This window comes from Salarias fasciatus, chromosome 17 (genome assembly GCF_902148845.1).
Source record: "Salarias fasciatus chromosome 17, fSalaFa1.1, whole genome shotgun sequence".
NCBI lineage: Eukaryota > Metazoa > Chordata > Actinopteri > Blenniiformes > Blenniidae > Salarias > Salarias fasciatus.
Genome location: NC_043761.1, coordinates 9,947,995 through 10,071,130, shown reverse-complemented (window position 1 = coordinate 10,071,130; position 123,136 = coordinate 9,947,995). Strand labels below are relative to the sequence as shown.

At 44.4% G+C, this 123,136-nt stretch overlaps 2 protein-coding genes across 10 annotated transcripts in view; one reads left to right on the top strand and one right to left on the bottom strand.

The window, feature by feature from the left end:
- Positions 1 to 13,619: 13,619 nt before the first annotated feature.
- On the bottom strand, positions 13,620 to 117,447 carry foxp2 (forkhead box P2). Of its 9 annotated transcripts, none has more exons than XM_030112970.1 (20): positions 117,332 to 117,447; positions 108,308 to 108,374; positions 107,535 to 107,600; positions 74,565 to 74,751; positions 56,971 to 57,060; positions 47,455 to 47,592; positions 45,682 to 45,771; positions 43,299 to 43,479; positions 41,922 to 42,231; positions 39,443 to 39,547; positions 33,357 to 33,444; positions 30,240 to 30,323; positions 26,516 to 26,726; positions 25,391 to 25,494; positions 25,068 to 25,169; positions 22,572 to 22,693; positions 22,358 to 22,427; positions 21,145 to 21,452; positions 17,056 to 17,091; positions 13,620 to 16,960 (listed from the first exon to the last, which is right to left on the bottom strand). In XM_030112970.1, exons 4-20 carry the CDS (start codon positions 74,739 to 74,741, stop codon positions 16,816 to 16,818), a joined length of 2,361 nt encoding a protein of 786 aa, XP_029968830.1. In that variant the 5' UTR covers positions 74,742 to 74,751; positions 107,535 to 107,600; positions 108,308 to 108,374; positions 117,332 to 117,447; the 3' UTR covers positions 13,620 to 16,815. The 9 variants fall into 9 exon arrangements, with proteins under 9 accessions (XP_029968830.1, XP_029968835.1, XP_029968839.1 ...); XM_030112975.1 differs by having other exon boundaries at positions 25,391 to 25,467; XM_030112979.1 differs by lacking the exon at positions 17,056 to 17,091 and having other exon boundaries at positions 25,391 to 25,467.
- Positions 117,448 to 122,785: 5,338 nt separating this feature from the next.
- ppp1r3aa (protein phosphatase 1, regulatory subunit 3Aa) overlaps positions 122,786 to 123,136 on the top strand; it is a 5,727-nt gene continuing 5,376 nt past the window's right edge. The window contains exon 1 of the mRNA XM_030113992.1: positions 122,786 to 123,136. This exon is cut by the window's right edge and continues 479 nt beyond it. Within this exon, the coding sequence (XP_029969852.1) occupies positions 122,846 to 123,136 (291 nt within the window). The 5' untranslated portion in view covers positions 122,786 to 122,845.

Below are 123,136 nucleotides of genomic sequence, written 5' to 3'. Positions count from 1 at the left end.
TTCCTACTCTGAATCAGTGTCGACTTTGCAAAACATTAAAGGAAATTAAAAGACGGGGGAAACACGCCGTGTGTGGAGAGCGACGTCCACGAGTTGGTGCGAGAGGATGTTTATTTACACCAACTTTCAAGCATTGAAAGGATTTTACAATGGAAAAGTTTTCATCCAAATATTCTCGAGCTGGTTGTGAATGCAGTCTTTTTTCAAAACAGAGGGAGTATGAAAGGATGTTTTTAAAATACCACTGTCTCCCTAGAAGAAAACCCCCAGACACATCCACACTGTGGAAGCTGTTTTTTTTTTTTAAAAAAAAATCCTAATGAAAATAAAATATTACCCCGCACAGCAGAACGTGCTTTCAGACCCCATAAAGCTCCACGATGTGTGTAAGTGGCAGACATTAAAAACAATCATGCTGTTTATTGTGTTTGCAATAATTAGATCTTTAACAGCGGGAAGCTTTCTCCCTCTGATTCCCTAATTTGATACAATATTGTCTCATGGCTGTGCCACAGGTTAACCACATAGGGAGGAAACATTAATCTAATCTAACACTTTATTCCGAACTCCGGGGGGATCTCTGCTAAGTGTTGCAATATCTGGCTATTAAACTAATGTTGTTGTTTGTTTCGCGACGAAACAAATAGGATTTGCTTGACGAATTAGTCCCGTTGCTCAGCGTAGCGACTGTGGAGTGTTTACAGCTGAGCGGCTGGAAAACTTCCAAATTAAATGCAGCCTTCTCACTTCATTTCATCGCCGATGTCGTCTTGTTGAAGTGAATCATTTGGAGCCCCGAGGCTCCTCTGTGATATACAATCAATTCAAAGACACATGAATAATTTGTGAGATATGTTTCCGGGGACGTCCTTATAATTCTTGATTACTGACTGTATGTAACACAGATGATTAAAGCTCCCGCTACATCTTGAGTGTAACTGAAGAGGAGCTCTGTTTACGACGCCCAAAAGTTTCCCTTGGATTTGAAAGCGTCTTCTCTCAAACTTGTTTGTTATTGCTGGCAGTTGGCGGCATGATGCAGCCCGATAATTCCCACAACACCCCTGAACTCTCCGGAATGGGCTTGAGATGGGACACAACATTACACCCTATTTGCATGTCATTAGGAAAATGGAAGCCACCTCCCCCTGTGGGTTTAACCCCTTATAAATATATTTAAATATATAAATATCATGAATACATTAATTGACATAGCAACCACTAAAAACACACCCAGGTCCCACAGGCTTTGTCTATTTTTTTTTTTTTTTTTTTTAAGCCGTCATGTGCGTGCGGGCGACTCCAGCGCACACCTGGAAACACGAAACAACAGAAAATCATTACCGCCGTGCTTCGCCCAACTTATCCCTGACCTTCTCATAAACACACACACACGGAGCCTCACACTCCACCCTCTATAAAATAGCCACACATCCTCCCTCGCCACCCACACCACGTGTCACGTAATCCCGGCCCTCTTTCTGGCTCTACAGCACAGAGTGTGTCTCTCTCCGTCTTTCTCGACTTCCCCCCCCCTCCCTCCTTTGCTTTCCTCCCGCGCCTTTTCTCTCTGTTTTCATGGATCAGCAGAGAGAGCAATTACATCAGCGTCGGTCTGGCGGCCTGGAGATGAAGAGCTGCGCGGCTACGGGCGAACACCTGGCCATGGTTAGAGGAGCAGAGCAGGAGCGCGGGCAGGAGGAGGAGACGCGGCGTCGACAGATGTGCTGCAGGTTCTCTGGGCTGTGGGGAGGCCTGGAAGCACAGTGTGTGTGTGTGTGTGTGTGTGTGTGTGTGGAGGGTTGCATTGTGATGGGGAGCAGCGAAGCACAAACGTGAGGAACCCACAAGATGCGTGTGCGCGTGTCTGTTTGTAAACCGTGTGGCTGAGTGGAGTCAGCGAAGCCCTAAAACAACCCCCCCGCCCCCCCCACCCACCCCTCCATCACAAGCAGTTAACATTACAATCCTTCACACACGTCAAAACTCAGCGCTCCGCCAAAAGTTCCAGGCCATCCATTCGGCGTGCGTCGGCCTTTTTTTCTGCTTATTGACGGAGTCACGGACATTTGCATTACAAAAGGGAGCTGTTTGAAAATATGCACAAAACATGTCATCTGTGATACGGCTTCAAAATGCTTCAAACATGCCTGAAAACACGAAAAAGAAAAAAAAAAAAGAAAAGAAAGAAAGAAAGTGCAGCGAAACTCAAACGTAAAGAGGACAATAGACTGTAAATCATTTGCTGCGACTTCACTTCTTCCAATCTGTTGCTGAGGGGATATCTCGCTTTCATGTTGAGGGAGGAAGAAAAGGGAGAGAAGTGTGTTAAAGAAAATAACAAGATTTAAAGAAGTGGAGCAGGAGGAGGGAAGCGAGAGGCGGCGGCGGCGGCGGCGCGGGGTTGCGTGAGGATCACAGATCTGCTCTTTGACCTCGCTCTAACCTCGCAAAGTCCCAAGACAGACATGTGGTTGCCATCTGGCCGGCTCGCTGTGCTATTATAGCCCTTGATTTATTCTTAAATGTTGCCCGGATTGCGCCGCTATGGCTGATTTAGCTTTAGTTTTTTGTTTGTGGCTCATGTTGGTTTAACTCTTCTCCTCAGTGACAGCGACGGACGGACTCTCAGAACTGGACGAGCTGAGCTGAAATCCAAGCATCCGAGTGATTAAAACCACATTTTGGACAAGCTGGATGTCTTATTTGATTAATTCCGTATGATTTGAAGAAAAACAAGCAGGGAAACTGGTATTTATGCCGTATCTCTGCATCAGTCAATAAGCAGATTTAACACTGGGGTTGAAGGTATAAACATTTTTTTAATGCATGTTTTAATAAAAAATAATGGCAGTATACTGCATTAAAGTTTTAGCTTCGTGCTCTTTCTTTTTATGAAGATTTGTTGTAAAAGATTTAAAGGAAACGATAACGCTTTAGTCGTGTTGAACAATTAACGCTGGGGGGCTGCATCAGGCAAAATATGAGAAGAATGTTTCATATTTTGATTTTTGGAATAGAGTCAAGATATTCACTCTCAAAATGTCCACTTTCCTCTTGTTAACGGTTTTCATTCTCCTCAACTTCTTTGAATTTATGCTCAAGATTTTTACTTTTATTCCAAACATCCCAACTTCACTCCCACTTGGTGAATTTGGTCTTCACAATCTGCTTCCAAGGTCTTTTTTTTTTTTTTTTTTTTTCACAAAATACAAAATACAACTGTATGCTGTTACACCACAAGACGTCTTTGTCCACTCAGCGTGACGAAGAAATTAGATTTCATCATCGATTTCACTCGAGTCCACTTTACAAGTGAATTAAAACAGAACGCAGAACTGGGGGAAAAGTTTATATCTGCATAAAGTTTGCAGCTAAAGCGGTGAGCGACAGTATGTGTATGAAATCTTTTTTGCGCTCACAATAAATGACCATCCCCATGTGTTCTACTGTGCTTTTTGAATTTATCTCTACAATAAGAGCTCCACAATGTGCATTATTATTCAAACCTTCAGATCTGAATATGGATAGTTAAGGTCTGAATTAATTATTCGGCTTTATTTCTACATTTCTTTGCCATAGTGGTGTTGCAGTGGTCAGCACTACTTATCTGAAAAATGCATTTTGAACATACAAATCAATGCACTGCCACTGAAAATGCAATTAAATGTGTGTCATAAGTAACTAATACTGTCTGAAGTCTTCAAGAAGAATACTTTGCATTACTTTATGAGTCAGCCTTCATTTCAGGGGAACTTTCAGAGACTCTCTCTGCACGTCTGGACCATCCGTCATCTTCTACATCGCTTTGTCCAACTTCAGTCTGATCTGAGCTGACTTCACAAATGCTCGTCCTCTTTACATCCACTCCTGTTTATTCACAGAAAATAACCCAATCTTAGCTTGATCTTCACACTCTAATTAAAGAATGTAGAATTTGAAAAGAAAACAAACTATTTCTCTGTGTGCAAAGAAAAAAAAAAAAAAAAAAAAACGACATGAAAGAGAATCACCGGCTCGTCTGGGAGCGACAGATAATGCTTGTTTAGCCATCTTTAGAAAGCCTTTGCATCAGCCGCAGATAAGACTGCAGATGTGTTTGATGCAGCCCGGAGGATGCAGATCTTTGTGCCGTGCCGCTCGGATCCAACTCGGAGGCACTTGTTGCAGACGGGCATAAAGCCACAGCACGCCTCCCGGCCAATTAACAGCCAAATCAGCCAAAACAGATTTCCAATTGATAAATCTTTAATGATACCAGGGATTTTACACAAATACACACTTGACAGTGCTAATTTAAAGCAAATAGGAAGCTTGATTAAAAATTCCCCAGGCATGGTGGGGGGAAGATAAATGTTTGAATAATTTATCTGATTTAATTGACACGACTGCAATGCTGTAAACAGAAATGTTTTGATGTTCATAATGCATTTTGACGTGATGAGATTTTGGGACAGTTCCAAGGAAAGGGGAAAAAAAAAAAACACATACAAGTAGGAAGAGAGATTCAGTCGGGGAGGCAAATGATGAGAAGAAGTGGTTGTGTGGAAAATCAAGTCTTGGAAATCCACATTTGCATATTATCCCAGATCAAGCTCGGTGTACAAGCACTACCAACTGTTATCACGACGAATAAAAAAATAAATAAGCGAGGGAAAGCGGCGGGCGCTGATAGGCAGCGAAAGTGATGAGCAAACACAATGATACACAAGCCTGGGAGCAAAGCCTCGGGCTACCGCACTTCGGTTTGACCCCAAAAATGTGACACTAAACAAGGATGTAAACAGAGGAAGTGAGAGGGGAGAGGAGATAGGGAGGGGGGGGGGAATTCTTAGGCGGAGCACATATTGGTGTTTGTCGCGGCATAAATACAAGCACACATCGAGATGGACGGCGGCGGGAGCGATATTATAAGTAAGCATTGGGCGCAGGATGGGGGGGGGGGGGGAACAGAGCGAGCCGGTGGCTCCTGCTCCCACCGGGGACCGAGCAGGGGTTACACGGCCAGCAACGCCTGTCCGATAAGAAACCGATCTGCATGTGTCTCTCCGTCCCCTGGTAAACATCCCGGTTATCTGCAAACAAACAGAGTTTACTACTGACTATGAATGAATACATCAAATTTTGATGGAAGTACCATGTTGGGCTCCCCCTCGCGCACCCAGAATGCATCTCCAACATGATACAGTGTACACCTGAATACATGAATAGCCAACAAGGAGGCCCTCGCTGTTTGTAGGGGTAATGTCGGCTGAATTTTTAAAAGATGTTATTTTGATTTGACACGACTTGTGGCTTGGCGGAGCGCGGCGAAAATATACGAGACGGCCAGAGGAGGAGACAGAACACTCGCGTCTGGGGAAGAGGAAGGATAAACAGCCAGAGGAAGAGGACAAAGACAAAAAAAAGACAATCAGCTGATACGGGGATGAAATCGCCGCGCCGGCCCGTCATGGGGATGGACGCTGTGGAGAGAGTGAAGGGGGGGGAGGAGATGAAGATACAGACAGGAGCAGATCTGAGGATGACAGGCCCGAAACGACAACACAACACCAGACACCAAGAGTTGAAAGCGCCAAGACATAAAGACAGCCAGATGCAAAGATATAACGTGGAAAAGGATGTCAGCATTACAGACAGCAAAATAAAGTCACCCAGACTGCCTGCAGGTAATTGGCACCATTTGTTTTTTTTTTTTTTCTGCATCTTCAATTTATTCCCAACAATGACAGCAAGAGTGAAAAACCACACACATGCTGCAACACAAAAAAAAAAACGAGGCAGGGGGGCTTGGAGCAAAGCTGACATTACAACACGTGCATTTATGTTGCCTGACAATGTATCGCTCCCACATCAAAGACAGCCTCACCTTTCGCAAAAGGAAGCAAAGACGGAATAAGCGGCGGGCCCTCGCTTTATTAACTCCCAATCAATAAACATGCAGTCGGAGGCGAGGTAATCAGGAAACACTGGCAAATGGCCTGACAATGTATCAAAGCCGACGCTCCGAGGCAACGGCGCAAACTCTAACAAGCATTTTATTACCGGTAGCTGTTACTGACATTAGTCAAAAACCAAGAGAGATAAAATAGAATAAGGAATGCGGCGTGGCTGGCTGAGAGGGCCCCTCGGCTGAGAGGGTGCACCTCCCGCGTTTGATAGCCACACGACTCCTCTTTGATATGATAACAAATATAAATTGTTTAAAAAAAAATATATATATATCAAATAGGCAGGCTCGCTGCGACGAACGTCTGGGCGATAACGTCGCGAGGAAACCGACCGCTGCAAGCTTTCAGATGACGATGATGCACAGGTTCTCTAACCGCAAAGTAAAGCAGCAATATTACAGGAAGGTACACAAAAAAAATCACACAAATATCTCCAAAAAAAACCCCATCATATATAGAAAATATGGATAAATATTGAGAGACGTTCTCTCACACTTGTCTCTACTCTTGCTTCGTGCACGTCTCGCTCGGGGGATAGCGGCTCACTCCGAGGATCAAGTCCAGGTGAGGAGTGGAACTCCCCCCCCCCCCTCCCGCCTGCTAATTTGTTTGTTTCGTTCTGGGGGCAGAGCTGATATTAAAAGGAGATCCTGAGCAGCGGGGAGAGAGGGACGGAGGGAGCTGGGGAGAGAGGGAGTCGAGGAAGACGAGCAGGAGGCAGGAGCGGTGGGGGGTGATGGAGCGGGGGGGGGGGCAGGGCCGAGTTTACAAGCCCCAGGTACGGTGAATGGGCGAGAGAGAGAGAAGATGCAGAAAAGAAGGCAATGAGGGAGAGAAAAAAAAAAAAATCTCATCCAAATAATTTTCACCCTGTGGGCGCTGAAATGCAAATCACAGATCAAAGAGGTTTGCAATGGAAACTAGCGAGATTGGGAGAGAATATCATCAAGCCGGGGTTATATATGTATGTTCAGGATGTGAGCGAGACATGCTGGACCCAGGTAATGGAGCTGACCTGTACTTGAACACTGCCCCCCACCGCCACTATCATTTCCCTGCTTACCTTCTCCCAGGGTTGGAGCGTGTACAGTACGCCAGGAAGTAATTTAGTTTCTCTTTGCAGTATTTCTTTTCCCCCCCCCCCCCCCCCACCCTCTGTCTGTGTTCATAAAGCCTTTTCATCTGCCGGCAAATGTGCGGTTTACACAAACCTCCCAAAGCAGTGACGAATTCCCCACCTTGAACACTCGCAGCGGATTGATGCTCAGTGGTCTGTTTACCTGTTGCTCGTCGACCTTTGCCCTGGAAAACAGCAAGAGAAACGCTGCAACCGGGAGCTTGATCATGTGTGAATAAAGCACAGAAGTGATGAGGAGTTTGGAGGCGGCCATGTTGGTTGGTTATCGTCACAAGAACGTCGCAAACCGGGAAATGGGATCCTCCCAATTATTAACTATTCCAGCTGCAAGAAGGCGCCTTCAGTCTCTGAAATCTGAGTGTTGTTTGATTTAGTTTTACGAGACATTAGAGGCAGATTAAATGATCCCAAAATGCACCTGACATGGAGCAAAATTGAAAAATCTCAACGTACAGTCGACATAATAGAGCTGCGCTCATTTGCTTCTATAGACACAGATGTGAGAGAACATCCTGTGGGTGGAGAAAGACACACACACACACACACACACACACACACACCGAAAGAGCTATAGATAGAAACTCAGGGGAAGGATGTGACTGGAAGAAGGTGAGGGAAGACTGTACAAGGAGTCTCCACATTAATGCCTAATTAATGTCTGCCTCCCCATTAATGTCGGATTAATAATTGATGTCTGTCTCGGCCACCTGAAGCTGTCATAACTTTCCTTGTGCCGCCAAATGAAAGATGACAACGTTGACGTGCGGCGCCGACTTCTGTCGCGGGCGTCCTGATTGAATCTGGCAACGGAAGAGCATTTAGATATTTTCACGTAAACACAATGAAGCGAAATAGGATTTTTCCGCACAACTTTAGACTGAGATCAAGCGTAGTCCTTCAGTGTTTACACAAACTTCTAACTTTTCGCTCAAATCGAAGCGGATGAGCTAACGTGCTCCACCGAGTGAAGGTCGTTCCTAAAAAACAAATGCGTGCGCGTCTTCAGGTGCCGTCTGCATCGGCGCCGAAGCTTTCCACTCATGTGGATTCGCGGTTCGCGGCACTGTGACTCCGGCGGCCGCAGGATCCAAAACACAGCTGGGTTTTTTTTTTTTTTTTTTAAATTTCTTTTTTTTATGGCTGGTCAGCACAACCTGGACACGGCGGTCTGTGTGTTCACCTCTTCAAAGAAACAGCTTCTGCTTTCCTGGTATTTGCCTTTGAATGTAAATCCTTAATCCCTCCCATCTTGTCTTCTCTCTCTGTCCGTCCATCCTTCCATCTTCCTCTCTCTCTCTCTCTCTCGTTATTGCCAGCTGTCCACATTTTTTTTGCACCCGGTGTCACCTGCTTTGTAATCTGATTACTTCACAGCAGAATTAGTATGTATATTTAATGCAGCTCTTTTTTTTTTTTTCCTTCCTTCCCCTCTTTCTCCTCTCCGTCCTTTATTCTTTTTAAATCTTGATGAGTGATGCGGGGAGGAGCGGCGACGGGGTGGGGTTGCTCCACTTGCATGTCTGGCGGATATGCCAGGGCCATGCTAATAAATGACAGCTGATTTATGCGTCTGTATTCTTTTATTTATAAAAAAATAGCAAGCGGGCTGATTTCTGATATTAATAATACAAGTGGATCCACTTTGATTAGGCTTCTGTAGAGAGCTGTGCATATTCAGCATTACAATTAAAGCCTCTGATGTGAAATAGGAATGACACGCTAATGAAGCGAGCTAGCGAGCCTGAACCGCAACTGTCCAACAGCATTATGGCCCATCTCGGATGAAGAGTAATTATACGAGGAACACTGAAATGTCATTAAAAATCTTCAGTAAGTGATTTAACCCACCATTCCTCGCTAATGCTAGATATTTCTTCTTCGTCTTTTTTTTTGCTTTTCCCACCCCCAAAACCTCCACAGGATCAACTCCCAAGATTCTACTCTCTTTCTTTTTTTTTTTTTGTGTTAAACCTTTCTTCTCCACAAAGCCAAAACCAAACTTCTCCTGAAGAAAGTTCCCCAAACAAGGAAAAAAAAAGAAAAAAAAGGGGGCATCAGATCCCTTAAACGCAAACATATTGAGATTTGAGACCCAGATGTAGAGATGCATCTTTCTAATTTAATTTCAGGACTCTGTGGTGCCAGTGGTGTGAGATAATTGAAATCATTCCATTAGAGTTTCCATTATGAATTGTGATTAAGGCCAGATGTGATTACCATGGATTAAAGACGATAGTTGTGATTTTTTTTTCCCTTCCCACCTCCCTCAGCGTAACCTTTCCACCTGCGCGACATCCACTTCCTTCAACAGCTGAACATGCAAGGAAACAACAGAGAGAGGGCCAAATACTTGATAAAGCCAAGGACTGTGTGTGTGTGTGTGTGTGTGTTTGAAAGGAGTGTTGTTTCTAAGAGGATTTAGATAATCTGATTTTACCCCTTTATTCTTGCTTGATGTGCTCATTTTCAGAGGCAAAAGGTTTGCTGGCAGCCTCCGAGGGTTGTTGTTGTTGTTGTTCTCGACGCATAAAGCAAACAAATAATGAGCTATATCATGTTAGCATATCATCTTCATTAGGGCTCTTTGTGTGTGTGTGTGTGAGAGATGTATTGGAGGGGGGCTGATAGGATGTGCGTGCATGTGGCAGATAATGCCACGGGCAAGAATTCATGAATATCAGCAGTTTTCTCACCATTTTGTTGGGTTAATCCCCGGTTTCAGTCGGAGAAAGAGACGTTTCAAACTCGCGGCGAGATGGGAGGAGACCACGGGAGCGGCCCGGCGACGCCGAAAACGCGCACAAACCCCACCGACCCGCATCAAGAAAGAGAAGAAGAACCCGGTCTGGAACCTGACTGAGACTAACATGTGATGGCATCCGCTGGGGAAAGGCTTCCGCCTCAGCACCGGCCGTGTGGCGTCGGGTGGGGGGGGGGGGGGCGCCGGCGCCGGCGTCCCCTCGCCCACCACCGAACCGAGCGTCATGCCTTCCAGCCATGCAATTATTTTTTTGCACCGCGTCCAATATCAACTTGAGAGCAATGCAAATTATTTAAGACGCGCTTTTCAGGGCTCGCAATTATAATAATGATGATCTCAATTAGCGTTGCCATTGCCTCGGACTATTTAGCAGGCAATTTTGCAGCCTGGGGGCGAGGGTCTTCCAGGGAGCCGACACGCATCGTCAGGTCAGGGAGAGAGAAAGAAAGAGACGGAGGCTGCACTCTTAATCAATAAGCTGAGACTGGAGATATTTACCACCCAATCCCGCAAGGGCACGGCTCATAAATTGACCTAATTGGTCAGCGCCGGAGATGAAATGAATGATACCAAGATGCGCCGTCTGATTCAGAAGTGGCGGACGTAATGAGTCGCCATTGTACTGCACTGAGATCCACTTCCAGGCGGAGGAGTCCCGGGAAGAGTTTCTCCTTCTTCGGAGCCGCACTCCAGGCCGGGACATGAAAACAAATGGACGTCATGAACTGTAGATATAATGGGACAATTAGCCGGCTCGCCTCAGAGCGGTGAAGGCCGATCCTGGCTGTGGCGGCAGCTGAATGCAGGCACGGGGCGGAGGAAGTGCAAAAACACTTAAGAAATAAGTAAAACTAATGACAAAGTGTCAAAGGAAAAAAACTAATAGATGAGTAGAAGGGCTGCAGGTTCAAGAATTTAAGAAAAGTAGGTTACAAACGTTAAAGAAAGAGATCAAAAAATCAGTATTAAATACAACACGACAAAGGAAGAAAACACACAAAAAACAAAAAATACAGAAAGTATCTGAAAACTACAAAGAAAGAGAAGCAAAAACATGATAGCTGCGTGTTTCACAAGTTTTCTTTTTCGACCCACACGTTTTTCAGATTCAGATGATCGTCGACCTCATGCTGACTCCTGAAGTGTGTGTGTGTGTGTGAGTGTGTGCGTGACTGTGTGGACACCTGAAGCAAAGGGCAAGCAAGTCCCTGGAGGACCAGCAGGAGAGACGGCGCCATGTGGGCGTGAGGACGCAGGAAACAAGCCAGCTTAATTAAGACATCAGGAAGTCGTGGTGCAAAAAAAGTAAAGAACAGCATCGAGCATTTCAGGAACCTTTCAGGATATCTGTTGAAATGCATGTAGGAGCAGGAAGAACATGCAATCGGCAAACAGAAATTCAATCCAGAGAAGCGCTAAACAGAATTTGACTGGAGCCACGAAACACGTTTTAATGGCTCCATATCCAACATGCCGATGGTGCCAGTGCTCTTTTGACGTTGGACGAAAAAAAAAAGTGGGAAGCATGTCTCCCTGAATGTGTAACAATGCTTTAAAAGCCTCCAAAGCGTTTGTTTCTTTTACAAATTAACTCCCGTTTGCCAGTTTGGGAGCATTCTCGCGTCCCCAGCATGTCATGTAGTGTACTGCTCTGCCGCTGTATATTAGAGGCACTCTTTCCATTCCCCGCCATTCATGTGGAAACGGCTTGCACCACCAGCTACCCTTTCTTTTATTCATCGCACTGTAAATAACTCCACTTTATGAAAAGCAGCCAGTGTGACTCACGGATACCTCTCTAACCACAAGCCATTATTATTTCATGGCCTTTGAAAGAAGGGTCTATAGCAGGCGCTCTCACACTTTAATGTCGGCGCTCCCTCTGATGTTGTGTAGTACACAGCGGCCCTTGTTGCGCTCCGTATGCAATCCCTCACTTGAATTCACAAACACTTCCAAGTGCATAAATAGCGCGGGAGACAAGTGCCTTGCGAGCTAGCTAATGCTCTGGAACGCCATTGCTGAGGAGATAACAGGAGCCTGCCATGGCTGATGCCTGGGACTGTCATGGAGGGGGGGGGGGGGAAGACAAGTGTGTCTGTGAGGCTTCATGAAAAATGCTGTTGTTTTCTGACCCCTCATGGGACATCACATGGTAAGGCGAGAGAACACGCATCAGCGTTACGATTAAATGACCAGCGGATATGATTCAAAGGGTCCCACGGTGTCCCCCGAGCGGCCCTCGGAACGTGCGGGAGGCTCCCGGCATACAGACGAGCTAATGGGCAACCTATTGGTCATGGTAGATTCGGCCTGAATCTCAATGAGGGTGTCAGTGTGTGGCTTGCTCCATGACCGACAAGGTGTGGTGGGCCTGCTGGAGTTGATTTAGCCACATCGGCTGTCATGGCGCTTTACCAGTCAACATCAATCAGTCCAAAGGCTAAAAAGCACACATTCTTTTTTTTCTTTTTTTCTCTCTCCTTTTGAAGTGTCAGGAGGAAACTGCCGTGTCGAGGACGGATGAAAAATGGAAGACGTCTGATGAAATTTCACATCTTTGTTTTCTCTCCATGATGCAGAACCTCGATGCTAATAAGGCAGATTTCTTTTTCTTCCTCTTCTTCTTCTTTTTCCAAACGCCAGCATGACAACAGACTGAATAATGCGGCTGGTGTTGGAACCACTTTTGCAGTGCGTAACCCAGAAATGAAGCCTAGTTGGGGAAGTCACTCCTCACAAAAGAGAAAGCCTTTCAGAGGTGCGCGGCGGTTCTCCCGTGCACGCCGGGACACGAAAGCCGAGATCTTGAATCATACAAAGGCTAAAACCCATTACAGGTCCGGAGAGGGTGGGCAACGCGGCGTCTTGTCCCACTCCTCTAAACAAGACTCTAGGTGCTGGAAGCTGGGAAAAAAGCCTTGTAACATACATTAAATTTTAATTGTTTTTTTTTTTTTTTTTCCTCCCTCTCTTCCTCCCTTCACATCTCCTGAAACGTTAAAAGTGTAATGCCAGCTAGATTTTCATGGCTGCGCCTTTGTAGGATAAAAGATATATGTGTCAAGAGCGGAGGGGGAAATAATTTACTCTCTGATGCTGGAGGTAGACAGTTGCTTTTTCAAATTCCAAGTTTTGGTCCTTTATTTTATTCAGCAGTGAAATGCCATGAATACAGAAAATAATGTCTGTTACAATTCTCAACCATGACCTTCTAATGTCAGAGAACCTTAAACGTATGGACACAGTACACAGTAATGAAAAGTATCAAAAAAAGTAGCTGAATCTCGATCGGAAAGGAAAAAAGAAAAGGAACAAAAATAAGTCTTCACCAATTACATAAACATATGTTTGCTACAGTCCCAATTTACTGTATACATAGGGGGATCATATTCTCAATTATTAGAGAAGGATAGCAGTAGAAAGGATACATGACTCAACTGCCAGACATAATGCTTCATAAAGTATGCACAGAGGTACAAGCAATAAATACACACATTAGGTTAAGCCTTACAGCTACGCAAAGCAGATGCAGAAAAAAGCAGGTTTTGCTATTCTTAGCGAGCAATGAGAGAGAAACAGTAAAAATTCAGGTAAGTCAGAAAAGAAACACTGAGATTTTTTTTTTTTTCCTCTTAGAAAAAAGTCTGGTAAATTTATGGGTCCACCAACATTTTTTTTTCTTTTTTTATACATAAGTATGCACAGTTATCAAAATACAGACAAAATCAACCCAGAAAATCCAGACAATCCTAAAATCTAGTGGAGGAGCAGATCGCAGTTCTGGAGGTCTTTCTGGTATTTATGTGCAAGCAACTATTTTAGACATTTTTTTTTTTTACTTAATTTATACAAAACCCATGCAAATCTACAGGTAATATGCATTCTGTGGCTGACAGGTTTCATCCCTCCCAAAACAGTATATCTGAGGTAATGCACTCCTATGCATTGTACGTACATTTAGGCCATCGTCCCAATGATTTTTCATTATATTCTTTTTATTAGTCCTCGTTTCCAGTCCACCAAATGATTTTTAGACATGCATTTTTAAAACACAATATTCCCTTACAGGTAATCTATACATTATCATTCTACAAATGTTTGAGGAAAACCTATTACAATGCAAATCTTCCATATCTTGACGCAGGGAATGTAAACGTTGGTTTGGAGCCACGTCCTATGAGACAAAGCGTAGTAAAGTGTAACAGCTCTTGTGGCATTCTCTCGTGCAATCTGTTGTAATTGTTCTGAATTTGTTGTGCAGAGGTAGAAGCTTTCAGAAAGCCTTTTTGGGTAAGTGGGAGAACCCTTTTTTTTTTTCCTTTTCCTTTTTTTTTTCTCTTTTTTTTTTTGTTGAAAGACGCAGCGTCCTCTTTATTTGGTGTGATAAGATTATTAAGGACGTCGTCTTCAAGTCGTTTTGCTGACTCCAGCTAAGTATTGAAGGGATAAGCTTTGTTCCTGGGCCCAGTACCCTCTTGACTGGCACATGTGTGTGTGTATGTGTGTGTGTGTGTGTGTGTGTGTACTCTACACGCTGCGTGTTTGTACAGTACTGCGCGTGTCTTGTGTGTCTGAGCTCTTCCAGCCAGTCCCTCGGCTTGGCACCACACTTGAAAACAGCATACGCACAGTGTGTTTCCATTTTGGTCAAAACAAGCAGCCGCGTTTGCTCGTTACGGCACGGATACGAAGCCGCGCCGGGCGGCTCTTTGACAGCATACGTTTTTTTTTTTTTTTTTTCATTTTTTTCATTTTTTTTTCTGCAGCGAGAGATTTAACCAAAACAAAAAAGTCGGCAGACCAAACAAAAAGAGAGAACACCCAGGGATTGGGGTTACTGTGTGTGTGTGTGTGGTGTGTGTGGTGTGTCTACTAGCTTCCGACCATGTGTGCATGTGTGTATGTGTGTGTGCGTTAAGGATTTTCTTTATCCCATACAAGAGGAGGCAGAATTTTGTGTAACTTTGGTTTACTGAAAACAGAAATGACCATTAAAGCAACAACACTTTTCTAGATGACATTGGCTGCGAGGGGGAAAAGAGGGCGGAGCTTCAAGCAGGCTGCCTATATCACCTGTATCCATATAGGCGGAGCTGTGACCCACACAACGAGGACTGGATGGAGTTAAAGCAAATATCACCTAGAAAAGATTCCCTTTCACCTTAGATATCCTCTTCCAGCAATGGCTATAACTATTTGCTTCCACATGGTAACCAAGCCACATCATTTCATATTAACTTGAAATTATGACTTATTTGGCTTCACTAGATATTTTTCATGTTTGGTTAGCGATGTTTTCAGTTTTGTTTAGTTTTTTTTTTTCGTTTTTTTTTTTTCGTTTTTGACGTGGCTCAGAACAAAACCTCCATGGAAATTAAGACGTGACAGAATTTTTTGACAGTCCCACTTAGAACGACACATTTTCACCAGGTCAGAAAACAAAAAAAAAAAAGGAAATAAATAAAGAAGAATGACTTCGGATGAGTGGCGCTGTAGCGAATAGTAGAAAAATAAAATGAAATTAACTTCACAACAATACAATGCTTCTGCACTTCCATTGAATACACAAATGTTTTGGTCATGATCCACTTTTACAGTTAGCTGCTCTCTACCGGGTGAAACCACCAGCACCAAAAGCCTGTAGTCCCAACATCACGCCGCCTTTTTCCCAACAGCACGTCTGGCAGGAAGTCTTCAAAGTGGACGTTTCGCGAGTCATCAAATTACACATCAAAATCAGCATTTATTTCCGCTCTCTCTTTCTCATGAGCATCTTTGTATAGGGCTAAATGAAACAATCCCAGAGGTTATTCCAAGGTAGTTTTGCGGAACAAAAGCTTCTCTTTGTACTAGTTTAAAGTCAACAGAAGTTGGACCAAGAGGAGTTTGGTGGCTTCTGTCTATAAGCTATTGGCCATTGCTAGTGTTGGCTTTGGTTTCTAGCTGTTGCCTGTGACTGTTTGCAGGTAGACAAAGCTTTCGAACGAGGAGGTAAGGAGGAACAGCGAGAAGAAAACGATGCAGAAATGCATTTGTTGTGTAAATGGTGCTTCTTTTTTTTTTTTTTTCAAATCCCCAAGTCAATTCCAGTTTGTTTGTTTATTTTTTTTTTTGGTGATTTTTTTTTTTTAATTTTATTTTAATCACAAACAGATAACAGACTGGAAGCCAACTTTTTTTTTTTTTTTGTTACTCTTTTCCTGGACAGCTGCAACAACAGTCTTGGTACCGCAGTTCTGTTACTGGTGTGATTCAGGGAATGGCATTTACAGTCGGTGGTGCCTGAATGAAATCATATCTGGAGATAAACGATGGTTAAAACAAGAGAAAACTAAGGAGAGAAAAGAAGAAAGAAAAAAAAAAACATCTAGCCGAAAATAATATACTGGATTTCTTAATAGTAGCAACATACAGGCAGTGACACAAATTTCTGAGACTACTCCTGTGCAAATGATAACAGAGCAACAACTTGAATTGAACCAGCAATTGTCTCTAGACATTAACAACTACTGTGGGTTGGGTTATTCACAAACAGAAAATGTCTTCCTTTTTGGCAGTATATGAGGCCGCTAGCTTTCAACGGAACGTGATTTGCTCATTAGTTTCAGGTTTTTCTTTCCCCTCACCCCCCCCCCATCCATGAGTCCATCATCCTCGTACTGTATGTGGCCACGCCGTCCCTAACGAACCAGGTCTCAACGAGTTTTTTTGGATTTCTGTGAATCAGACATCTCATGCCTGACATGTTTGGGGATCCCAAAGGGCTGCAGCAAAGAGTTCCTTCGGACCGGTCTCTATCCGGATACATGCTTAATAAATAGTCCCAGTGGTGAGAGAGACGGAGAGAGAGTCAGCTGTGGTTTGCTCGGACTGTGGAGTGGTTTCTAGTCTTGCAGGAGGTCTGTGTGGGAGAAACAGTGCGGCTGGGCGACGGGATACGGCCACCAAAAACTGTATCCTAGTCACTCCAGGTCCTCCGATAAGTTCCCTTCCTCCAGCTCCCGGTCCTCCTCCAGCTCCGGACTGTGATTGGCTGTCGTCACGAGTGACATCGGACAGTCGTCGTCGTCCATATTGAGCGGCTCCTCCTTGACGTGAATGGGCGGCCTGCGACACAATCACACCGGCGTTAACCGTTAGTCCGCTGCATCGAAAAGTAAATATATTTGTGACAAATTCCTGCAGCTGAAAGAACTTCTGACCTCCAGCTCATGTTGGAATTTGTCTCGTGCAAACCCCTAAAGGGGCAGAGACAAAGGAAAAAAATGTAAAAAATGCAAAATATCACAGATGCAAAGTAACATGTAAAAGGGAGAAAAGAGGCGGTTAATTCCCTTTGCTCTCATGCAGCGTGTTGTTCAGCGGACATAAATATTCTGTTGTATCAAAAAAAAAAAAACGGGCATTACATGCATTATCTGGTGCAAGTAACAACCGTGTTGTTTGCGAGACGCTAATTCGACATGATGCCTCACGTCTACTGTAAGTAAGCGCATGAAAATTGCATGAAAAACACGGCCCCTGTAAGGCCGATAAGCTGTGATGTTCCAGACATGTTTGGCATTTAAAAGTTTACTGATGACACCAGGTTGAAATACATGAAAAAGGAAAAAAAAAAAAAAAGGGGGGGGGGGGGTGAAAAAAAAAACAGGCCACATGATAAATAATGGAGAATTTCTCATCCCTGAGCCCCCTGGAGCAAAGGCAGAGGAGAGGCTTTTTTATCTAGTTAATAGAAAGCGCAGCCACTCGTTAATATGCAGGGGCTGTGCGTGTCGCTCCTCAAGAGGAAAAACCGGCAGCTAGGTTCTGCCATTAATCAACTTCAGCCCCGGCAGTTCGCTCGGACACCATGATACATGTTTTTAACTCTAAATGGATGAATATCTTTAGCCACTGTCAATAAGCGCCGAGGCAAGGAGGCGGCGGCGGCGGCTGACTGGACGCCGCTTCCTTCAGAACAACAGAGGAGTGGGAGGGGAGAGAAAAAAAAAAGTACAGGGCGACTAACAAGAATAATAATGCTGTCACACACAAACAAGGCATAACATGATCTGGGGCCCTAGTCGGGGAGAAGGGGTTTGTGCCACGATGATAAATCTGACAAAACCTAATTATTTCTGACACATCGGATGCATCAGAAAATCCCCCAAGACTTTGAAAGAGGAGAGCAGGGGGAGAACGAGAGAGAGGGGGAGAGAGAGGGAGACTTATCAAGTGGTAGTGCGTTAGGACGCGCCTCTCCTGGGCTGCCTTCATCAGTGGGAGAGGAGAGGGTGAGGGAGGCGGAGGGGTGCGGGGTGGGGTTTGGATTTGAAACGAATTTTAAAAGGTACAGATGACTTTAATATTCAGAGCCAAATACTGTAAATTAATATTCTGATGTGGCGGGGATGAGAGGAGGAGGCCGATCTGAGCGGGATGCGAGTTGGAGCGATGAATATTTCTGTTTTTCTGCCTCTCGGAGTCGCGGAGGCAGAGGGACGTGAAGGGAGAGGCCCCTCTGCCAGAGGTGAAACAGCAGAAACAGCTCCTCTCATCAGCCAATGAGGAACCTAATGAATGCAATTACTGTGTGTGTGTGTGTGAATAAATATAAATAAGTGTGTTTTTCTTGAATAAAATACAGGAAAACAGTATATTTTAAGGCTTTTGCATTTTTGCATATAAATTCAGCGGCTGATTTATTTTTTAAATCACTCTGATGGCGGAAAAAAAAAAAACCAACATGAAGAAAAAAATGGCAGCACCATTTATCTTACTCAATAAACACACTTCATTATGGTCATATCTGGCTTTGTTGACAAAGCTGTATTTATCATGCTCGACAACAAACCGCCGTAACAAATAACTTCCAATAATAGATGCTGTGACACGCTGACTGTTGAAGATTAATACATGATCAAACTCTAATATGTATGACGGCCGATAAACACTGACTGCATGCTTATGCACTGATTATTCAACACTACCAAGGTTTGACTTCGTGGTATCTGACGACGACATTTCACATTACACTGCCAGAATGCCTAACTTATTTCGCACAACGGTAAAATACATTTCGGATCGGTAATTTTTAGACTAAATCACTTCAAAAGTAAAAACGAGCCTGTACTTGAATGCACCGCATTGATCACCCGGCAGACCTGCTTGTCAGGCCCTCATGCGCTCTTTAATGTGCGGCTCATTAGTTGTTTGTGTGACTCACAAGAGAAATATGAGGTCCTGTATTCAAAGGCTCCGGCCTTCCTTACACTTTATTAAAGTACGTGGACGAGCCATTTAGCACTTAATGGCTGGCCGCCATTACTGAGTCACTCAGGAGAAAACACTGGACTTTGTGGCGTAATAAATACGCGGTTGTGCGTCCAGGAAGACGCCTGCTCTCACATCAATCGCAGATTAGCGCCGGCAATCATGCAGAGGTATGTCAGGGATGCAAATAAGGTCATTAGTCCGCGGGCCTAATGGTAGGTTTGGGGGACAGGGGAAGCGGCGGCGTGAGGATGGGGGAGGATGAGATGGAGGAAAGAAGGCAGGGGTGAGGAAGACTGGAAGGGGGGGGGGGGCAATCAAAGACATTCATCGCGTCTCACTATGATTCATTAAGTAACACCAAAGAGGGGTGGCTGCCAAACAATTACACCAAGACCCATAAAGGGGAGCGACATTAAATCTGTTTGATTTGCTTCCATGAGAGAAGGTGATGAAGTTCAGTGAGTCAGGAGGAAGACTTTTGGTCCGTCCTGGTGCCCCTTCAAAGCCCTCGGGGTGAAACGAGAGTGTGTTGCTCATGCATACGCACACACACACACACACACACACGCCGCAGTGTGACCCAGGGCTGCGGTTACCATGAACCTTTAGGGGAAGGGGAACTTTGGTCCGACTGCTGAGTTGAGTCCCTCTCCAGCGAGAGGCCTTCGAGGTGACGTGCTATTTAGCTTAGCGCTACAAGCCGATCCATTATTTAAACGCACGCTGCAGGAGCCAGCCGTGGAAAAAACACATTTCTTCCATTTTGAGGTTGTCTCAGCTGTTTGAAAGGCAGGCGGGGATGGATGGAGGGACAGGGGAGGGAGGGCTGCGTCTCATCCTCCAGTGGCGTGGCCAAAGAGAGGCGGGTAAGAATGAAAAAAAAAAAAAAAAAGGAAAAGAAAGAAGTCAATGCTGTCCTGTTACTAAAAATTAAATGACCTGAGGGAGTGGTGAGTCTAGGATTCTGTCTGGAGCGGGGCAGATTTGCTCCACTTAACACCCCATTTCAGAGCGGGGTAAACACGTCCAAATAGATTAATGTATAGACGCGTGGCGAGGCTCATGCAGAGGCTTTCTCTGTTCTCCCAGATACAACCCGAGTGCATCCTTTCTCCATTACAGGAGTGGTTAGAGTAATGTCGACTGACTGCAACACCGGCCGTGATGGACAGCAGAGGAGAAGCGTTCTGGTGTAATTTCTGTTTGTTTCAGAGTGTGTGTGTGTGTGTGTGTGTGTGTGTGTGTGAGGCCTCACAGAGACCTTTGTCACGTCACTGACGTTCCTGAAAACTCACACGAGTTTAAAAACTCCCTCCACGACGTTAAAACAGAAACGGGGAAGGGGGAGTTTTTTAAAGTAATTAATGCTCCACTTGCTAAATATTAATAGGAACAGTCTTGCATAAAATATAACAGCTAAACCGCTATAATGCAGACAGTGGCGTAATTAAAGACGGATGTGTAATAGAGCCTATTTATAGAATCTGTTACTCAAAATCTCAGGTATGAGCCCAGAGGCGGTGAAATTACCACAGCTGATACAGGAAGACAGAAGTCTGCTTGTGATACAATACAAGATGGAAATTAAGCCTTGCCCTCGGGTCAAAGAGAGAGGGGAAAAAATACTGATACCGTGGGTTAAATGTCAGACAATTAAACTAACAAAGGGCAAAAAGACAGCGGAGAGGATTCACTGTGGGAGTGGAAGAGGAGGGGGGGGGGGTTCAACATGTGCTTGGCTTCTCAGGTAAGTACTCCTAAAAATGTGTGTGGTGTAAATGATCCGGTTCCCATTGCATTTAGCATAGAAGCAGAATGTTTTAAATGTTTGCTATTTTGGCACCAATTGTTTATTGATCCATGCAATCAGGTTCGATCAGAGAGATAACAGTCTAATTCAACTGACAAACAAAAACCCGCTTTATCTTCATGCTTTCATTTCTTGGCATTCGTAAAACCATTCAGAAACACAGATTTTTAAAGCTCTGCAGCATGAACTGTGCTCCCCGTGCAGCGGTCTGCAGGGAACTTACATGTGTACTGGGGGGGAGTATCCGGGGCTGCTGTGTCCGTTGGTGTCCAGGTGGTCGAGCGACCCGTTGAGCTCCTCGTGGCCGGACTGCAACAGGGTGGGGGGGCTGCCGCTCATCGTGACCGGAGGGCTGCCGCCCAGCAGGCCGGGCGGACTGCCGCCCAGCAGTCCGGGCGGGCTCCCGCCGGTCAGCACGCAGGGGTCTCCGCCGAGGAGGCCGTGGGGGGCGCCGCCCATCGGTCCCGTGTTACTGCTGCCCATGAGCCCGGGGGTCCCCAGCAGAGGCAGGGAGGTCTCTGCCAGGGCGGCCTGCCGGACAGGGCAGAAGAGCGGGAATCAGACTTTTATTAGAATAGACTGGGGAGGAAAATGAGGCACTCGAAGAAATGGCTGTGATGGCTAAGTGGGGAATGGGGGAAGCAGAAAAGGACATCGCCGCAAGAAACGGCGAGCAAACGCATGTGAGGGGCGAAGAATCAGATGTAAAGAAGGCAGCTGGGTGAATAATACAATTTAACAAAGTCATTATTAAAACACGCGCGCTTTGTCTTGTTCTGTTCCGAGCCATTCGACCCGACTGAATCACATTGCTGACAAATACCTCCAATTCCCCTGCCCTTGTGCAGTGCGGCTATTAAACAAAAAGTCCCTCAAAAACTTTATCTCAAAATAATAAAAACTCCTGACATTTTCGCCTGCTGCGCATTAAAGTTATATACAGTGATTAAACTTTTAAAGTTTTTGCCATGAGCACCTCGCCGGCGTACACTATGAAGCCAAATCATTTATGACAGCTTAGATAAATATTAATGCACATGCCCTTGCATTTGCACACGCCGCTATCAATCTAGGGTGGAAAGGAAAGGAAAGAGAGAAGCCAGAAAAGGAGCAAAAAGCTGCTGCTTGATTCAACCACAGGGTGGCCTTCTGAGTCTGACGATGTGCAGGGAAGGAGGGAGGGAAGGTGTGAGAGGAGAGATACAGAAAAACAAAAGCTGAGAAAGAAGCAGTAACACGAATTCGAAAAAAGAAGAAAAAAAAAAACTTGCTCACTCTTATGCAAAGTGGAGGAACTAATATGGAGCTCTTTTGTGCGCTGCAGCCACACTCATTCAGTCACTCATTTGTCAGTCAGTCAGGCAGCGGCTGTGTCTGTCAGTCAAACGAGCGGGCGGCCGGTGAGTCAGGGTTTCTCCACGCCGCGTGGTTCGTACCTGTAAGCTGGCGTTTAGTGCAGTTCCGTAGCCGAGGCTGGAGGGCAGATTCTTGACAAGTGACGGGCTTCTGAATGCAGGAGGCAGACAAAACAAAGACAGGCGTTTTAATGCTCTATCTAAGAGCGAGAGGTGTGATTCAGATCTTTCTGTGATCCTCGACACGTCATTGACCTGCCGTCCCTCGTCTGCAGCGAGGCGGCCCGGCTCTTACCCTGTGATCTTCTGCGACCGGCGTTTCTGGTACTCCACCTCGTCCACCGTCCACACCGCCCCCTTCACGTTCTCCACCCGCACAAAGCACTTGTGCAGACTGAGATTGTGGCGGACGGCGTTCTGCGGAGAGACGGGCGCACAGGTCAGAGGGACGAGGTAAAAAGGAATCATATTCATTCATTATCTGTCAAGAAAAAAAAAGAGTCCTGGAAATTGATTTTTTTTTTTTTTACCCCGTGCATTTTGAAGAAATTCTTAACATTCACGCACCATTGATTTAATTAGTAAAAATTGAGTGAGAGCGAATGCTCTTACAAGTCCTGCACACAGTACATATCAATCAGAGTAGTAGGCTAAAAGGAGGTAATCAGCATAGCGAATGGCTTATGGTGGTGACAGAAGTGGTAATGCCGGCCTTGATAATGGCGATGTCAGTAACCCTTCCTGTTCCAGAAAAGCATCGCTCTTAATGGACACGTCGTTTTCCAGATGACAGTAAAAAAAAAAAAAAAAAAGAAGAGAGTCATCAGGAGGCCCCTGTGTCAGTGTGCGCTGAAGAAAGGCAGGATTTAACAGAGCTGCACCTGGCAACCCTGCGTCCAAACACTCTCTGCTGTGGAGTGATGAATATGTATTCACGTGACACGAGTGCCAGTTAAATTTATTATTTGAGCTGTGTTTAGATTAAAATGTCAGGAGGAAAAAAAAAATTAATTGCAAAATAATAAAAATAATAAACCTATGCGAAAAAAGTGAATCTTATATTAATATGACCATAATTAAAACATGCATCAGACTCTACAAATAATAACCTTGGCTTTAATATCCTTGCCTTACATATTTATCATCTCCCTCAGCTTGCTGTGTACTGCTCTTTCTCCAAGAAAAAGGGATTCAGAAAAAAAGAAGAAAAAAAAAACTCATAAGCAGATCTTGCATCTGACCTGAAAATCCCAGGATTTGATTGATCTTAATGCCCATGGCTCTGAATATGATAATTTTAATATTAATGAGCAAATGAGCAGTTTTATTATGCATGCTATATAGTTAGAACTAATAAGCTTCTGGGTGAGAGAAAAGAGAGAGAAAGGAAAAGTGGGGTGGGGGGGCAGATCCCTCTTTTGAGCTGATGAGACCAAGCTGAGATATTAAACTACCTTTCATTTCTTTCTCTCTTTTTGTCTTTTTTTTTTTTTTTTTTTTAAACAAATTCTCTGCGTTAATCAAACGACAAGCCCATCGCTGATCGCGGCACTAATGCTTACAAAGGGAATTGTAGAGCTGCAGATGTAAATAGATCACCGTGGTTATTGTGCGGAGGGGCGACACATGAAGGAGAGATATTTTTAATGTCACTGTGGTTTCACTGCTACTGTCAGAGGAGCAGAAAGACTGCTGAGAGAGTGTTGTCCTGTTTATTTGTCGCAAACCGCTACAAAGCCGCTGAGGATGCATCCGGTCATTGTTACGCAGCGCAACGCAGCGCCCTACTGTACCTAACAAACTGGAAAAGGGCACCAATCCTTTCTGCATGCCCTTCCTGAATTGGTGATCACACGCCCATGTGCTCATTTGCATCCCAAATCCAAATTAATTCACTTTGCTAAATCTAGTGCCGTGACACGTCTTGCATGCTGATGAGAGAACTGGTTTTCGGTTTTCCCTCCAGTCCTCTTGTGCCGCCACAAAGGCTAAAGGCAGGCTAACGAATGACGCGCCAGGGCCACGGGACGAGACGGCGCAGACGCCGACGCCCGGCGAGGCTTTTCTTTATCAGCGGCCAGACACGCTCCCGGTTAAAACATGTGCTGCGGGAAAGACATTTTTTACCATCTTTGTGCAGCAGACAGGACAATAAAGTTGCGGGGACAGATATACAAATGGGGCCTTTTGTGTGGGTAAATAAAGCCGTCCATGACAGGTCAATTCCCACTTTCCACCCTTAACCCCCTCGTCTTCCTCACGCTTTACGTATCTGCGCGCATGTCCTGCGTGCGCGCTCGCGCCGCACACCGCTGCGAGCTGGTTAATAGGCAAACAGCCATCTTTCCTCCTAATTAACCAATGATACGCGGGAGAAGGTGGTTTCAGGAACAGGAGGAGGGGTGTATCTCTTAACAAAAGGTGCTGATGATGGAGTGGCTGCTGTATAATTAGTGCGTCAGAGCCCTCTCCTCTCCACGCCAAGCCTCCTCTATTAATTGCACCAAATTAGAAAACGATATCTGAGGGAGAACAATTCTTTTCAGCTGTCATTTCCAAACAGAAAAGGCAGAACGGTGGAAAAATAAATAAGAGGAAGAATGGGCTCTATTCAGGAAAAGGTTAGGAAGAAGGGGGAGAGGAGCAGCGATCGCTCTGTGCTGAGTAAATATATGCTTTCTTAAGGATTTGTGCTTGACTTCAGCGGGAGGAAGAGAGTTCTCTTGGAGTGAGAGTGCACGGCGGGGGCGGGGGGGGGGGGGCTCGGGGAGTCAGGGTTCAGCGAGGTTACCTTCCAAGTTGCGGCGTTGCGTCTGAAGTAGGCGAACGTGCGCGTGAACCAGCTGTAGATTTCATTAAGCGTTAACTGCATGTCGGCAGAGTCCATGATAGCCTGGAATGAGATGACATCAAATAATGGTTTACTAACGAGGCCAGGTAACTAACACACACACACACACACACACACACACACACATACACACACACACAAAGCCGAGAGTGGCAGGAGAGTGGACGTGTGTGTGTGTGTGTGTGTGAGAGAGAGAGCTGCCATGATTCATACAGCAATTAATTTTAATCTAATCAGGCAAAGTTAATTTATTTCCCACTCACCTGTCTTATGAGGGTTGCATAAGTAAATGGCGGTCTGACATCTGCGTTCTTATAAAACTCGTAGTTTGGGGCAATCTCTGGAAAAATAAATACTGTGTCACCACCTGAAATAATTGGTAAATTTTATTCCTTTAGGTATTGAATTTACTCAGGGTTTCATCAAATTAAAATGGGAGGGGGGGAAAGGTGGGGGGGTGGGGGGGTATAGGGGGTGGGGGGTTGGGAGGAAAAGAGGGTGGGGGGGGTGGGAGGGGTGAGAGAGAAAGACAGAGAGGGTGGGGGGGGCACATCAAATCAGCATTTTCCATGTCTAACAAAATGCATTTTTAATTAATCTCTCTCGTGAGAGATCTTAAACACTAATACATCCATAAAATGAGATCCGTGTAGTTAGTTAGGGTGAAGTTGAATAATTTATGTTTCTTCACACTAAACACAGAGAGTAAATATAAACATCAAAGACGGACCGTTTAAAATGCAAAGCTTAATACACCGAATGTCTTAATGTAATAAATATTGTATTTTTTTTTCCCCAACCATTATTTGAACTTAATTAACATTCATGTAATATTTATGTGCAGAGGAAGTTCTTGTCTATTTACATACAGAGTGATTAAACACAGACTTGCTTTTATAAACCCACCAGACATCTCGCATTGCTAAGACCAACAAGCCTCTGTGATTGTGCGCATGTGTTTATGTCAGCGGACACAAGTGTGTGTGTGTGAGTGCACTTTCATGTCTGTGTGTGATTACGGCAGCGCCATTAATAGTCCGCCGCTCAGAGTTGAGGTATCACAAGTAATTTGCTGTTTCAACATTATTTTCTCATTATACTTGAGCAGAAATTTAGTTTAAATGTTGAACTTAAAGCATAATCAGATTGAGAAAGACAGCTAAAATGCCTCAAACGAGTGTGTGTGTGTGTGTGTGTGTGTGTGTGTGTTAGAACTATTCATTTTCATTTGAGGGAAATTAGGTTAATTTCCTTCAAAAATCAAAGTTTATGTCTTTTCTTGATACTTTAATTTGCTTGGAAGTTAATTATGTACATGGACTGGAAATGTGTGTGTGCGTGTGTGTGTGTGTGTGTGTGTGTGCGTAGTGCTGAGTAGTTGGTCCTACCTGACGACAAAGGCATGGAGTATTTGTCCGAGTGGCGCCTGCGCATGGCTCCCATGCTGGGCACGTTGGCCCCCCCCAGTACCGACGGCACCTGGGGCATGGCGGCCATGGGCGTGATGGGCGCCGTGGGCGTGGTGGGGGTCTGAGGTAAGTTGGGGGGCGACGCCGAGGGCAGGTTCTTGGACATGGTGACGCTGGACACCAAGTTGAGCTGCGGCGGCGGGACGGAGACAAAAAAAGCGTGATTGGTGGAGAGCAGACAGATACAAGTGGGGGGCGGCGGAGGAGGAGGAGGAGGAGGAGGAGGGGGGAGGCATTATTTTGCAGCTTCTCTGACAGAGCGGAGTGTCTCCTCTCCTCCTCTCTAACACAGCTGTGTTTCCACTAACAAGGCTCGTGGAGAGGAGCCAGCCCATCTCCACTAATTACAACCACCAAATTGTATCATAAGAATTCTAATTAGAGCACGCTGTTCAAGATTATCCAACGATCAGCCTCCGTGTTATCCTGGCCCCATCTCTCTTTATCTCTCTATTTATCACACCCTCCCTTGCTCCCGCCCTCCCTCTCTCCCTTTCTATCTACCCCTCCGCAACCACCAATAATCCTTATAGACTGAGCAGATGAGCTTTTGAAGACTTGTGATGTTGGTGGGATTTTTTTTCGCCAACACGGGTTATCTGACCTTGTTGCGGGAGAGAGTTACACTGTGTCGCTACAGTCAAAGTTACTGTAGCAGCGACATGAAGATCATTCAAGATGGGGGTCGTTCTGGTGTGGAGGGTTGAGCGAAAACTCCTGTGTTCGGAGTTTTAAGCATCAAATCAGGGCAGATTAGGAGCGTTTCATGATTTTCAAAGCTAGTGTTATTTTCTTGACATTACGAGCCTCATTAGATAGGTGAGAGTTTGAGAGTACGATCCGAACGATTCCGTGGAAACTTTTGATTGCAGAATGTCAAATCAGCAATAAATGTGGAAGTCAGTGTTACTTAAGCCGAGATTACAATCAAAGATTTATTGTCCCTAATTGAGTGAGACTTGCTCTGTGTGAGGAATTATATAAGGCGGGAGTTTGGGTTCGTTCTCAACGTTCAAGGCTTCAAGTTAACGAAATCTGCACGGACAGTCGTGGTCACTCCAGACACACGTGCACTCTTTATCTCTCCGTCTCCTCCTCTCCTTCATCATTAGCGATGAAAGAGTCTGGGCTACCTCTGGCTCGAATGCCAACTGCGGCCGCTAATCGTCCAGCTTTTCCACCACTTTCGCATTTGCTTCCCAAATCTCATGTGAGAGCCTCTAACCGACTGGAAAATTCCTAACTGACCTTTTAGTCTCTGCGCTAATTTAGCTGGAATGGTAATGACATCGTTACATATTCAAGCCAAATTGCCTTAATTGTGAGTCCACAAGTGGAATGCATCCGTTGCAAGAGTTCGAATTAAAACCGACTTGAAACATGGGAGGGGAGCGAGGGGCCGGAAGGCGCTGGGAGACGCCGAGCAGGGGGTATCTGCGGTCATTTGTGGCATGTGTTGATAAATACGATAAAATGTCAAGTTTGAGAGACGTCGGGGTTTTCAGATGATAATTATATGCCCACTTAGCTGTAATGAGGTGCAATGGAGACGGGCTGGGACAAGGGCTGGAGGCCGAAACAGGCTCCTGCTAAGGTGGATACTGAAGAGAGGCAGATTTGTGTATTTTGAACAAATTCAAATACATAATTTGTCTCAACAGATTCTTATTTTGCATGTTAACCAGTTTATTTTGCTTTCATACTGCGGGAAGCGTCACGACTTTTTCTCCAATTCCAATGATTCAGTGATTTGCGACGTGAAGTTCAGAGTGGGTCAGACTGTCTAAACAGACAGCCAAGAACATAAATGGTGAGAAAGTAGCTGCATTTTCATGAAAAAAAAAAAATGCTGTTTGATAAATACTCACATTCTATACGGGAGGAAAACATCTTAAATATGCAAACTAAATTCTAAATAAATGCCCTCCCCGGTGCATATGGGCATGTATATTTATAATGTTAGAGCATAATTTCCCCGTCCTTTTTTCCAACCTCTTTACCTACGAGAGAGGGCGACGAGCGAGACATGTTTGCGCGAGTGTAATCCCATTTTGGCAAAACAGAACTGATTACAGTCAGACGGGAGGAGCGAGCACTTTGTCGCCACTCGCTCATCTGAATACACACTCAAGGTTGGCGGCAGGAGGAGGGGAAGAGGGAGAACTTGTTATTCACAACTTGCATCCTTGCTAACTTTGATTCTCATGCAGTCACGGCGTGGCCAAAAGGTAGCGTTTAATGAAGTGCAAGGCGGTCATACTGGAGACAGTGCACCGGTGTGTTGTACTCCTCCGCTGGCCTCTTAAAAAAAAGAGAAAAAAAAAACTTGGACCAAGGCTTTTCATAAAAAATGAGTCGCCTATGTTGTACCTGTAATTGTGCTGGCTGTATTTCTATGCTGTCATTAGAAGTATGCCCTCTAATCCCTCCTTTGTGCCAGATGTTATTCCCTGTAACAGAAATTGTCATCTCACCTCCCCTTAAAATCCGGGGAAAGCCTTAAAACTGAGGACTTAACTGTTTCGTTTAGGAATTCTGTCTGAATTGCCCCCACCATCAAATGCAATTAGCTGCTCTTTCATGTGTGCTTTATGTAATGCAATACTTCATTAGCATCATTCATTCATATTCAGGCATGGATTATAGGCTGCAAATTCTTTATTGGACGCGATGGAACCAAGCTGCTGGAGTTTTGAAGATTAAAAAAAAGAGCTAGAGAGCAGAGAGAGAGAGAGAGAGAGAGAGAGAGCAAGAGAGAGAGAGAGAGAGAGAGAGAGATTGAATAATAAAAAGGGAGTTTGATTCCTGATGGAATTATGGGATAATTATGCTATCTTGTGATTATCTACATTCTATGATGAGAGCTGATGAGGAAAATTATTCTATTGAAAGTAGGCACTTACTAAGCAGCAGAAACATGCTAACAATGTTTTGCTCTCAAATATTTCAAAACGTCTAAAATTGGGGGGGAAATACTGTTTGCCAAAATGTATCATCTTAATATCAAATTCGAATAGTGACTGGGAGAGATGCATTCGTAATCATTCAATCTGAAAGTAAAAGGCGAGAGAAAGAAAATCGAGAATGACATCATTTTTCTTTTTCAATGACCCCTTTTTTCACGATTTGGGATTTTCTTTTCTCTCCCTGCGACCAATTTCAGCTCCTCTGTGGGTATTTATGTCAACACTGCGCCATCTTTGGCACTCGGCTGTAATTTTCAGGTGTTTGTTGTTAAAATGACATACCTGCTCCTCTCTCATTCCGCTCCTGAGTGCTGCTGCAGCCACTGAGCCAAACAGTCATCAGCAGCCAACAGGTTGTTTTGGCTATTATATCTATCACAGAGAAATGACCCGGCGTTTTAGCCAAGGACTCCGCCGCTCTGCCATCTAATACACTTCCAAACTCTATTGTCCTCTCGCAGCGCCCAATAACTGATAAGAAGCAGCTGTAACTCGGTATTACAAATCCCATTCACCCCCCCCTCCACACCTCCTCCTCTTTTCTCCTTTCATCTTCTGTCGCTCGCTCACGCGACTGCTTCGCACAGTTAAACTGTTCATTTTCTGTGCGGCCGCCGCCGCCTCCTCGTCGGAGGCCGGGCCTGTTTACGGCGGCCGGGAGAGCAATATGCACTCACTGGTTTGGGAGATGACTTGGGTTCTGAGGGCCGCATGTGCAAGTGGGTCATCATCGCCTGAAGACGCTCGCGTTCTTTAGAAAGCTGTTAAGAGAGAAGGAGAAGAAGGAGAGAGTACATTAGAGTAGATTAGAGAGGAGAGGAGAGGAGGAGAGTCTGAGGAGAACATGTGGGGTTTGGGGGGGGGGGGGGGGGGGGGGGGAGCGGGCCCAGACGGGTCAGGCTAAACAAATAGCATTTCATCTTTTTGTCAATAGCAGAATTTAGGTCAGCGAGGCTCTGACAGTAACAAGCTGCTCGGGCCATAAATTAGGTAGTCCTGAGTGTCTGCTCAAAGTCCTGTGGACACTGTTAGGGGGATGGAGCGCAGCCAGCAGCTGCTGAGAGGTGAAGGGGTCTTCCAAACAGGGTGCCAGGCGGCCCCGCCTCCCCGGTCCAGTTAGCCGAGCCCCAGCCAGCGCCGATCATCAATCTAATTCACGAGGAGTGACAGGGACTGGACCGTGTGAAGGGGTGACGCCCCCCCTCCTCCCTCCCCAACCCCGCCACACACATCCCAACACACCCTTAATAACCACACATATGGATCAAACATACAGAGAAACAGACAAGGATGTAGGTGTGCACGTACACACACACACACACACACACACACATACAGAGGTGCACATGTACACAGAGCTGGGCCTCATTACTAGTGACTGCTGTCGTAAAAAAAAAAAGAAGAAGAAGAAGAAAAAGGGAGAAATGGTGGAAGTAAAGACTGGGAGAAAAAAGAAGAGAGGAGAAGAGACAGGACAGACGACACAAGTGCACCACTGTAATTGGTCACAGTGTTTAGTGCAAAGCTTCAATAGCTTTGAGCCACAGCGAAAAACAAACGCAGACAATGAAAGATAAATAAATGGCAAAAGATCCCCTTTTTTTTTTATTAATTCCAGGCCAACACAATTTATTTATTCTTAAGACATCCCAGATGGCTAACAATTTCATACAAACTGTTTATCAGACCAGAAAATAACCATGTGTGGGAGGAAATGCCTGGTCTGCGACTCTGGTGGAGGGTAAGTGAGCGAGAGAAAGAAAACAAGTTTTCAATTGTTCATTTTTTTTCATTGTGCTCTCTATTTTTTCATACAGCATTCAGCGAAACGTTGGTTTTTGAGTATAATTTGAACCTAAAAGTTGTTCCAAAACCAATTGAATCCAAAACCGAAACATATTTTCCCATAAGAAGCGATATTAAATGGATTAATCCGTTCCAGATCGTCTAAACCAGACATGGGCAACTGGCAGCCCTCGCGCCACATGTGGCCCTCGTTCCCGATATGATGTGTCCCTTGAGCCAGTTTCCAAAAATAATAAAGTTAACAGTAGAATGACATTTATTCTGAACCAGGTATCAATTAAAATGACCCAAAACAGTATATCCTGAGATTGCTTTCTTTTTAGAACTATGGAATAATGCATATCGTTGAACATGCAGATCATTGATTAAAAAAAAAAAAGTGGAGAGGACTGAATTGTAGCAGTCATCATAATAATAGCAGAAGCCCATTGCTGCTCAAGAAGCAAATGCAGTGTAAGAGAATATATTCTAACATATGAAAGTACACATTTGATAACATTGAGGATGTTTTTTTTCCTCTTTCTAGTCTGTGCTGAGGAGTCATGCAAGTGACGAGTAAAGAGGAGGTGAAAGTAAAGTCAACTGCACAGCCAGATTTTTTTTTCATACTTTCATGCCATCTCTTTCTTCGCCTCTATTGTTCTAATTATTTTCCTTTATTCCATCCTGCTCTCTGCTCCGATGGTTGTTAACAGAGAAGAATATCACAAGAAACCTTAGAAACATGTCGAGCGTCGTGCACAGGGATGGCGTGCTGCTATTGAGTATGTCAACTGAGACATTTAAGGGTTTGTAAAGGTAAATCATCGAAAACCGAAGTTCGTCTGTATCTTTTTCCTTTCTCTTTAACTTGCATGTGAAATTCACCTAAAGTTCTCAGCTCCACACAATCTGCACAATAAGCTCAGGCCTGTTTTCCAGCCCAGCTCGAAACACACACACACACACACACACACAGCTATTTGTTTCTAAAGGCAGAGCAGCCATGTCGGCAGTGCTGAGTAATAATGTCGCTCAATCAGCGCTCTCATTATCTAGCCAGCATGACTTCTTAATAAGGTCACGCTCCACCTACTGAAAATAGTTCCCTCCTTTTGAGCTTTCTTCAGGTGCAAAGTGCAGTTAATTAACACAGCAGACTGGGAGAGATGCGCTCGCTATTAATTGGAAAGAAAAAGAGGAGGAAAAAAAAAAAAAAAGAAAGCAGAGAAAATAAAGCATACGCTTAATTCAATTAAAACAGCCATAATGGCTTTGGTTGTAAGGCCTGAGGATTCCTTTGTTTAGTGGCTTTGTTGAATTCTGCAGGTCCTGCTTGTGTGGAAGTGTTAAGCAGACCACAATATGGCCTTTCTCTCGCTCACACAACTTTGAAAAAATGAAGTTTTGAGTGGATGGCCCGTGACGTAAATGTGAATCACATTTGGTATTGTAAAATGTGACAATGGGAAAAGCTTAACAACCATATGGCTCCTTTTTTATTTCTAACTGTGGTCTTCTCTTTAATATCCTAATATCGGGCATGTTCCCATATTTGATAACTTCTGCATTTCTCTCTGTTTCTTTCAAATGAATAAGCCATTATGAAATAGTTTTACTAATGAGTGCTGCTGCTAAGTTTTGCATAGTTCCTCTTGAAAGCATCTTTTCTTTCCAGCCAATCTCTCCTGATTGATGCATTTAACTTGAAAATACAGTAAATAAAGTGAAAAACTGTCCCGGACTTGATAAAATCTTTGCAGGTTTCTGTGCAAGCCAGTCTGTGACAGAAATCAAAGGGAAAGATTCATTCAATTTGGACACTTTTAAAGCAAAAAATTACAACATTTGAGAAACTTTGGTCTGGACGATGCACTCTCTTCTATAAATGGGACATCACAGTGTTTTGCATTGACCTGGAATAACAGTTTGGGATTCGGTATTTTAATGAATGCCCTACAGAATGATAAGCGAAAAAACAAAAAGGAAAAAACAAAAACCCAACTCACTTGTATTTCCAGCTGCTGTACGACTTGCATCTGAACTCTACACTGGGCTGTGCTCCGGTCGTCGAGGGCGTGTTCGTTGTTTAGGTGCCTGTTGGCGAGCAGAGGGAGGGACACACAGACAGGAAGAGGAGAGGTGACACACTTTAAAAAAACATATCAAACATGTCACCGCGTAACGGAGACAGCAAATTATGCTCACTTCCACCCGGATCAAAATTATGGAGGATGATAATTACAGTATCAGCTTCACCACTGTTTTGTCTCAATGATAATATTTCTATACTGCAACAATTATCTATAGGGTCCTGTTAGAGAACCATTGTTCCGCGGTGAAATGAGGTAATTAGAAGTAACATGACGGTGTGGGGTGCCATGTTTAACATGACAATGGGCCTGCCCCGGTTTAGATGGCTAACTTCAGTGCCGCCACGAGCAGCGCTTTCTGCAGAGAATAAAAGCTGCTGGCCCAGCAGAATGGCTTTGTCTCCTTCGTTTACCGAAAACAATACGCACAATTTAACACCAGCAACATTTGACACACAAAAGCTGCACTTCACTTGGAGGTGCATTATCCGGCGGCAGACATATTAAATGTATCTGGTGTGTTCGCCTCATTAGAAGAAAAAAGGCAGTCAGACAGCCAAAACAGTCAATGAGGTTTTTTTTTTTTTTTTTTTTTTTGTCTTGATTGGATTTCGTCTGTAGGACACAAAAGCTCCGCCATTAAGATAGACCTTTATTCCTGGTAAGGCACACATACACAGACACACACGTACGCACAAAAACACAAATATAAGGCGAAAAGGGGTTTCCAAAGTGTTGTGATGCTGGGTAATGAGCCTCTATCTAAATGATCATTGGTGACAAACTCACAAAGCAAGCTTTGAGGATGCATGCTTATGAAATGCCAGAGCTGCCACTTTATCTCCAGTAATTATAGGTTAGCTTGCAGACCCTTCAATGATCATTTACAGCTCTGCCTCCAGTGCATTAGAGGGAGTGCAAAATCTCTCTGGCTTTCACTTTATCTGAGGACACACACATGCTCGCTTAGATTACTATGAACTTGCACAAGCGCTGACTGCAACACACACACACACACACACACACACACACACACACACACACGAAATGCACGCTCTCGCCAAATATCTCTCCATTGTTTCGCTCACTTCTTGTTTATCTGCAATGTGCAAAACAAGACAACTCATCCAGGCGCCTTCTCCTGGCCTGCCAATCAACCGCTGAATGGACCGTTTGCAATCACAATGGCTCTGCACCTTTCAATTAGACTGTACACGTTTAAAAACCACTTCATCTCGTCCCTACTTTTTTTTTTTTTGGCGAGCGTTTCAGGTCTAATGCTCAGAAATATTTCATTATAAATCAAGAATGAGGTAGCATGAAAAAAAAAGGGGAGGGGTGGCGGAGAGGGACGTATGTGGGAGAGCAGCGGAGAGGGGAGGAACGAACTGGTGGATTTCTTCAGCCCGGTGCCTAATTGCTGTTTCAGAATGCGCATGCAAAAAAGGGGGCATTTCATTAATCATTTAATCACGTCCCTCGCAGGATGAGGGAACTAATGTTGCAAATACCCTTTTCATTTCACTGCCCATAATGCTATCTTATGCACTTGATGTATGGCGTGTGTCATGAATTACAGCTGCTTCAAAAGCAGCGAGCGGGGCCTGCTCGCTGTTCCTGAAGATACCTCGTTACAAAAAAAATAGAGAGAGAGAGAGAGAGAGAGAGAGAGAGAGAGAGAGAGAGAGAGAGAGAGAGAGAGAGAGAGAGAGAGAGAGAGAGAGAGAGAGAGAGAGAGAGGCAAATCTTTATTAAGCTCGCCTCTCCTTGACGAGCGCCTTGTTTCTCCTCTGTTTTGTCAGGGTGCGGGCGTTTGTGTGCCAAGGTCCTGCGGAGGCTTCTGGCTCAGTACATGTGCTCCTCGCAGTCCTGGCCAGTTAGCAAGGTGATTACAGGAAGATTACCACATGCATTTATGAAATATTCAAATGGCAGCGTGTCCTACTGAGCATTAATAATGCCACAGGAAGACAGGAAAATGGAGGAGGGGGATGACACAGATGGGCAGACGGAAAACAATAAGAAAGGAGACCTTATTTACTGAGAGGTGGCAGAAATACTGGTCTTAATTCATTTGCTCCTTTCATATTTCTTCTTTAGTCACACAGGCAGTAACCTCCATTTTCATCATTTAGCTGCTTTGAATGAATCCTAATAAAATGAAAGAAAACGGTGTAAGTCAGAGGATTCCTGGAACTCCAGCGTCCAGGCGCAGCGTAGCCACTGAAACTTAAGAGTCGGAGGCTGCGGCTCTGACCGCCAGGCCCGGTTCTCTACTGTTTGTGTTTACTGCGCCACACTCATTCTGGAGCAACATTGATTTCTGCTGTTGGGAGAATTATGTGATGAGGGTCTTGTGAGGATGGTGAAGAAAGGGACGGGAATGGAGATTGAGAGATGTAGCAAAGATGGAGAAATCAAAGCAAATAAAGAGACAAAGAGAGCGATAAACAGCGGTTGACGGAGAGGTGAGACACAGCGGTTGTTTTTCAACCCCGAGATAAAGACTTCTTCTTTTATTGGATCCTGCTGCTTCTCTTTTCTCTTTAAGAGTAGGGAGAAAAACATCTCAAAGGTTTTTCCCCACAGCAGCGCACATGAATATGTAAAAGCCATCAACGTCCACTAAGGGCCCAATAATAAATCTACTCAAGCCAGAATATATGGATGATACACTTCTACTAATTGTCTGTGTGTATTATCAGGGGCTGCAGAGGCCCAGCAGAGAAAGTTAGGCCCCTTAACTGACTGCGCATGGCACACACACACACACGTACACACACACACACACACCAACTCAGTCAACCCGACACACACACACAAACAAACATAACACAGACCTCTGTCTCTACACATGTACTGCAGAGCAAGAATCATGGATAAACCAACCAGTGTACACAAGCATGCATATTTACAAACACGCTCTCACACACACACACACACACACACACACACACACACACACACACACACACACACACACACACACACACACACACACACTCTCCTTGGTGGTGGAGCGTTAAGTAATGCCCTCCGTTTTAAAGGTCTTGTCACAAGTGCAGCAGAAGGGGAGGGTAGAGGAGAGTTTAGCTATCCAGGGGCCAGGGCCCTGCCCGCAATGCCTCCGCGGTGTGTGTGTGTGTGTGTGTGTGTGTGTGTGTGTGTATGTGGATGCTATAGAAAAGACAAAGACACTTGCCTGCTGCCTTGTGGGTTTAATTAGCAGTGGGTTACAGACACCAGCGCTCAGGTTAGCGGCTGAGCTTGCCATTTTAACATGGAGCCTGCCTTCCTGCCAGTAATAAGGAGAGTCGAGTGGTGACACGAAGTGGACGAGTTAAGTGTGTCTGCGTGTGTGGGAGCAAGTGTGTGTTATTGAGGCGGAAGGAAACTGACTCAGGGGGGTATACAAGGTGAAAAACTGAAGAAGTGTTCAGAAAATGTGGATATGTCGGAGCTTTATTAGTTTGAGTGATGATTACTTTTTGCTGCCGCCTATACACAAAAGGCAGAAAAGCAGTAAGCAAGAGAGAGTTTTAACAATAAGGCTGTGCATGTAAAGTCAATTTTCAAACCTTAATTGCATTTGGAATCACTGATGTTTACCAAAAAGTCTCCCACAAAAATAGCTCCAGCACATAACCTACAAGCATTAATTTCTATCCCTGTCTCTTTTTCTCATAGCTAACACAAACACACACACACAAACTGCAACACCCACCACTCAAGAAACATATTGTCTCATTTTGAACTTCACAGAGCTAATTCAGGGTGCCAGCCACCTCGCGGCTACCTTTTCCAGGTGAGAACACTTTAAAGCGAACTGAAGAGCTATTAAATGCTGATCTTGACAAGTTTCTTCATGCAACAAAACAATAGATGACTAAACGTGTCACCGCCGCTGAGCTGAGCTCCTGCAGCGACTCCTTCGCCGCCCCCTCCCCACACGCATGTAACCCACACCCAGCTACCAACATCTAAACTGTCATCTAAATCTGACATCCACTTTATGTAACCCCCGTTTAAACTGCACCCGTGTGTGTGTGTGTGTGTGTGTGTGCATGCGGCAATCGGTGTGTGTGTGCAGTTGGCTGGCATCTCCGGAAACTTGAAAGGACTCCCTCTGACACCTACAATCACTGCTCCAAGGCACGCCACCGAGCAGCCATCTTTGTTCTGATGACAAGTGTGCCTTCTTTGTCGGTGCCTGTTTTCATGTGCCGGCTGGGTTACAATGTAAGAGCCAGCCTCTGACTGTGTGTGTGTGTGTGTGTGTGTGTGTGTGTGTGTGTGTGTGCGTGTGTGTAGGGAGGGGGTCTGAACCAAGACATGGTTCTGTTTTGTAGCACTCGATGTTCTGGCAAGTGTTCTTACAAAACCGTCAGCCAACCTGTGCTCTCGCTTTCAAGTCTGAAATCACCCTGTTTTCCCTCAATCTGTCTTCCTCGCTCTCGCTCAGTTTGCCTTTGCAGCCACGCATCCTTTCGCATCGCCTCGCCAGCTTACCGGCTTCACAGACGCGTCGCTCTCTACGGCGCGTCGCCGTCCCTCACCTGAATAACCGACTAAGCTACCCAGACACAGTATCCCTACTGCACACAGACTTGCGAGTGAACGGAGTGTACAGTGCAGAGGAACAGACTGATGTCTTCTTTAAGTAAGTGTACAGGGGTGATAGGACAAGATATCAGCAAACCTGCTAATCCGACACAGGCTTGCTTTACCATGCACACATCTGCTCCCAAGCTGCAAGACAAACTCCTCTACCTGGACTGGCGCACATGCAGTCCAGGTTGGACGATGGATTCTTCGCTTTTCATGAGGACGACTTCTAAAAAAGATTCACATGATGCCTATGGATGTGTTCGGCCGGAAGGCTCATATTGACACTGACGTGTATGTGGGACATATTTTTCATGGGGGATAAGCAAACACATGTATATTCACCTCGCTTCGAGCGTACAGGAAAATGTAGCCTAATGTGTTGCCTGGTCCTGTCTTTGAAAGGTTAATAAATACCAGAGAGCTTCATGTCACAGGTGCACCTTTTGGAAAAAAATGCTAGAAATGCAGCTGACCCAAATCCTAAAGCGGCTCCCTGTTTGCTCTCTCTAGAATTTTTAGGTCTGTGTATCGTAGAACAGTGATTAGTGCAAAGAAATGCAAAATTTGAAAAAGAGAAAAAAAAAGAAAAAAAGCTGGAACACTGTTCTGATTTCAAGAGTTTTTACGAATTCACATGGACATTTGCAGCCCATGAAAATCACTCGCCAGATCGTTATTTCACAGTTAATTACAAATCTAATTAGAATATTCAAATTAAAGCTTTCCCTTTCTTTTCTTCTCTGTGTGAGAGCAGGGAGCCAGGGAAAGAGTGAGCGGAGGAGAGGAGGGGAGAGAGAGAGAGGTAGAGAGAGGGAGGGAGAGAGAGAGAGAGACTCTCAGTGAGTGGCAATGTGATAACCTGTAATCGGCAGTGCTGCAAACACCTTCTTCCTTTGATGTCCCTCCACTAACATCCTGGCAACAAAGCTGGCCAATTACAAATGAGCTAATTAACTAAATTGTTGATGGAGCATGAAGAGTTCATTCGCTCTGGTGCCTGCACCATGACAACAGTGAATGAGGGCCTTTGTTGTGGAGGTAAGTGTGCGGCCGTGCGAGTTGCCATTAGCTTTTGACGTTTTTTCACAAACCTATCAGGCCCCTCCATGCCAGGGAGGAAATTTGTTATGGATCAGAGTTGGTTTGAATCCTGCATTGCTGGAGCAGAACCCTGTCAACTAGCTGCCGAGAAGGTCAAAATGTGCTCTTTGAAAGGCAGTGATGTTTTCTTTTGTTACCGCCTCTGTACCCACGCGGGGAGGAGGCGCTGTGCTGAAGGGGACAGCTCCTCTGTGTTTCACAATAAAATAGATATTGCCACATGGTGTTAACAGGAAGGGGCGAGCGGAGAATCGTCTCCGGTCTTACATCTTTGTCACAGCGCGAGCTCTTACTTCAAAAACTGTCCAAAGTCCTCGCAGATGTTCTCACATCCGGGCCACTTGCAGACGCCGTGGCCATACAAGGGGTGGGTCCCTCCACTTTCTTCATGTAGTGAGCTATAAAAAGAGAGAGCGAGGGCAAGAGAGGGAAAATGAGCAGACGTCACATGGGAGGAAGAATAGCAATAACGTGGACGTCTCATCAAGTTAGTATGAAAAACAACAAAACAGCCAGTGAAACACAATCCAAACGTGATGAGGTGACTGTGTTTCATTCACAGTACAATATTCAAACAGATTTGCAGAAGCAAATAGTGGCATTAATAACACAATATCTCAATACTGTACTTTCCTTTGCCTCCACAATAAAGTCCATTGAGTTAACCCATTAGTATTAACCATACCTGGGACAAATTGGTATTTCTTTCCATATGATTGACATTAAGATTAATACATTGATCCTCATCGTTGTTGTGTTTAACACAGTCAATTCTCCTGATTTATGCTCTGAACTCAAATAACTAAAGTATAAATGGTGAAGTATGGTGTCAATATATCAAAAAAATGAAAGCTATCAAATTGAGTTAAAGCACTTCAGGTTTTCTGATCATTTTTTGGATTAGAGAAAAAGGCTTGATTTGTTTGTTGTTGTTGGGTAAAGCAGCATCACAAAACTTGCAAAATCCAGTTTTCAAAGCACCGGAATTGAGAGACAAAGACTTAAACAAGACAGTTTAGTTGCACAGAATTCAGCTGTAAAGTCACAGATGACAGATATGAGATGTGCGCCAACTTTCTGAGTGGATGTGGATAAAGGCAAAACTTGATGAATAAGTAGTAAAATGTCAAGTAAAAATCAGTCAATGTGATGTATAACTCTCTTTAAAGAATAAGAGTGGCCCAGAAGTGACATTGTGCGTGGGGTTCCAGGAAGAGTCCAGCCTGGAACCACAGGAGGTCTCTGGGACGTTTGGGACAACCTCCCTGCTGGGTTCATTCAAAATCTACCTCAACTTTGGGACACTATGGGGGAACGTGCCAGACGTATAGGCTGAACCGACTTCCCCGATGGAAATGGAGCACAGACTGCAGCTCTGCCTCCACCGCAGTCACCGTCACATCTTGCAAAGCTATTACGGGGGAGGAGGGGCGGAGGCTTTCAAGTAAACATTAAAAATCCAGACAGCCATATAATTTTCATCAGGAGATTAATACTCTGTGTAACTTATGTTCTTAGAGGACAAGGGGAGCAGGGGTGTTCTGGCGTTTTTCAAATGGCACCCAAATAAGTTACGACCCTGCCTAGACAGCACATCCTATTAAAGATGACAGTTTAACCTTTAGGCTTGGCACTGGTGTGTGCGTCTGTCATGTGTGTGTGTGAGAGAACGTGTGTTGTGTGTTTGTCTACTTGCAGGCTGTGCATGCATGTGTGGGGTCTGTGGCTACATGCATGCCTGCTTGTGTATGTGTGTGTGTGTGTGTGTGTGAAACAGGAATATGTGTGTGAGCGCTGGCAGAGCTCACACAGTGTTTTACAGAGGGGGGCTTTCCCCGCATCGATCCATGGCATGTTAGTAAGCAGTGCTCCTGACAATACTCCTTGTTCGATCATTATGAGACACCACACACCCCTCGGGACACAGGAGAGATAAAAAAGCCCCCCCCCCCCCCCGCTCTCCTTCTTTCTTCCTTCTCTTCTCATTCGTTCCCTACCTCTCCTCTCTCTCTCCGTCTTCCTTCAAAAGATATCTTTTTCAAGCCTCCTTTTAGTGGTACTGGAGAGATAGCATCTACTTTAAACCAATTACACAGCACTTCCACCTCCAGTGCGAGTCTCCACCAAGCATCCACACAGACAAACACACATACATACACACACACACACAGCTACTCTAAGTCCTTATTATAATATCGCCCAAGAAAAGCCTTTGAATAATGCATGGGCCAGATAGGCAGATATGTGAACAGTCAGTGTTTCGGTGCTGGGTGCATTTATAAAAGACGCCATCACAAGGATAAACATCCTGGAAACGCCATTCAAGGCATCACGTATTCTGTTTACATGACAAGCAAGTGAGGGAGGTAATTTTCAAAAGAGAGAAAAAAAAAAAGAGAGAGAAAGCACTAAATACTTAATGTACAAGGGGGTTACCTTGTCTTGGCTGCCAGAGAGGCTTGTTGTAAGAGCGCCTGCCTGCTTGGCTTCCTCTCCCCGCTTTTGATATGTGAGCGCAAGCTAAGTGTGTTCAATGGCACGCACAGTCCCCTGGGAGAGCGGGGCTCTTGTTTTTTTTTTTAATAACAACAAGACACTAATAAACTATTGAATAAATAAACAAAACAGCCCGTTTTCTTTGAAGTAACAGAGCCGCAGATTGTTGCTCTGATGCGTTCCGCCACTGACTCGCGGAACAACAACTTTTCATCTGCGCGTTATTTCAGCTTGTTGCTGCGTCTACAGTGTGGAAGTGAAGGGATGCGTTTTTACCTTTCTCGCTCCCGTTCCCTTTCCCTCTCTCGTCTGTGGTTGAGGGCCGGGGACTGTCCATTGGCGATTGAGTGGTGGGAGATGGGCGGCGATGCTTTGGCGGGATTGGAGGAGGAGGTAGTTGAAGAAGAGTTGTTGGTAGAGAGGTCTAGGCCGCCGCTGCCGCCGCCCCCGCCACTGCCAGAGCCGCCGCCGCCACCGCCGCCGCCGCTGTTATGTTTGATGCCGTTGTCTTCCATGGAGTGTCCGCCACCGCCGCCCCCGGTCACGTCCTTCCATAGCTGTTGGAGCTCGGCTGGGCTCAGGCCGGCTAAGACACGAAGACAGAGACAGCAAAAGTTGAAATCAAAACATCGAAAAAACTTCTAGAGCTGCATAGCTCATGCTGCCTTTATGTATGAAGTTTTCATGTTTTCATGTGTGATCCGTTTGCTGGGATCCCCTCCACCGCCACACAACCTCCAACAGGAGGAAATCTTAAATGAAGGATGGACGGAAAAGCTCATTTGTGTTGGTTTCACCCACGAGCAAGTATAAGAAGCATTGATTGTGGCGAATGTGTGCATGCACATTTGCAGATAAACAACTTTTTGTCCAGTGCTCCTTTCCAGCTTGGCAACTAATTAGAGAATATTCGGTCTTTGATTTTCCTCGAACAGTTCCCTGCCTTGTTGTTTTCCTTCTCCGCCATTTTACTCACAAACAACAAACACAGGTGTTTACTTGGCTCACGGGGAGAAAATGGAGCCTGTTCTCTCCTCTCCCTTCTGTCTTTTTTCCCTCCTCTTTCGCCTCTCCCTGGTTCTCAGTCAAGGCAGTAAACAAAAACAACAACAACTGCTGGAAGAAGGAGGGGTGCTGGGGAGCGGGGGGAATAGAAGCAGAGATGGAAAAACAACAAACACAAACAGGCTGAGTAGAGCTAAGAGAGAAACAGAGGTAGACAAAGAAAGCCATAATCAGACAAGAAGAGAAAGAGAATGGGAGAACAGAAGACTAAACAAAACAATCATGGGGAGAGTTAGGGACAAAGTGGAAGGCAGGAGAGCATACCAATGAGGAAGAAGATAGACAGACATACTTAGAGATAACGCAACAGGGACACAGGTGCATACAAATTAGAAAAACAAAGACGGGCAAGACAGAAAGACGGAAAGGACAGGCGGGCACGAAGACGCGAGAGGGAAATCTGGCAGCAGGAAGAGTCGATCGGCGACAGAGAGGCAGTGGCTTACACTTCCAGCCGCACACAAAACACAGGAAGTGTGTGACTACTACCGCTGCGAGTCACGTGCTTCAGATCAACATCAGCCCTGCTCCCTCTTCCCTCTGCCAAATCTCCCTCCTTCGTCCTCCTCCTCCTCCTCCTCCTCTTACCTGGTGGGGGCAGGGTCTGTCCGGGCAGGGCGGCCTGGCCCGGAGCGGGCCCGGGCAGCGACAGCAGGCCCTGCCGCTGCATGTTGAGCAGGTGCTGCTGCTGCTGGAGCTGCTGCATCTGCAGGAGCTGCTGCTGGAAGACGAGCTGCTGGGCGGCCAACTGCTGCTGCTGCTGCTGTTGCTATAGAGAGGAGGAGGAGGAGGAGGAGGAGGAGGAGGAGGAGAGGAGCAAGAGAGGAGCAGGAGAGAGGAGAGCAGGGGAGGGGAGGGAGGGAAAATTACAGGCGAATTAACAACTGAGAGAGGAGAGTGAAGACCGGGTGGTGTGTGCGTGTGTGTGTGTGTGTGTGTGTGTGTGTGTGTGTGTGTGTGTGTGTGTGTGTGTGGCGAGCCTGCACTCACTTGCCTCTGCCATGACCTTAGCTATACCTCTCTGCTTCCTCCTCTGTCTCTCTGCTGCGCTCTCCCTCTCCGTCTGAGCTCAGTCGTTCCCCCGGTTTGTTTTGGGCTGCACCACCGAGCGTTCGCCTTCCCGCCTTTATGCACGTGTGTGTGTGTGTGTGTGTGTGTATGTGTGTATGTGTGTGTGTCCGTCATCATACACGCGCGGAACGACACAAATCTATGCTGATGTACCGGTTCCCACGCCTGTTAGGAGTGTGTGGCTCGTAACTGTGCATGATACTAAGCCTCTGGTATAATCTCCGCCACCCCAGCATCCCACAGTCACCCTCCTCACCCCCCAACCTCCTGCCACCCCTGGTAGTTAATTGTCTCGCATTCACTGATGGTCCGTTTGTGCTTATGTGACCAGAGGGAACAGGCAGAATGAAAGATTTACAGCTCCGTGCGCATGTGAATGCATAGGCATAAACACACACACACACAAACACACACTTCAGTCCCCTCCCTCTCCGCTCTCCTTGCCGTCTCACAGAGTTGTTTATCACTGGGCCAGACTGGCAATTGCATAAGCCCCTGTGCAAAACAACAACAACAACAACAACAAAATGAAAAACATCAAACTCAGTCACCGCGGCAGAGGAGAGAGAGAGAGAAAAAAAGAGTTGGCGAAGAAGCAAATTTTAGGAAGAGACAAAAGCTGGCTCAGAGCTGCAAAACAGAGCCAAACACCTATATTAAATTACAAAAACTCCAGGTAATAATTGACTGTAAGTGCACTCTATTAGATTTAATGGATATTCCATTTTCCTAGTCTGTCAAGCAAAAGGGAAGAAGATGCATATTTGTTGTGATTCGCCGGTGATATTCGTGTTTTTCAGATTTGCACCGCTCCCCACACACGTGTACGCACAGACAGCGTGTCATGCTTACATGTTTCTCTGTGTTTGCATTGTACCTGGACAAGTGTGGGGTGGGGGGGTGGGGGTGGGGGGGCAAAGAGGGAGGCGGGGGGTAAAACTTGTGATGCGCTCACTGGAAAACAGGGCTGCATAATGGAGTGGTGGAACTGGGGGTGGGGAGTGGGGGTGGGGTGGGGGGGGTCTGTCCCCCACAACCTCCACCTGGCCTCAAGAGAAATAAGGGAGCAATTTCTATTCCATATTTGATGGCGAGGCTCCTGAAAAACTCTATTCACAAATCCAAACAGAAACAAAGCCGTCGGGAGGTCAGTTGCGACTTCCTGTTGGGGCAGCATAATGGGCTGCTTGAAGAGACAGCGAGAGGTAAAACAAGGAGAGAGAGATAAAAAAAAGAAAAAAGAAAAAAACAAGGCACAGTGTGTGTTGATGTGATGCCTATTTTTTTTTTTTTCCTCTTATCAATTTAACTGCTTCCATACATAAAGAGTGTTGTCAGGATGTGGCCCCGGACTGGCTCGCCAGGTTCAACGCCAACGCCGTTACGCAAATGTGGCTAAGGCTGGCGCGCTCGTCTCCTCTGTCGGGCGGCTGCCTGTCACCGTGATTTATAGCCGTCGTGCATCGTAACTTTAGCGGTGGCGCACGTGTTTGTGTGTGTTTTGACGCCCGCAGAAACAGTTCATTAACGAGTCGGACGCCGGACCCTTCCCGTCTCAGGTCTCCTTTCTATAAATCAAACTCTGTCTGAGCGTGTGTGCAGACGCGCCGCGCATGGATGTGACCTCAGACGATTCATTAATGGAGAAAGTCCCTGTGTGTCCCGTACTGTATGAAGGCAGGACGGTGTATCGCTTGCAGACGAGGGAGAAACATTGTATACACGCAGTCAAACCCAAGAAAGTACAGGCATTTGTTTGTAAATGTAAGAAATAAAAGTCAGTCAAAATGTGTTGTGTTTCAGTCATTTTTGTTAACAAGTCCCAAGATTAACACGACGGGTGAATCCAGCTCTTCTGTTATTTAAAGAGTGGGAACCAGTGGTGATGCGGATGTGTTACCTCTTTAGCCTGCTTGCCGGGGTGTTGCTGCTGGAGAAGCTGCAGGTGAAGCTGCTCCTGTTGTTTCTTATAAAACTCCTGCAGGTGTTGCTGGAGTAGAAATTAGAAAGTGAAAATGAGGGAAACAGGTAAATATGCGTTTGTCAAATTAAGAAATTGTCTCATATCACATCCTAATTAAACCTCAGGTCTTCTTAAAAAAAAAAACAAAAAACTTTTCAGTGTTTAAGCGACAAAACACAGGCTCATGCAGACATTTAGAGGCTGCAGAATTTAATTCCAACTGATTTACATTCAGAATACTGAACAAGCATCCCTTACAAATCACTACAAATCTCCTTTCAATCTTGCCCTCACTTCCAGAGCGCCAGCTGGAATTCACATGCTTTGTTAAATAGAAACTGTTGCGCTCTGTCAATAACATTCTCTACTGCTTTTGGCATTTGTATCCCTGCTGTCTTTCACAGTTCTTTTCACATGGACTTTAATAGTCCCACAGTTCTGTGGGGACACCAATCCATCATATTAACTACGTGATTGGCTGCCAGAGTGCACAGGCCTCCTTTGGAGTGGCTGAAATAAACAGAATCAACCCTCTCCACGTCAGGTTTGCTGCAATGAACAGATTGTTTGACACACAAAGGGTGACAGCTGTTTAAACTTTGATTTCACTTTTGAGACGGGAGATCTTTAGATGGCTGTGTGGCCTGAAGTAAAAGTCCATGAAGCGGGCCACTGAAATGCACGGCCCACTTCTGTGCAAAACATCCACATGATTTACCAGTCAGTAATGATAAAAATGAATGGGAGCCGGAGGAGCGATTGAGAAATATTGTGGACTCTCACCGTTGTCACTTAATCTACGTACATCGACTATCGACCTCAGCTAAATAATGATGCAGGGCTGCCGCGGATTTTACAATCAAACTGATTTAATTCAAGATGATCAAGCTGAATTAGGAACAATGCAGGACAGCGCTATCCTAAAAAAGATATAAACTAAAAACGTTGAGTCAACTTTTTCGACCAGTGCCTTTAATTCCTGTGAAAACGCTGAGCAAAGGCCTGTAATTACACCGAAATCGCATCTTGAGTTGGGGGCTCTTAATGAAGAGGAATAATCAGAATGACTGATGCTCTTAATTAAACTATTCTCTTTTCCTTAATCAAATCCATAAATGAGAAATGCATTTCAATTCCGGCGTGAGACTGAGTCAAGCTGAATCCAAATATTACATCATCCATCACCTATCACTCAGCTGCTGGTGTTCAATCCAACGGTGCCCTACTCTCCCAGTCCCTGATGGATGCTTGTCAGGGAATTGAACCAGCGACACGGTGGAGAGTTAATTAGAGGCGACATGACCAAGTACGTCAATTTTCAGATTCCTCTTGGTAAGCGTGTCAAGGACGCGGGACGGCGGTGAGTTGGCAGAAGCCAGCAGAGGCTGTGCTGCACAGGAATGACTCAGGCTAGCAGGAGTTTTGGGTGTGCATGTCTCTGTGCACACACACTCAAGATATTACTGCAATATTAAAGTATTTGAGGGTTAAAATAAACATGTAATGAGGTGATAAAGCTTTGGATTTAGGCGCTTGGTTGTGTACGGATTAGCGTGCAACTCGCCTGTTTAGTAAGCTTGTGCGTGTGTAGATGTGTGTGTTTGCGCATGTACACACCCAGTTCCTGCTGTCGGGGCACGGCTTACCTGCAGACATGCGTGCGTGTGTGTGCATGTGTTTGTTGGCGGGCGAGCGAGTGAGCGAGCTTACCTGCTGCAGCATGACGGCCTGCTGCTGCTGGAGCAGGGCCTGGAGCTGCTGGGGGGAGAGCACCTGCTGCTGGAGGATCTGCTGCATCTGTTGCGGCGTGATCACCTGGGGACTCATCATGGCCACTGACACTGGAACCTGGACGGCGGAGGAAGGGCGGGGGGGACAAAAACGTGGAGGGATGAGGAGCCGACAAGACAGGAGCAAAAAGATGCGGAGGAAAGTACACTGAAACTATATTTAAGCTTGGAAAAATACACTTGTGGCAGTTAACAGTAAGCACGTAGGTGTGGTGCAGACAGTATAAAAAATAGAGCATTAGAGATTTATGTCAGCCATGGTGGCACGGATCTACTGGGAGTGTGGTAATTGGTGGTTTGAAAGGTAGGGAGAGCAGGCCTCCCAAGGCCGTGCTGCTTGGCAGCCTGGAGGAGATGCTGAAGGACAGATGGGTGCTGTGCCTTTGTGTTGCTCATCTTATTTTCTTGCCTTTAGTCCGCTGGGAAAAGTAAGGGATTTAAATAGACATAGACCTTAATTAGCAGGACCCTTGAACTCCCCCACTTTAGCGTGCCTATCAGTGCTGCTATTGTGAAACAGCGTGAAAATGCACCACTGCAAAGTTGATTAAAAACTACACTGATGAAGTGGACATGTGGCAGGCCCAATCAGCGTGATGGGGTGGGCCGTGGCTGAGAGTTTGGGGTTCATCCTGAGCATTTCTTTCCTTTTTTTCTTCATATCCAGGGGAGGAAAAAAAGTGGAGCATTTTTTTCGTTGCTCAATGCCTGCTGTAGAGAACATGGCTTTAAAAAGCAGCCAAAAGTACTCGTGGCCTCTGCCGGCATGCGACTTTGAAAAATGTGTGTCATTTTTGGCGATTATCACTAAACCACAAGCTGTCAAACAGCTGCAGGAGGAACTTTGGCAAAACTGAGATAGGTATTCTGTATTTCTGCCAAATTCTTTTACAGACGATATGTTTGTTTTCAGTCTTTGATTGTGAGTTCAGAGTCCAACAACTGCGGAATTTCCGATTCGTATGGCCGCTTAAAATGTATTTGAACCACTCCTGTTATAACAAACAAAATCAGCCTAATTAGCGTACTGCGTGATTCACTCTGCAACAACACAATATGTTTTTAAGTGTTCATCTTTTCCTGTCACATTTACAATGTGATATAATCAGGTCAGACGCAATTAGTTTGGTGTTTTATACAAAAAAGATAAAAGAAAAGACTTGGATTGAAGTAGCAGGTACAGCCCATCGCAGCATCTTGTGAACAAACAATGTGGACAGACAAGCTTTATGTGCTCTAACACCATTACAAGATCAACACGTAGCGACACCTTTGCTGATGCTAATTGCAAGAGTGTTGGTACCGAGCTGCCATGACAGTAGCTGAGCCTATATGGTGTGTCAGGGGGCCAATAAGACATCCCTGTCCTCATCGCCAGCTAATCAAGCTGGCTTGATTACTTTCCATGCATGTCTCTCCTCCCTCTCTCCCTCTCTCTCTCTCTCTCTCTCTCTCTCTCCCTCTCTCTCTGTCAGGCCTTGACACGTCCTTGTTTAGCTCTCCTCTCCTCGACGCCTACCCCCCACCCCCAGGTTTTCCCCCCTCTTTGATTAGCCGAGACATTTGCATGGTCACTACACATTTTTCATTTTAGAAGTCATTATGCATTAGTGGCTCCTGATCGCCCGCCTTGACTAATCCTGATGAACTGAAAATCACAGCTGAAGGTCAACTTCCAGCCGGCCCCGCTGCACATTCATATTCATATTCAAACAAATCCTGCCTCCATTGTTCATTAGGGTCTTAGAGAGAAGGGACTCCATCTAAGGTGGAAGGGATGGAGGAGGAGGAGGAGGAGGAGGGGAGGAGGAGGGGAGGAGGAGGATGTTGTGGTACATCTCTTTTCTTCTGTGGACTCCTCTACGCGGGAGCACAAGAGAAATTGCATTCAAAATAAGCGAGGTACTGAACAAAAGCCGTCAAAAGTTGCAAATTAAACAGTCCATGTGTAATTATGCAAATGCTCTGCTTACACCTTCAACGTTATTAACCCTTAAAGGTACATTTGCTAGGTAAGTAATTACCCCTGCAGTCACTCCTGGTTTTGTGTTGGATGCCATTACAATGGGACGAGTGTGGCTGAGAAACAACATGAGAAATGCACTCATTAAGACTATTAATTGGACTGCCGGCTCAGAGATGGTCTGCTTCATGAAAAAAAGGAAGCAGGCTTAGATGTGAAGGATTTAACATAAACGTATGCGCATGCATATGTAAAACAGCGTGAAATATAAATTCTGTGTTGCACTTCAAACACTTTCTTCATTGTGAAAGTGGCGAAGCACGCGACAAGGCAGATACTTGTAAATGAATAATGCAGCATCTCAGTGTCAATGAGTGAAACGGAACAAGACTTCAAGAGCGAACAGATAAATAAAAACAGCAAACATCCAGATTGTGAAAAGAAACAGCGACTGCTTCTTGCACTTTTATTAGCCTTTAGTGGCGTAATGGCTGCAAATCATCTTCATTTCACCACTGCTCCCAATACAAAAAAAGGGGAAGGAAAAGGAGAGAAAAGGCAGGAGAAAGAAAGAGAGGGGAGAAAAGGCACTGGCCCACATCCATTGTGAAGTGCAGCACAATGCTAATTCCAGCATTTAACTGCATGCTTTTCTGCTTGACGTATCAGAGGCTCCAAGATGAAAGCAGATAAGTAATTGCTCTCCTGGTTCTTATTCTTCACTGACAACCCATAAATTTAATTTTACACACACGTTCATTTACATTTTCGAGTATATGACATGATAATTGCAGGAATATAACACCTCCATTCTGCAGGATACTGCAGGAGGGCTTGATTGACGTGAGCGGTGAATTGAAAGGAACAGGAGGCTGAATTGCCTCTCCTTGAAATGATTTTGCCACGAAGGGATAAAATTAATGAGCATTTAGTAGACGCTGGCAGTGGCGTAAACATCCACGTACTGTGAATAGACCCTCTTTCGTAGAAGAGGAGCCGTGATACGCAATTGGTCTGTGCCTCTGTTCCTCCATAATCCAAAAGGATATGTTCCTCGTATCGGCGCACAAAAAAAAAGCATTCATGAGATTTATTAAAATGGTCTGAAATTAGCTGGAGCTGATTTAGCCACTTGGGACCCTAATAACAGAAGGTTACAATGGCGGAAATTTGGAAGAGGAAAAACTGAGCCCCTTTCAAATTACTTGGAAAAAAAAAAAAAAGACTTCTGTCTGTCATTCCTACTTTATAGACATTTGTAGGAAACATGCTCGTTTCTGACTGCGCTCGCAATCTGAGCCCATATTTGTTTATGTCCCTCGTCCTAAAAAGAACAATGAGCCATATTGACGTGAACTTTGAAGACATGTGGTTTGCCCTAAAAGTTGGAGAGCAAAACAAAGGACCTTTAAATTGGCTCATGATGTAAAAACACTGGCCGGGCCCTCAACAGAACAAGCAGATCATTACACCACTCTTGTCACACCAGCAGCCTGTATCCAGCCTCTCCAATGCTTCGCGAAAGGTCAAGCTCTGTTACCGAGAGCTCAGGTAGCTCCTTCCAGGCACAGATGGCACCTGAGTCCCTCATTAGGCTTGATTCAACTGGGCATTGTGGGAATAAATGCAAAAAGCTCCAATATCTGTTGTTGACTACGCTGGCTGACAGCGCTGTCCATCCTGTCCAGCAGGTCTGGATGCTCCCATGTGGCACACTTCATTTTTTTAAATAACACTCTTTCGGGGGAACTCAGATCAGTAGCATATGGATTTAAAATAACAATTAGACCAGAAGACTCCATTTTATTCCAAATAAAATCCCGGAGCACTAATATTCAGGGGGGAACATGTGATTAGATGGCCGCCATAAACATCAAGTGAGCAGTGAAAAATGGGCAGTTATCAGCGGCGGAGGTTCCTGTAGCACTGGACATGGGACTAAACTGCACTCCAGACACTGCTATGATAAATACAATGAGGAATCTAGGGTCCTGGTTGGTAATTACTGAGAGGAGCCACTACTAATTAGGCCAAGCGGCTTCATTGTGCACAGAAAGAAATCAAGAAAAAAAAAAAAAAAGAAAGGGAAGAAACTCCCTCATCGTGACCCCCCGTTGCTATTTCATCTCAATCTCCTGAGCATCCCAGAGGGGGGAAAAGGGACAAACCTCAGACCTCCATTGTAGCCTGTGGACTTCTGACCTCTCAACTCCCTCTCAGTTGACACTGCTCATTTACTAGCCAATTACTGCCAAATGTGGCCTCCACCATTATTGATAGCTGGGACTCTCCACTAAAGGACCACCAAGGCAAGAGGTCGAGCTTATCTGGCGCGCTGGAGTTCCAGTGTGCGGTCTGCAAAGGCGGCGTGTGTGTGTGTGTGTGTGTGTGTGTGTGTGTGTGTGTGTGTGTGTTTACAACGTCAAATCACACATGCATACATGTGAGCCACATTCAAATGTGTATCATGTGTTCAGCTTAGGGAGATCAATACTCTAGATTGTCAAGACTGAAGCTAAGTAGATTACTGAATGTTTTCCTAAATCAATTTCCATAGCAGTTTGGCAGCAGTGCGAGGGAAGTGCAATTTATCATAACATAAAGACCCATCATGTAAAAGCCTCTAATAAAAAGCCCGAGGAGATTGGGACGAGCTTAGCACAATTTCCATATTGATTTATCTCTACATGTAGAAAGTCACTGATTAAGCCTCTTGAATTTACTGTGCATCAGAGTAGCTGCACAACACGGCTCGTGCACATTGTTTGTGTCATCATCAGTTCAAACTGTCGCTGCTTTATCATCACACTGGCGCGATTCACTCCTGACCGCTGCGGCCCTGCAGGTGCACAGAGTTCAAGAGTAAACGCAGGCGACAGAGAGAGTGAAATGGAGGGAATTAAAAAAAAAGAAAGAAAGAAAGTGCAGAGAGAGGAGAGAGCTGCGACAGGGAGGCAGAGAGCGTGAGAGAGAGTACAAGCGAGAGCAGGTGAGGAGGACGACAGAGGAGGAGGGGGGGGGGGGGGGGGGGGGGGGGGTGCTTTCCTCTGATGTTGCAGGTAATATGGCCTCCACTGGATCAGCCTCTTCATCAGTGACACACAGTAAATTACAAGTGCTTCAAGCAGCTCAGTGAATTATAGTTCATCACTTGGAAAGGCTTTCCCCCTCACCACCGGGGCCCAGGCGTATCAGATCTGCCGGTTAGGATCCAATTAACACCCTGGCCAGAATCATCTGATTGCATGTGTAAGGGCTGGTATAACTCGTTTATTGCACCCATGTATCTTCTGTCACAAGGTAAATTTGTTGCTGCTACATCAAAGGTCTGAGCTACTTTTTTTTTTTTTTTTTATCCCTCCCTCTCACTTTCTCTTGATCCCCCAAACTCAGCTACCTCGCCTTGGGGTTGCATTTCAACTTCTTTTGCATCACAATGATGAACCTGCTCTGTCCTCGCAATTTAGCAATCTTGTCCTGTAGGTGTTGTAAATGCAGGCAGAAAAGAGAGGTGGGGAGGGAGATGGGATGTGAAAAAAAAAAAAAAATCTTGTTTTCTGGTTACAAAAGCAGTAACCAAGGGTGTTTGACTTAAAATGTGCTGACGTTTTTTTTCTCTCTCTTTTTCTCTCTTAGAGTCAACAGAAGTTTTCCTCATGAATAACATAATATCCCCCCCCCCTTCTCTTTTCCCCCCTTCGCTGTGATAATTCTTCTCTATTTTCAGATCCAACCAGAGGGGATGCAGCGGAAAGATATATTCATAAATGTAAATGTGAACTAGCATCCTTTAGCCACGCACGCCAGAGTCAGCTAACCTATGCTCGAGCCTAGCGTCACAGCCCTTTTCCCTGAATCTGCGTGTGTGTTCCGCATGAAAGCCAATAAGCAGATGAGTGCCGCTATTGAGACGATATTGGCTCAGTGGCGAGACGTGTGGAGCTGACCTTTAAAAGTGTGACACTTCCTCGGATGGCCCGGTGGCCACAGTTACCCTGACTGGTCTGGGGCTGAAAGCCGCAAATTTACAGAAAACTCGGCAAAAAAAAAAAAAAAAAAAAAAAAACCCATCATCTCACACAATCCTCGAACCGGCCAGAGAAAGCCGGAATCTTTTCATTCCGGCTCGGAGCTGGAGCATTGCACAGATGGGACTGAGGTTATTAGTCTTGTAAAAAGGTATTCACAGCTTGATAGTGTGAAAGGGGGGAGCGGAGCAGCAGTTGCTACACTCGCTCGGGGCAAGCTTTCAGGTTTTGCATGATTTAGAATTGGACGTTGGGAACGGGGAGGCGGGTCAGAAGGTGCCTTCACACTGTCAAGCTCCCGTCTAACGGGCCGGCGGAGCGGGGTTACGGGAGGTCACCCGAGCTGTTTCACATGTGCCCTCTGACTTATAGAGGTGGTAGCTGTGTCACAATGGGGAAACATGTTATGCGGTGATGTGGCAGAGATAGCTGGGCGTGTTTGGGCCAGACCGAGCACATGTTTCAGTTTGTGTAACAGATTCTGAAACCATTTTTCACAAACGTTTCCAAACCCGATCGTTCAGGAGGCGCTAAGTCACCAAACTGTGCAAAAAGTCACTTCTAGCAACGTGAAACTTTAAGCAGCCGCCACTGTGCTTGTGTTTATGTGTGTGTGTGTGTGTGTGTGTGTGTGTGTGCCGTGTGTGGATGCGTTATGTATGTGCGAGCGCGCGCGAAACAACTGTCAGATTCGTAGGCCTCTGTAATCCTCTCCGCCTCTCCTTGTCCGCGTTTCTTTATTTGTATTCCAAATGTCAGTGTATAAATGCCTTTCAGAGGGGGGATATTGCCACAGAGAAGAGGAGAGCGAGGCGAGAGAAGGAGCAGAGGAGAAAGGCGCCAAGACGAGAGGGTGTTGTGTGCCTTGGGAGAGCCGTGTAAGCAGCATGGCGGAGGCAGGGGGATTTACAGGAAGAAATAGGTGTTTATTGAGTGCTCCCGTGGGCTTACTGTGTAATAATAGACCTGTCACATTACGCAAATGTGGAGAAGCAGCTTGTGTGCGCGTGTTTGTATGTGTGTTTGGGGGAACTGTTTTCTTCCTTGCGTGCATGTGAATGCCAGAGCTGCTTTCCTCCGCATCATCAACTCCTGAGCAGCAGCAATGAGCAAGTGGATAGAATTAGTCAGGCGAGAGCCTTTAGCCGCTAATACGAGTAATTAAAACTGCAATCTGAGGCACTTAGATGCTTGTGTACTAAATAATTTACATGCCATGATCTATGGATCATTTCTCGCTCTTAAATACCAAAGATGGAGAACAGAAGGGGAAAAAAGAGACTGGCAGAGGATTTATCAGTATCTCCGCCATAAGCAGGATGTCATGGTAATATTAATCCCTTCCCCACTTTCTGCCGCACTAATCATACAAGGGGATCAATCCGCCTGATTCCTCTGGTGGAAAACATGTAGCTTGATTGCAACTGACTCTTATCTAGTGGTAAAGCTAATAAAATATTGCACCGTAGCACCCGCTGTGGCCTCATAATCCAGGTAAATAATGCAGCTTTATTGGGTAAACTCCCTCAAGACAGGGACAAAAAAAAAAAGAAAAAAAAGCATAATCTGCTCCTGATGAGTGGAAAGAAATAAAACAATAATAAACAGCCCAAAAAAAGAGGCATTCTAATCAAGTTTCCATCGCATTAGACTGATATTTGCACAAAGGAGTATTACAGTTAAAATGTCACTTGAAATGAGAGGATTCAAGGGCACACCGGCAGCAACGTTCCCACTGCAAAAAACGGAGCAGGATGCACGCCGTGCTGTTTGTGTGTGTCGCTGTGAGAGCAGCGGCGCCTCTCTGGCGACACCCTGCATGGAGACTTTTTGGAACAAAGAGGTGAGGATGTTAATAAAAGCTGGATCAACAAATGGATTAGTTTGGGAGCAGAGGACGGGCCGATCGGCAGGCCCTCTGATTCATATTGATTCATATCGCCAACAAGCCAAGGATGGAGTAAGCAAATGTAAATATTCAATATTTACTATCCGCTGGTGTTATTAGAGGCAGGGGCTTGGACAGGGGGCCGACGGTTATCATGCACCCTCACAGCTCTCTTTCAATATTATTCTTCATGCGATGTATTGTACTTGGTGGCTGTGCAGGCATTTGTAGATCACAGGATCCCATTTGTTTGAGTCGCTTCGCTCTGGCATCCTCAAACAGAGGAACCGCAGTGGACCCCGTCAAAAAGCCCCACACAGCGGATGTTTAATGATTTCTTTTTTTTTTTTTTTTCCTCATCCCAGCTGCACACAGTAAGTATAAACCCAAAATTAATAAAGAGTTGTCTAATTTTATTGCCGCTGTGTTAGAATTTACTGATAATTTTCATGCCTTCGATGAGTCCCGGCTAAATTATTTAAGCATAAGCATGACTGAGTCTTCGCCAACCTTATCTCCTCGCCAGCACGTAATTAGGTACACAGGGGTGTGACTCCAATTGAAGGTGTCGCCATTGTTAGACTCTGTGAAAATATCAACGGGTGAGGTTAACGCCAATTTCCCTGTCATTAATGAAATGCACAGAGCTCCTAATGAGGTAAACCATTGCTCCTTGATAGTGCTTATTAGACGAGTGGAGGGCACAAACTCCCACACTTCAATTTGAAACGACTAAAAATAAATTAAAAGAAAAAAAAAGTTATTGTTAAAAAAAAAAAAAAAAACACGGAGCAGATGTCAAGGAGCCTTACGTAATTTAAAGCGAGAAAAACTGTCTGGTTGACTTGAGGAATGGAAAAGGAAAAAAAAACTCGCTAGTGTGCGAAAAATCTTAACACCAGGAAGAAAGAGGAATGAAGGCAACGTCTTAATGTGCGCACGTGAGCGCGGCAGTGTCGGCGTGAAGCTGTTGTGAGTGCACATGTGTACAAGTGTGACCTTCTCCAAATCGCTGACAACAGAAATAGACAGCTCTACAAATCAATAAGGTAAATTAGTGTTGAGGGGTGGAACTGACAGGCAGTTGGAATTAGCTGTCTGCATAACCCACCAGCCAGGCTGACATATCTTTCAAATAATAACTAACCTCTGGATGTTCCTGCGTCGACAACACTATGGATCCATTGTAAGAAAAGCATGCAGGTCAAAGAGGTCACCCAATTTGCCGTCCGCCAATTAAACGCTGTGGAGATGCTCGCCGCATTTATTGTCCAATCTGATGGACAATAAGCGCCACATTTCACAATCAATGAAAAACCGGCGTGTGCAATCGAGTGAACGGTGGAAGTATGCAACTTCGCTCCCTTCGTGCTGTTTCCTGCGGCGATGTGACGCTGAGCTTCCTGGGGACCGGCTTGTCCAGGTTTAAGATTCCAATGACAGGTCCAAGGATTGCGTTGGCAAATCAAACACACTTTGCGGAACAGAGGAAATCTTCTTTTCGGGGGAGCATGTATTATGGATGGACTTAAGAGATTAGATGGGGAGCTGCTTTACCTGCAGTGGACGCTGCTTGTCCTGGCTCTTTGGAGATTTCAGGCCACTGCCTGGCTGCTGCAAGAGTAATTGCCTCGCTGCTTGTAGGGCCTGCGAAGCAAAAGAACACAAAGACAAAAGACGGCGTGAAAAAAAAGAGAGAGAGAGAGAGAGAGGGAGAGAACGATAAGGAGGAAGGAAGAAATAGTAGAAATAAACTATTTCACTTCCTGAAGATAATTCAAATTTTCACACACAAACCGCCGTCTCTGAATGAGAAACCCTGTCAAATGTCACCTTCCTCATTTTGACATGGGTAACATTACGCTGGAGATATGTTTTAGTTACGATTCATAGAGCTATGATCAGGGATAAATACAGTTTGTCTGGAGCAGGCCAGAAGAAGAGCGTGGCGTGGAGGGGGGTGGTGGGCAGGAAAAAAAAAAAAAAAAGGCAGAGTAGAATTGACCTGTCTAGTGTGTGCTCGACTGAAATACCCACTTCTCTCTGCAAATTACCGCCACATTTGCATATTCATAATATCAATTTGAAGTAGAGGCAGCACCATGTGAAGTGTCCCTGGGAGCTGTAATTAAAGTTGACAAAATCAACATCAGATTACATTTAGAGTGAATTAACTAGCAGCCCAGGTTTTACACTATGCATTAAGGGTTCTTATGCACGGAGGATGGGTGATGGACGGAAAGATGGAGGTTGGTAGCGAAAGGGAGGCCTGCACCTGCCTTGTGAAATTAGTTCACGGATGTTTACCCGCGACAAAGAGAAAAAGTCATATTTGTAAATTGTAAAAGATCGTCATCAGCGCACTTTGATGTGTTTGCCAGACATGGATATGATACGAATCAGAGGGGCTGGGATGTGGCGTAATTTATTTCTCTGGGGTTTGATGGGATTACAGATCTCCTTCTGCGTGCTCGTGTGCACTGGATGTGTGTGTGACGAGCGAGCGCCGGCTTCACAGGTACGATGGCAGCTGGGCCAGCAGCTTCACTCCGATTCTTCAAGAGCAGGCGGATGAAAGACGTCTGGCAGAAAAGAACATTGTGCACAGCTGCTACTGTTGCTGCTGCTCCACACAACCGTATACCTCGTGTTGTGTCGGGCCCACGAGTATCAAGTGGAAGTGGAGGAGGAGGAAGAAGGAAAAAAAAAAAAAAAAAAAAACACAACAAAAAAAAACTATGCATGCACACTCACAACAAAACACAACAACTTCACAGGAGTTTCGCTTTTGATGAAAAAAGAAGAGGACTAGTAGGAGGAGAAGCAGAAAAATAAAATAAAATAAATAAAACTGGGATGGAGAGTGACACTTCCTGAAGAATCAGGGGCTCTCATTTTATTTTCTGGCGCTTGCCAGTATCCATGACAACAGCTGCCTTGACAGGGCGTGCATATGGTGTAGCTCTGCCAGCTGGTGGGAACAATGTTTGAACTAGTACATTGAGATCCTGAGCAAACAAGAGGAGAAGACAGGAGAGAGAGAGAGAGAGAGAGACAGAGAGAGAGAGAGAAAATAAGAGGGAAGAGAGAGAAAAAAAAGTTGCCATGTCTTAACCCCTCAGGGAACGCAGCCACCCCCCTGATCAATTATGAAAAGACAGAACTGGAGGAGAGGTGGGTGGGTGCTGGGAGAGGCAGGGGTGGGGGTCTGTCTGGCTGCTCAGGAGGAGCCAGGCTTTCTGAATCAAAGTAAACAAACACATTACACTGGCACTGAGTCCTAACTGCATTGATCTGTCTCCTTGGTAAGAGGAGCCAAGTCGCCAGCGGTTTATATGTGTGTGTGTGTGTGTGTGCGCAAGTGTGTGCGCTGTAAAGCCCAGCCCCGGCCTCTCTTCAAAACACACACAACACCTGCAGCCGACTGCACACGGGGGCGCAAACTTTGGTCGCTGGCGGACAAAACGGACGGGATGTCAGACGTTGCTCCACTTCTGCTTCCTTCTCGCGGAATGTGAAAGGCAACACAAATTCCTTGAATGCAGCCAATCACTTGGCTAATTAAAACACAGGCCCTAATTAATCTCACCATGATTGGTGAATCAAAGTAATTATAAGGCTTATTGAGTCCTGCACACAGTAGTTAGAGGAAACGCTGCTTGATGAGTGCAGCTGAAGGTAGCTGTCAGGGGGAAATGTTTATCCATGTGTGAATCAATAATGACTTGCTGTGTTATATCCAAAGTCAAGAGAGCCACTCGATATATTACACACGGTCAAGAGTACAAAGAAAGAGATGTTTTTAACTGCGCTGCCAATATCCGGGCCAAGTAAATATCAGGGGAGGCAGAGGCAGGAGAGGTGACACGGAGGGGTGAAGCTGAGACATCAACTACACCCGGCTTATTAGAAAAGAAGTCTGCTCCGACTGCATAAAAAGTACTTCTCCAAACATAACACGGAGCTTATCAACACCGGGCAAACTTTTCCAGAGTGGTTTGTCATGTCTGAAACCGTCTGTCACCTCATCCATGGAAGCGAGGTTAGCCATTTTCCGGAGAGTCTATGATGGTGTGGAAGGTAAGGGAGGAATAAAAGTCCCCGTCCCCTCACTTTCACTGGCTCTGAGTATTCAGCCATTACAGTAAAAAGCACCAATTTGTGCCACCCACTTCCCCACTCCACAGAGATGGTAAGCTGAAGCCCATCTCGAAGCACAAAAAAGCGCCAAATGCCAAGGAAAGTCATCAAAAGTTTGCTGAAGAGCTGCTGGAGCGGACAAAAACACAGACGAGTGCAGACGCACCGTCTATTTAACCTGGGTTGCTATGCACGGAAAAATGACATCCCCGGTCTATTAATGCACACATTGTATAAACAGCACAATGTGACACATTCTTCAGAATGAGAAAGCAAGCCAGACGGCGAGCGAGGGAGAGAGAGGGAGAAGGGGGAAAGAGAAAAAGAGCCAGGCCCTGCTATATAAATAACAAGGCACTCAGAGGCATATTTGATGTTGATATCCATCACTGAGGTTGGAAAAGAGGAAAAAATAAGAGGGGGGAAAATAACACAGAGCGACCAAGACTGCGACACGGGGATCCTTATGAAAATAAGATTCAGCCCAAATGGATCTGGTGTAATTGGTTTCAGATAGTGAGGTCAGGAGAAAGGCGATACAGGCGACTATTATGCGAAACGGACTGAGAAACAAGAATGTTTACACAGGCATTCCTCTGCTACATTAATAGGCATGCAGAGATCACTGGAGAGGGAGGAAGCGAAAGAGTGAGGAGAGGCTGACAGGGGGAGGAGGAGAGGGGAAACTGAAAAAGAAAAAAAAAAAAACCCATATCAACCATCCATTCACCCCTCACCTCCCTCTATCCTCCACTCTCTGAGCTCCATACACAACTATACTTCAATACAGAATAGGGTAATAAGCAACACCTATCACAATGCACCTTTGTAAGGAGCATGCAAAGATCTTAAACAAGCATGAAATACATTAGCAGGCCCCGTAATGCCGGGCCAAACCATTACAAATCTCAAGATTGCTTATTGAGTCGGGTGGTATTGGTGTTGGTGGATGGGGGAGAGAAATAAGCCGTCCGCTACAAATATCGCTCTTTCAAATCCACCTGGAGTCCGCATTTGATGCGGCCGTGTCATTGAAATTGGATATATTTGAGGGGCTGTGACATTGTGTTTGGACAGTGCAGATCACTTCCCGGCCCGAGTCACGTCGGGAGTTGTTTGTTATTAGGGGATATGGCTGATATTGGAATGACGACACGAGTGTGAAATAAGCGGCCCTCAACAGGTACGCCTCCACACGACGCTCCTGCGTGCCGGAGAGCAGTCGCAACTACGACCAATTGTTGATCGACAAGAAACAGAGTTGCATCACGGTAACTCTGACTTTCTGTGGTGTGCGGAACAGATGTTTTCTGTGTGTGTATGAGATGTGTGTGTGCGCGTGTGTGTGTTTGTTGCAGGGTGTGAAAGGCTGCATGTTCAACACCAGGCTGTCGGCCAGAATGACTCCAGTTATGCTGACAGCTTTGACAACTCGCACACACACAAACATTCACAAACACACACACACACACACACACAGTACTGCGCCACCAGGCTTATCTGTCGTTGTTTCCAGGACGCAAAGACAGAAACAAAGGGAGCGGTGGGGTTGAAGGGGGGGGTGCAAGAAAAAAAAAAAAAGAAAGGAAGGAAGGAGTGTGACTCTTCATCAATCTGGAGGGAGTCGCATGCCATGGAAAACAAGGCACAAACAGTTTAAGCTGAACAAACAAACATGGTTGATTGGAGCGAGGCTGCTGGCCCGCTGGCGGGGAAGATATGCGCTGACACTCCACACCAAAATATTTACACCCTATCGTCTTATATAAGTGGATTCGGGGCAGATGGATGGATGGATACAGCTTTGGAGGGGCTGGCTGGAGAGGAGAGACAAATGAGAGGAGGGGAGCAGGACAAGATGTCCTACGCAGTGTTTGAATGTAAAACTCTGGACTGAGTTTATGAGAACTCGAGTCTGATCAGTGAGCCTGTTTATGTACACGTTAAAAATCAAATCATTATCTGATACCTGGAGTTATGAGATTATAAAAAATCCTCACAATGCAAAACGTTTTATGATTGCAGTTATCTAAATATTTGCATGACATGCAGCAGTGTAAAGTTGGACAGGATCAGGGGGTTTGAAAATAACGGGACGTTTGAGTCTCACTTGAATGTTAAGAAAGAAATCTGAAAATGAATTGAAACATTTTTCCAGTTAATTTTGAAGTACACTGTCTTAACCAGATTCAAGTTCTCTACCTATTATAATCTAATCTATGATTTCAAGGATTTGTTTGCCCTTTCAAACCACTGTTGTACTGCAGCTGCTTCTGTTTCTCATGCCGGGTGTCGCTGCGTTGGCCGAATATAGCCGCTATTGACGGTTTCCGCCTTAAGTGACACAGACACAGGAATAAAAAGACTCCTATCCTTTCATAAAGGTCAGAATTGGCGACGATGCCCGGCGCTCCAACAATGGCGCCACATTCAGTTTCTCTTATCGCCTCCACAAAGCCCCACATAGAGCACAATACACACCTGGGTTCAGTTAACTCTGCTTGGAAAGAAAAAAAAAAAAAAAAAAAAAGAGCACTTCTTCTGACCTCAGCGCTCATACAGATAGCAGCATGGGAAGCTGATGCAGGAGGAAAAGAAAATAAACACTTGCAAAGCAAACACCAAAAGTGCGGTCAACAAGTCCTTCACTCTCTTCCTGTGTAACCAAATTTGGGCAGTCTGGCTCTGATAATGCTGGAACTGTGACAGATGTGCAACCGCAATATGGTCCGCGCAGGTTCCGACGGCACGGTTTCCATCACGGACGATTTCTCAGGCCGTGCTTCTGCGAGAGAGAATAAAGAGCGAGGGATCCTCGGGAGAAAGAAACAAGGGAGAGAGGGGAGAATTCGGAAAGTATGTAGGAGTAATGAGCATTTTAATGTATGACTCAATAAATCAACAGACTCAAGTGAAAAAAAAGAACGAGGAGAGAGAGAGAGAGAGAGAGAGAGAGAGAGAGGGTGGGAGAGGTCCATGGAGATTCTGCTCAGGCCTCAGGATAGAGGTAAAACTATCCAGCAGAACAATGGGCTCCTGTGTCTCTATCTCAGTGTTTTCAGCTTCTTCAGCTCTCTGTGTCGAACACACAGAGTTTCCCAGCCAAAAATGTTAATGAGCTCACGCTCATTTGTGCATTTTGTTGTCATTTAAGTCTAAAGTGAGCAGGACAACCTTTCATATTGATCATTTGCTCTTCGCCACCTCCTTGTTGCACTTTATATTCCTCTCTCCCTCTTCATAACACATTATTCATTTTTGTTCCCCCTCATCTCTTCTTTCTCCCCCTCTCCCCCCCTCTCTCTCTCTCACCTCTTGTTTATTGATTCTCTAGATTAAGAATTCCTAGGCTGGAGGATTGTAACACACAAGCATCAAATTATTTTTGGGTGTGCTTATTTGCCTTTCTCTTGCATCTATTTGGCCTGTGTCTGTAGACAATTATGCCTACCCAGCCCCAGACTCAGGTGCTAATAATGAAGGACAAATAGAATCGTATGTGTAAACTTCTCCCACTGATGAAAATTTATATTAACTTTCTACCACAGTAAACAGAGCTGCATAGCTACACCGTCCCGGGAGGATTGGTACGAGATGAATTCGCTCGCTCCTACCCCAGGAAGAAAGCGTGTATGGGAGAGAGGCGCACTTGGTGGCAGGAGGGGGGCTCCGGCGGGGGGGGGGATGCCGAGCTCCATTGTGTAACCTCGCACTTATTTTTCCACTAACAAAGACAAAACGCGGGTCTGTTTTGCCCATCACAGATAAAGCGTGCGTGTTTATGTCTGAGAGTCGAAGGGCGCGTATGCGCTGATATGTATGTGTCTGCGCAGAGGCTGGGAGGCCATGCCAGTAATAACACAGCGCGCGGCCTGCTGTCGCTCACTGCAACCACTAATATTCGCTAACATGCCACCCCCTACTGCTGTCACCATGGATATTCTGTGCAAATACTGCGATGTATCTGTTCCAGCACAGGAGAATAATGGTGTTATACTTTAATGCACAATTTTATCACAATATCCCCAAAGAGTCTGCACAGAACTATAGTTAAAAAGTATTTGTGTTGAATCCTGGACCATAAAATGGTGTTTCATGATCTCAAATACAAGGGTATTGCTTAATATCTAGCAATCAAACAAATAGTCACTTTCTTCCCGTCTCTTCTTCAGACTATTGTCTCACTGCAGCTTTTCAATGCCTCATCACTTATAAAACTCAATTTACCCTCACAATGTGCCCACTTTCTTTGCTCTCCATCTCTGCTGGTGGCTCCTGCACATAGTCTTTGCTTTGACCTGCGCTGTACCGCTCCATTTAGATAAGATGACAGCAGGACCATTCAGCAAAGGTCTTTATCTACTGCCGCTCCAAGGGAAGTCCTTTAGAGCCCGACAACCGCGAGCCACCACAATATACTATCACAAAGAGACAGAGGGGAAGGAAAAATAGAGACAGACAAAGAGAAGTGGAGAAACTGTAGTGTATTTATATGGGTGGAACAAGAGAAAAGTATGTATTTGTGGTTTTAAGAGACAGTTTGAGTTTAATTTTAAAGCCCACTCTCACATGTACATTATAAGCTACAGCATGAACAGCCTGTATACACACACGTGTTCTCGCTCTCCGCGACTGTCTGATTTCTTTCTTCAGGTGATTACGATCCCGCTACTTCTCACAGTTCCAGGCAAGTGGAGGTCACACAGCTGGATGAATAACTGATATGAAATGTTGCATTGAGGCTAGCCATAGTTCATTTGGAAAAGGCGCTGAGCCCAGCAGGAAAAAAAGAAAAAAAAAATCTGGAACTATAGGGGAGGAAAAAAAAAAACAACTCAATGGCTTAGACCTAGTTTCTTCTGAGGAGTGTGCCGATTTTGTAAAATCTGTTGTATAAACAAAAAATAAAAAAAGAAGTTTACACCTACTTGCCGTTGTTGCTATTCAGAGATAAAACCAGGGGTTTTTCATCACTCTTGTCAGAGCATCAGACAGAACGAATCTGTTCTTTAAGGAGTTTGTCTGTCTTTGTTGACAAGGCCTTACTAAGAAGCTACTGTTCCCCCCCAAAAAAAGAAAAATGGCCAGAGGCGACTAGCAATCTGATTGTGGCGCCGGAGAACAAGCAGCTGCCGTGCAAGATGCCGATGCCAGTCGATGCTGCTGAAAAGACGAATGTGTTGACACAAATGTGCGCGTACAAGAACTGTACATAAGGAGCACATGCACAAACAAAGACCTGGGCCGTAGCGGCAAATAAAAGGTTGGGTAAACCCAAGCTCATCTCCACTGCTGCATCCTGGGTAGATAAACTGCTTTTAAGTGCTTTTACCTTGCACTGATACAGATGCACGGCACATATATATGGGCTTAAAGCAAACACAAAGTAGTCATTAAGGAAAACATGGAAACGACCAAGCGGCCGTTCCACTTTGGTTTGAAAAAGGGGGCTGAAGCCGTTTGAATGTTCACTTGTTCCTGTGCGGCTGTGCATTGACAGGAGCAACCCAAGCCTTTCAGCTGGCTGAGTGCGTCTGCGGCGGACTCTGTCTCGGGGACTCTGCTGTTGCAGGTCAATAGTACGAGTGTCTGTCTGTCTCGTCCTGCAGAGCTCAGGTTAAGTGTTCAGTGTAAGTGTTACCCTCTTCTGGGGGTCGATGAGGGAGAGCATCCTGACCTTAGCTGCAAGTGAGCAAGCCTAAGTTGTAAAAAGATCAACTATTCCATTTTTCTGATGTGCACATTTTAAACTCTGCATCTGGAGCAAACCAGGACACTTTTAACAGGCACTAAAGAGTTTATGTGGCTCCTTTGTCTTACCATTATCCCCCAGCTTCTTTGGTGAGGACTGTGGGTGATGTATCTTTCAATGAATGCCTTGCTTCACCTAAAGATCAACTCAATAAATAGCCACTGCATCTGCCCGTGCAAGGGCAATGGATCACGATCAGCCCCCCCCCCCTCCCCTCCTCTCACAATCGCTTTGCTTATGTAACACCTATCTCTTCCTGTGCTCCTCCTCCTCTCTTTCTTCCCTCCTCACTCTGCATTGTACCTGGGCGGTTGTCTTGTGAATATTCCAATTACAGCGATGTGTGTTTGACCTTTAAGTGAGCAGCAGAAGATATAGTTATCTGCCTTCCACTCTGACATCCAGCGTCTATCAATCAGTAAACCCCCCCCCGCACAAATGTGTGTGTCTGTGTGTGTGTGAAAAGTGAGAAGAAGCTATCATGAGCACAGACTGTGACTCGGGGAAGGTGGAAAAGGATAAAGAAAGGTAAAAATGCATTTGGTTTGAGCTTGAATACATAAAACTGCGCCACACACAAACAGTCGCGCACGTACACAAAAGAAAAAGAAAGAGATGTTAAACACTTTTCTCATTTAATCTGCCGCCAGCCTGACTGAGCTTTACTTCCATAAACAAAGACTTTCCAACAGCATCCTATATCACGCTTCTGAGAACAAGCAAGCGTGAGCAGAATCATAGTCCTTTAGTTTCATTCTCGCACCCGCCCGTTTCCAAAAGGCTAATCTACATCTTTCATTGAATCAAGAATGGAAATTCACAAGAAATGCTTCTTTTTCAATTTCATGCTGAAGTAGCTCAAGTTAGTGGATGTAATTTCTCCTAACAAGAAAATTTATCACTCTGTCGCACACTTAGTCCGGCTATGTGAGAGAAGGGGCCTCCTTTCTGAATTTTTTTTTTTTTCTCTTGCGCTTTGATAAATGTGCCAAAAGCATGATCACTCCCTTCATGGCACTCCATACAAGGACAGAACAATTACAGAGGTTATTAAAAAAAATAAAACCTATGCTTGAAATTTGTTTGAAAGATAAATGACGTGTAATTTAGGACTGCGAGAGAAGCATTACGAAATTAAGTCGGGAGCCTGAGGGCATATTTTGCACATAGCGGGAGACTTCAACTTTTTCGCTGTAAATTACATGACAGTGCAAAAAAAAAAAGCATCCCTTTTTTGTGATTCTAAGAGGAAATTTCTCCTTCCATATTTAAGGCCTGGGCCAACAAAAGAGTATTTCCACACTGTGACAGAAAATCAGGGGAAGACTAACAGTTCACCAAAAAAAAGCGAGAAAAAAACCCAAATCCATTTGAAGTTTCGTGCAAATTAGAATTATCAGGTTCACGGTGAATTGGATGATGAAGTCCAAACAGGTGAAAGGGAATGCATGGAAGAATAGTATCACAGAAACAATACCACGCATGGCCAAGCTACCAGACTAATGTATATTTATCATGTAAACTTTTGATAAATGCATATGCAGAAACAATCAAATCTGTGGGTTTCCATTGGAAGATTTTTGCACTATGGACTCAAGCGTGAAACCAATATCAGCTTAGTGCCTACTCAAGCTTGAAGTGCTGCGCTGAGCCCACAAAGCATGTTCTGCATATGCTCATGGGCATCATTTTTATCAGGGTGGAACAAGCAGCTTTCCAGTGCTATCACTGATCAATTCGTGCGAGTTAAGTCCCCAGCGTGGGTAAATAAGCGGTGGTTAGGTCTTGATGAGGAATGGCAGGCGGCTTCCAGCTGGAAAGAGGCGGGCCTGTCTATCTCTGTTGTGGCGGGTTCTTAGTGTGACTCCCATCATTAGCCACACGCCGGAGGACAGCGTCCAAACACCGGTTCAGTTCAGGCAGGACTCTCTCCACACCGAAAACACGCCAAACTGCTCATGATATTTGTCAACTGTACAAAAACGGCACATAAATTCAGGAATGTTAGTCCACTTTGACAGCAAAGGAAGGACCTTACCTTGTCGGATACGCTGTAAAACACAGCGGCTTCTGTGCTAAACCCTGCCCTGAAGAGAGCCAAAGCCAGTGCTAAGTGACACGTCAGTCAGTGCGTCTGTTTGGAGCGTTCAATTCCCCACGGCCGGGGCTTATTTACTGCATTTGTATGAAAATCTGCGAGGAGCAGAGGGGCTGAGAGCCTGGATAGGTCTCTTACATATGTATACAGTGTTTGGAGGCAATGTGGAAAGAAGCCCCTCTCTCCACCGGCTGGTAATGTTACAACTACAAACAACTACAAGATGAAGCCATTTATATATTCAAAAAAATGGGTCAGGGATGAAGGTAATCGGAGCAGCGGAGAGTGCGCACAAGTGCAACTCAAAAAAAAAAAAAAAGAAAAACTACGATGATACCTGGAATCTGTTCGAGATTCTGGCTGCATTAGAGGAAAATTTCACACCGGTGACATTAAAAGATGCTACTTCTTCTTGCTAGTCATCTTCTTAACCAGATTTGAAGTCATTTTAATATTAGTTAGACGAGGGGAGGGGGGTACACACAACAAACCGTCGGGCATGCGTTTCAGAGTCTGATTTGTTACTATTCATGACTAAAGCAGAGAGGAACTGTAATACTAGACATGCTTGTTAAATTCACAACACTCCAAAGCTGCCTTCTAGCAAATCCTGTCTTTTGGTTGTCAGCTTAAGACACCCCGGCATATGCATATGTAGAATTTTTAAGCTCTGTTAAATGGATAGCGGTGTCGTGGCCTATCAAATGACTGTAAGCCACTTGCCTATTTTTTTTTTATTTTTTTTTTTATAGGGGGGTGGTGGAGGGAAGCATCTGCAGAAAAAGCAGGCAGCAAGGCGTTACCTTGTATGCATTGGAAAGCGTGGCCCCCCCTCTCCCACTGCCAACACACGTGTTTTTCTTCATCCTCCTCTTAACTCCACATTAGAAGAAAACGCAGGCATTTACATGTATCTATTCAGGCCGTGTGTGACAGTAACACTCCACCCCGCCACATTAACGGCTGGTGCGCAGTTTAAGCCGATGACAGGGGAGTGGCAACAAACAATGACAGAATGCCTGTTTTCGATTGTGAGGCCGCGAAAGATGATGCACCTATTCACCGCCAGAGCCTGTTCGCAAATAAATTATTGTGGAGGGCACTGAGCTTGAAGCAATCGCTCAGTCCCTTCGTAGTGAGTTTGTATGAGTGTGAATGCACGGCTGTATATGTGTTTGTGCTTGTGCGAGCGGACTTATAGATCCAGTGCCATTTATTTTCCCCGAGCTGGACTGGGGCAGTTAGGGAGGCGTAAAAGGAAATGAGTTGTGAAGTGGCCATTGATCCCGGCCTGTGCTAGGTTAGCTAAAGACTGCCAGACTATTGGCCACAGTATGTGCTGCTGAATGGTTGCCTCTTATTTACACGGAGGTGGTTAACCCTGGCCGGGCCATTTATCACCGGGCCACTGCACAAGGCAGAAGAAGAGGAAGAAAAAAACAGAGAGAGAAGAAAGAGATCAAATGTGTCAGGTCAGTTGTTTACCTGAGTCCAAACAGGATTGCTGCTTGATTTTATTTTTAAGAAAATATTTCATGGGATGCCTTCTGTTTTACTTTGTAATTGATTTTAATAGTAAAAAAATAAATAAATAAACTGAGGTCAGGTTGTGTTTGTTTGTTTTTTTTGTAGTTTGGCAACCTCTGACCCGCAAACTGTCCTGTAACTGTAAGATAAAAAGCCTGTAAGTGTTTATTTCCAGCAGATTTCACTCCTTCTCTAACCATCTCCTCTCAGTTCCTCCACCGCTCGCTCGCTCTCCCCCTCTCTCACTGTCCCTTTCTCCCCGTCTCTCTTTCAAGCCTTGCAGCTTGACATTTCGCCATGCTCTCGAGGGACGCCTGCGCGAAATGGAGTTACTGGGAGAGCGCCACTGTAAATTCCAGAAGGCCACATGTAATGTGTCTTAAACATAGATGGACAGGCCAGGTTTCAAGAAGGCGAAAGAATAAGAAGGAGAGGCGGGGGGGAAGGCGGGGAAGGGGAGACGGAGGCACAGTAGGAGGAAGAGGTGGCGACTAGATAATAGAATAATACTGTGTTTTGTCTGGGGAAGCGTGAGCAAACAGGAGCTATGCTGTCATTCACATCCTATATCTTTAGTGTCATCACAGGAGGGGAAACTACAGGCCTATATGTCACAGGCCTGTATGTACTATTCTGCCGGGACTGTCTGCTGATAGCTGAGCTTGAAATAAAAAGAAGGATGGCTTTCATTGTAAATAAGTCAGACACAAGGATTGCCAGTGAGGAGCTCTCCGTCACTGAAAGGGGAAATAATTTTACAAAGACATACGGCACACGCTGCTTTCCTAATGCTTCTCCTGCCTTCACAGGAAAACCTTATCTTCACACAGACGATGATGGGTAACAAAAGGCCCCTTTATGAAATCGTTCATATTTCAGCCGAGGCCTTTCTCCTGTCCTGAGAGGTGATTGATGCATCAGGCCAGGGCCAGTGTCTTATTTACACAGTTGAGTGGGGCAATCTCAGGCCTGAAAGATAAACCTAATGAGCTTCTTTGTGTAAGGGTGCAAATGAGAGACACCATCCTCCCTCCCTCCTTCCCCATTCCATCCAAAGGGACAGTCTGGGTGATTAGGCCTTTAAATTATGCTCAAGGGCAAAGCCCAGATTTGCATCTTAGGTATGTGTGTGTATGCGAGTGTGTGTCGCCTCTCAAACATGGCAGGGAGAGACAGAGGGAGGCAGGTGAAGGGCAGCGATAGAAAGATGCTTGAGGCTTGTTTGTGGGAAGTGATGGGAGGTGAAAACTGAGTGTCAGGATTTTAGAGGGAGGCACTATTTACTCAGCATGCACTAAACAACAAACTTGACTTGTTATAAGAGGGAAGTAACTCACACGTCAGTCAAATAAGAGAGTGTGTGCCCACACACACTCACACACGTGCAGACACACTGTCATTTTGTCCTTTGTCTGTGGGGTAACTTTCCTCCTAATGACTTTCATTTTGGGGAGAATTTCATTTGCCCCTAAACCTTAAATACTACCCATCACTTGCTGTCAGATTTCTCATCCCGTCTCTTTCCTCCAGCTAAACAGCTCGGAAGGCAGGTTAATTGCTGTCACTCTCAAGTTGGACCACTGCCTAGCTCTCGTGTAGCGATGGGGGTAGCCTAGAAGTAATATGGCACCTTGGCGCACTTATTGTAATTTATGTCAAAACGCTGCAGTCATTTAAATGGGGTTGGATAGTTTGCATTTTGCTGCATCATTCGCCTGAGGAAAACACCTGAATGCATCCCCAACCAGTTTACCAACACATGGATTGCTGCCTCTGTTGCTCGTAAGCTGCCTTTTCTTACGCTAAGGTAAATAAATATTTGTCCTACAAACAGGAAATAACTAAACTGAAAACAAACTAAAGTGCCGGCTGGCTATATGACATGTCTGACATTAATATTTAATCCTTACAGAATAATAAGGTCTGCATTGAATGTCTGAGTATTTCACATGGGTGGTGGGTTGTAGAAGCAGAGGGTTGTCCCCACAGCCACCCAGAGGTCTTTGGTTAAAACGACTTACTGGACTATAATACATTAGCCAAGGCCTCCATCTTGCTCTGAATATCAATATACTTCCTACAGTCGTGAGCCCATTTAGAGGGGGCAGCAGTTCTGAGTATTGGCTCATCAATCCCACTGATAACCCTGGCAGGATTAAGTCTACAGACCACTGTAATCAACTAACAGGCTCATTATGGGACATTATGGTATAGATCCAAAGATCAATGCATGGCTTCCATGTACACACATACCAGCATATGGTATTAAAACATAATTCTGACTATGTCCAATGTCAAATTGATTGGGAAATGAGCTCAGCACATTTTTAAAAAAAAACACAAGAGAGCTTTTATAGTGATCACTTTGCATAGCAATTAGGACTGTGTAACATTCATCATTTGCTCTGATACATATCTGCAGCTGGCAAATTGCAATCAGATACAGTGGGTATCTAATCTGTGATCTCAAATCAAATTAGGTCTATTTAGACAACCTTGGGAATGGGGTGATGAAACCCTGACAGGAATTAGGGACTGGATATTTAATTGTGACAATCATTCAAGATATGTGCAAATCACAGTGTGGGACTATCGCATAATGACCTGCATAAAAAGGGGTCTAAAATTATGCAAATTCACAAGGAGGAACAGTAGCAACTGAGTTAAGATCAGCACAATAAATGTATTACAAGAAGGGGGGAAAAAAAACAAATATTTGAATTGTATATAACCTAGACTTCATCTGTTTTGAAAAGCCTTTGGCCGAGTCTAAGGTGACGAGACCTTAAGATGCTGCTTTTCTAATTATAGCTGCAGGTGGTATTTTGGAGCTGCTGGGTAATGGCAGAACCCATAGGGACAGTGGAGAATTCATCAGTGCTTATTATTAATCATCCCCCCAGCAGCGTGATGAGAGACTGCAGCATCTATACCCACCGGACCACTCAATGTCATTCCAAATATGGGTGGAAAATTACACCCAACAGCCTTCCTTCAAAATGGACTCAGAGCAACTGTGGGCAGGAATTTGATTTTAGCAGCACATGGGTGCAAAAAGAGAAAAAGGAGGGAAAGTGCAAGTGTAGATGAATGCATGTATATGTCGCTGCATTTAAATTCGACTGGCTCTACAGTCGTCTGCTGCAGCATGGATACACATGATGGTTTAGCGTTAACAAATGGGTTTAAACGAAAGTCTCATCCTCCTTTCCTGAGCCGCGGCTTTCCTATTGGAAAGAGATGCAGCGTGCCACAGGAAGTGTGTGTGAAGTTAACAGCACAGGGCCCCGTTTTAAAAAGTCTCCAGAGACCTGTTAGCTGGACTGCTCATTTCAATGTGTCTGTCTGTGGGCTGGGAGAAGGCTCGGGCTGGCCTCTTTACGAGGCGCACACTGTCATGTGGCACCCCCAGCCCCACGCACCCACCGCCATGGCTCTCAGCACTACGTCCGTCTGAGACACTTAACTACACACTTTATGCTTACGTCGCTTGTTTCCCTCCTCCTTCTGTTCTGTGGCCTTTTTAAAAAATTATTGTACCAGCGTTAAAGATTTATAGAAATCACGCACAATTTTCTTGAAAACCTTCAATTAAATTTTCTTTAACTTACATCTCTTAATCTACTCCCCAGATGCAATGTTCAATAAAAAAGTAGATAATTTTTAATGTGACGCAATCCCATTGATTTAAATGCTTTTTCACCGAAAACATTTCTGTCCGAAAAACCAGTCCTGTGAATGATCAACTTCGGTGTTCTGTCTCTTTTTCATCCTGCCTTCCATCTTCTTTTCTACTCTACCTTCTATCTGTTGAGGCCATTGACGCAGATAAAAGGCTGTTCTCTACCCAACGCCTTCAAATGCAGGAGAGCGATGACTGAGAGAGGCAGAGAATTGACCCCAATCACACGTGGGTGTGCTTGTGTGTGTGTGTGTGTGTGTGTGTGTGTAAGGAGAGTGGTGATGAATCGGGGTTGAGGCCACACTGCCACGATGCGGCTGCAGCCACCAGCAGGACCACCGCCGGGGCTGTGCTCTAGATGGAGGCTGTGTGTTTGGGATGGGGTGGGGATGACGGGGGAGACCTCTGGGATATGCTTAATTTTGCTACACTGAAGATCTCCCTCACACACACACACACACACACACACACACACACACACACACACACACACACATCAGCGTCTATGGCCACTGCACTGAACAAAACTGACCACGGGGCTTCAGCTGCCTCCCAAAACACACACACACACACACAAACACACACTTGCATATACGCTTGCATAAAAATTCCCATCATGCCAAAGGGACAGCATGCATCGCTACGAGCCCGTGGCGTTGCCCCCCACCCCCTCCGACCCGGCCCCGCAGCATGGCCCTCTGACCTAATCTCCCGCTGCTCTTTTGGCAAACTGTCAAAGCCATCATTCACCGTGAAAAGACACGAGAGACACTTGACTCCTTTACTCTGCTGGCGACTGACTTTCACAACTCCTGCCCCCCAACCACCACCTCTAACACCCCCCCCGCGGCTCATTCATCTCCCCCTCGAACTTGGTCCGACTGAGATGAAGAGCGTCACTACAATGAGATACGGGGGAAAAAAAAAAAAAAAAAGAAAAAAGAGAGGGAGAGAGAGAGAATTTGCAGATATAAAGAATAAGAGTTAGATATTGACGATTGATTGATAAAATTAAAACAATAAACAGGCAGAAGGGAGAAATAGAATTAGTGGAAAGACACAAACATTTTTGAAATTATCCTGATGAATGAAAGGAAGACAGAGACGCTGCATGCAAACCAGTCTTTCAAAAGTGTCCCGGTCAAAGGTTCCTCTGCCACTGGTGTGTGTGTGTGTGTGTGTGTGTGTGTGTGTGTGTGTGTGTGTGTGTGTGTGTGTGTGTGTGTGTGTGTGTGTGTGTGCGAGTCAGTGCCTCCAACTAGTACCGAGTTAGGAGGCCCTCTGGTGGATACAGCATTGCCATGACATACACATGCATGTGCACACACACACATATATATACAGACACACACACACGCCGTCCACAGTGGTCCGTACCATAGTCCAATACACACTTTCCCTTTTTGCTGTGTCCCTCTCTCCCTGCCGTGCACCCAAGCACACACATACACACACACAGTCCCAGACACACACACACACACACACACACACACACAGTTCTCTCTACATGGCCTCACATGACTGCTCCATAAATGCACAAAACAAAAAGTAACAAAAAGAGAGAAAAAAAGCATCCTGAAATCTGTAAACAGCTTTAAAAAAAGAAAAGAGTAACAGCAGAAACACTTTCACAGTCTTCTGTAAGCAGCAGCTTCAAGCAAAAACACGCCGGCAGCACAACAAACTGACGCAAAAATTTACCAACAACATAAACAGCCCATTATGCAAACAATGTTTTTTTTTTTTTTCCTTTCTTTCTTTACCCTCCACACGTGCTAAAAACACACACACAGAACATAATAATTCATGGTGCCTCCTGCCTATGTAGAACACCCCAGCGCTTCCCAGAGAGGAGAGCACAGCAGAGCACAGGGAGAGCGAGGGGGGAAAAACAGAGTGAGGGAGAGAGAGAGCGGCAGAGAGACGAGACGGGGGGGAGAAGCACAACTTACCTGCTGTTGTTGCAGATGCAGCAGCTCGACTGTGCTTACTTCGCTGCTTGTGTCACCAGCGCTTGATCTCCCATCTCTACTGCCAGCCTCTAATTGGCTGCTGCTTAGGGTGCTCATTCCATTTTGACTCATTGAACTGTTGCTTATTGTCTCTGTGGCCGACTCCTGCATCATCATGATTTAAAACCTAGAAGTGATTAAGAGGCACCGGTTAAGGCTCTTCTTGTTACAATTCCCCCCTTTTTCCCTCCTGTTTTTTTTTTTTTTTTTTTTTTTTTACGCTTCCATTATCAAGCCCTCAGTCCCCCCTCTGCAAATTAAAGCATTTAAAGATGAGGGAGGGGGGGAAAGGAGAAAGGGGGGATGCAGGAGGAGCAATTATGCATTTATTGTGTAAATGAAGCAATACAAAGAGATGCATGGCCTGGTGCTTTTTGAAATGGGGAGGGGATCCAAACGTGTGCTTCATCCACTGAATTTGAACATATGCGAAAGCAAGTGAATTTATTCGCATTTACTATTTTTGCTGTCAATACAACTGTAGGACACAACAGCAACAACAACAACAACAACAACAACAAAAAAGGCAAATAAGCACGTGCTTAATTCTCAATATCTGCATCCCGGACAGTCAAGCACCATAGACAGAAAAACAGAACCATGGGCGCTCCTAAAATATTTGCCGTCTTGAGGCTGTCAGATTTTTAAGTGCATTTCGCATGTGAATGAAGTTGCCTAATGACGCAAAGCTAATCATGCAAAATTAAAATTTGGCGGTGGAGGGGTGGTGAAGAGGAGGAGGAAGAAGAGGGAGAGGAGGCACCGAATCACATGGTGCAGGGCTGGTGATGAACGCTATAATGGGTTTGTCATCCTTGCGGAGGCTAAATAAAATCTGCCTTGCAGGCTCTCATATAGGAAGAACGCTCGTAACGTCATTTATTGGTTTGAGCCCTTGTTGTTTCCCCCTCCTCTTCAATCAAATCCGATATATTCATATATTTAGGGGAAAAAAGAAAAACAGTCATCTCAGTCCTTGATGAGATTCAATTAAACTAAAAGCTGCAATCAAACTTTGTGGTGTGAGAATCATGAGCCAAAACAAAAATTTTAGAACTGTAAATAAATAGAAAGACGTGAATTAATTCTGTCAGCGTGTATTAGAACTGAGAAACTGGTGAAGGAAAAAATAAAGAAGAAAGGGAGAAAATTCTATCAGGAATATCACTAATGATTGTGCTAAAAACAGCATAAATTATGCATATTACCTCCTCTCTTTCCAGTAATAAATGTTTTATCATTATCCCCTGCATTTAATGCTCTGTTCTTCTGCTGGGGCAGGAGAGGAGCTCCGCCAACATCAGTCCACATTCTCCCAATGAAAAAAAAAAAAAAAAAAGACACTCAGACCCAACAAATGGGAGTGTGAAACGCTCTCTCTCTACGATCACGGATTTTGTCACATTTCCATTCAGGCAATATTTATTGTTAATATTTAAAAATAGATTTTAAATATTAAAGAAAGCGCTGGAACTGCCATCAACACCACACAAGGAAAGTTTGCCTTTTAAAAAAAAAATCTATAAAGCGTAAAACATTTGAAATCCTACCTTTGCATTTTAACACAAACACTGCAGCAGCTTTTTTTTTTGTCATTTGAGCGCGCTAACCGCAGAACATCCACATGCAACAGCAGAGGGACGGGCGATGAGTGCGATCGTGTATGAATGTGTTTTTGTGTGCCCTGCCCACATGGGTGCCGTGTGTATTCTTTGGCCTGTAAATACCATTTTAATAGAAGTGTGTACACTTCCTTCGCTTGTGTTTGTGTGTGTGTGTGTGTGTGTGTGTGTGTTTGACGAGGGGCAGATACGGGACAGGCCTTAAAGGATGTCCACAGCCAGGATAAACAGGATCTAGGCAGGGAGAACAAACAGGGCTGAGCTATTACACAGAGCAGGGCGACAGCTGCCCGGGACACAAGTAAATAGGGAAGAGGCCAGGACGAGGCGTGCTTGTGAACAAACAGGCCCCTGTTTGACACCGCAGCCGCTCACTACGGACGGAGACGGAGAGAAAGGACAGAGAGAGGAACAGCACAGCAAAAAAAAAAAAAGGAAAAGAAAAAGAAAAAAGAAAAAAAGAAAGGTGGAGGGCGAGAGCGGGTGGCGAAGAAAGAGAATGAAAGAGAGAGAGAGAGAGAAGGCGAGTGAGTGGGAGGGAGAAAGTAGGTGGTGGTTTTTGTGCAGGGTGGAGTTGGGTGGGGTGGGGTTGGGTGTCGGGAGGGGGGGGGGGGGGGGGGGGGGACTGGCACAATGTGACATCCAATCCGGTGATGAATCTCAGCATAAGAAACTCAAGGCTGCAGCCGAGATCAGCCGGCTAATAAGTATTCAAATTAGGCATAAATTTTACATGCCCAATGTTTAAAATATTCAGAGAAAGACTGTCTGATTGCCTTTACTACGTTTTTATGAACATTCTAATGGAGCTTGGATCTCTTTCTTTTTTTTTCTCTTTTCTCCCTTTTTTTCATGCTTTCTTTCTTGGACCAGCGATGGATGTTCAGAAAACTTGGAAGATATATGACACAGGGAAATAAGGATTTTTAATAACACGCAAATGCAATACAAACTGCCGTGGAAACTGAGGGAAATTGCTACTTTGATATTAACGTACTTACATGTAAAAACTTAAATAAATTGGCAAATGAAAATTAAGGAATAAAGCCAACCTGAATAATTTGAATATATCACACAAAGGGGGGGAAAAAAATGCCGTTTTCATCTCACTGCTACAATGCTACAAAATAAAATTGGTGCAATATTTGGAGCTGCACCATAATGATAATGCAGATATATGCAAAGTGTATTCGCAGAGATCAGATGGTGCTTTAACCTTAATGACAGCGGTGAGATAAATTAATTAGCCATCTAAAGGCGGCATTCAAATCTGCCAATTAGAATGTCAATTAGAAACACAGCCAGGCTGCAATGATGAGCCGGCGTCCAAGCTGCGGATCTGACTGTGGGGGAGATGGAACTGTCACACACACACGCGCACACACACACACACACACACAGCTCGAGAGGAACAGACAGTGACAATACCCAGCACCTGAGGGTGTGACTATATGAAGCATGTATCTACATTTGTGTCTGTAAACGTGCCTTGGCCCACCGCTCGTCCTCCATGCCGCCCCCCCTGAGGGGTACCAGCCCTGACCCTGGCCCAGCCTGTCCTGAACCAACTGGGTTGGAAGGAGTCGTGCCACCTCCAGCTACAGCGTCTAACCGGGGGCCCTCGTGGTGATCTGTGGCTGCGCGAGCGGCTTTAACGCCGCATGAGTGAGGCTGCCAGCTTGCCCACACGTGTGTTTGACATCCAGAAATTGCCGGTGTCCTGCATTTCAACACACCCGCTATTTGATGCCATTTCTTCAAACCATAATCTTCCAATGAGGGGGGAACCGAGACCACTTATTATCATGATCGGAAGCTGGGAGGAAGGCTGTTATTACCTGGTAATACGCTGGTAATTCTCTGAGGATGTATAGCTTTGGGAAGGGAAGATGATAATGATCCTCGGCGTTGAGGTTGCAGCACGGTGTAAAGACACTGACGGGGGGAGATATCGTTACACACTCTTAAATTCCTGTTATCAACAATCAATAATGACTCCAACGTTTCTCTGAAAGCAGAGGCTCAATAGACTGATGGGGCAGAGAAGGACTTTATTTGCAAAGCTTCGGCTTTCGGGAAACTCCAGCTTTTTGTCATCCTGTACGACGGTTTGCTATTCCTCTTCAAATTCAGCAAGTATTTACACTTGAAACCCACACTCGTAAATCCACCCATCGGATATAGAATCTGAGAAACGGTCCTGATGGCCCATTTGGCCTCAGACGTCGGGAGAATTTTTCCTCTTTCTTGCAAGAAGTGACACAACAAAGGTGTGAGGAAAAATTGAGCCATTCATTGGCTCTTTCTCTCCCTCCCTCTCCCCAGTTTTGCACATACAAACCGAAACGTGCACACACACAGACACACCTATCATTAAAGGGGAAAGAAGCAGCCCTCCATCTTTGTTTGCGAGCTCTAAAAGCCCTTAATGTAGCCTCATTACCTGGCCTGTCTCCCGCTCTATCATGTGCAGTAAACACACACTATGACACTGGCCATCCATCTAGAGGGAATACACAGCTGTCTGCTGTGCTCCAACACTGTCTGGGGAACACTGAGGAATTTAACACACACACACACACACGTACACACACACGCGTGTGCGCGGACGCACGCACTCTGACGTTACACTGGTTTCATTCAGAGGCTGATCCATTTTCAGCACGAGGATGTTCTCCACTCAGTCTCCATCTAAAACACTGATCCATCCCCTCATTTTATATGCATGAGTTGCAAAAAATATTTTCATTAGCGTGACACAAAAAGAAAAGGGGGGGGGAGAAGAGAGGAGAGTGACCAGTGAATCTGTGATCCCAGACGTCCGTTCATTATCAGTTCACATTTCAGGTGGCTGCCGGGAATTCTTTACGTTTTCTGAGATCAAAATAGAGAGGGAAAAAAATAAAATAATAGAAATTACATTTCACAGTCTGCTGACTCCTCACAGCTCTCTGATCAAGTCGAAATATGGTTACCATTTAAAATAATCATGGATTCTGTGCATGAGTGAAATTAATTCATCATTGCCATAAGTTACTATGCATACAAAATAAAGAAGTAACTGGGCAAGGGCAAGAGCTCACATATTCAATACTTCAGATTGCTTAATAAATCAAAATGCCACGTATGTGCTGACGAAAAAAATGGTGCTTAAAACTACCGCGATACGAAGTGATAAATTTATTCCAAAGGCCAAATCATGGAGAGGAGAAAAGTTAAAAAACTTCATCAGAACATATATTTATGTTAGACACACTGGAAATTAACGCTTTCAATAAATCTTTTGATTATGGTAATGTATTTGTTTTTAGTTGAGTGTGAACTGTATTTTTTTTTTTCCCCCTGACAGTGAGCTGTCACACCACAAGCAATTCATTACAGGCTGCAGTGAGTTTGGAGTTGGAGATGGAAAAACGACCACTTGGAAAGCCACGTTCGACAAAACCCAGTAGCCCGGATTAAGTAAGGCAAGCCAGGCTGCCATGCCTTAGAATTAAAAGCTTCCTTTTTGGCACTAAAGGGCCACCATAAAAGAGCATTAATGACTACTTCTTATAAACCTGTGTATGGTAATGGTTTCTGCTCTCAGATAGAGGAATTTCAGAAGTGCTTCACCAGTGAATAAAGATTGCTTTGGAAAAAAAGAAGGGCTGAAGAAATCATATTTACAAAATCAGGAGTGGGGCCAAATGAAAAGAGATGAATATGAATAATGGACTTTTTTGGGATTAACATTATTCAAAGCAACAGAATCAAATGTGGTTATCTCCTGTCCAATGAGCCCTACATTGAGGGGGGGAAAAAAACCCTCAGTCATATTTCAATTCTTCATTTGAGCTCACAATAAATTGTAGTTCTGTGATAGGAGACATTCAGTCAAGAATGTTCAGAACTTAATTCTCTTCTATTTACAATAAGGAGATGAGACAGAATAAGATAAAAGACAGACTATTTGCCACAGTGTGCAAGTGTCCCTGAATGGATGTTTGAGTGTGCGTGTGTGTGTGTGTGTGTGTGTTCGTGCAGAACAGAAAGGAAAGAAATGACAAAGAAAAACCAAGGAAAGAGTGTAAAGTGCATGTTCAATTGTACAGCCTGTACAATGTCTCTTTAGAATCAAATGTGAGAGGCACTCGTGAATCGTGCTCATGATCCTACGTTAATACAAATTAACGTTACATCAATACAACCAGTGCTGATTTATGACAATGAAAACCGCTATTGTGCACGTGCTATCCGGTTACAAATACAAAATAGACGAGACGGGGGGGAAAAAAGGGAAAGCGTGAAATTACAGAAAAATATGATGAATGAAATTCAACTTATTATATTTGTGCCCGTGTGATCGTTCGGACACTTGTGAAATACATCACAATGGCACAGCGGAGGCTTCACGGGAGGAAAAGAGGAGGGGAGAAAGTAGTTTTCTTCTGCATTTAGGCTCGTCCCATATCATTTACATGTTACCCACCAGGCACCTCGCTCTGCTGGAACAGTAGGCAGCCCCGCCGCCGTGGGTGAGCGAGACAAGTGACGAAAGCCCATCAGTCGGCTCTCATTTGCATATTTGCCAATTCCATTAATTAACTCAGCCCACCTAATCAGGGCTAATTGACCTATAAAGAGGGGAGGCCTCATTGTCTCGTCCAATCATCTTTATCAAGAGCAGAGGAGGTGCTGAATGCAGGGCACTTCCGACTTAACCGTATTTATAGACCTCGCGCGAGGAACGATTCCCACTCGGAAAAGCTGGTTTATTCCGATAGCGATCAGGACGCTTTGACACGGAGCGAGAGCTGGATAACAGATACAAGTAAAAAAAGGACTTTTTATCCACAAAAAAAAAAAAAAAAAAAGAGAGAGGAAAAGACGTTAGTGTGAACTGGAAAGGAGGAATTGAAAAAGCCTAATGACAGTTGGATGATCTGACTCCTCGGTCCTCTCCGCAGCGTCGCAGATCCAGCGGACAGGCGCAGGGAGCCAGCCGCGGCCGGCGCAGCGACAGAGACATAGCTCATTGTGACGTTTCCAGTTATTTCTGGTTGATTAGGGCCATTATGTCTCAAGCTCTGATTTATGTTGTCATTCCCTCTCAGCAGTCCTGCATCGATAGATCTTAATGAATTGGTAAATAAGGGTGAAGATTGCAGTTGACAACACCGCAACATTTCTCATTCATACCAGATAAGATTTATGTAACCAATTAGAGGCATAAAAGTGGGGGTTTGGTCCGGAGGAAAAGAAATAATCTCGCCTCAGAAAAAAATGACTAAAGTCTAACCCACAATAAAGAAGATGATGAGCAGCTTTTAAGTTCGGCTTCGTCGCTTTTCACCAACTGAAGTCTGAGAGTTTCAGAAGAGTTACTGCTGTGCATCCAAAAAAAAAAAAAAAAAGAAGAAAAAAAAAAAAGAAGAAAATATACAGAGAGCAGCTAACAGTGTCGATCGTCAGACTGCATCTCCGCAACGTAAAAACACACCCAGGCATCCAAAGTACGTGTGAGAAATATCAGTGCAAAAGGTAACGATAAAATCAACAGATTTACAAAAATGCAGGTAGAGCATTAAGAAAACACTTCGAAATGGAAATATTAAATTCAAGGAGCAGCCTCACACACCTCACACACACCCCAAACATCCAAAGCAGAGACTTACGACGAAGAAAAAAAAGAAAGGAAAAAAAAAAAGAGCAGGAATTGGATTTTTGGATTTGTGTACAGGTGTACCAGGCGGCAGCACAAAAATCCACCGTTCACTTAATGTTTGATGTACTAGTCAAGAATTTATACCAAGATCCTCTGCATCTTTTAATCACCATATATTTTCATTATTTAATTTCCCTAGATTATAGTTCGAGGAATCTGTTAGCAGGAAAATAAAGGCCACTTTGTCTTTGAAAAAAATGAAAAAATAAATAAAAAATTCAGATAAAAGTGCTGATCATCAATAGCCAGCGACAGGCCAGGAAGACCCATAGGGCAGGAGTGAACAGAGGTGGAAAATTAAAGCAGAGTGATATGGGAGCCGGCTCCTTTCAGCCTCTCTCCCTTCAAGCACATGCAAATGAGGCCGTGCTGCTTAACTGCATCATTTATGTGGATAATAGCGGCATCATCATTACGGGAACTCAAATTAAATTACATCACAATTAGCATAACAAAGTGATTGGTTAAACTTTCAAAACAAATAACGCAGCTTGGCTAATGAACAGTGTTAATTGGCCAGTGTGCATTCTAAATAAAACATGTAGGTAAACATGTGTTTTAGTTAAACAATTTTAAAATTCATATGCTCCCCCACCCACTGCACTATTTTCTCTATATTTAAAAAAGAAAACAAAACAAAACCAGACAGATGTGAATAGAGAAAACAGAAAAAAAGAAGATTTAAAAATGAATACTGCCAGGGGGATTTGTAAGCTGAAATATAAAATGTGTAGCATTTAATTTTATTGCGCTTAAGAACCTATTATATGCCAGACTCTGGAGAACAATGTAAATTATCTGCCTTCAAAATGGAGTTTGGCCAATTCTCCATGTGAACTAATCACATAGCTCATTATGCATTAGGGTATTAAATTATGAAGAGGAGTCCCTTTCGCATTCCTGCACAAAGCCGTATGAAATGTTAATAATATGCCCACAATAGCCCAATACCATGCCTTGCTCACCCTCATCAATATTTAAGTAAACAAATGATCCCGCTCGCCTTTGATAAAGATAATTAGTGCTTCACCAATTATCACTTCCTGTGACCTCTCTCCTCCTCAAACTAAACATCTGCTCCAAAGAGTTTGGGGTTTTTTTTCCCCCACAGAGAAAAGACAGGAGAAAAACAAATAAGTCAAACTTCAAGTAAAAGCTTTGCCCTCTCAAAACACACATCGCCAGCTGATGAATATTTGATTGTTATTAGCTTAAGAAAGGTTATTCAGTGGCTGTGCCCTTTTATTCTGTTTAATCATAGTGGTGCATCTCCGTCCTCTTGATTTAAATGATCAATGACGAGCTTAGCAAGCGAGCGGCAGCATCCGACAAAAACACACTGACCAAACAAGAAGCAGAAAACACCACAGCCAAGTTCACACACGCACACACTCCTGCAGACTCACAAACGCAAAGCCACGTCGGAGCACACACACTCACTCACACACACTCACACACACACACACACAGAGAGAGACACACACTCAAACGCACGCATGCACATGTGCACACGTGCACGCACGCACGCACGCACACGCGCAGTCCACACACTGAGCCATTCATCAGCACTAATTAAGCAGCAGATTAACAGAGCCTGCAGACCGAGGCTGAACGGTTACACAGTGGGACAACCAACGGGGAAGGCAGGAGACACAGCCCGGCAATAAAACACAACCATTAAACACAGCCAAGAGCCTGGAGTCGACTATGGATGACAGAGGATTGATGGGTGGATGAATGGATGGATGAATGATGGATGGATTGATGGATAGACAAGACTCTGCCTGACTTTTTTTCTCTTCTTCTTCTTCTTCTTTTTTTTTTTTTTTACCTGAAGGTGAGGAGTGCCAGAGAGCTTGACCAGAGAGAACAGAGTACTTGCCTCTGCCGCTGCCGAGGGTGTCTAGCAGCAACGGCCGCAAGTCGACTGGTGTCACCGTGTGAAGAGGCAACACTATCTGTGTCATCACTTCAGTCGTGTTTATGGGGGATGGCATCATAAACAAGCCGGCCCCCCCTCCTGCTCGCCACCCGACACCCAGCCCCCGCCCCAGTTCCCCTTGCTCCCTCTCTCTCCTCTCTTCTCCCACTCTCGCCACCTCACCACCACCACCACCACCTCCACCGCTGCCGCCGCCACTGTGCCATTCATGCATACTTAAATCACCCTCGCCCCATTAAAAAAAAAGAAAGCCCAGACGCCTCTCCTGACAATTATTCTATCATTTCCAGTTGTCACCGGGGCAATTACCGACCCGGGGCCCCCTGTGCAGGTCGGACATGTAGGCCCGAAAGAGGAGGCTGGAGTTGGGGAAGAGAAGGAAGAGAATGGGAGAGGGACAGCGGAGGGAGTGTGTGTGTGTGGTGTGTGTGTAAAGGTGGGGGGGTTAGTGTACGAAATGGAAATTTATGACAGAGATGGCGGCTTCTGTCTCTCTGCACATTGGAAATAATTAGACTATCATTTCTTTCTCGTGCCACTGATCAAATTTCACAATTATGAGAAAACAATACAAATCAATTATTAGAGAGGAGAGTAATTTGGGGAAACGTCTCTTTCCTGCTTTTCTTCTTCAAAGTTTAAAAGCAAATCACAATTAAGCACTAGAAAGTTATTTTTACTACTTTTTTTTTTTAAATAAATAGACACTGTTATTCAGGTATTAGTGTGAAAATGTGTGTGTGGATGTGTGTGGATGTATGTGTGCGGAAGTGTGTGTGGAAGTGTGTGTGGAAGTGTGTGTGTGCAGGTACTCTCTGAGTGTGGGTGGATCCTGTGTGGGACCGGGAGAGTGTGTGTGTGTGTGTGTGTATGTGTGTGCGTGCGTGCGTGTGTGTGTGTGTGTGTGTGTGTGAGAGGATCCTCACACGGCGGCTGCTGTGACTCGTCGCAGGACGCTCGCCGGCTCTCCCCTCGCACCTCGCCTGCGTGCTCCACCACGGAGCGCGCGCTGCTCTCGCTCTAATCACACATCTGCTTCTCTGTGCACTCTCTCTCTCTTTCTCTGTGCAAGTGCACACACACACACACACACACACACACACACACACACACACACACACACACACCCACACACACACTTGCTGGACTGGCTCTCTACGTCGCTCTGTGTAGTCGGCTTCGCGGAGACGAGAGGGGAAACACAGGCAGGAGCTCAGCGAAAGAAACGCTGCTAAGCGAGGTGCATTCGCCGCAAAGGTATGTGTGTCTGGCTTCATACTGGTGCAGTTCATCGCTTTTCTTTTCAGCTCTGATTGTGTGCATGTCAAAGCCCGTGTGTGTGTGTGTGTGTGTGTGTGTGTGTGTGTGTGTGGATGTGAAGAGTCTGAATGGGATTAGAGAAGGGTTGAGCGGCAGCCGGTAGCCTCCATACTACGCTCTCGCAGAGTGTGTAGAGCACTTAAAAACAATCAGGCATATCCATGCATTACCAAGTTGCACGCCACCACAAAGCACTGCTACGATGCCACAAAGTCCATGCCTAAACATAAATAGTCCCCCGACTGCGCACGAGACCTACCTTTTAAACAATGAATGAGAAATCCACTCTTCCCGGTAAGACGCATTTGAAGAAGTATTCTCAGAAGCCTGAAAGCATTACTTGTGTCAAAAATGAAGAGAGAGGGGAAATGCCGCGAGCAGAAAACAGAGGATGAAAAGTGGAAAAAAAAAGGGCAAAAGAAGGAGAAAAAAAAAAACCGGGAGAGAGTAACTAGCTGACTGGTCCTGTCAAAGACATCAGCGGAGAAGTATTTACAGCGGTATTTACAGTAGTGCGAGGGGAGAGCACCTCTGCCTGGTCACGTCTGAGAGACAGTTGCCGTTTCAGCGCTGCCTAATTAAAACAAGTCAGGCAGCCCCGCTGGATTGTTTTGACGCCTGAGGACCAATAGTACACAAAAACCAGTGGCTTGATCGGCGGGGTAGGGGGGCTGGTCGTGGGGAGCGTAGAGGAGGGGGCGGAGAGGGTGGCGAGAGTTGGCAAAGAAATAAGGAGGGAGGGAAGGGAAGGGGGAGGGTGGGGGGTTCTGGAGGAATCCGAGAGGGGAGGGAGACCACAAAGGTTCAAAACCGGGAGAGACCACCACATGCCGAAAGCTTGCTCACTTTTTCTCGGACAAAATGCCTGGATGATGCTTCTGGAGGCACTTTCAGTGCACGAGACTGAGCACAATAAAAAAACTTACTTTCAGCACGGCGAGGGGGGAACTCAAAGAAAAGAGGATATGGAGCGCAAAAATTTATTTTCAGAAAAAAAGTGAGAAAAAATCTTCCGGATTTTTTTCCTTGTGACAGTTTTTGAAAGATTGATTCGCAATAGAGTAAGAATGTGTTACATTCAGATATTTTAAGCCGCCCCTAATGAACTGGGTCAGTGTCTCTGTAAAAGCCGCCAATCCATACAGGAGTTGACGCTCGGCCGCTCTCAGACGTGCAGCATGAGCCGTATTGACATCTTTGTCCTACTGTAAACAATGCACAACATCCAACGAGACGGAACATTTATGGCTAATGATGTTTGCCAATCCTTTTGTCAATTTTTTTTTTTAAAAAAATCTCCCCCTCTCTGCCTTTCTCTCTCTTGCTCTCTTTCTCTCCCTCGCATGCCACAGATGTTTTTCTTAGTCGCTCCAACAGACAGGAATCCACTGGCAAGAAGAAAGGCTCGGTCTTCCCCAGGAGAGAGGAGTACAAAGCCCCCAGTCTGCACACAGCAGATGCGGAGAGCTCGTCCATCTGCCACCAGCTTGCTGTGCCACATGGGCCAGGGAGATTCAATACAACAGGGGGCACTTATTAAATTTCTTCTTCTTTTTTTTTTTTTTTTTTAAATTGTTTGCACGTGTAAGTTTGTGTCACAAACATAAAATCAAATCCAAACGCACAACTGAATCTGGCGGAGATGCAACCCAAACATTAAAACGTGCTTATACACTAACAGACGTACACATGCGCCGCCACAGCGTGAGGTTACAGGGAGTGCAAGAACTTCTGTGTTTTTAAAGAGAGGCACCAACAGCAACTATGACAGATTTATTTAGGAAAAAAGATGTAGCCCCTAACGCGGGGTAAAGACCACTTGAACTCGCAGCTCTGAGCGGCGCACTGGTATGATTTAACAGGCTCTGAATAGCACATTATCTCCCTGGCTCCGCTGGAGCATATTTCAGCCGTATGATATCATTATTAAGGGACCAACATGGACCAAAAGATGTAGCATTTTCATTAGTGTCAACCGTCTGAGCTCTGAGGCAGAGAGGGTAAACACTAAACAATCATGGCAGAGGGAGGGAGTCGGTGGGAGACGAAGCGAGCGAGAGGAAAAAGAGAGGGAGATGACAGGAGTGTGAGAGCGAGCATGGGAGAGAGGGGGGGAAAAAAAAGACAGCGACGGAGAGAGTCAAAAGGGGCTAACATTAAACAACTGCTGTTAATTGCTCTAAGCATCCACATTATGCCAGTAATTTCTCCCATTTCTCTTTCAGCTCTCAGGGCTTGAGGCGAGAAAGCTCCTTCAGCTTCCTTAATAAACTACTCCGAGTGGCTCACTGGAAAAGACAAACAAGAGGCCCCTGGCCTGAAAAACATTTGCTTCGCGAGGGGGAATGCTATGTCTGTTTCTACACATCTGTGACAATTGTGTGCCTTCTCCCTTTAGGTATTTATTCCTTATGTCTCACTTTTTTTTTTTCTTTTTCTTTTTTTCAGTGCTTTCTACTGCCAAGGTCAACGGAGACAAACAGGCCCACCGGCGTGTTGATGTGGCGGGAGCAGAGCGGCGAGGGGAGAAAACGGGGGAGTGAGATAGACATGTGTAACGGGTACAGTGGGGAGGGGTGACGGTGGCAGCAGCTGGTTACCAACCCTGGCAAAGCGGAGCGGCGGTGGGGGGAGCTGTGGATCTGAGATGCGGCGCGGCGGCGTGACGGCGATCACAACGGATGCTGCTTCCCGTCTTCTAGCAACACTGTAATTTCTACAGTTTACACACACACACACACACCCTACCACTAACTATTCATTTTCAATTAAAGCCACCATGACAGGCATTGCCTTCAGGGAATGAGACAAAGTGAAGCGCTGCAATTTTCCGCATTTATGCCACCAACACTTCAACACCACCAAGCCACCGCAAAGCACTGGCACTGCTACATGGTTTGTCAATCAGAGACAGCATTCATGTCTCGCAGTATTTATTAACCCTTGAATCATATTCATGCTCAGGTAATGAGATTTAGAACAAAAAAAAAAAACACACACATACACACACCTTGTATGTTTAAAAAAAAAAAGGGGAACAACAACAAAAAAAGCCTGATCCTTTATATATTCCCAAGTCAAACGAGCACAAAAGACAAAAGTGAAAGGTGCAAAGAGGAAATGATTTCCAGGGAGCGTAAGGAATTTATTCATTAAGCCTTTGTGCCAAAATCAACAAAGATGTTCTCTTTTTATGGGGATGTTATCCATTTCACTTCCCTCCTCTGTTCTCACATTTGAGAGCCAGCCAGGAGATATCACTTAATACCCTTTTCTGCCCCTGACAATAGTGATAACTACCATGTGCAAAGATCAAAAATGGCCCGCGCATCAGCCCCGATCATTACACTTCAACGCAAATGTTCCACAAGCACAAGTCATGATCCACAAAGTCCAGCCTGCAAAAAAAATAAATAAAACGACGCATAATGAGGGGGTTGGGCCCTTTTTAGCTTCGGGCAAGTTGATCACACGATATGTTGCTTCTGGCCACAGAGCAGGGACCATTATGGACCAGTGATTATATAAGTGGTTGGAAGGCTGTACCATTCTAATATACTGTACTTAAGCACCGGGGTATCCATGGCAACTTGCCCTGCACCGTGCATTCAGGAAATCACTAATGAAATGCCTATTAAGTGGACGATAATGACAGTGTCCAAATATATTTGCATATGTATTTCACAGCCAAAAAAAATAAGAGCTGTCAATGAAGGTGGAGGGGTCCCTGATTACTGCAATCACAGTAATAAATGTGTGAGGTTTTTTTTTTTGTTTGTTCGCTGTTTGAAAATCTTCGGTTATTTAGGGAAATATACAATTTTTAAATCAGTCAGTAATGACAGGCTTGGTCATCTGGTCTCTGAAAAATCAAGCATCGCTCCAAATAAAACTACAAAATAAGTACAATTGATTATTATACAGTCGATGGGCGTGAATGGAGGCCTCATTGCTTTCCTCTGGGAGTCTCCACATGTGACTTCCATTTGCGACTTTGGCAGCGAGCCCAACAGGACATCCCTGAGAGAGTGTTTGCTTGACTCAATATCAACAGCCCGAGTAAGCAGCTGGGGGGGGGGGACCCAGGCCAAGCTGGGCCTTGGGTTCCTATTGAAAATAAACTAGGCTGTACGTTCACTGGGCCCAGAAATATCAACATGCGCTGCGAGGAGCCACGTATAGCACTCAGCAGTGTTCCGCTGGTGCTTCTCCAAGGCTTAATGATACCTGCGCCTCCCCTCCAGCTGCTTCTGCCGCCGCCGCCGCCGCACACAGACGGCAGGCGGGCGGGAATTAAAGTATACATTACAGCAGAAAAATAAAAAGAGATCGAAATGACAGAAGTCAGACAGTTCAAGCTGACCGGGCCTCTTGAAACGAAGGAGCTGGTAGACTAGCGACAGACACTCCAGGTTAAATTGGCCCTTCTGTGCCTCCTCTTATTTTCCCCCCACCACCATCACAGCCGTCTCCGATGCCCAACCCCCCTTCCTAAAAAAAAAAAAGGGAAAAAAAAAAGGTTTTCTTCAAAAGCGTATTTGAATTAAACGAGTTGCTGAAATCAAAGGCTCAGAGGAGATGGATAAATTTAAACAAGCAAGTGCAGCTCACAGCAGTTTACCTGTTATATAGCAGATTGGAATTAGATGAAAGAGCCGAGCATGGCGGACAACTTCCCTTTTTTCACAGTAGTAGATATTATCATATAGTAAAGGCAGCCACGGTTTAATTAGATTCCTGCTCGGAGAAAAGTACACGCTACCGGGTTGTTGTGTTATTCCAACGTCTCCAGCCACCGAGAAGTCGTCGACATGAAGCAGCGGGTCAAAAATGTGAGATTCAATAATCGTTTCATGCGCGCAGATTTCCGGTTAGGGACGAATCTGAAACCCATTTATAACAGTGATCTGCGGTGTCTGAGGATCCCACTGCTCCGGCTTCTGCCAAAGAGATTATCATTCCCAGAACCACGGCTACACAGTCGAATGGCAGCAGGACAAGCTTCACTGGCAGTCAAAAGAGCACAACACCTGTATATGCTATGCAACAACCACTATCCAACATCCAAGGAATTTTTTTTTTTTTTTTTTCGGTGCGTCTGCAAATAGCGATGAAAATACTTTCACGCTGGATGGAAATTGAACACTGACTATGAATTCGATAATGGGGAAAGTTGGGAGAATAGTCTTCAGAAGCAGGAGATTTTCGGAGAGTTGACTTCACAGTGGTCCTTCTGACTTACCGCTGACACAGTGGCTATCCATTCATGACTGAAACGCCATTCGGCGAGATACCAATTACACCTAAAAAAAAAAAAAAAAAAAGGCTCTGATCGTATTAATTTGGGAAAATGGCATTCTAACAAAGAATAATAAACTCATTATATGGAAAATTCAAACTCTCATATTCGCCACACCGCGGCTAATTCAAACCTAATTTTTACTAGCCACTAATTTGAGGGTGAGGGGTTGAAGGGGGGCAGGAATTACATCTGGAGGTAATCTAACGTGTGGAACTGAGCCCAGTGGAGGCTGTGATAGCCCCCCCCCCACAAACTCACCCACACACACACAAAAAAAAAAAAAAAAAAAAATGAGAGAGAAGGGGGGGGAAAAAAACGGGACAGACAAGACAGAGAAGGAACTATTTAGGTGAGTGGGACTTCCGGAGCACTGAAACGACACTTTTCACAGAAATGTTTTCATTGTGCTGTCACCAGACACGGGCTGGAGAGGATATAGGTGCTGCAGGCGCAGGCAGAGAGACATACAGTAACACTGATAAATGAGAGAGAGAGAGAGACAGAGCGGGAGAGGTTTTTAGTAAATGTGAGACTTTGTATAAGGTGAAGGCTTCTCCAGACAGCTGCGCCAGAATTGAGGATTTACTAAACAGCCGAGTATGTGCGGTTGAGGGGAAGCTCGCGGGTTAATTCCGACTCCACAGTTGGGTGTTGTGCCCACTGCAAAGGCTCAAAGTTTATGAGGAAGTCTCCCTCTCAAGTGACCAGCTGCATCTGGCCTGCCCTAAGTGGGCTGCCTAATAAATGGCACACTTTTTCAATGATCTGCATTTTCAAAGCGCTGAGTAAAGGGTATCCAGCTGTATCAGTTTCACTGTATGGATGCAACTTAACGGCTATTTGGAAGGAAGGATTTGTGCGGGGGAAAGGGCTAAAAGTGCTCCTATTGGAAAGATTTTTTTTCTTGATTACCCTGAAAGGAGTCACATCGACTCAAATTGAGGGAACAAAATATAAAGTTTTGGCTCCCAACAATCCCTGCAGGAGGACATTAGCATGTGATAGAGAAAGTTGCCTCGGTCCCTTCCACAGCAGAACCCCTGCTCTTCACTTAAATCCTTTGCCATCCCTTCAACACTAAATGTGTTTTCCAAATGAAAATAAACGGAGTCCGACTGGTTTGAGGCAGTCATACTCTGGAATATGAGATCAAATAAAGGCTTCTGTGGAGGCTGAAAGGAGAAATGAAATGGCTTCTGAGGGGAGATGTACCGAGTAATAAAATTACTCCTTTATATCTTCCTAAACAGCATATGTTCCCCCTGGAGTGAGTGAGGGCTTCACTTTGGTCAAAGACAAGTATGCAAGTGGCAATTTTTCCTTCAGGGAAGATTCCCCGATACACTTCTTGAGACTTGGCGCACTGCAATTTTCTTGAAAACGAGAAACTATTTCAGCAACAAGTTAAGCGGAACTTTGGAAGTTTCACTTTGATGATGTGCTGGTACACGCTGTCATTGAAAGGTATGTTCCATTAAATTGGAACAGCAAGATGATTCATAAGCCTATTGCTTTTCAATGAGCTCAAACTAGGCTGAAATGTTTGACCGAGCAGTTGTATTTTATACTAACACATACAGTTGGCTTAGGACTGACCATGATGTACCACAAACACAGCAAATCATCTTGGGGATGAAAAATGTCGCCACTCTGAAATTGGTTGGCTGTTCCAGTTACACAAGCGCCATTCCATTTGGCATTGGGGGAAATTTACAACAAAAGTATGAGTCTAACTACTTAAAATCATGCAATTGATTTGTATTCTTAAAAAGATGGTCACAATAATATTCAGATGGACTTTTTCACTGCGGCGGAAGAGCTATATTAGAGGAAATTTGCAATTGGAGAGAATACATTATAATTCATTATACAGTAGCTATTAAACCTTCAGTAAAAATGCTTTAGTACAAGGATTGAGCCACTTATCAGACCTACTCACTACCTTTAAAAGCTGTCCATGTTCAGTGCTCTGAGTGGCAAAAAAGCAATCGCTGATGACTTTGAAAATAGGACGAGATGTACAATTTATCAAAACAGAAATGGCTGGCAGGGATTTCAAAGAATCAAAGGTTGTAACTATTTGTTCAAAAATCACAGAAGAAAGAAAGACTGCAATTTGTGGAATTAAAAAAAGAAATTTTTGCACGTCACAGACAGAGTGCTTTGGGTCACACTTAAAAAAATGTAAATAAGAAAAAAATGTATCGTCTTTTCTGTTATCTTTTATCAAGAAAACTCAGCACCATTATAACTCTATATTTTAAAGTGTTTTTAATTAGGTGAATTTAACAGAATTATACAACAAATTAAACAAATTACTGGCAGACGCACACACCTCTCTCCGTTTTGGTTTGTTTTATGCAGTCTTGGCATGTAATTACGTGGTTTACAGCAGGTGGATAATGTTTGTGCAGCGAACATGAATTAATTTCAGGCATGAACATAATATAGAACTTTATGCCTCGTGACAATCTCCAAGAGGATTGTGTACAAACATATACAGATGAGGAGCAGACTCGTTAAAGATCATTCCGGACCCCAAAAATAGTGAATGGAGCGTGCATTATGGGTATTCTGCACTCATCAAGCTTTCTTCAAGGGTGAATGTCAATTTTGGCACATAATTTTACTTCGACACAACATTTTCAACACTTCACTTGAACTTAGAAACAATAACTTTCTTTCTGTTATTGTGTCTTTGGCCCTATCGAAGCCCGTTGCTATCTACTCGAGAAGACGGATGGCAAATGGGATGTTTCTGACAGCTTAAAAGTACCCATCAGCTGCCTGCGAGACATCTCCCAGCACATCCATCCCCGCACCTCCCCAAACAAACAGCAGGCTCCACTTCAAATACATAGCAGGACTATTAGGTAATCTTCTCCTTTGTTCACTCTCCCCGAGCCTTGGTGACTAACCTCAATCTCTCCCTGTTCCACCTCCTGTCTCCAAACTGACAGAAGTAAAGGAGTGCACCGAAATAAATGACGAGGAATTGTCTGGAAAAATGTACACATGCCGCATTCAGGCGAGTTGTATCTGTTGCATTATCGTGACCGGTCGGGTTTTAACGGGAGAGGAAGAAGAGCGGCAGCACAAGGAGCCTTTGTGTTGGAACAGGACAAATCTGATGTTTCCTTTCAGATACTCAATATCCTGCGAGGTACCAAGGAAAGCCACAGTAGTCTAGTGTCTGTACTATTTTTTTTTTTTTTTTTTTTTTGGGGGGGGGAGGGAGGGGTGCAGATGCTCGCCACGCACGTCGACAGATTGTTGCATGCGTCTTAGTCAATTGCTGTGTGGCTTTTCCAACAAAGCCTGCGAAATCAATCAATCTGCAAACACATGTACCTCTTATGCCAGATGTGGCACGATGAAGAAAAAACAATAAAAAAGACTTGCTTACATTAGTAACTTTAAGGGTCCAAATAGTATAGAAACCATGTTGAAATTAAAGATTCATCACAGATGAATCAAGCTGTCAAAAATGCTACCTGATGTCAAATCTTTAAGTGTGTAAATGACTTCCTCTGAAATATATCTCCACGATTTGCTTTACGAGTTACCAAGGAGAATGAAAGACAAATGTTTCATTAGCAGGTAAGGCCTTTTTTTTTGTGTGTTGTTGTTGTTTCTTTTACAAGTCTTCAGTAGTTCCGTTCCTTGAGACACATACATGGACTCTTAGATACGCACGGCATAATTATAAATGCAAGCCTTGCTATAGGGAGCTGAACTTTTCACACCTTTCAAAGCCACAAAATTGGATGGTTTTGTGGCTGTGCAGCTGCCGCTCCGCACTAATGCAAGGCGGTGTCATATGAAAAATATTCCTCTCCCCAAACCACAGGGCTGGTCATTAATGAAACACAGGCCGCGCAGTGAGGTCATACAGAGTCTAGATTTCAGCAGCCACACTTAAAAACCGCTCAGAGAGAATAGAGAAACATGAACACAAATCAGATTCCAGCTCCAAGGACGGGGAAAATAAATAAATAGAGAAAGGCACTGGCCCCTCTCACATTTTCCCCCAGCGCTCTGCAAACAACCGTCAACTGCAGCTCAGAAACAGCTCACAATGAGAGCAGACTAAACAATCTGGTCCCGGCCAAGGAAAATGCTAAGCAACTCTGCACACAGGATGTCTCACCCTAATTGCCAACTATCAAATCTCACAATGGAATCCGTCCATTTGGCAGAATCTTCACAGCAAACTTGGCAATCTACCTTTTGCTTTTAAAAGTGTCAACTTTAGTGATGAGAAGACAGGACAAATAAAGAGGGGGGAAGACAGTTGTTTAAAATTGCATTTCGGCCTTGGGCGAGTTGCGCTTACAGGAAAACTAGCAATGGTGCGTGCTGTGAGGAAGGTGGGGGGGAAAAAAAAGACTTTTTATTAGATAAAAGGTGCTCGGGGTCTTGTAAATGAGTGATTAAAATCCTCAGCATTAAGATAAACAGACTAAATAGGTCCCCAAAGAGGTTTGCGCTCAGGAAGGAGAGAGAGGAAGGGCAAACCCGAGTCGGCGAGGGAGACTGACAGGCTGTGCACCGGAGGTGGGCACGAGAGCGTAACTGGAACCCTGGGACTGGTATAAGAAGCAGGGTTACCGGGAGTGGCCGGGCTCTAAACAGGAAACTAATGGGACCGTCTCTCCGCCATCCACCATGTGGCATTGTATTTTCCAGCCAGCCGAAGCCACGCTCGCAGAGACCCCATGACTTCAAACGGCCAAAATAGCAGCACATTCATGAAACAGAACAGAACTACTGGGAATTAAAGAAGGCAGGGAAAAAAGAAAACACACACACACACTCACTCACACACACACACACACACGCGTGCAAAAAGGTAGCAGGCCTCGACAGCAGATGGTAAAATTAACATTTCAACAGTTCCTTCCTTTCATGTAGGTCTCGGCAGAACTTTTTCTTTTTTTTGGGGGGGGAAAAAAAAAACAAAAAGTAAGAGGGGCTTGGGTTTTGGTAAGATATAGTGGTGTAGAAGGCATCTGGAAAAGGGGAAGAGGAATATCGGCTTATTGCTCCTGATGGTCCACCTCTATGAAAAATTAAATAGGTCTGTTTTGCAGGTTTCCCCTCTCTGGAGTGCCCTAAGCTGTGTTATGGAAACATCATCTCGGTAATTTATACGCCAAAGAACACCTGGTGATGAAAGAAAATAAACTATTCCTTGCTTTCTTTCTCCATTTAAAAGCCAGCACTTTGACTTTGTGGTCTTTTCCTTTGATGTTTCTTTTTCCACCTTTTTTTAATGTCCATCCATTTGGCTTATTTTGCAAGAAGTTGGCATCTATTGTAGAGTTAAGTCGTTCACAAAATGCTTGTCAGATTTCATTTTGAAGTCTTGATATACACTTCAAAAGGTGCGCTAGAGATGCTATCGTGGAGCGATGGGAAGACTGAGGCATCTCTAATAAAGACCCAAACAATGGACAGCCTCTCTCATTTCCAACCCTGTCCAATGGAGCGTCTCAGTAGTACCCATTAATTTGGACACAGTTCTGGCTAAATTACATGTGTTCCACCTCTGTGACATTTTAAATGCAATTAAAAGCTGGTTATGGAAGTGTGCGCGGACTTCCCTGTGATGAAGGGAAATCACTGACGTGATTAACATGCAAACGAGCTCATGCTGGCAGACTAGATTGGGGTTTGAAAACCTCAATTACTTTTGTGTGATTATCTATTTACCAGTACACAGATTTCCATTTCTCATCTCCATCCGAGTTCCCCATGCACGAGCCTCAATTATATGTGGCACACCTTTATTTATGATGAGCACAATGCTGAAATGCAAGCCCCAGTTATTTTTCACTGTGATATATTGCTTCTTTGCAGGCCGCTCATGAGGCAGGACCAGCAAAGCAACACTTCCTGATGCTGAACCATTTGCTATGTGAGCACTTAATATGATCTTGACCCCCACCGCCCTGCACACCCCCTAATCCATCCATCCAGCCCCTATTTAAACTCCTTCCCGTTTGGCAACAGGAAGACTAATGCACAAATGAAGACCATTTGTTCCTTTCAACTACACTGTATGATTTAATACTTTGTATTTATTTCAACTCAGGACTATAAAACAGGAAAAATTAAAAAAAAAAAAAAATGGAGGAAAAAAAATGAGTCTATTAGTAAATGTGAGTGTATGTCTGTTATCTGGAGACTAATTGTAGGTGAAGATCCCACTAAATCAAGAGCCTGTTAAGAGGAAAGTGTGGATGGAACTGAACTGAGATGCACTGGGTCTTATAGGACTTGAGATAATTAAGCCGATGCCTGGCAGCACAAGAGAAACACATTTTAATTAATTCAAAGAGCTAAATAGTGACAGAATTGCTCCATCTGATGTATTTTTAACATTTTCCATAAGAAAAAAAGCATTGAGTAAATCCTGAAAAATATTTTTAAAACACACAGAAGTTAATCAACTACTGTACAGTAACTGCGCTGGATTGCATTTGCATTGCAGCTGTTTTATGTGAGGTATAATGATTTTTTTTTTTAAAAGAGTGGAGCACATCATTTTATTGTTTGCCGGTCTCCCTGCCTGTTTCCTGGTGCCCAGGGACAGGAAAAGAAAGGAAGACGCACATATCTGTGGCACAGCCGGGCTTTTCACATTGTGCCCAGCATACATAAAACATGCCCTGTTGCTTCAACAGAGCAAAAAGGAAAACAGTGCCATCAAGTGAAATTTCTGAGGATTCCTCAAACACCTTCGCAGATTTATCTATCATGTCATCAAACCGAGGGCAGCAGAAGGAGCTGGACTTCCTTAGGAAAGTGAATTTAATAGGATTCATTTATGCAAAAAACTGTTTTAATAATGCTGATACACTGATACTTCAATGTTAACCTAAGTATGACTTAAATGTGTTCTATACATCTGCATGTTTTTTTTCCTTCTTCCTCCAGCTTCAAATCTGCACTCTAGATGTGAATATTAGGCACAAGAGCACTTTCTGCTCAAGCAGCGAGATGATAAGACAAGAAATAAACATGGTGCTTTGCCGACTTCATGTTCAGAATCCTGTTCGAGGTACCTCAGGAACAAAGGGAATCATTATTACTATTTGAACTCGGTTGCCAGGACTTGGCTCCAGCGCTGATATGGGGCTTCTGGAGTAGGTAGCAGGCAGGGGAAAAAAAAAAAAAAAAAAGAAGCCGTAGATACAGCATATTGAGCGAGTGAAACTGGTGGTGACGACTGGAATCATGAGTAAGAGAGGATAAAAGAGAAAGAGAGAGGGAGTGCTTAGATAATAGTAGATAATGGACAATTAACTCGGGCTAGTAGTGCTTGCTGCAGTGAATAGCAGCTTCTGGTGCAGCAAGTCCCCGATCACCACTCAGCCATATTCACATTGGGAATACAGGCGATATCAAGCTGCAGGCTACTGGGCCTCAGAGGTGTACACGCTGCATTAGCAATCTCCACAATGCCTTCAAACAATGCTTGATACCAACAAAGTGTCCCGAAGTGCAAACGCAAGCACTCTGCTGATGGGAAGTCTGTGGTGCCATAACCTTGTCCATTGTTTCATGTCCTTTCACCGTCAAAATAAACCCGGGAGCTCTAAATCCGTTTTAAAAAAAAGAGTGACATACCGCCATTCCTGTGTGCAGACACAGAAATTAGCATAATTAAACCTATATAAAAGCTAATTGCATAAATAAATGAGTGAATGTCACCACTGTGCATCACAGAAACAATGCATGTGTTCGTATGAGGGGCCTCAGAAGTGTTTTAACTGCCCACCCACCCCCCACCCACCCCCCACCCCCTTCAAGCTCCATCTAAATCTATTGATCTGTGAAACACAGAGACCCAGGGGAGGCAATTCACTTAATATCATACATCTAATGATGAGATGAATAACGATTATACCATTTGGTAATTAAACGTCTTACAAACCATTTAACTGACTGTGCGTCAGGAGGGGTCGCTGGAGGTCGTAACGATTGTTTTTCATTTCTTGCTCGGCACGCAAGCAGGAGACACACTCAGGAGGTGTATTGCTGGGGGTTGGTGATGGTGCGAGAAAAACAGTGCATGGCACAATGGTGAAAACACACTAATGATTGTTAGCAGCTATGGCACTAATCTCTAATGCTGTCAAGACTGTGAGAGGGAAGGAGCAAAGGAGAAGGAGGAAACTGAAAGAAATGAGGCGAGGCACGTGTCTGAGCCTGCCACTATTATTTGTCTTTATATTTAGAAAAACTCATTAGCTTGTTTATGTGTTTTTTTCACAATATGAGATAAGTGAGTGAGAAATATTAGACCCTATTTACTGGTGAACTGTAAATACATAACAAGGTCCATGTAAAAGAGAGAGAAAAAAAAAGGTGTTTCTTGTTGACACCTTAGCTTTTTGCATGAAGGTGTCTGATCCGTGCCAAAGGTGTGTTAAACTCACACTGAGAGCCAATTTACTGTCAACAACCACAACCCAAATCCCTACTTAAAGGCAATAATTACACAACGTTGCCATGCTAGTGTGCTGTAGTAAAGACTCTCTGCAAAAAGAAAAAAGGGCCTGCTGGAAAACATCGGCAAGAAAAATCTTCTGGTCACGGCACTGCCTTTGCCCAGCATGACTTCTTTTCCTACTCTTCAAATCAAATCAAGGGGGGAAAAAAAAAGAGAAAACATTGAAATACACCTTCTTTTTTAACAGCTAATTTCATTTTCAGTGTATAATTCAGATGAACTGAAATGACACAAATGTTAATGCAAAGCAACAAATTTAACAGAACAATGCAGGTTATCGCACGATCTGAACTAAAAGTCGCACCTGAGTTTAATTCACATCTGTCGAAAAAAATGCATCACGAAGAAGAAAAAAAAACACACACAAGGAACAGTGGTGTGTCAGTCACATTTATTTTTCCATGTCAAGATGTGACACCACTGTCAATAAGCAGCTGCTCATCGGGAATCCCTTCCTCCAGCTCCGGCTGTTGTACTTTTAGCCCACAATTAGCCTCCTTTGTTTTCTCCATTATGGGATTCATCTTCTCTGCCTTTCTCCACAATTTGTCCAACAACGAGAGCTCTGCTGTTTATTTTTCTGGACACTGCTTTTCACTGGCAGGAAAAGACTTCCTTGATTGCATTTTTTTGTTTTCTTCATATATGTTTTTAAATATGAAGACTATTTCAAAGTTTGACTTTAAACATGCAGTTGAGAATGGGACTGCGCGACGTGGTTCAAGATCTATGAAGGCAGGTCTCATCCTTTCAAACTTTCAAACACTTGCAATATTGTAATGTACACAATCGGATTGGGCACAATAATGGAAGGTAGGTACAAAAGTTTTTGCAAGGTTTAAGCGGTTTTAAAACATATATAAAACGTCCAATCACCTTGTTGAAGTGGCCTCTCCTTTATCCTTGGGGGGCTCACAATGCGTTTCTGAGGCTGGCTTCGGCACGCTCACTGAACATTTACTGACAGAGAGATGTGCGTCGAGCTCCCGGCTCCTTATTGAATGATAGCTCGTAAACATTGTCATTCCAAAGAGGGACAGGATTAAAGCCCGCTTCGCCCATTCAGGGGAACAGTACGCGGAAAGCGGACGGGAACAATAGCCAAATGGAGGACGGTATCACAAGGGTCCAATGTCTGCTGTGATGAATATGCGGGAGATTATAACCCATTCCATCATTTCCATAATGTAAAAACTCTTTTTCTTCTTCACCCGCCCGACTATTCACTAAATAAATGAGAAAACTATCACCCGCGCAGAAATATGTGACAAAAGGCAGAAGGGAGGGAGTTTTGAATGACCCCCATGCCTTTGACAATGCAGCCGCTGTCCGGACACATTCGGAGGCAACGGAGTGAGTAAGACCTGGTAGAGTATTTATTATTGGGCACAATACAAATGTATTACCATGTCACCTATACCACTTTACAGCGCAGAATGGAACTACAGTGAATACAAGGGAGTTTTATATAACACCAGGTGGAAATGTGAACGCGGGCTCCTTTTGATGTGTGGCTTTACTGCCTCACTAGCGCTCTAAACTCAGGGATCATTCTGTGGACACCGGCTTTAAACCCACAAAGCCGCAAAGAGGCGGCCCTCACATTTAACCAATATGCTAACTACCCTAGCTAATAAGCTCATCCAACAAAAAAAAAAAATTAACTCAGTGGTCGTCTGAAAAGAAATGTGGAATTACAAAAGTTCAGGGTGAAGAAAATGTGAATAAAAGAAGTACAAAACTTCTCATTGGTATCTTGTGGAGTTATTCGGTTAAGTGTGACTTTAAGGGAGTTTAACAAGCAAAGAATAATGTTTGCATTGCAGCTTGTGCTATACCATGACATTACTCTATACAGCAAATACAGATCATCGAGTCCAACTGCTACTTTTCTACAGAGCTCCTCAAAAAACATTAAACTTGTGAAATTCCCGAGCCCTAGAAAATACCTCCCTGCCCCGGCTCTGCTCACACCTCCACATCACTGACATCTCTTCAGCCATTCACTTGATGTATGTGTGTCTCTTTATGTGTGTGAGTGAAAGAGAGAAAAGGCAGGGCTTGTGAGTGTGTGTGTGTGTGTGTGTGTGTGTGTGTGTGTGTGTGTGTGTGTGTGTGTGTGTGTGTGTGTGTGTGTGTGTGTGTGTGTGTGTGTGTGTGTGTGTGTGTCACCTGCGAGATCACCGCAGTCTATTCCACAGATCTCTCCCATGGTAACCTGCTTTATTTACTTTATCTACAATATAATGCTTCAGTGAACATTAGCAACTTTGAGACACAAGTTTCAATCAGTCATCTGGCAGCGGCGTGCGTGTGCTCAGCCAGGTGCGGAGAAGAGATGAACACCGCCGCCGAAAAGGCAGCGCCCGCTTTAAACCCAGGGCCTGACAAAGAGGTCCCAAAATAATACAAAATAAAAACGGACAGCGCGAACAGAGAGGGAAGGGAAACAGAGGAGGAGGCGGAAAAGAAGAAGAAGAAGAAGAAGAAGAAGCAGGGAAGAGAGGGAAAAAAACTGTATAGGGAAGAAAAAGGTGAAGGTGGGTTTGAAAATCTAAAGAAATAAGCTAAATATAAAGTGATATTGCGTTGAGGGTCGAGTGAGAGAAACAGACAAAGGCAGTGATGGGAAGAGACAAAAACAAAGTGAAAGAGAAACAGAGAGGGGGAGAGTGGGAGAGAAAGAAAAGGGAGGGAGACATGATGTTCTCCCTGGGCAGCGTGGAGCAGGTCTTGTCCAATAAACACAGGTGAGCAGCTCGACAGGCCAGGACCACCGGGCTGACTGACAGCTGAGAGCTCTCACTGACCGCCGGCTTTATTTTACATGACACGAGGAGTGCAACTCAACTGACAAAGAGAGGCTGCCGGCTCCTCTCAGACTGCGGGAGGGAGCGGGCCAGGAGCACACGCGTACCTGTGCACGGCTGTTTAAAGCGGCGTGGCCGCCAAAGCCGCAAACGCCAAAAGTATCCGCTCTCTCTCACACGGCCGGGCAGGAGAAGAGCCGTGCCATTTCCCTTCACAGGTGAGCGGAAGAGGGGAAACACCCCGGCGCTTCGGTTACTTAGTGGGAGAAAGTGAGGAGTTGTAGCATGAGGAGGAGGAGGAGGAGGAGGAGGAGGGGGGCCGAGCAAGAGGGGGTGGCAATGTGTGCTGTGTGCCGACTGAATCTTTTCCACATGACGGGCCTCGGGCTGTTTTTGTCAACTGCACTCTTGAGCAGCAAGGAGTCAGGTAGTGTGACCACATGATTGCCCAAGAGGCACTGTGGTGAGAGAGAGAGAGAGAGAGAGAGAAAGAGAGAGAGAGAGAGAGAGAGAGAGAGAGAGAGAGAGAGAGAGAGAGAGAGAGAGAGAGAGAGAGAGAGAGAGAGAGAGAGAGAGAGAGAGAGAGAGAGAGAGGGAGAGACTGGGGGGCCGGGGACAGGACCAATGCAACACGCATGATGAGGTGTAATCACAAACCCCATTCAGAGTGCAGTGGAGTTTGTCAACATACACACATTCACATTCCACTGTCTGTCAGCTCCATGACCCAAATCGAGCATGCTGTGTGAGTGAGTGTGTGTGCATTTTTTTTTTCCCCCCCCTTCCGTACACATGAATACTTTCTGGCCATTTCGCCTCCAACCAGGTAGCAACGGCTGCACTGTCTAGGCTTGCGGTTTGTGGCGAGGAAGTCAGATTCCAAGCTCTTGTAGGATTTTGCTGCCGCCTGTATCCCTTTTCAAGCTGCGATCAAATGATCATTACGAACAAAGGAGTTGGCTTGTTTCCTCTGGAGTAAAAGCTTTTTCAGTGGCTGTGACCGCACGGTTTGATTTGAAACTTTTACTTTAAGAGACAGATAAAGTGCTACAGTGGAAGAAGGTCCTGATGCATGGAGGAGTCTGAACTGTGTGAATTCGAAAGCAAACATGTTTTTTTTTTTAACAGGTGTTTGAAACTGTGGGCCCGTTTGCATCTGGTATTAACATAATGTGATCGATCACATGTGGCGAGTCCTGATGCACACTGTTTACACTTGTGGGGATCATGCATTTCAGGTCACCCAATTGAGTTCAGATGGTATTACTACCTCTATGTCACTTCCGGGAAAATGTCAAAAGGCTCGGCGTGCAGCTGTCCCCAGACAAAGGCAAGGTTTGGTTTTCTCGGCAAGCTAAGAATAACTTATTGTTTTCCATAGTTTCTTTGGAAAGTTGGAAAGACTGAAACTCAGACTGGTGTATAGTCTTTAAAATTCTGCTTCAATGCAGCTTTATTTATAATATGCCAATTACGACATAGTCATTTCTAGACACTTTTGCAGAGAAAACTCAACAGAAGAAAAGAAAAGAAAACACTGTGCACATAGATGACGTTTGCGTATTACGTTATTTTCCTGCTACAGCGCTGTCCCGGTGTGCCTTTGCAATGCATGACTGTTTACACTCCAAAGCCTTTGTGGTCCGATGTGTCCCAGACCAGATCGGGAAGTGGTTTGAGTCAAACTGCTATTTACACTTGTCTTTCGGGCTCGCCACATGTGATGCAATCAACTGGCATGCATGTTAATGCCAGGTAAACAGGCTTAAACATTATAAGTCAAAACTCCACGTTATCGTCGTCTGCTGCTGGTCTGGAGAAAAAACTGAGGCTTTTTCCATGGAAATAAATTTCCCTGCAAAAACACTCACTCTCTGAGCAGATTAAGATAACGACTGCGTTTTAGGAAGGGCTCAAATATATATATAAAAAAATCTGCTCCAGCGTCTTGGCAACTCAAGGTATTTCAGAACGCTGTGACAGTATGCAGGCCCAGAGATAAACACAACTCCTCCGCCGGTTAAAATACTGTACATTTAGTTTATGTCATGATGATGATATCCCAATAAAACACTGCATGGTGAAAGGCTAACGTAAACTTAGGGGTATGTGTGCCGGCTGAAAAATGAGGCCGCGTGACAGTTTGGTGATAACACACAAGTTCAATCTGTCAGGACAATCAGCATTCAGACCTTGGGAGAAGAATTGCTCGACTGTGTGCGAGCGGCTCGCTGGACACGATCACCTGCGAGTGAAGCCACTCATAATTCTTCCCACCTGAAATAAGGAGTTCAAACTAATGTCAGGCCTCTCTGATGTCATGCCTGCCTTGGGTTGGGTTTCACAATAATCTCAGGCTCTTGGAGGGATGCCATCGAGCCTGGCTTCCGCACCCAAGATTTCTCCAATTAAATTGCGGGGAAAGAATAACACGTGAAACACTAGATGCCTGCTCCTTTTTTTAAGAAACTAAGCCAGTGCGTGCAGTATTTGCGATCGCTCATTTCCACAGTATCGTTCATTACGACAGAGGTGGCAAAAGTGCTCAGAGTCTTACCTTAAGGAGAAGCACGGCTACCCGTGTAAATAAATACCCTGGTGAAAGGAAACGCTCCGGTTCAAACCTTTTTAATTAAGTGAAAGTAAGAAAGTAAAGGCTCTGACATGCATTCAACACAAAGTTAAGATAAATCACTACTTGATCGATGCATGATACCTTTTTAAGGCAACTGCAATGAGACAGGCAAACACAATCTAACCATTGTTAAGAAAACTGTCAGCATGAATACACAAGCTTCGTCATTAGCATTCAAACAGATCACAATTCAACTTGGATTAGAGTCGAATCACCAACAACTTTCTGGATTAAAACAGGTACTAACCTGGCATAACTCAACGTAAAACTCAATAAATCCAAATTAAACATCCATCTTGGATTGACTTTTAACAGAAAGTCTTGGCAATAAACCAGTATTGACTCAACTTGATCACTCTGAAAGTCCGTTTCTGTATGTTCTGTATGGAGAACTGTTTTTGAATTTCTGACATTGCTTCGATCCTTTCACTGCATCTCTGGATGTTCACCTATGGGAGTTAAAAGGGGTATTGAGCAGGTTTAAGAGGAATGGGAAGGATGGAAGGTAATGCAGTAAATGCACGGTAAAGCAGCGTTGGCCTATTGTGGCTCTAGTCCGTAATGAAAAATTGCAGAAAGAACTAATCTGTGCAACATTATTTTTTTTGTAATATCAGGTTGATAAATATCGGTACCAAAGGTGCATCCTGAGTACAAAGTACAGCTATTTCTGCTGAAATGTCAAGAGTGAAAATAAAAATGAACCAGTAAGGTAATTATTCAAGTAAAGTACAATAACGAAATACAAATATGATATTACTTCCCATCCCTGCTGTTCTACTATTGGGTGAAAACAGAGTAATTTTAATCTGTAGAAAAACTTTCCAAACAACTAAATACAACTGACTTAAAAACAAAAAAAAAAAGTCAGAAGTACCATGGGTGGCCATAATGATTCACACACAGATTGAATCTCTTTATCAGTGTTTTGTAAGTGAAGATGACAACTCTCCTGTCTGACTCCATTCTCATGGTAACTGTGAACGCTCTGAACAAACAACCTTCATGCGTTCACTCGCTCCACCACCTCCCCTGAATCTTCACATCCTCCCTTATTTTTCTTCTCTGACCCCCAGTCTCTTTCACACTAGATGTGAGCAAAGCAAATACACGGCTGATGCTGGGAAAAGCTATCAAATGGAAAAAGAAAGAGGAAAAATCTCAACCGTTCAGGAGATGTGGACTGAATTTAACCATGTTATGATAATAACAGAAACTCGGTTGTTTTACGAAGGATAGTCTAACCAGCAAAGTTTTAAGAAAAGGGATATGAATATCTGGTGTGAGAACTACCTCCTCTGTGGAGACAATGTAAACACATTTTAGAGCTAAGTGAAAGCGGCTTCTAATCGGGAGAGATCGTGGAGAGACGGGGCGTCGTTGGGCCGTCCGACTTTCCTTCAGTTTGCTACCGACTCGACCCAAAAGCAAACTTCGCTCAATCAAAACAGGGAAACTTGAGGAACTTGTGAAACTTCCAGCTCCTATCGCCCGTGCCTAAGAGTGAAGACAAAACAGTGGACCATAGAGAGAAGGGCGCATGGAGAACAGCGGTCGATCCTCGGGACCGAGAGCAGAAAGGAAGGAAGAGAGGGAGAGAAGGGAAAGTGAACCTTTGATGAGTAAGACTTTTTTTGTTAAGCGATGGAGCTTAACTTTAAAATATTCTGGGTGGCAATGAATGGGGGATTGACCAATGGCCCTGATCTCAGCCACACACTGGGGCACTGGGGTTAATGGTGGATAAAGATTAGGGGGGAAAAAAAGGTTGCTTTGCCTGATCTCCATCCACCCCCACACCCCCTCGCTCCACAGTTTTCACCTTCTCCACCAATCACGACTCGGCGAGACAATGGAGGCTGCCAATGGGGAATGATCCAAGTCCCTTTGATTTCTGCCTCTACCCCCTCGACTGCTCTGAGTGCCCGGGGTAAAGACCCGTGGAGGTTCCCCCTGTTTGCCCACTCACAGGGACGACAGTTAGCAGGCTCAGAGAAACCATTTGAGGATTGAAAAAGGAATGACAAGAGGTTTCTGATCTATGACAAGAAATCAATTTCCAGCTGGAAATGTGAGCAGAGGGGTGTTTCAGTCCGAGCTGCAGCTTCTTTAAAGGGAGCCAAAGATATGCTTAATTGCTGTAGATTTTTTTTATATATATATATGTCTACACGGGAAGTACTGCTTGCAGTGGTGAGGCAATTATACTTTTTTGCAATGATTAGAAGGACTTTTTTAGGCCAGCAGATATGCAGTAAGAGTTCATCTTTGAAGATTTAACTGAATACTAGACAAATTAAGAACTAATATTTAAATCTCTTTTAGGTGGGAAAAGGAAATGTGGAGTCTGCTTCACTCTGGAAGGACTGCTTGGGAGGTGGACCTGCTCCTACAGCCGAGCGGCGCTTTGCTTTCGCCCATAAACTTTAATCAGAGCTTCACCTCTGAGATGCTGCGCGTTTTAAGATAAAAAGATTCTCCTCTTTAGATGAGAGGCAGAATGGATTTAAAGCAAACAGACACATTTCATGTATTACATCTGAAACTTCCTTTCAGAATCAAGTTCATCTTTTTGAATATCAAAGAACCTTATTTGTCCTCTTCAATTAAAAAAAAAAAAACTTATTTTGAATCGTACATCTTTCTGAAGACATCTATGAAAAATGGCACAAAAAACAAAAAAGCCTATTTACACAAACACGGTGCTATTTTCAACCACAAATTGATGCTTCACAACCTGAAAGACCTTTATTTTGGAAGAAATTTTTGTGTTCCTATCTCACAAAAATGCATGTTGAAGAGGATCACAATAGAAACACCTTTTAAACCGTGTTATCAACATTCCTAAGGAAATTATAGACTGATTTGAATACTTTTCTCATACCCCTGCTTTGCTCTTTTGTCAGTTCAGCACCCATGACTGTGTTTCTCTAAAGCCAAACCCGAATCAACGGTTTATGACTGATGTGACTCACGACAGTGGGCATATATTCATCCGGGAGAAAACACAACACCAGGCATGCGAGGACAAAGAAAACTGCTTTCACTTACCACTTTGCACTTCACAGTGTTTGTCGTCTGCTTTTTTCTACGGGCGCAGAGTGTGCATATCTCATCCTGGGAAGGAGAGAGGGGGAAAAGTGGATGTCTGGCCTAAAATATGAGCGGTACAGGGAATAAAGCTGGCCTTGGTTTCTGCAGACTGTATCAAGTAATGCATACCAGGTACGCCGAGATTAGGTTAGGGCTAATATAACCCCCGTTCACTTCATCCTGTTCCGCTCTGCGACAAATCTCAATCAAGACATCAACAAAATAAATTTAAAAAAAAAAAAACGAAGGAGAAAAAAAAATACCCTGAAATCTGAGCCGCCCACATTTGTAAGCCATAGTGCATATCATAACTTCTAAGTTAGAGTAGATTGAAAATCCTTGGGGTGTGAAAACCAAACAGGCACAACTGAAAGGTTGCCCAGTGGAGGGGGAATTCTATCAAAGTGGACAAGATGAAGATTTGTTATATTTCAGGAGGAATTGGAGGGGTGGGGGCTTGACCTCCACTCGCCGCTGCATTCACTTAGAGACTAACAATACCGCAACACCACCAACCAAAGGTACATTTGGTGACTTGATTTAACAAAAAGAGAAAAAAAAATTATATCATTACTCGCACACATAAAAAAAAAAGAAGACATAGCTTAAGAGAGATTTACTCCTAATATTAACACTGGCTGTTGGAAACATGGCGACTGCAACTCTAATCTTTTCCAAGGTTAAGAATTCCTTGACAGAGGAACATGAAGAGCTTGTGTTCAAATACTTACCCTAAGGGAGAGAAACTGCTGTAGTTGTCGGTCACAGAGGAGGTGGCGGTCCAGCGATGTCAGCTCTCTACGACAAGAGGAAACAAAAGTGAACCATTAGTCCAAATCTACTCGGTCACATACTGATCTAATGAAACATGTTTCCTGGGTACATTCACTGCTGCTGCTGCTGCTAACAAGTGTGGGCTAGAGTGTGTGTTGCATAAGTATTTTCTGTATGGTTTGTAAGTGAAAGCAATAAACTTTCAAACAACAAAGTGCACCTGGATTTTGGAGAGAAGCCGCAGATTGCAAGTGTGCCTGTGTGTGTGTGTGTGTGTGTGTGTGTGTGCATGCACCAACAGGCATTGTACAGTACGAGCACAACACCCCTGCTTACCTTTTTCACACACACACACACACACACACACACACACACACACACAAACACACGAGTTAAAAGGTGCAGTGCCTGGAAGGCTCAAGCTCTCAACGCCAAGTAAATCATGCTGTTAACCTGAGAAGATTGATTTCTCCTGTACTTCCATTCAGCTGTCTGCATCTCAGTACACAACCTCTGCTTTCCATATAATTTAGAGACCATTAGTATTGATGATTTTTTGTGTTAATCACACAGGAACAGAGAGAGGGTACAATACCACAACCACCGCAAGCCATTGCTCGGGACACTTTTACTGCACATGCATCACATTTAGAGCATTAGGTAAAAGAAGTGGAAGAAGAGTGTCCCTAGGAGCAAGGTGTGAGCCTATTCCTGCACCCCCGGGGGCATTCGGGGCAGAAAATGGCCTGGATGATCCTCTGTGAGTTGTTGCGCCCCCCCCCCCCCCCCCCCCCCTTCGCTCTTCTTTCTTTATTCGCCCAGAATTCCAATGACCCCTACAGGCAACCAGCGACTGCTGAATCCTGAGGAATGTGCTCTCTGAACTGTACAAAAAGCCCTCAGCTCAGAGAGCACAGCTGAAAACAAAACATGTCAACTGCTATAATTTTTCACTGTTTTGAGTTTGTGGAAAACATTGCACAGACTGTTGCACAAAATTTACGGCAGGGCAGGGGGGAATTTGGTTTGAAAAGATTTCAAAATAAAATGGGGCTGATTGGATTAGATTGAAAATTGTACATATTATACAAAACTTAGATGCAAAATAAAGTGTGTCTTCCTGTGTGGGAATGCGGAATCAGCTAACACTTTAAAAGAAGTAAAAACCAAACTGGGCTTAATGTAATTTAGACATAAAATCTGAAGTAAACACACCTCGTCTTAAATTATTTGCTTCTAGGTAGATTTAAACATCCACACACCTCCAGGCTGCGCAGATGTCATATTTTATTCACTGGAAAAGCATTTGGCATGCTATTAGTCTGCATGACCTCCAATTCGCGGGGATTTGCAAATACCACACATGTCTTTATGCCAAATATAAAACCATCGGTAAATTCTATCAACTTATAAATATGGCAAACGCATTCACGTATTCATGAAGGCCTAATAATGCTATAGGCTGATATTTACATAAAGCGCTCGCGCACTAAGTCAAGATAAACTATTTAAGACCCAGACCACAAATACCTCCACACTGCAGAAAAAGGAGGGTCCTGCGATGAAAGAGGACATTATGCTAACAAGTCAGATTACTGTACACAATAACTTTATCTTAAAAGTAAATACCATCCATGGTGTTGGAAATGGGAGGGGGGGTGCGCGTTATGGAAAGTCACTGGCAATATTTCTGTGTGGACCAAATGCTCCTTATCAGTGTTAGTCGAGCAATTCAGGCCTGCCCAAAGAAAGATGAGTCTTCAAACTCATTCTATTCATGGTCAGACGTGTAATTACCCTCGGCTCACAGTCTAGACGTAACCGCTTTCACAGTATTTAAGACCCCCTATGCAACGCACGGACGCCGGCTCCTACCACCAAGCCCTGCACGTTAAATCTGTGGGCAGATAAATTAGCGAAGAATGCAATAAAATAGACACAATGAGGGGAACTTTATCCTCCCCGCTGCTAAATGAGATTTCTTTGAAATGCAGATCAGTGGCTCTAGATTAGTGAATTTTAGCTGCTGTCAACATCATAACAAAATACAAATGCGATTGTTCACTGGCGCCTTATCTACTTGCTTCCATCTGCTGGCTGGTTATTTACTCCCCCCTGATTTACTATGCAGATCTAAATAAGTCGCATCAAAAAGAGGGCTTACTGCACAATGCCTTCTTAAGCTTCTACATCAAGGTATTTGAAAAACCGGTAGTCACATGAAAAGGCTGCCCATCAAAGGCACATCTCTAATGAACTCTCCCATATCAGAGGGGCCTTGTGAGGCCTGGCTTTAATGCCTTCTGTGTGGTGAGAGAGGAGCAGAACTACAAATCAGACCCACCAAGCCAAGGCAGGGGAGGGTGGAGGAGGACAGAGGGGGGGAGAAAAGAAAGGAGAGACAGGAGGAGGAGGAGGAGGAGGAAGGCCTCAGTTATCAGATGAGATTAACTAAGCACAAGGACTAGTCTGAGGACTTTCCATCCATCCATCCATCTCCCTCTTAAGTATATTCTGAGGAAGGCATTTGTGTAAAACCACAATGGCAGTAGATTAGACGAGGTTACGATGTACACGGTGGGATTTGGCCACAGGTGAGCTAAATAAATTTTAAAAAAACTGAACTCTGAGAGAACACCTTCAGAGTTGTGTGAAATGTACTAGTATACAAGCGGCTTTTCATAAAACTGCAACGAAAGGAAATCAGCGTCGTTTGGTGTCTCTTCAACTTGACATATTAATCCAGGTAGAGAGAAAGCCTCCTCGGCAGTCCTCCTCCTCTTTCTCCCCGGGTCTGCCAGCCGCTCCGGTAATCTCGAACAGAGCTTTCGCATGACGCTCCTGCAATAACCTTTAATTTCATGGTGTATTTGTTGCATTCAGTACACAGGCCGGATTACAACCGACAAGCTTCAGATTTATAGGGGAGAAAATAAACTGCATGGAGAGATCATGATCTGGACCCCCCCCTACCCCCACCCACCACCGCCGCCGCCGCTGCCACCCACCGCAAGCGTCACCGCCACCACCCTGCTTCTGTAGCGGCGTGCGTGGATGAAGCGGAGACCCCCACCAACAAGCACGCAGTTTACCAGTGAACAATTAGCCCCGGAGCAAGAGCAGGCCCGGCACTGGCACATGTGGTTAAGAGGCGAGCGCTGCAGGAGAGCGCCAGATGATGAAGGGATGAGGATGGGAGGTGGTGGAGGAGGAAGAGGAGGAGGAGGAGGAGGAGGACGGGGGGAGGGACAGAGGAGAGGACACGGAGGGGGCGGGATGGCGGGGCGGAAAAGAGGCGCATGGCGCGTGCCAGACACGCGTGTGCCAGTTTTTTTGGCTCCTGGGCAAGTCCCTCGTCATTCCCTTACAGATCCTCTTTGCAGAGGAGATAAAGACATATAATGGGAGAGGGAGTTACCCCCTCGCCTTTACTCCAAGAATTCTTTGACTCGGAATTTTAGTAACCCGTCCAAATTGAGCTGTGATGCGAAGGCAGCCAATGGTTGAGTCGCTTTGCTGGAGAAACTCAACTTGGCGTCCCTCCCCTCGCCCTGCCTGGAGCGCCTCTCTGCTGCGGAGCATGCCAACTGGGCCCGGTGCCAGTCGCATTTGCAACCACAAGGGACCCTCGTCTTTTTGCCTTGCCTAATGAAATGACAAAACAACAGATTTGCATATGCAGAAACAGGTGTTGTAACAGGTTTGACTCCTCTTGACCCGAGCCGTGTTAAGGAGAGAAAACGCAGAGGGGGGTGGGGGGGATGCTCGAAAAAAAAAAAAAAAAAAAGAAAAAAGTTTATGACCAACAGCTGCCTGGAGGTATTTAGGCTCTGATGGGCACTCAAGTCTGCACCATCTGCCCTGCTGCTTGCCAGAAGTGACAATCTAAATTAAAAACCACTCATCAAATATCATAAAAATAAACCATTGTTTTGCTGGGTCCATATGTTGTGGCTGTTTTACTTCGTTCTCGGCGAGTTGAGTCAGAGGCTGAGCCTCGCTGCCTATAGCCGTGATCCAGGGAAAATCCAGAGAGCCACACAGTAGCCTGTAATTACCCTCCCACCAATCTGCTGCCTTCAGACCAAAGCTCTGCGTCATCCCAAACATTATCCAAGTCCATCCTCTCCACATCACAAAGGAGAAAACCGAGTAGAGCCGCTGTGGTTAAAACACGGCTATTGTTTAGAATAGGATTAGGGACTGCCATCCGAGAGCACAAGCTGGGTGTTCACATGCAGAATGAAGATAAAATCTCTACACTGTAATTGCTTTCAACTTGACAACTGGCATTATAATCTGTGTAAATTTTCTTTTGCATGCCAGAAATAAAAATTGAGGTGAAGAGCATGCGGCTGTGACGCAACACACAAAATTACAGTGAAAATGTCAAATTTCCACATTTTGACCAAATTACATTCTGACTCAAAAGGGCTTGACTGGGAGGATTCATGTTTGTCCTTTATCCAAAGACATCCAGCTTGTACAACACCCTCGTCTGCCCAGCACACTCCACGCCACCAACATCACCAACCCCCCACTTCCACTTTTCCTCTTGTTTTTATTTAGACGAGAGAGACAGAAGGAACAAACCTGAGACAGTCATGACCCTGCGCGAGTGTTGTAACTTGGTCTAGAGCTATGCCAGCAGAAGGCAGCACCATATGCCCTCAGCCCCGAGCTGGATGCTCTTTCTGCAGCCTAATGTGCCTGTCAAAAACGGTTACTGTCATGACCCCCCCCCCCCCTCCCCACCAACACACACACAGACACACACTAAACCCTGCATGTGTTTTTTTTTCTATACTCACAACATGTTTGAAACAAACATTTTTTTCCTCCTCCTTATCTGTGTCACTCTGGGTAAAGAGAAAAGGTCTTTAGAGATGCGAGGCGCAATGAACCTCCTGACTTTGTCCTCGTTTCTGATCAGGACACAACTCATCAATACCATTTCCTGCTGATATTTGGCTTTCAAACACATGTAAACAATGATAAGTAATGCATTTTTTTTTTACAAGACCAATCACTGAAGGTGTCAAGGCAATAGTCATGCAAAATATAATATATTTTTTGCAATACAAAAAACAAAAAAATAGATATTTTTCCATTAATCGTGCATGCATTGTCAATTAATGTAAAAGGCGTGTGGACTATCTCAACAAAAGACCTTGTAAACAATGCTGAAGTCCCACTCGGGGCTGTCTCATAAGAGCTTCGACTGTTTACGAGTGACAGGCTGATGGCTGAATGCAGTCTGAGCAATGGTGACCTTGCCTTTTACCATGAGTGACCTTCCATCTTTAATTCAGGGCAAGACCCCAAAACCAACAGATTTTTTTCACACGAGGACACCGTCCATCTGACCGTGACTGGAATAAAAGCTGCCGTGCCTTCACACCACACTGACCAGCAAGTAAACAGGCAATTGTTAACTCAACAAGAAAAGAAAAACAGAGGGGGAAATGCAAAAAAAAAAAAAAAAAAAAATGCGAGGTCTGAGGCGGCTGGTGGGCGACTGTGATTCAAATGAATCCATAGTTTACTGGATAAACAGACCGGCGGGTCAGCTTGTGTTGCAGGCCGAGCTAGTGGCGGCTGAGAAGGGATATAAGGTCACGGTCAAGACTCCTGTGCCAGGAGGACAGCTCAAAACATTACGAAAAGCATGAATTATTTTACATACCTTCAAGAAATGCCGTGTACACAAACCCGAAAGTTTGTTTTATAACTTTGCACGCATGTCCTCGTTCCATTTCGGGGTTTGACACACTGTGAGGCTACACACATCTGCCAAGAGCTACACATCTCGACTTGTGGGACTTTGGTCATTTGTTTTGTGGCTTTCTGAAACCTTTGAGGGGGGTAAGGTGACGTAAGACATTAACTTTGCAAAACACTCGTTACAGGATATTTGGACATTTGATTGTTTCGAGCTGAGTAAATATATAACAATAACCACAGTGTTTTTGATTTTTTTTTTTTTTAAAACTTGGCCAAGAAAATATGAAACCCATAAAAAAAAATAAAAAACTCAAACAAATGTTACACATGGATCTGAACTGAGAAAAAAAAAACAAAAGGTCCATATGAACGAGGAAGTTACCGACTTTCCGCAAATATGTATTAACTCGCCATTACGCTTGCAGTCTGCAATCTCCTTTCTAATCCACATCCCCTGACCCCACCCTGCACAGCTTTCTCCGGCCAAGGAGTCACAACGTTTCTCGTCTGCAACAGTGTGGTGTCGGGCTTAAGAAGTGACCCAGAGCGTAACTAAAAAAGTCTGAGCTGTCTCAAGACTCTTAGTAACTGGGGCACACAAAACATCATTACTGTGATGTGGATAATTACAGTGCGAAAGGGTGGCCTCTTAAGCATGTAATACACTCTTTTATCTGAAGAAGTCAATCTCTCTAAGGCTGACAGCTTGCAGCATATGATCCCGGTAAACAAATACTTTTGCACGGCACAAAAGTGCCATTAAAGGCCAAAACTGTCAACACAAATTCCATTCTTTACTGGGGGAGGGAACCAAAGTGCGAGAGGGGGAGACGGAGAGGGGAAGGAGAGGAGGAGGAGGAGGAGGAGGAGGAGGAGGGGGGGACTTGATCACGACTGGTTGCTTTAACTTGCATGGAGGTTGTCATGGAAACATTTCTATGAAGTTAAAGGGGGATAAGCCCTGAACACATGCCGTTTAATTGTCTTTTAAGTTTCGGACACGGCCAAGTTAGGACCTGAAGCACACACACCGGGTGAAGTTTACGCTAGGTGGGCGCACGGACATGTTTAGTAAAGTGATGCCGGAGCTCAACTCCTTTCATTTTACGAAGCATTTTCTCCAGAACGCAGCAACACTTTAAGGCTTGAGCGAGCAGTCTGTTGCATTACAGCAGTGTTGGGGGGGGATGGGTGCGATTCAAAAGCTAATCCAGAGGTGAGCCAGAGTTTCATTGCTTCACAAATACTCAAACCAGAATCCATGTGATCAGTACATCTAATCCACTTCCAGGACTTTCTTACTTTCACCCAGCCTTTGCGCTTTTAATTTGAGCATCGTCGGCAGTCACTGGCAATGCACGCAAAGTTTTAATAGGAGTAGCAGAATTACAAATACGAAAGCATTTTCTACTTCAACTCAACTGGAAGCAACAATTTCCATATCTGAGATAAAAATCATGCATCAACCGATGTTCATTGAGCTGAAAGCTGAATCTTAATTTTGATAAATGATTGAAACGTATGACAGGGTATACACATTAATCCTGTGGAGGACATTCATTTTCCTATTACCATAATGTAGAGCACGACCACCCGATGATGAATGCAGCAATCAAAAAATGGACGCAGAGTGGGGAGAGCCGGGGTAATAAGTGCGCTGCTCCTAACAACGGTCACTCTTGGAGGGAGACTAATGGCAGGTCTCTCTCCATCCCTCCCATTGCCTTGGGGAGGAGGGGGTGGAGGGGGAGGGAGAAAAAAAAAAGCGTGCATCCTGTTTTACAAAAATCAAGTGACCTCACTTACCAGACAGCGCCTCGACAACAAGTAAACAAGGGAACACGGGCCGCTTTAAACACGCTTCAAGAAATGATTACAGGGGCACTCCAACAAAGGGGCTGATTGTGCACTGTCCCTGACATATTTCACAAGGGGCATTTATTGCCGCCTGGCCTTTGAAGAGTGAGAGCTGCTGAGTGAGGGGGGGAACTGGCCCACACCTGCATAACTGAGGAGGGAACACCTGTGCACCCTGCGGCTCCAACAAGGAGGGTCGATCCAGCTAATCCAGGGGTGAAAGCTGATCAGAGGACAGGCCTGAAGAGTTCTGCAGCTCCACACTACCTTATTAGCCTCTCTTTACACCCCCCACCCCAAAAAAGAGAAAAGTTACATGTATTGATTTTTGAGACACTGTGAGTGCAAGAGAACAGTGACAAGACACAGAGAGTGAAATAGGGGAACTCTGCTGTCGCTTTTAGGTGCTTTCTTGCCTTAAGATAAATGAGTTTGTACTGCAGGGTAATCATGGTGAGAGGTAATATTCTACCAGCATCCCTGTTTGGTTCTGGACAACGAAACAAATGGAATATAAAATGGAGCGTGCAACTACGGTAAGGTGCTGATTGCTGATAATCATAGACAGTGAGAATGCAGATGTCAGTCATGCAAATATGCACTTGTAATTGTAAGAAAATGCAAATAAGTTTTAAATCTAATTTTTTTGTTTGCAGAATACGTTTGAGAGACTCTGACAGAATCTATTAAAAATATGAGATTAGTGTATTTTGATTTCCATGCAATCTCCTGTGTGTCACAGGTGACAACACAACTGTAGGAATTTCATGATTAAAAACTGTAATTTCTTAGCAAAAAAAAAAAAAGGGCGCAGAGAAATTTATTATCTGATCTGTATATAAATTAAATCACTATTTAAGTCTGTTTTTGCTAATTACCCCAATATAGCAATCGGCAATAAATTCAAATTCCAGCCACAATGAGCAGACAGTAAAATAGCTTTAAATGACATTAATGTTCAGCATAAATCCACGTTTGGCTCAATTAAAAACCAAAACCGCGGAGTTACTGAAATCATCTCGCTTCTGAAGAGAGTTAAAAAAAAAAAAAAAAAAAAAAGTATGTGGGGATAAACGCGGAAAAGATATTTTAAGATTTTAACGATATGCAGGTGCGAGACCATCACTTCAAAAGTCACTCATTCGACAGGGCAAAGCGTGGAGCTCACTTTGTGAAACTCTGCAAATATTTTTGGGGAAAATGACATAAGTAAAAACCCAGCAAAGCAGTAAACAAGTGGCGTGTGAATAATAAACCCCGCAAAGTTGCGAAGCGCACAATTAAAGTTGCGCCCCGCTTCCCAATTCAAGCGCGGCGGACAGAGAGGTTTAAAAAAAAAAAAAAAAAAAAAGTCAAAGGGCTGCGGAGAGAAATGAGCTCCTGTCCAGAGAAAAACTTACCGGGAAAAAAACGGCAGGTATATTTCCCTCACGGTGGAGTGAAAGGGACGCGCCAGGTGAGAAGTCGTCCTCCTCTACACTTGCGGAGATGTTCGCACGTGACTGTCCAAGTTCACCATAACGCGGAGAAAATGAACAACAAGCTTGCAGAGTAAATAAAAAAAAAAAAAAAGCTCGAATATTCCTCCGCTGGGCACCGCTGCCGGAGACGCGCGCACACACATACACATACACACACTCTCTCCTGCTGTCTCCCGTCAACGCCGCTGTTATTACTAATGCAACAGAGGGAAAAGCAGTACACCGAGTCCTGTTTGAATGACGCGCAATGCGAGGAAGAAGAAGCGCCTTGTTTTTTCTCTCGCTTTTTTTTTTCTTTCCTTTTTTCTTTTTTGTGTGTGGCGTTACGATTCAAACACACATCAAGCCGTATCCCGGCAAGCAAGTATATTTGGGACTAGAAACCCCCCCACCTCCACCCCCAGGGGAGGCACTTGCTTGTGCGCGGAGGTGTGTGTTGTTATTTTTGGGCGTACTGCGACCCCGTGTGACGTCAGGGCCACCTGCTATGTAAACAACAGAGAGAAGAACAAAAAAAGAAGAAAAAAAAGTGCTTTCAAAAGTTTTTTTGCGTCCGGTTTTGCAGAGCGTTTTCACGGAGAGGTTTCGTCCTACCGGAGAGCCGGGAAGCAGTCGAGCCGGTGTTTTGAACCGGGTACCTTCCGGTAACGGGATGGTGAAAGACGAGCGCGCGCGCGCGCGCGCACTGTTGCGCCCGGGGAAGCTCCGGTTCGGTGTCCGCGAAGTAGTTTTTAAATAAATAAAAACAAATAACATACACGCTTTTAATGCTCCCGCGACTTACTGTGTGCGGCAGACCTCACGTTGACCCACTTTAAGCGCAACTCCTCTTCTTCTGTCATCTTTGACGTTTTCTTAGAAGAAACATTGATGCATTCGGTTTTTGTTCAATTGTTCCCGCAAAACAATGTGCGCACGTTGTGGAAGCTAAATGCAAATTCAGAAGTTTTTTTTCTTCTTTTTCTTTTTCCGCATCATCATCTCAAGAAAAAGTAGTTTAAAACACATTTCACAATGTTTAAGTGATCATAACCGAGTGCACAGAGAAAACGCTCTGTCACCAATAAGATATATTGGATTATCTTTATTATAAAAGTATGCGATTAATGTAAACAGTGTTTAACTGTGAGGCACATTTTTAATATCGTCAAATGAAATCACTGTTCAACAAATATATTTGAATGTTTTTTTACAACCCAGCCTGTGATATTTTCACTGTCTAATTCAGACAATTTATTCATCAAACAGTAAGTCATCATACATCGAGCAGTAGTGATTAAAATGAGTTGCTTTCTTCTGCCTTTTCTTCTCTTTCTCCAAATCTCTGCGACGTTCAAAAGAGCAAATTAAGATCAGAGAGCAGTGGGTCAATTTCTTTCTCATAAAAAATATACAATTAAAAGAAAAGGGCGATCGGTATCACATTCTCGCTTTTGTCAACATTTCAATACCTTATGTTTTATTTGCATGGAAGTTTTCTTCACGCAATATCCAGAGAATTCGATTTTAATCCTGAAGTTTAATTTTAATGTGAGACACATAAATAGTGGCTATCGCTCAGCATGCAAATGTAAATTTGAAATGTATTAATAAAGCGTTTAATTTTTCATTGTGTTTAAACATGAAACACTCTACGTCTTCTTATTAGTTTTTATTGTTTATATTAATATTACATCGGGGTCTCTCCTGAGTATGTCGGAATACTGTATTTCACACACTGAACCTGGATGATACACTGTGTCCATAATGTCCTCAGCACTGGCCTTTATTTATTTAAAAGTGTTATTTAGATCCACATTGTATAATTTTCATTGTAATAAAAGTCTGGATTGTTGAATTTAAAGCTATGGGAATGATGTATGGATGCATTATATTTGAAAAATCTGGAAGACGTGACTTTCTTTGTTTGTTTCGTGTTCTTTGGAGCTATTAAAAATGATATCAAATGTGGGCAAAAGGCATCAGCATCTGGAAAAATGAGAGGATGAAGAAAGAAAACAAGCAGTGTTGGATCTTGTGGTGGTATGCTGCCACCTACTGGCCAATCTGTGAACCATATAAAGGAGCAGGAGCAATGGACTTCATAAAACACCTGGACAGTTTTATTTTCATCTTTGTTTAAGTTTTGTCCTTTATATTGAGTACATTTTGTACATTTCGAAATCATCATGATGTTAAATCTGAAAAGGGGACATTCACATCTATTTGTCCTCATATAAAGTCTGAGCTGACATGTTTTACTTTAATCATATAGTGCCATCTACTGATAAGGTTTAGACTCTCAAGCTGCACCGTTCTTAATCTTAATTGGAAGAATTTAATGTTAACCATTTAAAACTATTTTCATAACATTTTATTAAAAAAAAGTTGGAACAGTGTCTACTTTTGTCATGACTGCAACTCAGACAAATAAAATGTGAAACTTTGGGGCTTCAAAACATAGAACAAAGGGTCCCTTGAGGACAGAAACCTGCTCACCTACCAGAAAAGGATTGTATAACAAGCGCTAACAATTATTTACAAGAGATACTGGCTTCAGGGTGTATAGTTACACTGCATATCAAGGATTAGCTGAACGAAACGACCTATCTGGGATGGTCTTATGCGAGTGCACACACTCATACAGAATAGTTCAGCCTGTTCCAAGATGCAGTGAACCTAAAAAAAATGAAGTGCTGTCTGTAATCGTACTGATAGGATAACCAGGCACAGCAACTGAACTAATAACAATTTGATACATTCCAGAAGTTAGACTGGAAATTCTGTCTTTTCCTTCCCTTCACGCGGAGGTCAAAGGTCAGTGTTACTTCCCCAGCGGAGTTTGAGATGATACTGTCCAGGAAGGGGACATGTGAGTGGGACAGGCTGTTGCTAACACAAGTGCTTGAAGTGTGATGTTTCACAGCAACCACTGAATCCTCCATTCTTAAATAAGTGAAAACAATGCGTCTACAGTCCCTTACTTTATCTGCATTCAGTAAATTGGAAAAAATAAAATAAAAAACAAAAACTAGAAATGGATTTTTAATTTGTTTTAATGTGTTTTGGGAGGGTCTCCTTGCTGATTTAAACAACAACACTCCATCCTTTGCAGAGCAGCTGCCTGATTACATATACTCAACTGATCACAGTTGAACAAAACCACATTCATGAGCAGAATGCAAGCAGAAATACAGTCTATATCTATCTAATGCCAGAAAAATCTAATTTATAAGATCTTACTTGCCAAACAAAATAGGATAGAAAATAAATATTTTACACATTCATCAATATTGTAGATTAGTCGATACATGATATGCAAAGCATGTGAGAAAGATATGCAGCACTATGCAAGTTCAAAGAAATTCAAAATACTTTTTAGACTCATTAAATTATACAATTACAATCATACAAACGGAGAAAGAAAAATCAAACTGCAAAAATTACTATAGTTCAGAAATCTATTTTAAATGATGTGATAAACGTGTTAAACATGTCCGCATTATGAATTTTATCTAAATGTAAATTCAGTTTCAATAACAATAGTTTTGATGTGTCAGTAATAATCACTGCAGTCATGATCACATCAAATTAAGGAGAAATTGTTTAATAAAAATTCTATATAATATGATACACAATGGAAAAATTACATCAATTACAATCAAAGATTGAAAGACAATAAAAAGCTACAATACAAATTCCATTGAGCGGGAGAACGATATGTGTTGCAGATGCAAAGAACCAAACACTACTGAAGTGTCAGTGCTATCAACATTTTCCTAAACACCGTCTGTATCTCAACACGAAGCATGAGTGTTTCATCACCCGTCATAAAGTCAAATATTTCATTTTGACATAACTCTTTGTATGTTATTCTGTTAAAATCAGTAAACTCTGATAATACTGGTTGTGTGTTGTAGGAATTAACACTCTCCTCTCGTGCGGGTGTCCAGGCTTGATGTCTTTCAGTGCAGAGTTTGCATGATCTCTCTGTGGATGCATGAGTGTTCGCATGATAACTATGCAGGTCATCTCTATTTCAAAATGTACAAGAAACTCTTTTCATTCATTTTTTTTCAGTTTTTCATTGTGATGAATTAATTTGGTTTGTTTTGAGGAAAAGCATCAATGGATGTGATGCTGTTTCCTCAAAAAGAGTTTTGCAGAAGCTTCCGGTGCTTGTTCAAAAAGTGTTCTTAACTTTTTAAGTAAAAGTGTAAATCGATTAAAGCAAAGGAAAAATGAAATCACAGTAGGTAACTACATGGGAGTGTAGTGAGAAGCGCTGAAGCTTTGTAAATACAATATAATTGGATTTTTTTGAATCACTCTTAGCTAATTTAAAACAAGATTTTTTGGTTTTACTGTGTTCCCTTAAGAAACAGTACATTACTGGAAATGAGTTTGCTTTTATTCTAAAAGAATATTTCTGAGATGACTAGATTCCTTTGTAGCTGAGAGAAAGCCTTGGATTATTTTGATTTATTTTCTGCAGTTTTTAGATATATGGCAGTCCTACGTACATTACGGTCCATCTCTTCGGTGGTTTAATGCATTCCAGCCAAAGGAAAATGAAAACTGATGAAACAGTGGGATTTGGGGTTTATAGATATGGCTTTTTTGCAAATCTGGAAAAAGAACTGAAGCAAAGCTTTGGCAGTATCAAGAATTTAAAGATGTAAAACAACAGAGATTGGGGGTGTGGGGCTCCATTGGAGAGTCTGCACATTCTTCCTGACTGTGCTTTGGTTTTCTCTATTTACTCTAAAAAATGGGATAACATGAAAGAGAGAAATGCAATTTAGTGTACATGGCCTGAATCCATGATAACAATACAGTTAAAAAAGAAAAAGACCATTTAAGTCCTGAAAATCCTGTCTTTGGACAAGCAGGAAGTCCGGGCAGTGACTGAGGAAGTGGTGCAAACTATTGAATTTCCTTGGTGTGAGTGAAGACTCTGACTGCAGAGTGCAGGACAGTCTGCAGCTGCTTGATTTGAACTTCTTTTTTTTTTTTTTAATTCTAACTATTATTTTAATAAAACAATCTGTGAGAAAATAAAAGCAGGATGACATTTTTCTGTATTATGTTTGGACAGAAATAGTTACTACTTAATGGAGGACAGTAGATGAAAAAAGTCAATTAAAAGAAAATCAAATATTGACCTCCACCAGATTAGTTGTTTTCTTTAAACCGTCATGAAAAGCTACATTTATTTTGAAACCGGCAAACCCCACGGCGCTGTTCCAGTTATATCTTTCCTATTAATAGGTCTGGCTCAGACTCACAATGTTCAGCTGTAACCAAACTCCGTCTGTCAAGTCACGTCCTCTCCCTGCTCTCCCTTCTCCAGTGTCGCTGCCGCCGGGCCGGGGGCTCTCCGGAGTGTGCCACCCTCCCAGCCACACAGACGGCAGGACGGCCTCGCGGCTGACTCTCACACGGCCCGGCGCTATGGAGGCTCTGGAACAGGATGGCGGGATCCTGGAGGAGGAGGAGGAGGAGGGATGGGAAAACAGCAAGGGACAGGACAAGGAGGGAATGGAGGCCTCGACCCCGGCAGGCTCCGGCACCGATGAGGAGACGGACGAGGATTCAGAGCCGGAGCCCCCGCCGGTCGTTCGCAGGAAGGTGTCCTTCGCAGACGCGTTTGGCCTCAACCTCGTGTCGGTCAAAGAGTTTGATCACGTCGAAGTGGCCGAATCGGAAGCCAGCCGGTCTGATGGGAGGGACGTGATCCCGGTA

What these genes read in the sequence shown, in the direction of transcription:
- foxp2 (XM_030112970.1), bottom strand. Translation starts at nt 74,741, where the DNA reads ATGATGATGCAGGAGTCGGCCACAGAGACAATAAGCAACAGTTCAATG. An exon ending in CGGTCGCAGAAGATCACAGG is followed by an intron (nt 22,428 to 22,571) that starts GTAAGAGCCGGG and finishes TCCTGCATTCAG; the next exon opens with AAGCCCGTCACTTGTCAAGA. An exon ending in TACTCCCCCCCAGTACACAT is followed by an intron (nt 17,092 to 21,144) that starts GTAAGTTCCCTG and finishes CTGCCCCTTTAG; the next exon opens with GGGTTTGCACGAGACAAATT.